The sequence below is a fragment of the Prenolepis imparis genome, unplaced genomic scaffold, assembly GCF_030444845.1.
Source record: "Prenolepis imparis isolate NDT839.2.m4 unplaced genomic scaffold, iyPreImpa1.0 SCAF_5, whole genome shotgun sequence".
In the NCBI taxonomy this organism is placed as follows: Eukaryota; Metazoa; Arthropoda; class Insecta; order Hymenoptera; family Formicidae; genus Prenolepis; species Prenolepis imparis.
Genome location: NW_028141163.1, coordinates 12,198,597 through 12,342,012, shown reverse-complemented (window position 1 = coordinate 12,342,012; position 143,416 = coordinate 12,198,597). Strand labels below are relative to the sequence as shown.

At 29.4% G+C, this 143,416-nt stretch overlaps 20 protein-coding genes across 42 annotated transcripts in view; 11 read left to right on the top strand and 9 right to left on the bottom strand.

Annotated features, from left to right (window-relative positions):
* Jus (EB domain-containing julius seizure protein) overlaps nt 1–17,288 on the top strand; it is a 22,174-nt gene extending 4,886 nt beyond the window's left edge. For 2 of the 3 annotated variants that reach the window (XM_083039555.1, XM_083039556.1), the window contains exons 3-7: nt 8,253–8,405; nt 9,017–9,157; nt 9,833–9,947; nt 10,230–10,417; nt 11,693–17,288. In XM_083039555.1, the coding sequence (XP_082895681.1) occupies nt 8,253–8,405; nt 9,017–9,157; nt 9,833–9,947; nt 10,230–10,417; nt 11,693–11,844 (749 nt within the window). In that variant the 3' untranslated portion in view covers nt 11,845–17,288. Of the gene's footprint in view, nt 1–8,252; nt 8,406–9,016; nt 9,158–9,832; nt 9,948–10,229; nt 10,418–11,595 lie in introns of all 3 variants that reach the window. The other variant, XM_083039557.1, reaches the window with a different exon arrangement.
* A 3,804-nt stretch (nt 17,289–21,092) lies between these two features.
* Nucleotides 21,093–22,985, bottom strand: LOC145935978 (zinc finger protein 830). Its single transcript, XM_083037823.1, has 4 exons — nt 22,816–22,985; nt 21,960–22,425; nt 21,459–21,628; nt 21,093–21,369 (listed from the first exon to the last, which is right to left on the bottom strand). The coding sequence occupies exons 1-4, from the start codon at nt 22,917–22,919 to the stop codon at nt 21,228–21,230; spliced, it is 882 nt and encodes a 293-aa protein (XP_082893949.1). The 5' UTR covers nt 22,920–22,985; the 3' UTR covers nt 21,093–21,227.
* Nucleotides 22,986–23,899: 914 nt separating this feature from the next.
* Golgin84 (golgin A5) lies at nt 23,900–29,078 on the top strand. Of its 2 annotated transcripts, none has more exons than XR_014425442.1 (7): nt 23,900–24,146; nt 24,432–24,853; nt 24,933–25,389; nt 25,472–25,676; nt 25,783–26,022; nt 26,851–27,017; nt 27,117–29,078. XR_014425442.1 is itself a non-coding variant. In XM_083039400.1 (7 exons), exons 1-7 carry the CDS (start codon nt 24,001–24,003, stop codon nt 27,174–27,176), a joined length of 1,764 nt encoding a protein of 587 aa, XP_082895526.1. In that variant the 5' UTR covers nt 23,900–24,000; the 3' UTR covers nt 27,177–29,078. The 2 variants fall into 2 exon arrangements, 1 of the variants encoding a protein (XP_082895526.1); XM_083039400.1 differs by having other exon boundaries at nt 26,784–27,017.
* Nucleotides 28,352–37,350, bottom strand: LOC145936814 (uncharacterized). The gene is given in 4 exon segments (XM_083039403.1): nt 28,352–30,880; nt 30,882–31,045; nt 31,350–31,659; nt 37,197–37,350. Coding segments are annotated over 3 exon segments (657 nt in total). The 5' UTR covers nt 31,648–31,659; nt 37,197–37,350; the 3' UTR covers nt 28,352–30,685.
* Nucleotides 37,351–37,634: 284 nt separating this feature from the next.
* On the top strand, nt 37,635–48,060 carry Taf3 (TBP-associated factor 3). 4 transcript variants are annotated; one of them, XM_083039398.1, is made up of 11 exons: nt 37,635–37,825; nt 38,425–38,597; nt 38,881–39,123; nt 39,405–40,603; nt 40,794–41,408; nt 41,652–41,849; nt 41,992–42,089; nt 42,382–42,494; nt 46,770–46,864; nt 47,584–47,684; nt 47,919–48,060. In XM_083039398.1, exons 2-11 carry the CDS (start codon nt 38,432–38,434, stop codon nt 48,052–48,054), a joined length of 2,964 nt encoding a protein of 987 aa, XP_082895524.1. In that variant the 5' UTR covers nt 37,635–37,825; nt 38,425–38,431; the 3' UTR covers nt 48,055–48,060. The 4 variants fall into 4 exon arrangements, with proteins under 4 accessions (XP_082895524.1, XP_082895525.1, XP_082895523.1 ...); XM_083039399.1 differs by lacking the exon at nt 46,770–46,864 and having other exon boundaries at nt 40,794–41,195; nt 42,382–42,715; XM_083039397.1 differs by lacking the exon at nt 46,770–46,864 and having other exon boundaries at nt 40,794–41,399; nt 42,382–42,715.
* Nucleotides 48,061–49,697: 1,637 nt separating this feature from the next.
* Not11 (CCR4-NOT transcription complex subunit 11) lies at nt 49,698–51,895 on the bottom strand. The gene has a single exon (XM_083039402.1). It carries the CDS (start codon nt 51,627–51,629, stop codon nt 50,262–50,264), a length of 1,368 nt encoding a protein of 455 aa, XP_082895528.1. The 5' UTR covers nt 51,630–51,895; the 3' UTR covers nt 49,698–50,261.
* A 611-nt stretch (nt 51,896–52,506) lies between these two features.
* Tra2 (transformer 2) lies at nt 52,507–57,542 on the top strand. Of its 2 annotated transcripts, none has more exons than XM_083037933.1 (5): nt 52,507–52,666; nt 54,028–54,528; nt 55,005–55,219; nt 55,327–55,424; nt 56,855–57,542. In XM_083037933.1, exons 1-5 carry the CDS (start codon nt 52,652–52,654, stop codon nt 56,878–56,880), a joined length of 855 nt encoding a protein of 284 aa, XP_082894059.1. In that variant the 5' UTR covers nt 52,507–52,651; the 3' UTR covers nt 56,881–57,542. The 2 variants fall into 2 exon arrangements, with proteins under 2 accessions (XP_082894059.1, XP_082894060.1); XM_083037934.1 differs by having other exon boundaries at nt 56,269–57,542.
* A 612-nt stretch (nt 57,543–58,154) lies between these two features.
* Nucleotides 58,155–59,727, top strand: LOC145935778 (uncharacterized). Its single transcript, XM_083037373.1, has 3 exons — nt 58,155–58,525; nt 59,067–59,361; nt 59,451–59,727. The coding sequence occupies exons 1-3, from the start codon at nt 58,244–58,246 to the stop codon at nt 59,528–59,530; spliced, it is 657 nt and encodes a 218-aa protein (XP_082893499.1). The 5' UTR covers nt 58,155–58,243; the 3' UTR covers nt 59,531–59,727.
* Nucleotides 59,587–63,084, bottom strand: LOC145935777 (mitochondrial 2-oxodicarboxylate carrier). 2 transcript variants are annotated; one of them, XM_083037371.1, is made up of 7 exons: nt 62,942–63,084; nt 61,157–61,362; nt 60,692–60,798; nt 60,559–60,621; nt 60,168–60,473; nt 59,950–60,095; nt 59,587–59,871 (listed from the first exon to the last, which is right to left on the bottom strand). In XM_083037371.1, the coding sequence occupies exons 1-7, from the start codon at nt 62,950–62,952 to the stop codon at nt 59,751–59,753; spliced, it is 960 nt and encodes a 319-aa protein (XP_082893497.1). In that variant the 5' UTR covers nt 62,953–63,084; the 3' UTR covers nt 59,587–59,750. The 2 variants fall into 2 exon arrangements, with proteins under 2 accessions (XP_082893497.1, XP_082893498.1); XM_083037372.1 differs by lacking the exon at nt 60,559–60,621.
* A 127-nt stretch (nt 63,085–63,211) lies between these two features.
* On the top strand, nt 63,212–68,756 carry LOC145935775 (ectonucleoside triphosphate diphosphohydrolase 5-like). Of its 2 annotated transcripts, none has more exons than XM_083037367.1 (4): nt 63,212–63,352; nt 65,524–66,666; nt 66,791–66,967; nt 67,638–68,756. In XM_083037367.1, exons 1-4 carry the CDS (start codon nt 63,332–63,334, stop codon nt 67,713–67,715), a joined length of 1,419 nt encoding a protein of 472 aa, XP_082893493.1. In that variant the 5' UTR covers nt 63,212–63,331; the 3' UTR covers nt 67,716–68,756. The 2 variants fall into 2 exon arrangements, with proteins under 2 accessions (XP_082893493.1, XP_082893494.1); XM_083037368.1 differs by lacking the exon at nt 63,212–63,352 and adding an exon at nt 64,523–64,938.
* A 436-nt stretch (nt 68,757–69,192) lies between these two features.
* Nucleotides 69,193–76,083, top strand: Angel (protein angel). Of its 7 annotated transcripts, none has more exons than XM_083037363.1 (7): nt 69,193–69,327; nt 69,428–69,548; nt 72,915–73,284; nt 73,397–73,575; nt 73,656–74,029; nt 74,107–74,353; nt 74,737–76,083. In XM_083037363.1, exons 3-7 carry the CDS (start codon nt 72,924–72,926, stop codon nt 75,151–75,153), a joined length of 1,578 nt encoding a protein of 525 aa, XP_082893489.1. In that variant the 5' UTR covers nt 69,193–69,327; nt 69,428–69,548; nt 72,915–72,923; the 3' UTR covers nt 75,154–76,083. The 7 variants fall into 7 exon arrangements, with proteins under 7 accessions (XP_082893489.1, XP_082893485.1, XP_082893487.1 ...); XM_083037361.1 differs by lacking the exons at nt 69,193–69,327; nt 69,428–69,548 and adding an exon at nt 70,949–71,562 and having other exon boundaries at nt 72,915–73,080; nt 73,180–73,284; XM_083037360.1 differs by lacking the exons at nt 69,193–69,327; nt 69,428–69,548 and adding an exon at nt 70,949–71,562 and having other exon boundaries at nt 72,915–73,080; nt 73,171–73,284.
* A 48-nt stretch (nt 76,084–76,131) lies between these two features.
* Nucleotides 76,132–77,880, bottom strand: LOC145935776 (beta-1,3-galactosyltransferase 5). Its single transcript, XM_083037370.1, has 2 exons — nt 77,813–77,880; nt 76,132–77,663 (listed from the first exon to the last, which is right to left on the bottom strand). Exon 2 carries the CDS (start codon nt 77,527–77,529, stop codon nt 76,438–76,440), a length of 1,092 nt encoding a protein of 363 aa, XP_082893496.1. The 5' UTR covers nt 77,530–77,663; nt 77,813–77,880; the 3' UTR covers nt 76,132–76,437.
* An 838-nt stretch (nt 77,881–78,718) lies between these two features.
* On the top strand, nt 78,719–81,488 carry Pall (F-box protein pallbearer). The gene is made up of 3 exons (XM_083039207.1): nt 78,719–78,999; nt 79,123–79,371; nt 80,336–81,488. Exons 1-3 carry the CDS (start codon nt 78,832–78,834, stop codon nt 81,110–81,112), a joined length of 1,194 nt encoding a protein of 397 aa, XP_082895333.1. The 5' UTR covers nt 78,719–78,831; the 3' UTR covers nt 81,113–81,488.
* Nucleotides 81,489–81,694: 206 nt separating this feature from the next.
* LOC145936732 (cilia- and flagella-associated protein 91) lies at nt 81,695–86,094 on the bottom strand. Of its 3 annotated transcripts, XM_083039204.1 has the most exons (10): nt 85,989–86,094; nt 85,593–85,879; nt 85,221–85,429; nt 84,542–84,836; nt 83,929–84,245; nt 83,100–83,261; nt 82,741–83,033; nt 82,462–82,657; nt 82,228–82,351; nt 81,695–81,822 (listed from the first exon to the last, which is right to left on the bottom strand). In XM_083039204.1, exons 2-9 carry the CDS (start codon nt 85,864–85,866, stop codon nt 82,274–82,276), a joined length of 1,824 nt encoding a protein of 607 aa, XP_082895330.1. In that variant the 5' UTR covers nt 85,867–85,879; nt 85,989–86,094; the 3' UTR covers nt 81,695–81,822; nt 82,228–82,273. The 3 variants fall into 3 exon arrangements, with proteins under 3 accessions (XP_082895330.1, XP_082895329.1, XP_082895331.1); XM_083039203.1 differs by lacking the exon at nt 85,989–86,094 and having other exon boundaries at nt 85,593–85,954; XM_083039205.1 differs by lacking the exon at nt 85,989–86,094 and having other exon boundaries at nt 81,711–81,822; nt 82,258–82,351; nt 85,593–85,954.
* A 127-nt stretch (nt 86,095–86,221) lies between these two features.
* On the bottom strand, nt 86,222–91,114 carry LOC145936731 (uncharacterized). Of its 2 annotated transcripts, none has more exons than XM_083039200.1 (4): nt 90,978–91,114; nt 90,249–90,772; nt 89,342–89,937; nt 86,222–89,061 (listed from the first exon to the last, which is right to left on the bottom strand). In XM_083039200.1, the coding sequence occupies exons 2-4, from the start codon at nt 90,751–90,753 to the stop codon at nt 86,962–86,964; spliced, it is 3,201 nt and encodes a 1,066-aa protein (XP_082895326.1). In that variant the 5' UTR covers nt 90,754–90,772; nt 90,978–91,114; the 3' UTR covers nt 86,222–86,961. The 2 variants fall into 2 exon arrangements, with proteins under 2 accessions (XP_082895326.1, XP_082895327.1); XM_083039201.1 differs by lacking the exon at nt 90,978–91,114 and adding an exon at nt 90,026–90,082 and having other exon boundaries at nt 90,249–90,328.
* A 205-nt stretch (nt 91,115–91,319) lies between these two features.
* LOC145936736 (mitochondrial import inner membrane translocase subunit Tim8 A-like) lies at nt 91,320–92,002 on the top strand. Its single transcript, XM_083039209.1, has 2 exons — nt 91,320–91,520; nt 91,811–92,002. Exons 1-2 carry the CDS (start codon nt 91,428–91,430, stop codon nt 92,000–92,002), a joined length of 285 nt encoding a protein of 94 aa, XP_082895335.1. The 5' UTR covers nt 91,320–91,427.
* Nucleotides 92,003–92,107: 105 nt separating this feature from the next.
* On the top strand, nt 92,108–93,536 carry Pex3 (peroxisomal biogenesis factor 3). Its single transcript, XM_083039208.1, has one exon. The coding sequence runs from the start codon at nt 92,108–92,110 to the stop codon at nt 93,257–93,259; it is 1,152 nt and encodes a 383-aa protein (XP_082895334.1). The 3' UTR covers nt 93,260–93,536.
* Nucleotides 93,537–93,922: 386 nt separating this feature from the next.
* Rpt6 (26S proteasome regulatory subunit Rpt6) lies at nt 93,923–96,435 on the bottom strand. Its single transcript, XM_083039206.1, has 6 exons — nt 96,243–96,435; nt 96,002–96,146; nt 95,457–95,867; nt 95,094–95,320; nt 94,630–94,905; nt 93,923–94,278 (listed from the first exon to the last, which is right to left on the bottom strand). The coding sequence occupies exons 1-6, from the start codon at nt 96,258–96,260 to the stop codon at nt 94,138–94,140; spliced, it is 1,218 nt and encodes a 405-aa protein (XP_082895332.1). The 5' UTR covers nt 96,261–96,435; the 3' UTR covers nt 93,923–94,137.
* A 1,207-nt stretch (nt 96,436–97,642) lies between these two features.
* Nucleotides 97,643–108,945, top strand: Asx (transcriptional regulator additional sex combs). Of its 3 annotated transcripts, XM_083039199.1 has the most exons (8): nt 97,643–98,377; nt 99,314–99,573; nt 99,678–100,787; nt 101,106–101,387; nt 101,509–102,390; nt 102,488–102,727; nt 103,153–103,196; nt 103,805–103,941. In XM_083039199.1, the coding sequence occupies exons 1-7, from the start codon at nt 98,044–98,046 to the stop codon at nt 103,156–103,158; spliced, it is 3,114 nt and encodes a 1,037-aa protein (XP_082895325.1). In that variant the 5' UTR covers nt 97,643–98,043; the 3' UTR covers nt 103,159–103,196; nt 103,805–103,941. The 3 variants fall into 3 exon arrangements, with proteins under 3 accessions (XP_082895325.1, XP_082895324.1, XP_082895323.1); XM_083039198.1 differs by lacking the exon at nt 103,153–103,196 and having other exon boundaries at nt 99,317–99,573; nt 103,805–108,945; XM_083039197.1 differs by lacking the exon at nt 103,153–103,196 and having other exon boundaries at nt 103,805–108,945.
* Nucleotides 108,946–110,946: 2,001 nt separating this feature from the next.
* Nucleotides 110,947–142,389, bottom strand: LOC145935946 (uncharacterized). 3 transcript variants are annotated; one of them, XM_083037764.1, is made up of 18 exons: nt 142,043–142,389; nt 138,609–138,696; nt 130,228–131,575; nt 129,432–130,084; nt 128,860–128,916; nt 126,061–127,479; nt 125,115–125,270; nt 120,645–122,297; nt 118,639–119,676; nt 116,990–117,151; nt 116,694–116,774; nt 115,992–116,180; nt 115,218–115,754; nt 114,928–114,996; nt 114,021–114,795; nt 113,070–113,284; nt 112,174–112,425; nt 110,947–111,920 (listed from the first exon to the last, which is right to left on the bottom strand). In XM_083037764.1, exons 2-18 carry the CDS (start codon nt 138,693–138,695, stop codon nt 111,858–111,860), a joined length of 8,754 nt encoding a protein of 2,917 aa, XP_082893890.1. In that variant the 5' UTR covers nt 138,696; nt 142,043–142,389; the 3' UTR covers nt 110,947–111,857. The 3 variants fall into 3 exon arrangements, with proteins under 3 accessions (XP_082893890.1, XP_082893891.1, XP_082893892.1); XM_083037765.1 differs by having other exon boundaries at nt 118,912–119,676; XM_083037766.1 differs by having other exon boundaries at nt 110,948–111,920; nt 122,139–122,297.
* Between the last annotated feature and the right edge of the window lie 1,027 nt (nt 142,390–143,416).

The window sequence follows — 143,416 nt, the reverse complement described above, 5'->3', positions numbered from 1 at the left end:
ATAATCCCACGAGATAAATGCCTTATAAAGCACGAATTATGTGATAAATTGTCTATCGATTTTGCAAAGTCAAGATCGGTATCTCTTGCATATGCCTAGAACAGCGTTCAAGCTAGTATTAACAGGCTCGCATATATTATGTTGTACGTTTGATTTACATCTTATTTAGCATGATCAGAGATATGCATTATTTGAAATAGACGCATTTCAAATGGAAATACAAAATGTAAAATACCTCTGTTTTGTATTTCGCATTTTAAATATATACATTTTTTCGAAAATTCTTTTACATTTCCATTTAAATAATTTTCATTATCAATTTTCTATTTTTATTATTTACTTTTATATTTTTCTTGCAAACTAAAAATTAATCGAGATATCAATAATATGTACGAGTATGTACAACGTAATGAAGTCACTGTTATTACAACCTCATTCTGGCTTTGTTGATTCTAATTAAGAAACCTTGTAGAAAGAAAATAGGAAATTCTCTCTTTAAAAATCTTGTTTTTTCTAAAAGCACATTCTACTTTGAAATAGCATATTGCAATCAAAATATCATTTTAAAAAATTTTGAATGATACACAGTAATAACATCAGATCGATAAACATAAATAATAGCGTATAAAGGGGGCCAGAGACTAACAATGTTAAAATTTAAATTAATTGTCTATAATTGGCACATATATGTCGTCTAAATTTTCGGTATCACTCTGCAGATTTAGATTATTTTAAGTTTTTAAGATTATTTTATTTTTTGTCTCTTTATAAAAATATACATATATCATTTCAGAAATGTCTTTTTCTCAAAACCGGTTCCTCATTCAAAATCGTCACATTGTTATAATCGAAAAACATTTTTATTTAACAAAAAAAAACATTTAAAAAATGCCTATTGCTAAAAACTTTTTATTTTATTTTTTATTTCCTATTTTAAAGTAAGTATCTAAAAAACATTTTTAAATAGAAAGGTTCCAACTATTTTGCATTTTCTGAGGGCAACAGGATATTAAAAAAATAATAAATTGAATTTGTAATTCGCACGTAAACGATGCAGTAATACGAATGGAAAAATCCATGTATAATCTGGCATAATAAAATTGAAAGATATATGCATATTTTGGGAGATATCTCTGCTTAACACTATTTGGCAAGGTATCAGAGTATCTTCTGCAATATCATATCAAGGAAGGCGGTAGTGTCTTGCGCATGCAGCAATTACATATAGCAAATTACACGCAAAGCAGCGAGATGGATATCTATATGGATATCTATACACGAATCGCTCAGTTGAAAGTACTTCATTTATATTTACCAAGAAAAAAAAACGCATATAAAAGAATGATTGAGCATATATTTTAATTCCATTTTATATTATTTTTGTAAACTTAAAATTATGTTATATTATCAAAACTCTAATCCTAATCCTAGAAATTTAATCTAATTTTAATAACAGCTAATAAACTGTTAAAATAGCAAATATTGAGAATATCATAAAGATTCTTAGCATTAGTAAAAGTCTAAGAATAAAGAAAGTCTTTAAATAATTGAACAATTTTTTTTTTTTTTTTTTTTTTTTTTTTTTTTTTTTTCCCCTCTTCAAGACTAGAATAAAATTATTTTTATCGAAAACGATAAAACGTTCACGATAGTTCGGAATATAATGTAATTGATGTAACATCTGTGTTATGTAGGGCGCTAAGTATAAAACACACCAAATAAATCAATAAACAACATAATGCAGCCTCGTATATAGCTGTTATTTATTTACGTCATGCATGTAGCATGTATTACAGTATTACACCATATCAAGACCTAACTTAAAAAAAGTGTTATTACATTCAGGGAATCCCACTCATACTGTGGAATTCCCTGAATGTAATAACACTTTTATTTTCTTCCCATTTATTTATTATTTCCTAAATTAAAGTAAACAGATTATAATAACAAATAGACATGAAATTAATGGTTTGAACTAAACTTTATTACGAGTATGGAAATTTTGACTCTTTCATGAACGATTGACTAAATATATAAGTAGATGATCCATCCAATCGCCAATGAAGAAGTCGGAAATTGGCTTATCGCATGATCAAACAATTAGAGCCAATGTAAAATATCAAGCCAATAAAAAAATTCGTATAAATTCTGAAATAATCTTGCTTATCGCATGATCAAACAATTAGAGCCAATATAAAATATCAAGCCAATAAAAAAATTCGTATAATTTCTGAAATAATCTTGTCAAATCATACGTCGTTGCATTCATTTTGAATAGCGGTACAATTTTTATTATATATATATATATATATATATATATATATCGGAATATATTTACATTACTGTAAAAAAAATATGCATAGCATCTCTTCTCTATAACACAAATAACTTTTATGATTTATCAATATACTCATAGAATAGTTGACCTGAAATCATTTAATTTCATGTATATTTGTTATGATTTATTTACTTTAGTTTAAATTAGGAAATAAATAAGGGATGATTGTTTATGCTGGGACATTCTGTATATGTATATCGACTTTATTTGCTATCTTATTGTAATCGATTTTATTTGCTATCTTATTGTAATAATTTTTCAAGAAACCAAAAGATATGCTATTAAAAAGGCAATTCAATTTGCACATTTGAAATCAGTTTAACAATTATATTTTTCAGGCAAAATTTATTATACAAAATTTCAAATATATTCATGAAGCATATATTGCGTTCTTTGTTTATTATAGAACAGGAAATCTGCTCTCACATAAAAAAAGCTTCTGCCAATCCACACAAACAAAATTTTAATTTTTAAAGAAGGCATAATATAATGAAAAAATATTATGTTAATTAGAATTCAGATTAAGCAATGAAGAATTAAATATTATTCAAGTGTGCCCTTCCCTCCTTCTCTCTTTTCCTATCCCCACTTTCTCATTAATCCTTATTTTTGTGCTCTTTTTATTCATCTTAATTGTATTTTTTAATCTGATTGCTCTTTAAAAAATCTTGTAATCTTGCAATATTTCTACACGTGTATATATATTTAAAAATTCTTCTTGTAAAAAGATTTATTTATATTTTTATATTTATTTATATTATTTATATTATATTTATTTGTATTATTATATTTAGTTATAAATATAGTTATAAATATAGCCCACAAAGAAATATAAAAATAATTTGATGCTTTGTTGTAGAGATTCTTTTTTGCAAAAATTCAAATAAAGTTAATATTCTTCTCACATTTGCTACTTGATGTAGATTCGAGAGATAAGACGTGATAAGGAGAGATACGAGAACTCGCAAAATTTTGTAAAACATTGTACGTATGCTCTTTTCCAAACATAGAAAAGTTTAATAGACACTTCAGAGACACTCACTTTACAAAAATAATCATGCTAAATTAAATTTTTTTTTTTATACTTTTACGATTTATATCTTTTATAGTAGTGAGCATTTGTCTTTCCATTTATTGCCGCACACGTAATTTTCCAACACTTATGCGTGCGTAGATCACCTTGACGTCTATTGTTAAGCCTCGCTGGAATGATCGATATCAGAGATATTACGTCTCAAAGCACTGCAGTAATTGTATTGAATTTCTTTCCAACATAAATACCACCATGATAAGCTCAGAAACTGACACATTGACATAAAATTCATGTCAGTGCAAAAAAAATTTAACGATCTAGTACAATATGATAGAAGGCTTAAAAAGTAAACTTTTTGTCATATTTTTTGTATATACAGAATTATGCATATTTGATTATACAAATATAAGAAAACTTCGCTCACAAAGAAAGAAGGTAGTAAAACACAATTTATGTTTTTTCCCTTATTTTTAATTTGAAAAAATCAGGTTTTTTATCTTCTCAAAGGAATAAAATGCACTTATGCCTTCCTTACGAAATTTTTCAGTTGCATGAATCGTATATATTACATTTCTTATTGATGTGCTATCTTTGTGATTTTGTTCGTGGACTGGACGTTCTTATGGAAGTACATTTTAAGTCCAGTTTATGTCCACATGTCTGTGAACACAAATGGGATTAAAATCGGATGTTCTTTTTAAACATGAATCAAATATTTTAACCAAGTATTGAATATCCTATGGATATTCGATATATCTATGTTTAAATTGATGATCTTTTTATATTAACATTTAAAAAGCATTTATTGTTCAGTACTAAAATTAATTAACTGTTGTAAATATTAAGAAAAAGAATTCCATGATTTTTTTATTACTGATAAAATAAATGAAATATTTTTATATTATAACAAATGTTTTTAACATTAACTTAATATTAAACATAAAAATGTTTAATATTCATGAGAAAAAAATTTTTTTTAATATTTTTTATATACTATTATTTAATATTAATATTACTTATATTTGTTAGAAAGAAATTTTTATATTATAAAAAATTCTTTTTTAAATGTCCTTTTTAAATATCAATATGTTTTAATATTAACTCATGCAGTATAGAACATTTCAATTACGTTGCAGTAATTTTTGCAAGTTGATTTCATGCGAAATCATCTACATTCCAGAAATCATACAACTACATTCCAGAAACAATATTCAATAATCGCTATAGTTCGTTAACTTATCGCTATTAACATTTTATCATAAGAATTATATAAATAATATTTTCAATAATATTTGCAGTCAAGCAAAACTTAATTTTAAAAAAATACAAGGAATAGCATTAATATTTGCATGGTTATCAAGAAACAACTTATAAGTATATAATATTTATCTGATAAATTTTTATCGACACATTAATGCATTTAATCGGTTAAAAGTTACATAATAATGTTTTTCTTTAGATCTTTGTAATCAAAATTAATTTTTGTAAATATAACATATATTTTTATTTATTTGAATACTCGATGTTGTCTAACATTCTATAAAAATATCATAAATTTTCTTGATCTTATCTTAAATAAAAAAATAGCTAATTAATTCAAAATTTAAATTAAAAAATTTTTAAACAATTTGCAAGAATAAAACACAATATCCACAATACGAATATCCTTAGAAGAAGCGAGTTATGATAAATAAAAGTGCGAAAATCAGTACGCAAATTATTATTCTTTCCTTTCAAATATTATTGATTGAACATTTCTTCTCAGGCCATTGTCAACAATTGTCAAATAATACATAAATCGATAAAACGTGAATTATAGAAGTGAGTTCGTATGTGGGAAAACATATGGAATACTTATCGGACGAGTTCGCATATATATTCAAATATAAAATATAGAAACATACGAAATGTTGAAATAAAATAGATGTTCTATTTTTTTTCATTGTTAAAGTTCACTATATTCACATTGGCCCATATTCTGGATCTTCTTTTATCGTAAAAGCGCTTTTAAGCATACAGTTTCTGTAACAGAAATTATATTTGTTTTTTTGTTATTATTATTCTCTTTGTTATTCTCTTGTTATCCGTCTCAATTAGTGTCTTTAGACGCTCATTTAGTATTCGAAACATAAACGAAAGCGTATATTCATTTATTATGTGTTAATCACTCAACTTTCTGGAAGATTTTTTTGGTGGAGTTTCGGTAAGAGAGCAGGAAGACTCTGTCAATGAGACAGTGCCTTGATAGATAGGATATCGAAGTATAGATATTTTTTCCTGAAAAGATAAGTTTGTGAAACCAGTACAAAATGTATGAAGTTGTTTTTTAGAATTATCGTTACATTAAGAAAGTTTAATCGATTATCGATTCCCTCCTCCATCAGTATAAACTGTAACATCTGGTAGAATGAATTAAATATGTATAACACGAAATGTTGAACTTCGAGGAGAGAACCGTCAACGTAATATATGTTCAATAAAAGATTATTGGAAAAATATCAATCACTCTCGTTTCTAAATCTTGTAAAGTGATGTCAGCGTTTAGTCGTCGAAATGTTCAATAAATAATATTTGAAAGGAAAGAATAATTCGTGCGCACTGATCTCCGCGTCTGGCTCTTAATTGACCTGCTTCCCTTACCTGTGGCTATTCAATGTCAGAATCTTCTACTTCATCAAATGTTTTTTAGACACCTATTTAAAACAGGAAATAGAAAATAGCATTTTTAGCAATAGGCATTTTTAAAATAATTTTTAAAATAAAAATATTTTTGTTTAATATTTACATTTTTACATTTATTTATATTTAAATTCTTATTTTTTTATTTATATTTTATACTATGTATTATTTCTTCTATTTAACTTCTTATTTCTTTTAACTAACCAAATATTGAAACGTTAAATGTTACTATGAAATGATTGTTATTTTTAATAATTGAACAATCATAATCAAAAGCTTGTTTCAGGAGAAAAGTAAGATAATGTTCTTATGCATTGTTATGCATATCTTATATCTAAAAATGTGTTACCAAAATGGTATCAAAATATCAAATGGCTATATTAACAAAAAAATTAATTTTTAAATGCTTAATTATCAAATTTTTTATAATATGAAAAAAAATACCTATGCTACATAACTAAAGTGGAAATTGTATTAAAAATGCGAAAGAAAATATATATTAAAGCAGACAGAAAGAGAGAGATATATTTATAGAATTTATTCAATGTCCAGCAAATTAATTGATGACTATGGAATATTAATTAACATTCATATCCAATATTTGAAAATTATCACATTATTTTTAAGCAAAGAGCAACTGAAACAATACATACAAATTTTACTGTGTAATTTTATTATTATTATATAAAATTTATTACAATAAAATTACATTGAAAATTACATTAAATTACAGTGAAAATTTTTCACAATAAAAGTTTGTATTTTACTTCAATTATTTATTTTTAAAATAATATATTAATATATTCATTTTTAGACATAGATAATGAAGTTTTCTGTCAGAATCGTTAAATAATTTTCTCAACATTTTATCTAATAAAATTATATACATCTTCTAATACAACTTAATTTTATTTTAAGATACTGATACTTCATATATTACTCCTACTATACTTAATATTATTTACTATATAGCTTTAGTTATAAATATATAACCCATAAATGTTTAATGAAGCGCTTTCTCTCAATAAGAGAAGTCTTTTGACATTGAGCAGATTAATTAAGAGACTTGCACAAGTGTACACATATATGCATGCCTTCAAGTGGGCGTATGCATGCAGACTTGAAAGTAATTCAAAAGAAAAAAAGAGGCTAGTAGTGACGACATGTTAGGCGTGGGAGTTTTCGCATGTGAGAACATTGGCGACATGCCGTAGTGGACTGACCCACTTTTAATACATAGATTGACCTGCCTGGCGCCATTTTAACTTCGAACCGTCGAATAGTCGCCACTTTTAATTCTATATTTTCAAGTCGCAAACGGATTGTTTAATCTTACGAATAAAGTCTTTCTCTCCTTCATTTTATTACAACCTCCTTAGTAATATCAGCACAATTTTTTTTCCTTTATATATATATATATATATATATATATATATTTATTTATTAAACATTGAATTTGCTTCTGTATTTATTAAACGTTGAATTTTTATAAAATAAAAGTCTCCACTTTTTTGCAATTGCTTTGGAGGGAAGATTCTTTCTCTTTCTCATTTTATAAAATAATTGCTTTTTTATTTGATAAATTCTTAAAATGAGTATAAAAATTGTATATCAGCATATCGTTAATTGTTTTTAATATTTAAAATAATAGTAAAAAGTTGATGAATATACAAACAACTAATCACGTAAAATTAACATCATCGACGATATTTTGCCAGAAAAGCATATATATTACAACACTTTTTTTTTATAATATTACACATCTTTTATAAGCATCAGCACATATTAGCGTCAATTACAGAACTATATAATGTCACTGTGCTACTTTTCAGAAATAATTTCACATTAAGTATATAAAAATATGCTTTATGTATTATATCTAAAAATTTTTATCTAAAATTTTTAATTACATTAACATAATATTGACATAATTTATAAAATTGAGAAAATAAAAAGGTGACTATAATAAATTGTGTGCGACGAGGGTCTGTATTTTGTGATAATTTTCAGCATATGCAAGATTGTTTTTTTTAGAATGAAACAATATACTGTTATTTAATTTAAATTATATTATATTATATAATAGTTTAATAAATGTTTTTATTTTATATTTGTACAAAAGTGTTTCACATAAAAAATAAAAAGTTTATTATAAAAAAATATTTGTAAACTTATCTTTTTAACCATTTTGTATTCTTTCAGATCTATCCGGCAGGGGTCCCAAAAAATTTGGCGATGTTTGTGAGGTGGACAATGAATGCGGTTTTGCAGGTTCCTACTGCGAACCGAAAAAAAAACTTTGTACTTGCAAAGAAGAATTCGAAGCCACAAATCACCTCGATAAATGCGGACATGGTAAGTTTGGGTTCTTACCGGAAATATAATATATTTATTAGAGAAATTTTGTTATGAAACATAGTATTTGTACAACAGACATAAAATAATAATGATAAATCAACAAAACTGAAAAAAACTTATATAGCACGATCTAATTTTAAATATGTTGTAAAGAGTTTATTTTTTAATAACATGTGGAATTACGATTCTTTTATAATACTTGAAATATTTTAAGGTAAAAAAGAACGTGTATATGTAAAATAGGTCAAACAACATCGAGCTTTACTCAATAATTACTCCTTTATTAAGTGTTGTAGAAAAAAAAATTATTCAGGATTTTTCGATTTATTTTTTTGTAAGGAATAATGCTATGTATATATATACTATGCTATGTATAGATGTATATTAAAAAAATCGAAAAATCCTGAATAATTTTTTTTTTTATAACACTTAATAAAAGAGTAATTATTGAGTAAAGCTCAACGCTGTTTGACCTATTTTACATATACACGTTTTTTGTTGAAATTTATATATATTATATAAAATATTTAACATTTAATATATAAAGTAATTAAATTAAATTAAATTAAATTAAATTAAAATTTCATAACAATTAAAAATCTTTTTAGCGGCAAATGTGAATGAGTCCTGTTTCTTCCACGAACAATGCGAAGCACGAGTGATCCAAACGGAATGCCGCGACAGCCGATGTATCTGCCTTTTCGAGAAAATCCCGGTGACCCAAACTGATGGTGTTATAATATGCGTCGGTAAGAAATGAAATTAAATTCTCAAGAAACGGAATATGATAATTTTAATTAAGATCCCCGTCACGTCTATACACATACCTACATATTTCAACATGGCTCGGCAAAAACTAAAAGCGTGGGATTAATAAAGCTCCTGCTTTCAATGTCTTTCAAAGATACCAAGAATACCTTTTTAAATATAAAAGCATAAAAAGATAAAAGAAGAAAAAATATGAATTAACATTGCGAGTTTGCTCTCTTAAATTAAATGTACCCATAAATGTGACCGTTTAAAAAATATATGTTCAAAAAAAAAATAGACAGTTTTATATATATAATATTTTTAATCATCAATGCTTATCACAAATGTTTATCGCAAATACCTAAAAATTCATAATAAATATCATTACAATAAATATCCTTTATGTATGTGTGTGTATAGAAATAATTAAAAATTGGTAACCACTTTTTTTTTAATTACTCTGATTAAATTAATTTCTGATTTTTTACTTTTTAGTTATAATGCATTCCTTTTCTTAATTTTATGATTGTTTCTCATTTTATCAATAACAATAATACAATAATACTACCGATTTAGCTTTTAATGTTCTCAGGATAGACATGTATGTGTGAATTTTAAGTTTACAAACTTTTATTTCTGTAGTCTTTAATGTTAATCCACTATTTTGTTTTTAGCCGAAGTCCAAGAGCCAACCAATCTCCAATACATCGATCCAGCGATGATCGGCGTTCTCGTTGGCATGGCATTAATGTTCATCATCATTTGCGTCGTTCTCAGACTCTTCAGCAAGTAAGCAAAATAATCCAATTAATATTAAATATAATTATATGTATTCGTGTGTATTATCTCGTGTAAATAACGCGTACAAATATTACATATTTATATCTATAGATTATACATCTGTAGATTTGTTTAAATATTATAATGCAGCACATCTCATGTATTATTCGTAAAATTTATTCTGTTTAAGTGAAAAAAATTTTTTTTTTCTTCTTTTTCTCCTCAACTTCTAAATATATATGTATATGTATATATTATATTCGAAAATATATTCTCGATGTAAAATTGCAGAGCTCGTTGGCGAGAGAATCGCACCATCTTTAATACACCTAACGCACGATTGATGAACGTATCGTTGTTAAGAGAGAATAAACTCTTACACGCTCAGGAGAGACGTGGTTCAAGAGCGAGCGTACGAATCCCATCAAGGCAACCCTCGATGGTTTCCTTGAGACCTCACTCGCCAAACGCTTCACAAGGTGCGTTTAACACTTTCAGCACTCGCAGCATAGAGTGTTAGCTGTATGAATTTTTCATTTATATTTACAAAGCAAGCAACTTATTATACAAAGTCCTAGTCCCAACAGAGCAAATGACTCTTTTGTTTCTTTTGAGACATTTCTAGCGCAGTTGTAAAAATCAATAAATTTAAAAAAAATAGCTTAATAAATAATCTACAAGGTTGAGACACTCACAAGCAAAATTTTTAATCTAATTAATAAGGCAAGAATTGGTGAAAAACGAAGTCTAATAAGGCTCTGATATTAAATATCTAATTAACAGAAAATGTGGTTATTAAAAACCAGGCATGGTTAATAAAGCACATTCTATTCTTGTAATGAGAATCTATTGATTAATTCTGTAAATGTATGTTTCGATCTATGGATTGGACCATTTATATTTGCTGTAATGGATCGAAACGTTCCATTGTAAAAATTTTTTTGCGACAAATTCTTCAGAGGATAAATTTGATTTTACTTTGTAATGATTTTATTTCTACATGATCTCTCTTGCAAATCCAAACAAAATATATATACGAATAGATAGACATAGAATTAATCTTATACAATCTAATGTTTCATTTGCCCTATTGAGGACATGTAATTTTTTAAATAATAACTTACGAATTTTATTCTGGACAAAGTTTCTCTGAATATAGTTTATCGAAGCTTGCTAAATATAGTTGCTTGCTATAGTAAAATTTCATTGCTTGCATTCGCACAACGAATTGTTTACTCATTTTTATCGAAATTAAATACAACAATTATAACAATTTGACATAATTATATTGTTAAAATAATGATTCAGAGTAACTTCTATAAAATTTTAATAAGATTTTAATCATCTTTTGTTGTTTATTAAGAAGTTAAAAATAAGTAAAAAAATTTGTTTATTAAAAATTATTAAAAGCTATAAGCAAAGAAAATTCAATCCAGTAACAGACACAGTCTATACTGTATTCAGGGAGAGATCAGACGGAAACTCCGTCCGTTTCGCTCATGAAGCGCTTGTAAAATCGCGAATTCTCAGAAACTGCACGAATCTCTCCCTGGATACAGTATAGCATGTATCATTATACACGCGGGTACGCGAACTATTCGTCCTACGTTAGAACGATTGACTATTTTGCTCTGACTAATGCGTTTCTTTCGCGCAGGTCTTCATGCTTAAAGTTATTCTGGCTTTTCGTGTCGTGCTGCCGCGCTGTCATGCGAAAGCACGCGATACTTTAGCAAGAAAATCTCTGTCGCCAGGGTCACAACCAGGATCTCGACGTGGGAGTCGCACCAGCAGTGGGAACGCTTCGGCCGCTTCGCTGAAATCTAACAAATCGCCGAATCATACGAACAACGTCACCGATCCTGTTTCGAAGAACGTCACCGTCGAGATCGACGTAAAGGCATAAATAAATCGTCTTTCCGCTGCAGCAAATGGTCCGATCGACATTCCCGTTTATCACTATCTAGTCTTGTATAGCTACCATACATGGCGCTACATAAAAGATCATCTCTATCTATACATCTTCAATGCGTGAGTAATTGGTCTGTTGCTCTCGACTTTGTTAAATAATTGAAAATTTTATATTCATTAATTTAATTATTCATCGAGAAATACTTTGCTTAAATAATAATTACATATAAATCGCAACACTGACAATTTCAACCGTCAAAGTCTCAATAAAGTTGAGGCATAAGTTATAAAGCATCCAAGTTCGAAAATAATTTTATTGCGCTGCTTTAATAATGGCAAAACAATTATTTAGTTATGTTAATTACGAAAAATTCTTTTAACATACCTTTTTTGACAATTGATATTTTCATATCTAATGAATGACGATTAACAGAATAATTTTTGATTAATTTTCTGCATTATCTTGATAGATATTATATAAAGAAATCATTTTTAGAGGAAAAAACAGCGCATTATAAAATGATGTAAATTATCAGTAATACAGATTATTCAAACGCCTATTATGCTATTTTAATAACAGCAAATGCGAATAAAAACTATCGTAATAGATTAAATTGAATGATTAGCAGTGATAAGGGCATCCAAGTTCGAAAATTAATTATTAATATTATTAAAATTATTGATTTATATAAGTGAAATAAGTCGCTTTATAAATATGTGTATATATTTTGATGTGCATTTACTGAAGAAATCATTTACATTTCGCTTGTGTTACGAGTCAATGAGTCTTCAAAATAAAGTTTTTCAAAAACGAAATATATATATATACATATATATTTCTGTTGACATAATCAAAATTAACACACACGCACAAAGATTGTTTGGTAATCATCTTTCGTATGTAAGTCTTTTACCGTTTCGCAATAATTAATTTTTAAAAAATCGGTCATTTCGCACAGCGAGAAGAGACATTACAATTACGCGGTTGCGCAATACATACATAATTAAACGCTTGACTATTAATCCTAACGCTTCATCGTGCGTTTAGCAACCGCGCCTAGCAACCGCGTAACAACAATAGGCTGTTCGCGCGGATTGGCTGATCTTTTTACAATTTCTCATTGATTATTGCGAAAATCACAAAATGGTAAAGAACTTTTCTGTTTAGTTTATTGTGTTCTACCTGCTCACAAGCGTTGATACAATCAGACACCTGTGTGTATGTGTGTGTGTATATTTCGTTTTTCAAAAACTTTATTTTGAAGACTCATTAAATCGTAATACAAGTAAAATGTGATTTCTGCAAATGCACGTCAAAAATGTAGAATTAAAATATTTTCATATAAAGTTTTATTTTGAAAAAATTAATTTTATATATACATATATATATATATATATACCTATATATATATAAAATGTTTGTGTAGTTATGAAAATAGTAGAAATTGATTTTTAAATTCGATACATACATTCAATATATATTTGAATCCTAAAAGGTTCAGGAAGAGAGAGAGAGAGAGAGAAAGAGAGAGAGAGAGAGAGAGAGAGAGAGAGAGAGAGATTATTTGAAAAAACATTTTTTATTAATAAAATAGCTATCACAATGCATTAGTATTACTTAAAGTTGAAAAAAGATGGAAATTGTCATATCAATTTGTATTTGATGATATAATTTTATTGTTTGTTCATCTATTAATGTACATAGTTTTTCATTGAGTTGTTTCGCGCTGTTTCAATTTTCAATCAATATGAGTGTGTAAAGTGTGAATCTGTAAAGTAACATATTTCTCGGACCAAGCGGTTTTAGCACCGCAATTGATTATTCTGTTTAACGAGGATTATATGTAATTACATATAATATATAATTGGTATCCCATCAGTACATTAAAAAGATACAGTACACGCTTACAGAACAATCCATGAAAAGTCCAATAGAGAGGAAACATCTATACTAACATCTATAATCTATACTATACTATAAAAAAAATCATCATATAATGGAAAATAGCAACTGCAATTGTAAATTATTCATCCATACAGCAGTTAATATTAAGAGAAATATAAAAACAAAGTTGATACAATGATAGCTTCCTTGTTTAATACTGATCAGATTCACACATGCAGTCTAAATTATATTAAGATTTGATAGAAACAAAGGCAATTATTTTCAACGTCGAAGCGATGATCGAGACGATCAAACGCGCAAGCCTTTTCTCTGAAAGTTTTCTCGATATAATGTTGCACCATCGATAGATAGACGCGGAAAGACGATAATCGTGGGATATTAACGTTTAATCCTTTACATCGAAAGCGACGATACCAACTTGATTCGCGATAAGCCAATGCGAAAGGGACCAGAGGGGAGTATTTCAAGTGACATCTCTCTCTCGAAAGTACGAAATTAAAAACGAAGAGCGTTGCCAGATTTATTAAGATGGTGCTATGTGATGATAATTAAACTTAAGATTATATATAAGAAAGTTTAGACATTCTCCCTCGATTATCCATAATGCTATATTATATAGAGTACGCAGTCGCATATAATCAGTGACTAAAGAGTGCTAAACTAATAAGTTATATGTTATCACTGTCTCTCGCGCAATTTTCGCAATGCATTATAGATTTTTTTGAGGGAAATATATATAAGCTGATAAAACGTCTTAATCTTCTTATATATAATCTTATTTAAACACATATAATAAATATTAAGCCACAATCGTATTGAATGATAATCGCGTTAATTATGTATATGCAATCACAGAACGCGAATATATAACATTTCTTCAAGCAAAAGTTTTTCATTTAAAGAAGATAAAAGCTTTGACGAATTTTTCGTAGAGATATATTAAAAGCTTTTTTGTTTATTTTTTTTAAATTTATTATAATATTTATATTAAATATTAACAAAGGAAACATTTTTTTTTCTTTTCCTCGGGAACTTGATAGCTGATATATTTTACGATGATAAAAAACACATTATAAAAGGCATTACATGCATTTTTATTGAATTAAATGAGCGATGATGCGGTGTGAAGAAAAATGATAACATGATTATAATATATTTTATTTCATATATATGTCATAATTTTTCTTTGCCACATTTAGAAATATTTACGAAATTATATATCTTCGGTGTAATTCTTATCGAGTTAATATTGATTTCGAAAATAGTTAAATACGCGATTAGAATTTAGAATCGATGCTCATGTGTGTGATACAGATGACATTGAAAATAAATTCAGCTTATTAAACACGTAGACGTGTATGTCGAATTTAACGCTAATACAACATCGGTAATGATTACTATAATAACGCGGAACTATGTAGATCAAAATTCCATAGTTTTTCCATTATTAATAAAAAATAAAAAATAAGATAAAAGTAAGAAAAGAGAAGAATTTTTGAAGGATTAACGAATATTGAGGGATATGATTCTTTAAAAAATAGCGGTATATGTGTGGATTTAATTTGTAGTAATCTCCTAAGAATATGCATATATTTCACACAAAGTTCTAAGATATATTTTAGGATTGTAGAAATATTGCTAACAACTATAAGAGTGTTATTGTCTCTTCTATCACCACTTTTCTCTCTGATAACTCTCTTCTTTATGATACATTTGATTTCTGATTTTATGTTTAAAACATATCACTAAACATGCTTTTTATTAAACATACTTTATTAAAAACAGTAATATATATGTACAATCATACACAATATACGATCAATAAATATTGCATATGCATTTATCATGTCCAAGAGAAAGATACTTGATTTCTGATCAGATATCTGATGTATAGAAAAAAAAAATTCTGTTTTTAGAATGACCAAAGACATTACGATTGTATACACAATTATATATACACAAGTTTGGACACGCAATTTTATACGAATGTTTTATTAATCGCAGAAGATTGGTATCGAAAACTTGCAATGTCCGTAACAAAATCGTAAGAGTACATGAACGACGGTAGTCCAATATAATTATATCTCAGTAATTTAGTGCCTGCGCTGTCGTATTTATAGTAATAGTAATAGATTTATATTTATCAATTGAGTATTATATACATTTATATATATATATGTACTCGTAATAAATAGTAAGTACATATATGTAAGTTATATGGTATATGAATATGTGTATGTATATGCATACACATGTACACATATACTCATATTGCGAAATAATCTATAAAATAGATTAATAGATATATATATATGTATGCATGCACACGATATAAATATATATACGTGTGTGTGAACGATTATATAAGCTTAGCACTATTTACACTATTTGTATAGATTATTTCTCTAACGTCTAGCTATACTGTCTCCATATTCTGTGATCCGTGTGCAATACATAGCTGTGATTATTCTTGCAAATATTTTAATGGTTTTTATTATTGTTAATATATTACTGTCTCTATTATACTGTCGCATTAATATTATTATTATTATTATCATCATCATCATTATAATTGCTATTGCTTTTATAATTACTCGCACGAGGAGTACAGAAACAAACGATTCGCTTAATATTATTGCTTCACACTTGATTGTGTTTAAAGAACTTGGCCCATTTTTATAGATTATTTAGATCATCTACAGAATTATATATATAAATCATACTTCAAATTGTATCAGTAATTAAAAATATAGGCGCATTGTATTACCTTCAAGATGAGGAATTTGTTGTAAAAATGTCGATAATTCCTGGTTAACAGGAAATCAATTGAATAATTTAACTAATCACGAGTGATCACAAAACTCTGATATGTGGAAATTATGAATGGCAACTTAAAAATCTCAGGTATTTTAATCACATTTGGCATATAATCGTCTTTAATCCATTTAATGCCTGATAAAAAAGCTGCAGCAGCATTTGTATACTGCCTTTCATTGCAAGACTAGTCAAATGTATATCATCAGATTGTAATACTAAGAGCAGATTGAATATAAAGGAAACAGTTTTAAGTTGCGTAGTGGAAGATAAGAGTATTAACCAGAGGTTTACTCAATTCTATTCGATGACGATGAGAATTTCGACAGCTTTCCGATATTGATCGAAAATAATCTACACAATAGCTTTTAAAAAATATCAAATAAGTAAACTGGATGAGCGATGTCTAATAAAACTAACAATGAGCCATAATATTGGAACTGATAGCAGATCCAATATCTGATAGTAATCAGCATTATTCAATCTTTCTTGACCAGAATACAATAAACATATTAATAAGACATATTAATCAATAGACATATAATAAATATTAATTTTAATATGCTTTAAAAATTGATGCACGAATGGCGACTATATAATATATATACAGATGGCCCAAAATGGGCCAAGTTCTTTGTCACTTTGGCATAGGATCGCCCAATGAATTCACATTCGGGTCGAAGAAAAAAAACATTATTATTATTAATATTTTTAATGTAGGTGCATATGCAATGAAACGAAAGTGTGCGATTCCTCACTATAGGAGGGATGATGCATGGTGTGTGTGTATGTATGTATATATTTGATGAAACTAAGTTTAATGCACAAAAAAAAGATTTATGTAATTAATAGACATATAACATATTAATGGACGTCGGAACGATTCAAAAACAAAATTCGGGGAAAATTTCTGTTCCAGAATCGTGCGATTGCGAGCGATATTAAGTATTATATAGTATAAATTATTGTCTTTATAAGTCTAAGTTTGGTGTATAAGCGTTATAACAATTTGCCCTCCCCCTCTCGTGATCAATCACGTAATGATCTGCATAAAATCTAGATAGATCATGGTCCCCATTGGCAGGATGATGGCGAGTGAATTGTCTTTTTTTCTTATAAGCTTTAAAAAATATAATTATCTATAGAATATATATATATAGATTAGATGAAAGCTTTTCGACGATACGGAACTATATTCTAACTATACTTATTCGACTTTATTTATAACAAGTATAATTATGAGCAAATTTGTGCACAAATCTTTCTCTCCGCCCTCAAACAAAACAAAAAAAAAAGAAAAAAGAAAAAAAGAAAAAGCAGGAACAAACAGAGTGCCTATTCTCTCTTTATTACTCGAAGATGCTCACTCATACTTTAATGTATAAGTATCTCTATAACTCTACAAATCACTAATTCTACAAGTAAGGAATTAAGTCACATATTTTGCACATTATGATCATTTCTCATCAGTAAAAAAAAAGTGCGACGGTAATAAGAATAACATTTTCTAAAGTGCTGGTGCTTTGTAATATTGGATCTTGCATATAAGTATAATTTTCTTCATTGTTCGCCATTGTTTATTTGATAAGCCGATGATAAGCGTAGATAAATAATACATGTAATTAAAACTTTCTCTTATTAGAATTAATTTTATTTTGTACACGCGCACTGATTCGATCTCAAATGTGTATATTATATAATTAGCTTCAATTTTAATTATACTCTCGCATATATAATTATCCACTAAACAATTTGTAAGTGTGAGATTATACCTTTAACAGTCGTTGTACGCATCTCAAAAGTGTTTGCATTACGCATATGATCGCGTGCCAAACCGATCCACTATATTATCATTAAATCAACAAATCCACGTAATTGTTGAAACAATTACGATCAATTTTTTTCAACGACCAAATCAATTGCAATGATGATAGATTAGGATGCTCAGGATCTTCTTAATATCGTACTGAGGAATAGATAATACAGCGAATGATGAAGAATGAAATTGTGATCCAAATATGGGGAAGTGTTTGGATCACTGCTCGTTCTTAAAGAATGTTCAACAGAAAGGTTTCAGCAAGATTATAAAATGTCATGTCTATATGCAAATATCTACAATTGTTCATTGACCAATATGTGTGTGTATCTATATATATATATCTATATATATATATATATGCACACATTAATAAGAAAAAAGTTATTAATAATAGAGAAAAATTATTGATAATATAGAAAAGATAAATTAGCGATATTCTATGACATGTTTGAAGAATTTCTGAACGAGATTTTTCTATTCGGTTCACTTTGATCGATTAATTTCGATTGAGTATATTTCTGCAAGTGTCCCAATTGTTGTAGATGCGCATAAGAATATTACTATTGTCCTGAAATTAGGCAGTAAAATAACGATTATACCGTCAACAAAATAAACGATTTTGCAAGGAAAGGCAAAGCATATAAATGATGATCACATGCTAAACAGACTCAACGGTAATTTTTTGATAATTTTGAAAAATGATTAATGTGCTCCTATGAATTTACGAACTTTTGCGAATCCTATCAAATTCAGCACTGATATTATAATATTGTACTTCTACTTACACACAGGTGAACACATTAATTATTGTATAATAATATAAGTCAACGAAATAAGTGCTTTTTTCTTACATATATAACGATAAGATTTATAATCTGAGTGCTAAAATTGCTTGCTCTTGAAAAGACTATGCGATATATATATATGTATTAATATTCTATTATTAAGCTTTTGAGAATCATGCTAAAATTCATCATATATTATATGTATTGTATATGTATATTTTTAAACTTTATGCTTGCATTTATATATTATTGTTCACGAGTATTTCTGTCTGCCTTCTTTTACTGTTGAATAGCAGATCGTTAACGCATATATGACTCACGATGCATTATGTGATTATAGAACTTTTTAACAATAGTATTTTTAAAAAATGACAAAAAAGATTATATAATATATAATCTACTAACTCTGTCCATCTAAAACATTTCTGTTATTTTAAGTTAGATCTTGTATATGCACACATAATTTGAGCATCTAGAATATCTTCATTATTTTTGATAATATGAAAAATAAACGAAGGAAAAGATTATTTGTTTAAAGGAATAAATATTATAATGAGCAAAAATTTTCTCAAGATTATATTTTTTGAGATTTTATGCAAGGTCATCGATATTTTGTTTTATGGAATTATGTATTTTTATCATTGCATTGTAATAGCTGAGATCAAAATCAACTTAATGATCTATAATCTATATATGATAGTATGATTTTTATGTGTCTGACAATGAATATAAAAAATGCAAAAATGTATGAGAAATATATGTATAAAATTTAGAGAGATTAGAATATATTCTAACAAATATATACTCAAAAAATGACTAGATAGTATTGCAAAGTACTGGTATATGCAAAAATTTTTTTTCTCAATAAAAAAAGTTTTTAAAAATTATTTTCTCCAAAATGCAATGATAAAAATATAGTAAAATAATTTTAAAATCTCAAAAATATATATATACAATAATCTGAAGAAATTTTGTATATTCATAATAAAATTTCACACAATCTTTCATATAAATCTTTTCCTTTGACATTTTTTATTGTATTTTAAAATATAATGAAGAGACTCAAGATGTGTGCTCGAATTAAGTGGGACACTGTGTATAAAATTGTATTGATCTAAACATAAATGCAGATTTATGTAAAAAATAAATTTGCAAATAAAACAAAAAATATAACGCTATATATACCAATAGAGCCTCTAAAAATATCTAGTGATAGATTTTTGGGCAGCAACGAGAATTTTTCAAGCAACTCACTTATTGATCACATTGTATCGTACTTATCGATCTCATTGAACAACTAATATTGCATAATTTGAAAGCAATCAAATAAAAATGATAGTATTTAAGAGATACAATATGATTAGTGCTGTGTAATATATATATAACTTCTACTTCTATTTTCAATATTTTATAAGGAATATGTGCAAAATGAAAGCAGATATTAAATTATGTATGACTTATATCGTAATTACTTATCTATATTAATTTTATTAGCGACTTAGCATATCTCATGTCTTTATTACATAGTTCTCTTACAACGATTAATAAGTAATCTATATCAAATGTATCTAAAACTTTTATTATATATATATTCTGATTCTTCAAATTTCATTTTAATAAAATCTTAATACACACTGTATAAGAATTATATTAATTTGATCTTCCTTAGCAATTATATATTTTAGTCATCTAGAATAGTCAAACTGACAAAGAAATTTAGCAGAAATATTAGAAAACTAAATAAAAAATCTCAATGTATAAAGTTAAATAATTATGAGAATAAGAAAAAGGTAAACAAATTAGAATGAATAACAAGTTAATTTTTTTCAAATAAAAAATTTATAATGCAAAATTATATACATTAGCATTTCTTGCAATGACTATGTAACGAATAATCTTCAAAACAAAAGTATTATAATATATTTATCATTCTTATAATATTGTTGCAACAAAATATGTATAGACAGTTAAGAAATACTTATAACTATAAATAAATAATTTTCTTGTCAAGAAAGTATGTATTATTTACAAATTCGCTGTGTACATAAAATGTTTTATTTATACGAATTTTTTGCTCTCCAGTCGAGAAACTCGTCAAATTCTGCTTCATCACTACTTAATACATCATCATCAATATTTTCATGCTTTCTATCAGTACCTTGCACTTGTTCCATGTGTTTTGCGAGATCTATTACCCTTTAATAAGGAAATTAATTTATAATATACATATATATATTTTTTAAATTATTTAGTTTCTCAAATATAAATATTGAAAATATATTTACCTAGACCAATGCCTAATTTGTTCCTCAATTTCATCCAATTGCCTTTCCGTTGTTGCTTCCTCCTGATCATCAGCAATAATCTGTGCAGATTGCGCAGTCTCTTCTTTAATTTCTTTCTGGAATTTTTCCCATTCCTCTTCAATAGGATCTTTATATTCAACGTTACGTACCTGAAAACAAAAATATAAACGGAAAAGTAGAACAATAATTGAAGGAAAAGAGAATAGTAAATTGAAAAACAAATAGAATAATAAATTGAATATGCTATTTCAATATTAATGAAATAATATACTTGATATCCAATATTTCTATGAAATCATATCTTTTTTATTTATTTTATTTCTTTATTTATTAATTTATATTTGTTATATTTGTTATATTTAAAAAAATGCTATTATATTTATTTATTATATTAACTTATATTAATAATTTATATTAAATAAATTTTATGTTAATAAATTTTGGTAATATAGTGCTATATTCAATTTATATCAATCTTACTTTAGCATCCATTACTGGATCATCAAAAAATCCTTCTGGAAGAACAGGTGGATTTGTATCTTTTACTTTCTCTTCTTCTGGTTCCATATGTTGTATATCTGCAGTACTAGCTATAGAATCTTCATTCTCTAATTTTTGCATAGATACACCATTTACTTGCTTTAAATTATTATTATGAAAAAAATCTATTGGTAAGCTTGACTTTGTTTGCACTTCTGGACAGTTAGAGTTTTTCAATATTCCTTTTATCTTCTTATTTACAAAATTGTCTTGAGATGGAGAAGAAGGTCTTTTGAACGGGAAAGTATTAGATGTCCTTGTGGTACTTTCCGTTTCCAGTTTGGTTACTTTCGCTAATGCTACATTGTCCTTGTGTATTTTGGAATTTAAATGAACAGGCCAAACTGTTTCATTGCGTATAACCGATTTGCATAAAATGCACATAAGTTGACCTGAATCTGTATATGTGTTTATTAGTTAAGAATATTTCCAAAATCAATTGTCACGAGAATTACATAAAAGAATAATAAAAATAATTAATTATTGATAAAATATATATTATAATAATAACGCCTGTAAAATTCATACATGTGCTTTGTTTTTATCAATTTAATTTTAACGATCATATTAATGTTATTCATATTAACTAAGTTGTTCTATCGATTATTAAAGATCTGAAAATTCTTAATTAAAATTAAACAGTAAGATATATCAAATAATAAAATATAATAGAATAAAAACCATTGATACAATTATTGATTGATTCGAGATTATGATTGAAGATTGTGATAATGTGACTGTTTGAAGATTAAAAATACGTTTTAAATTTTGTACAGAATTAATATGAAAAGGATATTTTGCTAATGGCGAGTCGATCTTTTTAATTGTGCCGAGCTTTTTCTTGTGCTCACTCATCGCTTTACGCAAATCAGTCTGCGTCAATTTTCTTTTTAATGACATTTTCACTTGATTATCACTGTACACAACCAAATATATCAAACTTATATATATAGGTTAGATTAGAGCACGAAATTTTAGAAAGCGCCGAAAGCACCATCTCTAGTTTTTTTCCCCTAACTATAAGATCGAGAAAAAGATGACAACATAAAATTGCGATTTTAAAAATTCCCTAGACAGTCTTCGTCTACCTCTTTTTCCCTGGCCATAAGATCGAGAAAAAGATGACAACATAAATTGCGATTTTAAAAATTCCCTAGAGGAAACGCCGATATCGAGAAAAAGATGACAACATTACCACACGAAATTTGAGGAAGCGCCGATGCCATCGAGAAAAAGATGACAACATTACAACACGAAATTCGAGGAAGCGTCAATGCCATCGAGAAAAAGATGACAACATTACAACACGAAATTCGAGGAAGCGCCGATGCCATCGAGAAAAAGATGACAACATAAAATTGCGATTATAAAATTCCCTAGACAGTCTTCGTCTACCTCTTTTTCCCCAGACATAAGATCGAGAAAAAGATGACAACATTACAACACGAAATTCGAGGAAACGCCAATGCCATCGAGAAAAAGATGACAACATTACAACACGAAATTCGAGGAAGCGCCGATGCCATCGAGAAAAAGATGACAACATTACAACACGAAATTCGAGGAAGCGCCGATGCCATCGAGAAAAAGATGACAACATAAAATTGCGATTTTAAAAATTCCCTAGACAGTCTTCGTCTACCTCTTTTTCCCCAGACATAAGATCGAGAAAAAGATGACAACATTACAACACGAAATTTGAGGAAGCGCCAATGCTATCGAGAAAAAGATGACAACATTACAACACGAAATTTGAGAAGCGCCAATGCCATCGAGAAAAAGATGACAACTTAAGAACACGAAATTTTAGGAAGCGCCAACGCCATCTCTTTTTCCTTAATTATAAAATTGAGAAAAAGATGACAATCACATATTGTGGAGCAGGCTTAAGTCCGTGTGTATGTTATAAACAAGCGCTATACGTGTAATATAATTTTATTCTCTTTTTCGCAAGTAATATTTTTTAATCGGTCTTCAAGATATGGCTTGGTTGTCTGGTCTTGCTGATAAGGCAGAGAATTTACTAAATAAAATCGACAAGAACACCGCGGCTGTCTTAAATAAAGATAAATATGAGGTGCCACATAATCACTTAGCAGATGTTGCATGGCTTTCTCCGGATCTTGGGTAATAATGTTCATATCAATTTCAGATTATTTCTGGTAAATATTTCTGGATTAGTGATCACTTCGCATGAATTATAATAAAATTTTGTATATTTTATATTTTATTTTTGTATGATAGAATATAAACTTATTCTAAATGTATATATATATATATATATAAACAAATGAAATAAAAGGTATTGTTCTTGTGCAATTTTTAACATATAATTTTAACATATTGATAGTAATTGTTAATGCAAGAAAATCTAAGAATAAATAAAAATAATATAAATAATATATATTTTAGAAAAAATGAAAGTGCATCCAAAAGACCCATATTGGAATCGTCAAATTATATCCCTTATATTACTCCTACGTCAAAGTTAATGTCAGTGAATCTATTAAATGCATCTAAAGAGAATGCACTATTTACATATTTGAATACTCCGGATCCAAGTCCGAAGAGGACAGCAGAATCCTTTCAATTGCCGTCAACTACATCATCACTAGTAGAACATCCTACTAACGATACAGATTCAGAAGTATCAACTTATAGCGATCAAATTAGTCCAACTCCAACTTATATTTCATTAGAGATGGTTCCAAATGCTTTAAGTGATAAAGATGCTGAAATAGATGCAGAAAATGGGAATTTATATCTTCCTGATGAAACACAGATTTTAAGTTGTGAATATTTAAGTAAATCTACAACAGATACTATACAAAATGGTATGTTTTTATTTGTATACATTAATCAAATTTGTAATATATATATATATAGGTTTATATATATTTTTACATATTACAGAACATGAAACAGAAGAACATTCGAATATTTTCTATCCTCAATTCAAACATAAAGTAGAATCAAATAATTCAAAAGCAAATAGATTAGATAATTTCACTGATCCAGTAGAACATAAATCTGTGGAAAAATATATAAAGGAAATGGAAAGAAATTTGGAGAAACAAAGTGAGCTACTGGGCAAGCAAGAAACAGATCATCAGAAAGAAATTATAATTTTAAATGAAAAGTTAAAAGCTTTAGAAATAGAAAAATTACAGCAGTCAAAGCAAATAATAGATTTGCAATTTGTCATTGACAGAAATAGACAAGAATTAAATTTAGTTAGATCTGAACTGGAACAGCATAAGGCTAGAGCGTTAAAAACTTTACAAGAAAAGGAAAAACTAATATCTGAATTAAAAAATAATGCACCAATAGCTATGGATGAAGTTACCATCATGGAATTAAATCAATTAAAGTAACATTAACATTTCTCAAGTTTATTATCATCTAATTATTCTGTAATATAGAATATAATCCACTAATATATTGAATTACAGGCAGGAATGTGAAAATGTTAGAGAAGAAAATCAACAATTGAGTCAACAATTAAAAACGTTACACGAGGAATTGAGAAATGCAGATCTAAACTTAGAAAAAATAAAACAAAAATCAATGGAAACAAACTTACAAAATCAAGAAATCCTTACTAGTGAAAGACATCGGAGATTAGAAGCAGAAGAAGATGCAAGAAAACATTGTGAGGTATATAGATAATTTTACTTAGAGTTCTATAAATATATATTACATCTCTCAGCATTTTTTTTATTTAATAATTAAAAAATATTAAAAATTAATTTTGTTGTTTCAGGAAATACGATCCTTAAAAGATGAATTAATTAATCAACGTAATGGATTTAGTTTACAATTACAAAAACAGAATTCAGAGATTACTAGGTTTAAATTACAACTGTCTACATCAGCAATGCCAAATAGTGAAATTGATTCGAGAATAACATCTCTTACACAAACTCTGGTCATAAAGCAGCAAGCATTGGAATGCTTAACTACAGAAAGAAATGCATTACGTCTCCAACTGGAAAAAATTGAAGTAAATATAATTAATATAGTTAAAATTCTTGTAAAAAATTTAGAATAATATGTACAATATAATAGATTTCTATGATATATATGTTGAAAATGTATATATATATGAATATGTATATATATGTATATGTATATATATGAATATCAATGTTTGTTAGCAAAAAAAGATCTTAAACTTTAATATCTTATAAATTGTTTTTTATATGTATTTTCAAATACTTTTTTCTTTAATTTATATGTATATGCGCACATGCGTGCGTACATATACATAACATATATATCATAGAAAAGATTAGTTTAAATATGAGTATTTTATGTATTATAAGAATGAAAAAGTCATATATATATATATATGAATGCAGAAGTTTTTTCCGAGTTACAAATACTTTTCGTTTATAAAAATTTTCTAATAATTTATCCAATCGGTAGATTGGCAGATTAAAATTATTTGGTATAGCTTGTATGTTCTTCCTAGATTAAATTTTCAGAATTTTTATTTATGGGAATATCTCAAGACTCTTGTTTCTATTAGGAAATACTCTTAAATAGTATTGTCAATTTGTATCATAAAATTGCAAATATTTTTGTACTTGAGAAATGATCTTGCCAAACTTTATTATATATTAAAAGTACTTATTATTTAAAAAGAAAATTTCTATGTTCATATAACTTTTTTTTCATTCTGATAATAAGTAAAGTATGCTTCTAAAGTTTTGTCATTTATATTTAAAATATCTTGTTTATTAATAGTATACTTTGTAACAGCATGAATATAGAAATGCTGCAGGCAATTTACGAAGAAATATATCATACAATAATATAAACGATACAGATGATGCAAAAGCCCAAGTTCCCACATTTCTTATGGAAACACCATTTGATACCAGCGTTACCAGAAGAGTAAAGAGAGCTTATTCTTCATTGGATGCTATAAGCATTCGAACAGGAGTTTTTTTAAGAAGATATCCACTAGCTCGAATTTTAGTATTAATTTATATGGTAAAGTATATGCATTATTCATTTAATTATTATTAATAATATAAATGTTATTATAATTCGCCGTGTGTATATATATATATATATTTTTTTTTTCCCCAGGGATTGCTCCAATTGTGGGTTTTGATAGTACTCTTATCTCAATCACCAGAAGCGCATTAATAGCAATTAGAAACTAGAAAAATCACGGATAAAATCAGATTTTTTAAAAGATTTAATTTTATTATTGATATTGGAGGATAAGATTTACACGGATCAAATCTCTTGTACAGTTTGGTATAGTATGTCTTTATCTATAAAATTATTTTATTAATCTTTAAAATTGAAAATTCGAATTAAACAGTGATAAATCAGTGATAGCTATAAAATATTATGAATAAATTATATTAATTTTTTTATTACTTGTTAAGATAATAAGTACTAGGTTGGTACAAAAATAATATCTGTTTTTTAATCTTTAATTTCAAATGCATATATATATAGCAATTTAAAATAAACTTTTTTAATAAAAATAAAAACCATCATAATATATACATGTTTGCCAACGAGAAACAAATTTATTTATTAGCAAAAAATTTTGAAGTTCCGGCATTAACGAATTCTTTTAAAGTGTTTTCGGTATATAAAGGAATACTGTAATAATTATAGTAATATTATACATTATCTCAGAAATCCATAATTGAATAAGATATAAAAGATTTTTAAAGTGGAACAAATTAAAAATATGCTTTAAAAATATAAAAATATAAATTTACTTTAAATATATTAAATATATACAAAACTTTTTTACTCTATAAAATATATACTTAATTCTTTATTGAAAAATAATTGTACATACATGGATAATAATTGTAAATATATGGATTGTTTTAACATATTAAGAAACGCAGTAACGTGCGTTATCTTGCGTTATCTTTTCGCAACAACGAAACTTTCCTAATTAGAGACGCTAACAGCGTATTATTTTCTAGAATAAAAGCACTTTTTTAAAAATAAAATATCTTATAAGTTAGATTATTTTTTCGAAAGATGATTATTAAGGAATATTGACGATGATGACATCCTTGAGAAGATTCTTGCTAATATCCGCTCTCCTCTTGATTGAGAAATAATGTGATCTCCTCCTTTCAAAGTATCTCGTTTAAAAAAAGATGATAACTCTGTTGTTGAAATGCTGCATGCACACACAAAAAATTTACGAAGAAATATACAATATTATAAATGATACAGATGATGCGCAAAAGCCCAATGTAATATTGCATTAAATATTGTTTTTCCAATAGTATAATAAAAAAATTAGGTATATAGTGAGATACAACAAAAACATTATTTGTAAATATTTTTATATTGAATTTATTCGCACACACATGTCGAGTTCATCATGTTGCATATGTTAGAGTTTACAAAACACTAATCATATTGACAATAAAGTATTGCTAGAAAATATTAAGATGGAAATTAGATTTATAATCAATACACACATCGAATCTAAATATTATCTAAAAACGCCGCCTATTATAAATATTTATGTTTATATTGCTCGATCAAAAAGTAGCGCGTACATGCACCTTAGGCACAAATTTTCTCTATTAGCATATAGTTTGATTGAATAGTGCTAAAAGGATATTTATCACATCATTTTTACTATGAAATTTACCAATTATATCCCTGAAATATATTCTGATTATCATACTTTTAAAATGAATAAAGTACAGTGTTAACATTGCTTTCGATTCATTAGTTATATAAATATTTCAAAATACATATAATTATATAAGATATACAGAGTGATTCAGGACCTCTGCAACAAACTTTGAGGAATGATAGATCTCACAAAGGCATCATTTTCTGTGAAGCAACAGTACACTTTGAATCTGTTCATGATATGTTCATTTATCGTTCTTCAGTTTGTCGCAGAGGTACTGAATCACCCTGTATATAAAGAATTATTTATTTGTGAAAGAAATTAAATCTCTTTGTTATAAATATATTATTCTTTTATGACACATTACGATTTGTAATAACTTAAACACGTGAAATAAATACATATAAAATTTTCAATAATTTTATATTTACTTTACCAAAAGATAGTATGTCAAATTAATGCAAGAATAATCCATTTTTTCTTATCTCTATAAGCATATTCTTAATGACCTATGACCAACTCTGATTGCGGTAATTATAAAAAATATTTTGTGTATGAAAAGTAGATAACTGTTGTTTACAAGGTATATTTACAAATAGAAGTATATAATTCGATTATATTACGTCGAAATCTGATGTTAATTTCTATTACAAATATAAATCTTTTTATTCGTTATTTTTCATAAAAAGGATTTATTATATTCTTCAATAATTAATTACTGTAATTACCTGTAACAAAAATGTTATGCAGCTAATATATATTGTGATGTGTTAAATTACATTAGCACAAAAATTGTGTATTCTAATATAATAACTAGAACGTCCGTTCGATGAAATAGCTATGTAAGATACAATATTGCAAAAGAGATATATAATACATTATAAGTGCAAATATAGACCACAGCCATGATAGTAAAAAAGATACATTCGAGTAATATTTAAATTACTAAATTAAATGTTATATAGATGCACTAAATTCAAGAAAATCTTTTTTCATAAATCGACTTTTAACTCTTTAACATTTTATTATATGGGGAGGAGAGAGGGGAGAGAGGACTATAAAATATAGAAATTATACTACAGCACGAATAATTTGTCACAAGATTTACAAATATTACAAGAATTATAGATCGTTACTGCTATCGATTATGAAGTATTGCTGGCTGTTCAGAATTGATTAAGATTTAACAGTTTATAACTATAGGAAAATCTTTTATTTCAAAGACATACATTTAACAAAATTGGCATATATTGAAATTTAATGTAAATTTCGATCATTTTTGATCGAAACAGATTACATGTTTCGCCAATAATTTCATCTTATCCAATAATATCTTGCAAACACATTTAATTATAATCAAAATTTTGTTAAACCCCTTCAGCATAATAATGAGATAAATAAAATGAAACAAATAATGATAAAAAAAATTATTTATCAATAAATAAATTAAATGCATATTGTCTCATTTTCTTCGAGAAATCTATATATATTTAAGCCATCAGAGTCTTCAAGTATTGATATTCATGTGATCCAATACTTAAAATATACCACATAAACATTATTTATTGAAATCTGATTCTAAAAGTGAACTTTAAAATTCTTTTATAAAAAATGATTAATTTTAAATGTTGACACGCATGGAACATCAATACTTGAAGACTTTAGACTGAAAAAAATATTAAACTCAAAAGAAATCAAATAGCAATTATAATTTTTCGAGCAAAAATTTCAAATTCACAAAGAATATAAGTTATAAATTTATTTTCTGTCAATTCTGAACATGCCGTATTAGAAAAAATCTAATGATATATTTAATTATATAGATTTTAGATATTTGACTCCAGAATAATTTTGTTCAAAAATATTTATCAATTTTTTAATATTGTATGTTATCGAGAATAGAAAAATATCTTATCTAAAAACATCAAACTAAAATATAGCTAAAGTTATATATATATTTATACGAGGATATTCTCTTTTAAACAACTTTTTGTTTAGTTATGCATCATCTGAGAAATTATTAGCTTCAAATCTTAAAACTCGAATCAACATTCGTGTCTGCTTGAATCTGAAGATTAATCAAATTTAGCTCATCATCGGTATAATTATGATTATTGCAAGTGAAGATAGCTTCGTGAAATGAGTTCTCGCTCAAATTGGAGCCGAATAGAGGTGATAACTTCGAGATAACTTTCTCCGATGAGACGATTTCATCCTCGGAAATACGCCGGCATTTACAAGCTTCGTACTTGACACTGATTTTCGGGATTATTTAATACAGAACAGAGAAATCTCCGGGTCTCCGCTTGTAATGCATTTATACGTCTCTGAAGGATGCAATTGCGTTGTACGAGAATTACCGTGCGTATGATAATACTCGAGAGATCTGCGAGAATTAATTTAAGATATCAGAAACATGTCTTGACGACGAGAGCATTTTTAAATAAAATAGTGAAATCACTCTTCAACAAAATGAACTAAAATTACGTCGTAAAAAAAATTTGTAATAAACTTTATTTAAATTTCAAATTTATATATATTTAATTTTTAAGTTTTTTTTTTTCTATAACAAATTATTTATCTCAATTTAATTCGAGAACATGTATTCTGGTGTTCATTGTAAAGTTCGCGATTTCTTTGCTTCAATACTCCTTAAAATAAATTTAAAATTTCACAATTAGCAATCGTACCTTTTCTTGATGTGACGAGTTTTCTATAATCCTCGTCCGTTTTTGTTGAGTATTTCGTACTGTCATTTGGAGTAGAACAGTTTGATATCGTGTTCGTATATTCTAAATTCCGTAAACAATTTTCGCGAGATGTTAGGGATGTTTCGATGATGCTTTTAATTGGCAGTATCATCTGCTCCAGCGTAAATGTCTGCCGTTTAATGATGTTTATTTCGTTTGGAGATTTTCGTCGACGAACGTGCATACTAATAGTATTTCCGACCATCGGAAATTCTGTTTCACAAACAGTCGGCGCCATTTAGTAAAAATTCTGAAACATAAATTTCGAAATACTTTTTTATTCATCGAGAAAAAAACTTATTTATAATTATTTAATAAAAAATAAAAATAATATAAAATAAAAGAGATTTAATATAATCAAATATATGTTTAACTTATTAAATATTATTATACATTAAATATTATAATATAAATATTATTATAATTATAATACTACAATCTGTTTTTTAATAGCGCGCGACTTAATAAAATTCTGAATGTATATTATAGCGAAGTTATTCTTCACTTCATTCCCAAATTGCGATTTTGCAATCTCTACTTATGTTATTTTTGTGCGTCTAAATACGTATAGAAAAAATTTTGAGTGCTATTTCTAAGTTCGCTATTACAAAATTCCACTTGTACTTGAATATTTTACAATTTCGATAAAAAATTGTTCATAAAATAGGTATAATTATATGAAATCATATAAAGATATATAAAATTACGTCTAACTTTATACATAATTTTATACTATAATATATACATATATATATATATAAATATATATATATAAATATATATATATAAATATATATATATATATTTATACTATATATAAATTCATATATGATTTTATATGTACAATCTTTTACATTTCATATATATTTATTATATGATATATAAGTAAGGCACTTGTTCACGTAGTTTGTTATAATGATTATAAATAAAAGATCGGCCTTTTACTTTACTAGAACAACACAAGTGCATGCCATTCCTCGATTTTATATAAAAAAGAATAATATTTTTATATAAAGTTTGTTTAAACTTGATTAATATTTTTTGACAGAAATCAGCTGATTAAAGCGTTAATTTACTAATTAATTTTTAAAATAAGAATATGTTATAAAATATAAAATAATAATGTTATAAATAATATGTTATAATACTTTAAACTCGAATAATATTTTTTGACAGAAATCAGCTGATAACTGTCAAAAAATATTAATCGCAGATAAGGCACTATAACATATTATTTACAATATATTACTATTTTACATTTTATAACATATTATATTATTTTAAAAATTAATTAGCAAATTAACTCTTTAATCAGCTGATTTCTGTCAAAAAATATTAATAAGGTGTTAATTTGTTAATTATCATTATAATTACGTAATTATACATTTAATTATGATATAGTTATATATAATTATAGTATCTCATTTTAAAAATTCACATAAAGAAAACAATGAAAACCTTAATCGTCGTTATAACTTAAAGTTTCACAAAATGCGTATCAGTCTATGTCATTAGCAAATTGGCATCTCTTTTAATATCCTACTATATTGACTTTGAAGTAACATTTTGATGATGACCTATGTGTCCTGCACGTGGACATCCTTCCTCCCTCCGCAGAAGGATATCCTACACGTGGCCACACGATCGATGTAGGCGATGACCTGATTACCGTTAACGTCACTGCACGTGCCTGCACCGAAATAATGCCAAAGCCTCGATTCCCATCCACGGCGCGTATATTTGAGATTGTTTTGACCTCGAGTCTGCTTCTACCACGTGCGAGGCGTGACGCGCAACCATATGATATGTGATAAATAAATACTATTGTCCTTGACATGTTATAATGCGTGGAAAACCTGAGCGGATAACGAGCATCCGCATCTCACGACACGTGTGCATTTTACTCTTAATTATTCAGGCTGTGCTGCATTTTTTCACTAATTTTTATAGCTTTCTACAACCTTGTGCAAATTTTGTGCCAATATATATTCTTTTGCGCATTATTTGTCATCTATATATACATGTATATGTAAGAAATAGGTTTAGGAAACTTTATATTATGTTAAAGACTAGATATAACTTTTTTTTAGAAAATATGTTATATGTATTTTATTTATATATATTATATAACATTACAGTTTCATTATATTTATTTACATTAAAATTTACATTTTTTGATAATAATTCCAAAAAAGAACCGATCTTCATTTTTACAGTCCATTGATGTAAAATATTGAAAAATTAATTCGAAAAATATAAATGCCATGATTAAGTTATCTATTTGGATACACATATTGATTATCATAGATTAAAATTTTAATTATTTTTTATGCATTATAAAATCTTCGCTACAAAAACATTTATCTTCAAAGTTTTAGCTTTATTTTAAATCTTTCAATATTTGTATTACATCTTATAAAATTATAAAATTGTAATTTATTAAACTGCATAGCTATACATAACAAAAAAAATATTTTTTTGTATATTTTATTATCTTTATTATAGTATAGAGATATATAATCACACTTCTCTCTAGCTAACACAAGTAATCCCTTTTAACGATTCTTTTAGAGGAAAAAAACCGATTCATCAGCATAAATATAGTTTTTCATGCTCCACTACAGCACGTGTTGATGATTAATGTATGTCAGCTAAACATTAAAGTCATCATTTTGTTTTAGCTTTTCGCTGAGCGTGCTAAAAATCGGAACTGTGACGATGATCATGGAGCGCATGCGATAATTCTGGTGTTCGCAGAAAAAAAAACTCGATTATAAAACGTTAAAGTTATAGCGATACACGCGCGACGAGGGCGAGCACGTGGAAGGTCGTCTTACGTCATTTTATTCTATTAGAGATGCGAACGAATGTTCCGTACACCGCGCCGACCTGTATAGAGATATAGGAAAACACGTGCGCACATTGACATCATTTTAATGCTGGAATATGTTAATTATTGAGGATACGACCCTAAGCTGTGCAGAAATTCTTTCCAATTTTTTACTGCATCGGTAGGAAACTCTATGAATGGTGAACTATTGAATTGCAGAGACTGATGTTCTTCTTGTCAGATCTATTTTCATAAGGTCTATCCCTACTTGTATTTTGTATACCTATAACTATATTCGTATAGAAAATTTATCAAGCCGACTATCTTTCATTTTAAGTTTCATCATTTCTATAATTTCCCCGTTAATTTTGCTTTAAATTAAAGATAAAATCATGCAATGTCCATCATTGCAACGCATACATGCTTTTAGCTACGCCTCTTTTTTTACATTTATTTCTATAGATAAACGATAGTAGAATTACAAAATATTGGGTAAAAATAAAGATAAAAGGGGAGGCAACCTTGATCTTGACATATATTATCAAGATCATGACTCTGAACAACATTATCGAATATTGTTTTAACATTTTTTGATAATGAGTTAAAATCGATTTTTTTCCAGAAAATGTTAAGATATTTCAGTAGTATAATTAAAACTGTAGAAAAAGAAAGATTTTTTGTAAAGCAAATATTGATGAGATAAAATCTAATAAAATTTTTATATTCGAATTTATAAAGTATTGATAAGTCAAATAAGCAATACACATACAATAATATAAAAATACATATAATATATAAAGCTCTAAATTACAATTTAGATTTTTATGTCTTGCGTGATACCTTAATTATTTAGTATTATAATTAATTATTGTTAATTATTCATTTGTTAATAATTGTTTTTTCAAACAAAGAGCTAAACGGGATCAAAATTTTAATAATTATTATTTTCTTTATATTTTTAAAAATATTTTTCTGTTTACAACTTTTTAGTTCCATTCTATAGCTCCTATTTTACAAATTATCTTTACGATAAACCTTACGGTTTATTTAAACTTGTTTACACTATCTATCTTATTATTTTGCGTTGTTATTTTCACGATGTACAAAAGTTACATGACTATGTATAAAGTTACACGTGTTGTTGCTTGATTATTTTCGTCATTATTTACCATTATCGGTATTAATCATTTGTTGTCATTTTACTTTAATTCTCTCTTTTTTGAGATTTATTATAAATTTTATTTTTTTAAATTAAATCTTGTGACGAATCTTCATTAATCCTTTTATTTGACTCTTTATTTTCTTTCATATATTTTGTAATTTAATCCTTGTGATTTAAATGTTCAAAGAAATTGGAAAAGTAAAAAATATTAATCATTATAGAAATGATTACAGATGATTTCACAAAACAAATGTTTAACATGTTATAATAATTATTTTGATAGTTATTTATTTGTACTTTTTTTGACACTAATATATATACTTCTTTATTAACAACATAATATATTTGTGTTTTAATATTATAATATATTATAACATATGTAATATTATAACAAAACACAATATATATATAAATTGAGAATTAAATAGGCTATATATATATATATATATTAAATTTTGCAATCGATGAAAAAATTCGGATTTAATTCAATTCGCGTTTTACAATAATAAGTTTCTAAGAATTAAATCTCTCTATTTATTCTATTAAATTTTTAAGTTGAAGGATAAACAATAGAGAATTAATAACAATGAATACTTTTCTCCCTTTTTCTTTACTTTTCCGGGAATTTACGATATTGAATCTTTAATCTTTTGCGCAAAAAGACATTCATATCGTACACGTGGCGATTACAAAGTTCAATGACTTCAGCTTGTGTGTCTGCACGTACTTTCTTAGTCAGCATATTAAAGAAAGATGAATACACACGATTCTTTTTATTCTTTGATAGAATTCGCTTTTTCTAGAATCCATTCTCTTTTATCAATTTATAACTGACAATGAGATTATATTTTACAGATATACACGAATTTATATAGATATTGACATTGTGATGAATAATTATATAGATATTGTAATTTTTTAAATATAAAAAAGAACATATATACAAATAATAATTATTGACATGAGCAGAAATATATATATAATAAAATGTATATGAATATAACAGCAAATATTTTTTATTTTTTATATAAATGTTTACATCTATTATAAGATTTTATTTTTGTATTATGTGATTTTTATTTTTGAAATCTATCAAAATTCTGTAATTTGAAGTTTTATTTCTCATCTATTTTTTTAAATTGTAAATTTAACCATTGATTTATTTTTATCATTTATTTAGCATTTATTTATTTTTATTACTTATGTTGTAAATTAATAAAACAAATATTTTTGCAGTATATATTTAAAAGAATTGCACAGGAAAGTATTTTATTATACATAACCTTCAACATTCTTTTGATGCATCACATATATATGTTGAATTTGATAACAATCATTTTTATACAATATAGAGAGAAAAAAAATCAAAACTTTCTAATAAAAATATCACTTTCAAATTTTCAAACTTGTTACAAATTTCAAAAAATGTATCCAGTTGTCAGAATCATTGTAGAATCATCTCTTTTATAGAAAATATTAAAATCTTTTTTCTCCATTTTTCTCTCTTATTGCATTTTTTTTTTCATACATAACCTTGTAAAAATACTGCATGACAGTAACAAACATTCGATATATCATTCGATCTACGATCCAGTCACCAATCCTTTCAAACAACATACAAAATCAATTTACGAAAATCACCTAACTTCCGTATATAATGACAAAATTAAAAAGCGCGTGTATATCATCTGTATATGTCGAAGGACATTTAAATTCTCATTTTGACAGAAAACGAGAATTTAAAACGTGCAATTAAAGAGGCAATTGTGAGAAAACTCATGCTTGATATACTTACAAAAAATGTAGCCTAAAACGAACTGTCACTCAATGTCGCCGTCTCTCTCTGTAATTGATCCACACGCGCCGATGGTCGCAAATCGACTAACTAACCACGCCGTCGCGCCATATCATTCTGTTTGTGACGTCAGCGTATCACGTGGTCACGCATGCGCGTTATGCATATCGTTGACACGAGGCGAAACTCCTCGGATGTGTAATATCTCAATGACAAAAGGGACGACACCACGACACGTGCGTCCTTTTCAAAGTCAAAGCTGTCAAAGACCCAAAGACACGGTCGTATAAACATACAGAGTTGTTACACTCATTCTGAATTACTCTGTAAACTTCGGCCATATAATTCTCTCATATTCGCTCAGATGGCGCTTGAAACGCTATTTTCAAGCAAAATGTTGGAGTTAACTATCTATTTTTTATATCATCTATGATATAGAAATGGCGGCATGCGAGCTGTAAAGTTTGCGTTGCATCGTTACGATTTGGTGCGCGTAAAAAAAAAAAAAAAAAACAAGTCTTCGTACGATGTCCAGCACCGAATGAAGTTACATCGATCGCATTAACGATGTGAAATAAAATTTTGGTCAAAGATTGGAAAATATTCTTTCGCCATCGTATCGTATCCAGGTGAGCCAACGCTGTCTACCGCCTTCTAATGCTTTTTTTCGGTCTTGTTGCAAAATAAATGTATTTCGAGCTTGACATTGTCAGCTTTTGGCCGAATATGTATAATTTAGACAGTTAAGATTGTGTAAGAATATATTAGTCTTTCTATTGTGTAAGAGAGATTTTACTATTTTATGAAAAATTTATGTAATAGAGCTTAATTATTCAACATTGTGTGTATGTGTGTGTGTGTGTATGTGTATATATACACACTCACATATAATGATACATATATGAAATATATATATAAAATCCATATATGAAATCCATGTATCTATATTATATATCCGTACAATATAATCAAAAAATTTATTTATATAGTATATAATTTTTGGATCAATATTAAATATATATATTTATTGTATGTATGGATATATGAATGAGTATAAGATTTTATTTAAATTTAGTATATACAATTATGTGTATATACTATTTCTTGTTATTGTTTATTTTATACATTTATTATTATTTATATAATTAATATACTAACAGTTTGCAAAATAATGTATAGCTATAAAAGAGCGTAAAACATTAAAATATATTTTTAATAATTTTTGTAGGAAGAAAATGTCAGGTGAATACAGTCGGAGCGTTTTAAAAATTGTTGTTGCTCAGATCTGTCAGATGGTAGGCTGGCATTCCATTAATTCTACGCCACTAGAATTTATGGTAGATCTTATGCAAGAATATATGTTACGTGTCTCAAAGCTGACGCATCAATATGCAGAAGTTTGTGAGTAGTTATGATCAATAATTGTTTTTATTTGACAATAATTGTTTTTATATTACTAAAAAGTTTTTTTTTTACTTCTATACAGTCTAACAAGTAAAAATACTAAATAAGATTTACATATTTTAGATATTCTTAAGATACACATTCTTAAGATTTCATTAATATCAAAAACTTTTAATAATTTATTTATTCTTTTCTATTTGCTATAGTTTGTAGTTAATGTTTACATACACACATATATGTACATAGATATTTTGGACTTATAATATTTTTTACTTTACAGTGGGAAGGACGGAGCCAAATCTCGATGACTTAGGATTAACATTTCAACATATGAATATCGATATACAGGAATTAGCTGAATATGTTAAGAATGTAGATTCTGTTCCGTGTTCCATACAGATACCGCAATTTCCAGTTCGGCGTGAAAATCATTTGAATTTTTTAAAACCGGGCAGTCGTGAAGTTGTCACTAGATCAGTGCATGTACATGAACATTTACCAGCTATGTATCCAGATACTGAAGGTACAATAATAAATTTATATTTTCCAAGACTAACACTCTGTGTAATAACATATAATTACATTAATTATATATACAGGGTGTTTTCAAAACTTACTTGGACAAACTTCTAGGGCGCAATGCATCATAACATCTTTTCATTATCAATAGATTGGGAATACATTTATAGACTTATAAGTTTGTCTAAGTCTATTTCAGAAACCCTGTATATTAATAATATATAAAATAGATAATAATTATAGTAAATATTTTGATTAATAACATAATAAAAAAAATTATTACAGAGGAATATACACCGGAGAAGAATGAAAGTTTAATGAATGGTGCAGCGGAATTGACATCTAGCAGTGCAACATCATCAAGCAATTCAAATAATACGTCACCACATAGAATGTCGCCGCAGGTAATTTTCAAACGGCCCGGCGATCCGATATCTTACGATGGCTCCACAGCGAAGCGAGCGAAAATTTTGGAGGAGGGTAGACCATTACGCGAGATAAGCAGCGTTATGATGACTACTTCTGGTTTTTTATCACCTGCGCGAGAAGGAAAGCTACCTGAAGCGAGAACGCCTCATCAGGTGCGATCGGATTCGCCGCAATCGAGCTCTTATCCAATGGTACCACCTGAATTAAAGTGCGAGAAGAAACCGAAGAAGGTGGTGAAGAAAAGCCCGGAGAAGCTTGATAAGGAGAACAAAAAGAAGAAAGGCGCGAAAGAATTGTTCAAGTCGGATAAAATGGATGAGAGTAAGATAAAGAAATTGGTCGGCATGAAGGAGCTGGCCAAGCTGAAACCATTGAAGCCGGGTGGTGGCAAAGCGCAATCCACTATGCAACAAGAGCTTAGTACGACCAGTAGACCATCCACGCCGAAGATTGCATCGCCGAAATCAGCTACCGCTGGTAGTTCGAAATCCGCCAAAGCCACTCAGCCGAAGGTCAAGAATGATAAAGTGATAGATCTAATAGACGATTCTCCCGCTGCCGAGAAGAAGGAGGATACCATTGATAAATTGCCGTCGGAGCCGGATAAACAGAAGCTGAACATATTCAAGAAGATAACCAAAACGCGTGAGGAGAAAGACAAGGACAAGGAGACGTCGGAGCCGCATAAATATAAGGATACTCTCGATTCGCGCGAAAACTCGCCGGAGTTAATAATAGATGTCGACAATATGGAGAAGCATACAACACATCGTAACGATGCGGACGCGAAGGGAGGACGCGAGGAGAAAAGGATGTCGCACACGCCGGATGTGCATGTGCAACCGGACGCTGATCTGGCGGACGTGCAGAGTTCGGAATCAGACGTTTATATATTCGACGACGCCATCTCACCGCCAGGTACGCCTAGTACACCGAAAACTCCTGAATTGAGTGTACCCACTGTACCCGAGCAAAAGCGAAAGAAGAAAGAGAAGAGTGGCAAAAGGAAAGAATCTAAATTGAAGAGTCCGAAACAATGTGTCAGTCCAAAGAAGGTAGGATATAATTAATTTTTTATATATTTATTAAGCATATTTCTTAAAATAAGACCCTGTAATGTACAAATGTACATATTTTATAGTTTTTTTAATTAATCAAAACAAAATCTTTGATTTTGTCTCTATCAATATTTGTATATAAGTTTTAATATTAATATATGTCTTGCTGGTGATCACCATTTTGCAGATGAAGCTTCTAAACGATGCAGCAGAATTGGACATACCGGATCGGCCAAAGACACCGCAGGCACCCGAGCCGTTGTTACACAGAGAGCCACCTGCTCTTCCTCCACTTCCGTTTCCCTTTCCGTTTCCTACATTCCCTTCGGCACCTGGTTTAATACCACCAATGTTCACGCGATTTCCATTGCCGTTGGCTCGTGGTGGGCCAGGTCCTCATCCCGCAATGCCCAATTTACCATTACCACCGCGCTTTCTCAATCCACCCATAAAGCCCGAGGACTTTGCGTTGCCTAAAATTAAATCGATAAATGAACGTGAAAAGTTACCGATTCCTCCTCCGGTTGAGTTAACGCCTTCATCATCGGTCATTCAAGGCGAGAACGAAAAAGCGGAAAGCAAAGAAAAGGTGGATAACAAACTTACGAAAATGTTTAAGCCAAACAAAGAATTGCCCTTTATGAAGGTACCCGAGAGGGTACCGCCTGTGGGCATTTCACCGCCTATAGTGTCTGCATCTGTCGCACCAATCACGCTTCCTACACCAGTACCTGTCGCGCAAACACCACCGTCGAAAAATCCTAAAACTGAAAAAACCGAGAAGAATGATATGGTAAATTCGGTACGAAATTATATCCGAGATATCCAAATATTTTGGTTCGCAATTTTATCATAATGATATTTTTGGAAAAATATTTCCAGAGAAATGAGCAATTTGTGTTTGTGTGAATGATAAAAATGCATCTCCCTTCATGTCTATCTATCATATACTTTAATTATAGTTTTAAGCTGTCAACTAACTCTGGTAGTTTTTATGCGTTTAATTATTTTTACTTCTAGTAATTTTTATATATAAAATTTTCAGAAGTCTAAAGAACACAAGAAAGAAAAGAAGGATAAGTTAAAGAAGAAGAAAGATAAGAAGGAGAAACACAAAGATAAAGGCGAGAAGGTGAAAGAGAAGAAGGAAAAGGCTGAGAAACGCGAAAAATTAGAAAAGCTTAAGGAAAAGAGGGAGAAAAAAGAAAAGAAAAAGGAAAAAGATTCAAATAAGAAAAATATGGTATTTAGCTCTTTTGGATTAATAATAATATATAATAATGATGATAATTGATAATAATATAAAATATAATGATAATATTAAATTGCAATAATTTATTAAATTGATTAATAAATAGCAACAGTTTATTATGTGTGTTTTACAGAGGGAGGATAAAAATCCAGAAGCTGTACCAAAAATAACATTAAAATTAGGCACAGCTTCTCCTAGACCCGCAACACCAGATGCCCCTATGAAGAAAATGTAAGGCATTAATTATATTTTTATTAACAATTTATGTCATAATTTCGATATTTATTGTTAATTTTTATATTTTTTCATTATTTTTTTTTATTTATATACACAAGTTTTTGTCTTATAATATAAATATTTATTTAAATTTGTTGGTATATTTTTATTCGCTTATTAAAAATAGAGGTTTTTGTGTCATAAAATTTTTGTATATGTATATGTTATTCAGCAAAATTCAGATTTTTATAATTTAATTTTTCCGATATATATTAGGATTGATTACCTACTTTTGTGTTTTGTACAGAACTATTAAACCACTTGTGAAAAAACCTGATGAAGAAGCGAAGCGGGAACCTAGTCCAGAATTGGCAAAAATATCGGCACTGGTAACACGACCGCCAAAGCAGAAGTCAGCAAGTAAGAAAACAGAGGAGGGAATATTAGATGCAAGTCCTGCTCTTCCTACAGAGTCTTTCTCTGCCAATCTTACTAGCGTGCCACTTGCATCAATTCCTCGAGCAAAGAAATCTAATTTTCAAAGTCTATCTCAAAGTGAGCCAATACTTTCATCTCAGTTTGACAATCCTCCTAAAGTCCTGAAACCTCTAGTATCGCCACAACAACCACCATATTATTTTGTAAGTATCATTTTGTTATGATATTTACAATAATGTGAATTATTTAAATTCGCATTATGATTCTAAAAGATCTTAGAATGTTGACATAAATGTTTTATGACAAAAAAAATGATAAATAAGTTGAATAAGTCATCTAGGCAGGAAATGGTACGTAGAACTTGGAAGTTTGTGTATTATTAATTATTAATTTCGAAGCACTATTAAATATCAAACAAAAATATGCACTCCTGCCCAACTTTAGAATCGCACACAAGACTACATTATTTTCTAAATTTAAATAGTATGATGATATATAAAAGATCAATATTAAATATGTACAGTAAAATCTTACAAATCAATTCAAATTTTTATGATAAAAAATCAATCAATTTAGGGGAAATTTACCTTAGATTATATTGCAAATATTTTGTTGATATTTTATATTTTATATATAATGAGAAACCCAACCCATCGACATTGTTTCAAATACGAACCTATCCAAAAATTCCTATTTATTTTATGCTATCTATGCATTTAGGATTTGTGGTGACGGTATCATGTCTCCTCTTTTTTTTCTTTAAGCCACGCTTTTGGTATATTGTTATGTTGTAAACTATAAATGTAGTACACATTCTCTCTTATAACTATACTTAGATTTATTATATATTTTTTACAAATGCAATTATTATTTTAATCAATTTCTTTAATGTAAATGTTTGTATTTCCATATATATCTTTCTCTTTCTCTATATATACTATACATATATACACCAATCTTGAGTCTTAAATATTTTTTATTCTTACAATTGAGTCTTAAATATTTGTCTTATCACTTCATTTTTTTTCTATCTATAAAATTTATAATATACAAAAAGCTTTTCAGAAAAGACATTTAATAATTAATTTTATATAATATAGATACAAGATATTTACTGCATACATATGTATGTATATTTATGTGATGCTGAATTTGTTAAGTGAAAAAGATATACAGGCCATCCTGTATATTTATTTTATAAGAGAATATTCTTTAGTAAAATTAAAAGAACACATACACATACATACACAAGATGTTCCATTTTAATAGACACAACTGTATATCTCTTGACAGAGTATAAAAAATGTTTCAGATAAAAGTTTTAAGGTTTAAGAAAGAATAAAGGATATCCTGATTTTCATTTATTGCATATAACTTTTGAAAGTTATTTGAAGATCACTTAATTTTTTAAATAGAAATATTTTTTATTATACAAACTTTTTTCATCTCTTAATCTGAACAATTTTTATTTAAAACTGTTTTTATTTAGTTAATATTTTCCGATATATTTGTTCAAATTTACAAAAAGCATTCTTCCTTCAAAAGCATTATCTAAAGCAAATATGGATGTATGATTTCTATTAAAAAAAATTAAGTGATCTTCAAATAATCTTCAAAAGGCAATAAAAAATTAATATTAGCATCCTTTTTTTTTCTTCTGAAAATTTAATCTTTTTTATATGATGTCAAGTTTAGGAGATATATAATTGTTTCCATTAAAATAGAACAACTTGTATATACATTACTAAAAAACAAAACAAAAATAGGGAACGCTTTTCCTATTCCAAAAATTTATGCTATTTTTAAAACACTAAAACTCAAAAAATCATTGTAGGCTAAAAAAGCATTTTGAAGCCTGAAGTTACACATCCTTATATATATATAATACGTTCTAAAAGTATCAAAATAAGTCTTTTTTATCAGTAATATATAATATGATTAATAATCCTTTTGTTTCAATTTATTTAATTATATGTACAGTTTATATTCTTATAACACTTTTTTGCTAAAAATATCTTAAAAAAACATATTAAAATTAAATATCTTAGAAATGCTAATCTAACATAGCAATATATAAATAAAAACTTAAATGATAATCAGTTTTTTTTTATTGAAAGAATCTTAAGTTCCTGGTTGAAATAAAAGTTGTTGTAATTTTATAAGAATATCATAAAATAGAGAATAGTGTTTTTCTATATTACTCTCATAGTTCCATTAAAAAGAAATTTCTTATAAAAGATTTGTTTGTGACATTTGAAATCTATTTTTAGTGAATATTTAAATAATTAATTCAAAAAACCTAAAAAGATTATGATGATGTAATGAGTGAATTTATGAATTAGTTTTGAAATACTTTTTTAATTTTAAGTGAAAAACAAATTATAAAAATAAAATAATATAAATAATTAAATAAGTAGAACAAAATTATTATATTAGAAGACTTATTTTGATTCTCTTAAGATGAATTTTATCACTAAAAGATTAGATTGATATCATTTTTGTTACGCTTTTTAAATAGAAATGGGCTCTTTTCCTCCATCCTCTGCTTTATTCAATTTTTTTTATATATTTTAAGATATTTTAAATATATATATATATATATATATATATCTTAATATCTGATAAATATATATATAAATCTTTTCTGAACAGCACGCCAAATTTTGAGTTTGTAGAATTACTGCACATATGCAAATGTAAACATTTCTTCATTTGCAAATAAGCATTTCTTCTTCGCAAATATAAACAATTTTTCATTGAATATAATATTGAAACAGAAAATTAATTTAATCATATGCATTTTAAAGATAAAACATTAATCCTCATCATTTTATCACATTTATTTATTACATTAATATATTTTAAACTGTATGGCTCATATACAACATACAGTATATTTTATACTTGTCTCTTCTTATTATTACTTTAAACGATTCATATATATACAATCAAATAACAAATAATAACAAATAGTCTAATGAATTTAATGAACAAATATTTACTTCTGCTATAAATGAAAATTGCAAAGCTTATAGAAATATTACTATAAATATATGTATATCATAATTGATATCATATATATTGAATATATCATTTGACTTCTAATATAAAAGATATATGTATAACTAGATTGTTATGATAAATTTTACTTCACTTATTTAGCACATTAATATACAATTTTCCATGTTTTCTTATAGTATTAATAATATATTAATTCACAAATATATATATTAATGATATAGTTTACTAATTAATAACATATATAATTTATTCTTAATATTTTTGCACATGCCACAAAAAGGAAGTAATTTTTTAATAATATATCTGCATTATGTTAATTAATAATATATGTCCAGGCTTCTCATTAGTTTCTCTTCTCTATTTAGCAAGTGTAGTTGCATTAGTGCATATGTATATATTCTTCTACAAATATTTATAAGAATTATTAGGATTTATGCTATCTTTGAATTTGCTATTTGTCTATTGATTAGTAGTATTAGAAAATATGGATATTAATTAGAAACTAATACCATTTTTATGGATGTGTCTTTTATTTTTAAACTTTACTATGAAAACTTGCTTACGATATAATGATAATAATGAAAATAATCTTTCTTTCGTTTTTTCTTTATTTAATCAGAAATATATTTACAATTTACAGGTATAGAGGATGTATGTGAAAAGTTCTGGAACAACGAAATATCTAAAAAAAATAGTTTTATTTAAAAAAAATGTTTCTCAAACAAAAGTTGTAGAGTTTAAAAAGATCTATTTACTGATCTTATCAGTGGCGTCGCCAAGATCACCTTGAATTTTTTAGATAGAACTCCCTATTTCTTATCGCGCATTCTTATATCTTCTTTTGATACTTTTTCAAACATTATAATTTTATCCACTTTAGGTCAATCAAAGTAGGATATAGTAGAGTAATAAAAGCCATTTAAAAAATTCAAGGCGATTTTGTCCTGACCTTGGTGGTGCCATCCAAGACCAAAAGATAAAGTCAATAAATATATTTTTTTAAATCCTATCAACTTCTGCCTGAAATTTTTTTTATAAAACTTACAACTTTTCAAGATATTTCGTTCCTGGAACTTTTTATACATCTTCTATATACATATAGTTCATTAGTGACATTAATAAAAACAGCAGAAAGTATAAAGTTCAGATCGTTGCATGAAATTTGCACGTTTCTTAAAAGAAATTAAGCATGAGAGACCCGTTAGGAATATAACTGAGACAGTTTTAACGGTACAGAGGTGAAAGCAGACCCAGTTACTAAAAAGGACGATGCCAAAGAAGACAAAGAAAATGGCAGGAACGTGTTGCCTACAACACCAGCCACTACTGTGGTGAGTACGCTTTATACCCCTTTCAAAGAATGTTGCAAGGCATTTTCTGTTCGCCGAAGCTATGAATAATTAGTTTTTCATACTTTATGATACGCTTATATTGTAAAATGACGTATACATATCATATGATATACGACATAGTGCAAAATATATGAATATTGAAATAACTTGTTCTTGTTAGCTGTTTTAAATAGGATTGATTTTTGATTATAATATGTATTTAAAGAATATACACATATGCGATATCGAATAGTAAAAAAAAAGAAGAGACAAGTTTTCATCTCCGATCACTCATGTGCCATTACAAATCATTATTTCATCAAAATGCATAAGTTCCCACATATTATTTAAGACTCAAGAAATTTTGAAAAAAAACATTTTAAGATATTAATATATATCTCATTGTTATATATTAAAAATATTTCTTTTTAATGGATGAAATTAATTCATAGATAGCATAACAAAATTGGTATATGTATGTTGATATGAAGTCTATTGACTGAATTTCCCTGCAAAGTCAAAGGCAGTACATTATTAAAAAACTTTGACATACTTTATTAAAACAGACATAACAATATCCGAAATGTTGGTGAATATTTGAATACAATTTTCTACTCTAGAAGAAATTTCTAGAATAAATTCATCAAAAAGATGGGTTGGGTTTAGATAAAATGCTTGCCCAAGTTCTTGTTCTGTTTATCTTGAGATGAGTGTTACAGGATCGAGGTGGTCGTCAAGTATGGATATGTCCTGCATGCGGCAACCAGGATGATGGTTCGCCAATGATTGGCTGTGATGATTGTGACGCATGGTATCATTGGTAAATAAACTTTATATATTTATGTAATTTATATCATAATATTTCAATTATGTTTGAATTTATTACACAATAGAAATAAGACTTGAGAAGTAAAACTGTAATAAATAAGATGCAGATAAATAATTTTAAAAAATGCATTTGACTAATAAAACTCAAATGTACTCTCTAGTGTGCTAGAGAGAGAAAATATGTGTAATAATATATGCTAACTTTACAATATTTTCTATATTGCAGGGTGTGCGTTGGTATGCAGGTTCCACCAGCTGACGATGAAGATTGGTACTGTCGATTTTGTATAGCGAAAAAGCAGGAACTTCTTCATGACAAGAAGAAAAAGAAGCGAAAGAAGAAAGTTAAAGTAACGGCCTAGTATAAGCCAACCGGGTCTAACTTCGTGAGATCCGGTGTCACAATACCATTCGCTACCAAAGTTAAAGCAAAGGACAACAAAATTGGCGTTAAAAGCGTAAAAATGAAAAAGGTGTCCAAGAGTGATGTTAAAATGCAAATGAAAAGAAAATCGATAATGACTAAAGGAAAGACTGCGAAGAACATAGTGAAAGTAAAGACTGTAAAAAAGAAATAAACAATTGTTATATTATGCAGTGCAATTTAAAAATAGCAGGAATGTATTATTTTCTGAACTATAGGACAAATATAAAATGATTCTATTCTATATCAGCTCTGTCCATAACGATATCTTGTACTGCATAATATATATTTTTGTGTCGATATTATATTTTTTAAAAAATGAGATATTGACACACAAATGTCATTAGAGTATAACTTCTAACAGTTTTTGTAAAGAGATCTTCAGTTTTCTACTTTGTATACACATTTATGCATTTTGTCACACATACTATGTAGTTTATTACATAGTGAAAATTTGTAGTATATTTTCCTAGTTCTATTTAAATCACATCAATTCCTCATGTAATGCTTTTGCCAGATTTAACAGAGAGGATGCTTTAAAAAAATGCAAAATTTTTTTTTTTTATTTTTAATGCATGTTATATAAATCAATTATGTGTAAAAATCATGTTAGTCATCATGGTATATATATAATGTAGATTTCTTTTGGATGTAAATATTAATGATTATGGTAAGAAATATACATCAGTTTGCAGATGAACTAAATAATGAAACACTTTGATAGCGATTTATTGTATAATGCTATGTCACTTTACTTTTAATTTATACATTAATATAATTATAGTATGTGTGTGTTTATTACTATGATTATAGCAATTATACTATTTATAAATATAATTGTGTTGCATGTATGTATAAGATATAAAGTATTGTTTAATTCTGACAAGGGATATTCGCGAAGTTTCATTTATTTTACTTTTGAAAGATGTATAAAATGCATGAAAAATTAGAGGTCGAATTTTGGGAAATGTAAATCTATGGAAAAAATGTGATGGTATATATATGATATTTGGGGTGAAAATATTATATTTCGTTAAACTTGTCTCGGCCAGTACTTTTCAAGAATACATCATTAGGAAGTAGATATAACACTTTGTAAGTGTTCCTTGTCAGATGTGTTCATAATATTTATCATAATATTATCAATAGTAAAACTGATGAGAAATGGATTTGGATAAGAAATTAATTATTAATTAAATCAATAACAATAAAGCAAAAGCCTCCATCAGAATCACAATCTATATAAGTTTGCTTGTAAACATTGTTTTTTAGTTGAATCAATTAAGATCACACAAACATAAATATGTATATTAATTATATTGAGACATTAAATTAAAAAATATTTAATTACAATTTGTTACATAAAATTTGTACGTATTTGTCATGTATTTAAGCATGTACATGATAAAAATTATATTCAATATATATTTTTTCTTACAATGCAAACTGTAAACATATATTAAAATAGAAGCTTGTCTATTACAAACCAATCAATATTATGAAATGTATATATATTAATAAAGAGGATATTTATAGAATACATATGCAAAACAAAATTATATATCAATTGTAATATTTATTATCAATTGTAATATCCTGTTTTGTACTTGTAAAATCTAAGACATGATAAAATATGCTACAAATATGTAAAATTTTTAAAAATTAAATAAATTATTATTTACATACGCAAGGCATTTATTTATTACACGATAGTATGTTATGAACACACAGAAACATAGTATTTATAAATTTTAAATTAGAGACATTCAAATATCACAATATGTTAATCCCAATGTTTTATATACATATATGTATAACGAATTTAATCTATAAGTATGACATTTCAATCAAATTTTTTTTTATAAATTTTTGTTTGAAACATTATTTGATACATATCTTATTGAACATGATTTTTTTTACATAAGTTTAGTTTTTTTACACAAGTTTAAAAAGTAATAAAAATATTTGTTACTCGAGTGTCTTGATATAATTAATAATGTTATCATATTATATTCAATCTAATTAGATGCCATATAAAAGAACACAATACATAAATACAATATGATATATAACAAAATAATTAGACAATAATTTGTTGACAATACATGTGCTCCAGATGATATTTAATACCTGATAATTATTTTATTAATACATATCTATTTTGTTTTTTGTAGATGAAGCATTAAGTCCACCTGTATCACCAGATTCAAGTTGTTTTAGAAGTCGGAATAACGCAGCGGCTTCTCTGATTCGACTAAATTCAATACAAAATGCTTGGACTTCAATAAATAGTTCTTGCACATTTATAATCTTATTCCTTATCAGAGATTGTAAAAATACGCAAACCAATCGTACCAGTCTGCTTTGCATATAACGATCCTTAATGGTTTCGCAAGTGGATATACAATTGCTAACATACAAATGTACAAACTCTGTTGGCAGATCCACCGTGGTGGTCAATCTGTTCACGACTTCCATCGAATGAAGGGACATTTCCATATTTACTAACACACTGAAGTATTCGGTGATCTGGCTGGACTGCATCAGCTTCAATAGAACTTCAATGGCGATCAGAGGATTGTTTTCAACCAGATCCGGCAATTTGCAGGGTGTAAGCCCTATATGGTAAACGAGTTTCGGATCGTTCTCCAGTTCGTTGACTAGATGCTGCTGCTGGGGTAGTGTTAATACACCCTTGAAAGCTTTGCCCATTAGTTTACGAGCCTCAGCACCAGCACAATTGGACACACACATGCTGGCATCGTACTCGATTGTAAATTGCGTCGGTTCTGTTACATTAAACCAGGCTATCTCGTTGATGGAATGATAGAGGGGTGGCACCAGCCTCAGAAATTCAGGACGATAGCTCTGTCTGCATAATGGTGGATCACCCGTGGTAAGACTCTCAGTTATGGTTCTTACAGTAGTGTCGTCGAACTCTGTCTCCTTGGAATGATCCATATCAGGCAGAATAATAGGATTCCCACATTTACTGACGGATGGCAACTCAGACTGATGCTCCGCTAACTGCAATTGTAAGTTAGTCAAATCAATAGACGGTACAGAGACGAAGGAAAATTCATCCACAATCTGACGTGGTGTTTTCTTAATAACGTCCTTGTAATTGTATCCCAATAAATTGACCAACAAATTCCTTTCGCAATGAGACAGAAATGGTATGTGACCTGTGTGATGGTTGGGCAGCTTTGAACCACCATTATTATTCGTGTCTTCCTGCTTCAGAACCTGCACAAATACACTGGCGAAGGGTGTGGAAGCTAATGGTTCCCCTTTATAGAGATCGAACAGCAATGTCAATGCTATAATACGCTGAACTTGCTTTGGCAGCAAATCAACATGCTGCAACTGTAACAGCAATGTTGTTCCTATTTTGAAGCGATCCTCTTTAGGGAAGCTTTGGTGAAGCTGATTGCAGAGACTCTCGAGGCTGGTGTCTAGATTCTCCTCGTCGAGAAGATCCAGCAGTTTCATCAGAGCTTTCGGAGCAAGCATCTTTGCTAAGCGGGGAATAAAATATTTGTTTGAATGTTTTCTGACGTACTTTGAACGACTGGTTTACCATTCGACGAGATACTTTTGCAGCTTTTTTATTTCATAATGTCATGTTAACGTGGAAAAAATAGCAATTGTCTTTTATGCGTAAATATCTCAAGAATGTTTACGAACAGAGAATATGCAAGTAAATGTATGATTCAAATTTGTAATGTATATGAAAGTATGTTTAACATGACGTATGACATTTTAAAGGGAAGAGCTAGACGAAGACTCTCTAGGGAATTTTTTAAATGTTGTCATCTTTTCCTCGATCTTCTGGCTAGGGAAAAAGAGCTAGCCGCTGGCTCTCTAGGGAATTTTAAAACCGCGATTTTAGGTTGTCATCTTTTTCTCGGTTTTATGGTTATAATAAAAGAACTAGATGGTGATTTCTAGGGAATTTTAAAAATAGCGATTTAGGTTGTCATCTTTTTCTCATCTTTACGGCTAGGGAAAAAGGACTAGACTGTGGCTTTCTAGGGAATTTTTAATCGCGATTTTATGTTTTCATCTTTTTCTCGATCTTGTAGTTGCAGAAAAAGAGCTAGAGATGGTGCTTTCGGCGCTTCCTAAAATTTCGTGCTCTAATCTAACCTATAAGGTTTGTTTGTTTCATGGACGTAGGAAATATTTGGAGCTTTTGCCATAGAATTTATACAACCAAGATGGCTGTCACAAGTTTTTCCTTCACATTTGCAGAGCAATTTATCAGCTGATTGGTCAATCCGCAACTGTCATCAACTGGACAATCTATTGTGCAATGACCCTAAGGACGTGAATCGCCATTTCCATTGGTTTCCATATCCATGGCAACGCTGCCGGATGTTGGTATGTTCATTTGTGTACATCTGGGGGCCCGGCGTTTCCTGTCGAGAGCTACGCCATATTATCGTGAATTAACGACACGGAGTATTGCTGCTCGTTTTAAGAGATTTCCACTTCTTCTTTCTTCGATTTAAGAGACACAAAGAAGATTAACGATGAGCGACATCGAGGTGAGTACAATATTCTGCGAATTTTGTATAACAACGAGAAATTTTTGTTACGTGAATTATAACAAATGACGATACGGACAGCCTCGATGCAGCCATTATATCGATCCAGCAATGTGGTTTTATAGCCATTATCAATTCCACGCGAATACGTAATCAATATAACTCTTTTTGTCTGTTTTAATTAATTTTAAGACGTATTTTTGCAGTAAATATGATTCTAATGTATCGAATTTCCAATGTGCCATATGACAATAATATTGTAATAATCTTTTATTAAGAAATTTTTTTTTTTCGTGTTAAAGTCACCGGTTGGTGAAATTACGCCTTCAACCTCGTATTGAGGTTATATGACGTCATTTTATTAAGAGAAAATATTATAAGGTTATAAATATTACAATTGAATTATTTTCAGCAGTCGATTTGTTTATATCGCTCTGATATATATATATGTTTAGGAAATTGTATACAATACAATGTCATTATTATTGTTGATAACATGCAGTATGAAGAAAATTCTGACACAATAACTTCTTTAAAAGTTGATTTAAACTGATATAACTATATACAAATATATATATATATATATATATATATATAAAATAAAAGTGTACGCATATATCATTTTTCCAAAATCAAAAAATCAATCTAAGAAAGTTTTCATGTTATCTCGCAATATATAACATCATCAATCTGCTGCTTACATTCAATCTAATGTTCTAAAGATTATCTTATATATCATATATGTATGATTATTAATATTATTTTTGAAAAATTTAACATCTTGTGTGTATTTTTTATTATATACAAAAAGTAATATACAACTGTCTTATATTTTAATCATTATAATATAAAATGTATGTACAATATTATAATAATATGGAACCTACACACCTATAATAAAATAATAAATAATTACACTTATTAATGCCTTAAAAAATTTTGAGAATTACATGTTTCTGTGAATTTTTTTGTTCCGAATAGATAATGTAATATTTTTTTTTTAATGGAAACGAGAAATCTTTTTTATATACTTTATTATATGTATATTATTTTTAAAAAATTTTAAATCCTCACTTCTTTCATCATCTCATCATCCTCATCATCCTCATCAATAATTATATTTAATTAATAGAGGAGAAAAGAGTTAACGCAATAACTAAACGCATTTATATGGACATTACTTACTGCACTGGCTATGATTATCTTTTTTTTTCTATTTAATTACCATTATCAGAGCCTTTATATATTACTTTAGTATTTTGATTTAATAATAATTTAGTTTCGGATTTTTTACATCTCTACATAATAAATACATAATAAAAAAAATGACAATATATAACATAGTTTTCAATAATTTACAGAGAAGCGGCAGTCGCAGCGCGAGTCCACGAAGACCACGAACTGCGGACGGCGGTTTAAGGGATTCGCGATCGCACTCTAGATCGCGCAAATCACGGGAGCGGAAGGAGTCGCATAGAGCAGAGGTCAAGTACTCGAGATCGCGGAGTCGTTCCGTGTCTCGCGGTCGCAAGTCCTATCGCGGTACCAAGTACACAAATGTCGGTCACCGCGGTAGTAGCCGTAGCCGGAGTCGTTCGCCGTATCGTAGCAGCCGTTACTCCCGCAGCAGATCACGTTCGTACTCGAGATCGCGGTACTCTCGCGACCGACATGTATATCGGTCCCATTCGCGCAGCCCAATGTCATCCAGGCGACGTCATGTCGGTAATCGCGACAATCCCTGTCCCTCCCGATGCTTAGGCGTCTTCGGATTGTCGATTTTTACCACCGAACAACAAATTCATCACATATTTTCGAAATACGGTCCCGTTGAACGAGTACAGGTCGTTATTGATGCTAAGGTAAAGTTATAAAATTATTTATTTATATCCACAATATACACATACATAAACTTTTTTGTTTAAAATGTTTTGTGTAGAATCATGTCCTATAATGCTGAATTTCTTCTGAAATACCTTGTGTATTTAAAAAAAATTTAAGATTATCAATTCTTTTTCTCCCTTGACACCTTTTGTATGAAATAGTTTCTTGTTACAACCATAGTTAACAATATTCGACTATATTAATTAAAATTAAATATCCTACATATATACACAAAATTTACAATGACTGTTACTTCAAAAGTATCTATATTGGGGAATGTAAAACAATATTAGAAATTTATAATTTTTATATACATATAATATATTTGAGAGATATGTGATACACATTAAAAGCTTCTGGTCACACTATACATATAAATCGATACAACTTAGTGACATATTACAAAGTTATTGATAACGATAATACAATTGCATTGAAATCATATCTGTTACAGACTGGAAGATCTCGAGGATTTTGTTTTGTATATTTTGAATCATCGGAGGATGCCAAAGTTGCGAAAGACCAATGTACAGGCATGGAAATTGATGGAAGAAGAATAAGGGTAGATTTCTCTATCACACAACGTGCTCACACACCGACACCGGGAATATACATGGGAAAACCTACGCATCTGCACGATAGAGGATGGGATGGACCCAGACGTAGAGAGTAAGCATGACCCTTAATTCAACTTAAACTCAGTAATTCAAGCTTTTGCGATTTAAAAAGATAATTGTAACATATTGTTCTTTTTTTCCTCTCGCGTTGGAAATTAGGATCAGCTATAGAGGAAGTTATCGTCGCTCTCCCAGCCCGTATTACAGCCGCCGACGTTCTCGCTACGATCGTTCCAGATCACGTTCTTATTCGCCACGTAAGTACAATTTCCTTTAGCTTGTATTGTAATATAAGCAGTCTGCATCGATACGTTTCATTACATATATTGAAATATATATTAAAACATACGCGACTCCATATTTTAAAATATAGAGCTGCTTTTCTATAAAATAAAAAACTTGATATTTTACACTAACACTATCATGTAGTATACATTTGTTCTTTTAATTAATATTTTTTAATGCTTTATTTTATATACACATAGGTTTATATATTTTGATACGCTGATGAAAATTTTACAGAAAATAATTTCATAATTATATTTGATGACATTTATATTTCTAGCAGTATAACGTATTATATTCATATTTATTATGACTAGACTGTTTGATATATACATGCGCACATTAATGTATTTGACTTTTCTTGAAAATAATTTTGAAATTATAAAAAAGATTAGTTTATACACATATGCAAACTTAAATATTCTTTACACAAAACATACAGGAAATGATTGAAACTGATAGTCAAATATGTGTATATTTTTATTATAAATCTTAAGAGAAAAGATATTAATAAATAATCCTTTTTCTCTATATTTGATAAGTGTTTTGATTAAATTAAAATTATTGAATAAAAAATACTCATGCCACAATGTTTCTTTTGGATTCATATTTTTGTGGACTGCTTATATTTCTAGTTTGACCCGATAACATTAATTAGATTGCAAAAAAATTTTAAATATTTACGTTAGCGAGAAAAAATGGCAGACGGGTGCGTGTCAGAGAAATGCATACGATAAATCGTATGGTAGTAATTAAGCAGCAATCCGCAACTTGCGTAACAAAATCATGGTTTTTTTGTTGCTTAATGAATTTCAGGTCGGTATTAAGTGACTCGAGTGTGATGCGAGAGGCCAGGTGTTTTGGGAGAGCCCTTGACTTTGATCCAAATATTTCTCTTCTAACAACGGGTCAAAAAAGAATTTATATTAAAAAAAAAAAATGTTAAATATCACTATTCTTACCTTACCAAATTTTTGCATCCTAGATAATTCAATTATACAACATTTAAATTGCAATATTAAATAACATCAGTTGACAACGTTTCAATGATAAAGTGCAAAATATAGCATATTATTTGCATAAAACTACAGTAAGGTTGGAATAGATACAAAACCTTATTTTCATAAGTTTATATTTCTTCCGAATAGTATTATATGAAGATAAGGTTTAAATTATGTAAAAATACATTTCTATAATGAAAACGCTGGAATATGATTGAGTGCTCGATGTTTTCTCGATTGCTAGCTTACAGTTGTATTCCAGCCGTTGAGCTGAATCTGATATAAGTATGGCGAATTCTTTCCACCAAAAAAAAAAGCAAGAAAACGAAACAAAAAAAAAACAAAAAAATAATAAACCTCAAGTAAAAATAAGTTCTCTAACCTGTTTGTTTGTTTATAAGGTTTTGAATCAAGAGGTATTGGATGATAGAGGGAAGTTTGAAGTTTCTCTCACTCTGAAAAAATGAGTTTTGAAAAATTGAAGACAAGATATCCGAAGACACGTTTATCTTGCTCACATTGTCAAGAATCCGAAGGTTTTCTCGGTTGCTTGTGACAAAGAATATGATCTGCAATTCATTTCCGGCTGAGAAGTCTCAAGCTTAGAAGAGAACTTCAAGCGCTCAGTAATGCAAGTCCGAAGACAAGTCGAGTTGATCGTCAGACCCCGACCGGGACAGACTAATCGTTTGGTTGGGGGTGAAACAGGGCCGAGAACGTGTTTCCGAAAATATTCAAGAAGCATCGAAATATATTTCATTATAGGGACGAGCGTAAGGTGCTCCCAAACCTTTATACCGATCATATTCTTTATCAGTTGGTTTGGTTGCCATACGCCATTTTATTCGTTTTAGAGAAATATATATATGTATATATATATATTTTTATATATATTATGTATATATGTATATATATATATATATTTATCTATATGAAAATGAAAATAAAAGTTGTGTATCTCCATCATCTCCTCCCTCCACCATCCCAAGACCTCTCTCCAAGAAAACATCGTTCTGTTATGAATTTTATCTGTCCATAGTAATTGGATTTTATCATAACATTTCATCAATAAATGTTTTTCTACCATGACCGATTAATCCCTTTTCTTTTTACATTATGGCGTTCTGTATGATATAAATATTTTTACATTTGCGGTAAAAGGAAGTTTCTAGTTCTAGATTTAATCTATTTCAATAATTATTGTCTTTACAAATTTATAGATTTTAATCTTGTAGGAGTATGATATATATAAAAATATCGAGAAATCCGTATATATATCTTAACCTGATCTAAAATATAATGCCAATAAAACCAGCTTCCAATAAAAAAAAATCCTCGAATTCATAGATCCCAATTTATCATAAATCATTCCATAAAATTTTAATTTAATTCAAAGCGAGAAACATGTTTAAATGAGATTGGACCGCAATAATCTAAATTTCTTATTTGCTGACTGATCAATATAATTGAGTTTGCATTCTTTTTATTTAAGTATACAGTCAAATTTTCGTTAGATAATTTTACTATTAGCATAACTAGGCAGCTTTTTTAATAATAATCAATAATGAGTACGTTTACACGTCACTCTTATAATTAATCTGTAGAGTGAAGCCGGAAGTTGCGAGTGAGATAGGTGATTTGACACTTGCTCTCACTCGCAACTTCCGGCTTCATTCTGCAGGTGGAATGGTAATCTATGTATATATATACGTCAATGATCAAGGCGTCCTGTATGCAGAAGTCTACAACTCATATTTATGATCGTAAAATATTGAGACATATCTTTGAAAATGCAAAAGACGAAAGAGAAAAAGAGATTACGACAACCTTCATCATCCTTCGCCGATTACGTGGAAGTTTCAACCGATGAAGACGTAGGCAAGGACTTCGGCGTTCTCATAAACGCGCCACTTTCAAAAAATGGACACTTTGTTTTTAAATCGGAAAAAGCTTGGTCCATCGACTCGTCACAGTACTCGGAATTTTTCACCTTAAATCTAAAAACACTTTCTGCCGCAATCGATTGTATTCCATTCAACGAATATATTAACGTAGATGATAGGTACTTCATAGTAAGTATACTAGCTTTATACTTGATAATATATAATTCCAAGATATAATGTATAAGATATCTAAAATTAAGATTTGCAAACTATTATATATAGAGAAAATTAAAATAATTTATATATTTAAAATATGTATACGTCTTAATGCGACACCAAATTTTTATATTTTGCTTTGATGTATGTTTGTTTTATGCGACTTGCTTGGAGTTTAAATTTTCTTTCAAATCTTTCAAATTATACAACCTGTAAGATATTTATACTTTGCAAATCAAAGAAATCCTAATCGCACACTTAACATTATGATTTGATATTATAGTATAATAACACCTTTAATAAACCATGTATAATTTGTGATGTACTGTTCAAAATTGAACTTATTTTAAAAATCAGGTTTCTGTTAATAAAAATAAAATGTGTTTCAATTTTATAGAGAATCTATACTAGAATAAGTATACTAACTTTATATGTAACTCGCAAATAATTTTCTCGATTTTGAATGAATGATTAGAGATGATTTGATGATTTACATTACATAATCATATTTCAGAGCGATCAATTGACGAATATCAATAATGATGCTGAGAAAGGAATGGCGATGTACAATGATACAATTTTTCATTCAAACGTGTTGAGTTTATCAGATGTTGCATATTCGAAAAATGAAACAAAAGAAAGTACAAAGATTGATCAATCAAAAAATTCGGAGTCGACAGTAAATACGAAATATACAGAAGATAATGTCGATAATTTAGAAGAAGATATCGATTTTTTATTATCCTTAAAGGAACCAGTCCAGAGTAATCCAACAATTGCACCGCTTATTTCAACATCTCATAATAATGGTAAGTTTTTAGATTACATAAGTGACAATTTTATAATTGAATTTTTTAAATTCTTATTTTTTGGAAATTAAAATATTGATTTATTGTAGATTCCAAAGAAAAACCAAAAAGTACTTCAATTAAACCAATTGATTTAGAAAAATGGCTAGATACTGTCTTAGATGATTAATTTTTTTTATGTTGAATATATAATAACTATTATAATTATATTAAAAACGAATTAAAATTATTAAAAAAAGTTTATTACAATTTTGACACATAAAATATGTAATCATATTTTTATATAATTATAAAATTATTTCATTTCTTATTTTATATATATGTATCAAATGCATTTTCTTAAAACGACTTATAGTTACCTCATAACATCTTAAAATATAATATAAAAATTAATCCTTAAACTTTTTCGTAAGAAATACATGCATGTAGTCATACACCACAAGCATAATAGCACCACCCGGACCTAATCTTAACACTTTTGGTACTAAGCCTTTGTATAAAGCTCTGAATCTAGAATGGTGTGTTATATATGAGTAACTGAAATTTTGAACAATTTTTACCAAATAAGTAAATCACATTCATAAATACCCTTCTTCTTTGTAAATAATGTACATGGTGTTTAATGTTCCCTTATATTGTGTGCCATCTTGTGATCCCTGAATGCGAGTTTTGGCAACATCAAATGGTATGTTTAAACAGGAACCTATAGTGCCTGATAAAAATCCTATAACAATCTAAAAAAATTGTTTTATGTAACAAACTGTAAAGAACAGATGCATATAATTATCGTGTCTGAATTCAATTACTTGAGTTAAAAATTCCAACCAAGGTTTTTTCTTAACACTTTCTGGCATGTATCTTTTAACGGAGTGATAAAAACCGAAATAGACTGAATTGAACACCGCATTCCTCATTACAGTGGCTGTGAGTCCCTTATTCAGACCGTTTGAACCAAAACCATATTTTGAAATAATTTCTTTTGTCACTGCATAAGTTGATGGGCTCTCTTTGATGTGCTTTCGATTAGATTGTAGTTTTACTTTGATCACCTCAAAAGGATTAACTAATATAGCCTCTGTAACACCAGCAAAGAAACCAGCACATGAAAATGTCTGTAAATGAATGTAAACTTGTTTATCTTACATATAATTAGAAAGTTGTATATAATATGTTAATAATTTATATTCAAATAATTACCAATGGAGAAGGTGTATTGGCGCCAAATAAGAAAAATCGTTTGTATTGCTCAAATGTAAAAAACTAAAAAAAAACTTAATCTTTACACAAATAAAAAAATCATACTTCTAAATATCAAGCAATGGACACTCACTTTAACTGCGCGTTTGGGAGTTTCTACAATTATTGGGGGTAAAATCCCCTTCCAAAATGCTGGTAATCCTTCAGTTTTATACATTTTAGTCATACAGTCATAAATTCCTAAAATATTAATATATCTAATATGTGCATGATTAATACAAATGTCGTTATACTTATATTTTTTTTACATAAGGTTTAATATTTAAATATTATAATACATAAATGTAATTATATATATGTATAGTATTATATATATATGGGTGAGTTTTTCAATTCATCGATTAATCAATTGCATGATGCGCAAATGCAGCACTTTGCTGTGTTTGCGCATCATGCAATTCATCAATCGATGAATTAAAAAACTCACACATATATATATAATACTCTTACATATATATAATTATATTTATGTATTATACTATTTAAATATTATACTTTATGTCTTATATAAAATATAAATATACACATATATAACTACCTGTATAATACAATGGATCTGCTTTTGCTGTCTTTACTTGAAGCTGAAAACGTGTTTTAACAAGATCCATTGGATGCATTATGCAAACCTCAATAAAACCTGCTGATCCTCCAGCACCAATCTGGATAATAGCTTCTTTTAGAATACTATCTTTGGTACAATATGCCATTTTCATAATTTCATTAAAAGAATTTTGGTCGATTGATCTAAAATATATAAAGAAAATAATCAAAATTATTTGCATCAATATCATACAAAATATATATACTTTATATTATTAATTGCTTTATATATATATAAAATTTAATTATATTATTTATTTTTAGATACAACATACACACATATACATATATATGTATGTGTGTGTGTATCTAAAAATAGATCTAAAAATAAATAGTATAATTAAATTTTTTCTATTCTTAAATTATTGAACTCTAATTAATATAATATATTTTATGCCATATAAAAAATATATTTACAATTTTTTAAATTCTTATATTCCAATTTCTTTTTTTATTACTTATAATTTGTTTTAATAGATTCAATAAAATGCATTTTATTTCTGCCAGTAAAGCATATCAGAAAGTTTAATTTAGTACTAATGATATATATACCAATTTCTCTAAAACGTTTCTACTTTCATAATTAAAATATTATTTTTTAAGATCGTATTGCAATCGCGATTGTATAAATATTCACACATATACAATATTGTATAATAACATACATATTATAACTTATATAACGATTCTATCATATTCACAAATTTACTTACATTCAGCAAATAAATATATATGTATATAGATATTTTGTAACTAAATGTAAATGTACAATTAATAAATAACAAATACAACAAATGAAATTAATATCCACGATTTTACTGAAAATAGCAACTCATCCTTACAAATGCATTGGAATGCGTTATCTAACTGTATTGCATAATTGAATGATTAGACGAAAATGATGACGCTGTCATTTCTGTGCGATAACGTTCACGATGAATATACGAATAAAATATCAGTGCATAAAATATATTATAGGATTTTGAACATGTAAAGACAACGCAAATAAAAAAGACATTATCAAGTCAAATTTTTATGACACTAAATTTCGTTTTTTAGCTTAATTAATTAATCTGCGATTGATCGCCTATTTGATGAATTCTTCTTCTTCTTATCTATATGGCTGGTTAGGCTTCCTAGGGAATTTGCCCATACGCCAATAAACATTATTTGATGAATTATGTAAAAATCTCGTAATACATATATATATAGAGCGCCTTTCAACCTTATCTCGATCACGTGATGTGCGTTTGCACGCATTCATTATTTTCTCGAATATACAAGGTGTAACAAAAATGTGAACTACCACTACTTTAGGATATTCTAATTATTATTTAGAATTAAATTATGCAAATATTTATCAATATATTTGATGAAAAGTTTAAATTCCTATATGTATTGTTCTAAATATATAGATATACATATATGCAGCATTCTAAATTTCATTCAGATTTTGTCATATATGAAAATAACATATAATTTTATTAATATTTTCCTATCCGAAAGAGAAAGCGTATTATTATTTTATTTCCTACAATATAAAACAGTATAGTAAAAGTTTTAGATCTGACATTAACATTTTAAGTATTTTTTCAATAAATAAATAAACTAAATTTTGTGAAGATACATATATAGATTCAATGAAATACGCTGGGTATTTTTGTTACACCCTGTATACAGCGACTATAATTCAGAATATCGTTCGTTCTTTCTCTCTCTTCACCTTTGCCCCATTAGCTACAATGAGGGACGTCACCGGTTGCGAAGTATTTTGAAGCAGTTTGATGGATTATCGCGAGGTACTGCCATGCATAATGAATCACAAGTACATACACATCAATTCACCAATACCAATAGACATCGACCGTCACCGGACTTCGTATCGTCTTCACGGAACATAAACTTATAAGTAGTGACGAGCTAAATCCATTCCATTACGGCAGTTCGCCATCGTGCGATGTGAATGTCTCTTCCGACTCTCCGCGTGCTTCTTTTCCATTATTTATCTCGATCATTCGCAAAATATTGACGCCATTCATCCGGTGCCAATAAAAGGTTGGAAGAAAAGGAAGACCTCGATCCACTTCGTCGTCGTGTTCGTCCGAATCGAAACATGAATGTGAGACACCGAAAGGTACATATTTACATATCAATAGCCTGACCAAAATTTATCAAGGTTCATTCGTCGCATGTTACGTGCAGGTACAAAGCATAGCTTCACCGAGATGTCATCTTGTTAATTATCATAACCATACGTATGTATAATGTAATACGGAAACGTGCAAAGCACAAACATTTCGCATGAATCGTTATCAAGATCGTTTCGAACATGCTTTTTCGCATAAAGGCCGTATTACACTATGATCGATTTTATATTTAGGGCCGGAGCACAGGCTATTAAGCCTAGTCTACAATGGCAGTAAGCAGTATAGAGTAAGCAGTAAGCAGTATGAAATGGGAATTGCCCATTTCGTTACTCCCAGTCTTTACATCCATTAAAAACGGTATACTCTCTATTCCTACAGCCTTGTTATTGCCATTGTATACTGTTTTTAGTGGATGTAAAGACCGGGAGTAACGAAATGGGCAATTCCCATTTCATACTGCTTACTGCTTACTCTATACTGCTTACTGCCATTGTAGACTAGGCTTAACGCATAAAAAAATCAACCAATCAGAGTCCTTCATTTCTATCCTGGGGATAAGAATGAAGGACTGATTGGTTGATCTCTTTATGCATTATGCACTATGCGTTATGCAAGCTGTGTTCCGGCCTTTACGGTTGAAGGCCCGAGCAGAAACTTTTGCATAAAGGTGCCTTTTCATGCTGACGCTCGACGCTCATTTTTAGCGGCAAAAGACGTCACGTGACCAAAATTGACGAATTGGTATCTTTATTTTTGGTAACGTGACGTCTTTTGAAAGGTGCCTTTTCATGCTGACGCTCGACGCTCATTTTTAGCGTCAAAAGACGTCACGTGACCAAAAATAAAGATATCAATTCGTCAATTTTGGTCACGTGACGTCTTTTGCCGCTAAAAATGAGCGTCGAGCGTCAGCATGAAAAGGCACCTTAACGCATATGCATCAAATTCGATTGGTTGAATTTCTTATGCATACGTTTATGGACCAATCAAATTTCTTATGCATATGCGTTATGCGTTAAGGCTGGTTTATAGAGACCGTAAACTTTTTCCGTAACCGTAAATTTAAGGATTCAACCAATCGCGTTGCTTGATTCGGCAACGTGATTGGTTGAATCCTTAAATTTACGGTTACAGAAAAAGTTTACGGCCTCTATAATCCAGCCTTTATGCAAAAGTCTGTGCTCTGGCCTTGACAGTTGACGGATTGGAGCAAACTAACCTGCAATGCTAATTTGACAACTAACTTTCATCACAACCTGTAGTGTAATACGGCCTTATCATGTGATCGCTCATTCAACATATGAGAAACCTCGTGGTCGGTGCGGTGCTCAGTGCTCGTGGTATTGCATTTGCATTCTAGAGACTGGAAATCTACAAAGAAAAAGAAGATATATATGAGAATGCTTAATTGCACCATCAAATCACGCGCGACGCGCGATGTGACGCGGTGCGCTGATGCTTTTGTCGTTGCGCTTGTCAAATAAAGAGAAAATTTGCGATTTTTTTTTTCATGATCAATCTGTCACAGGCAGATAGTTGCGCTTGGGTCGTGTCTTAAATGCAATATACGTTAGTGAGTATAGATATAAATAATCGAGAAGAAACTCCGCATCGAGAGAGAGAGAGAGAGAGAGAGAGAGAGAGAGAGAGAGAGAGAGAGAGAGAGAGAGAGAGAGAGAGAGAGAGAGAGAGAGAGAGAGAGAGAGAGAGAGAGAGAGAGAGAGAGAGAGAGAGAGAGAGAGAGAGAGAGAGAGAGAGAGAGAGAGAGAGAGAGAGAGTGTGTTGTCGCTTCTTTAGCGAGGTTAAAGTTGATTAAAAATATTTTATCTTTGCCAATATAATATATACTATGTCGCTTTAATTTGATAGAAAAGAAAAAATTTTCTTCATTCTTTTTTCTCCAGAAAAAATTGGAATTGCTTGATAGACAAATATTTTATTACATTTATAGCCTTTTATTCATAACTATTTTGTACAATTGTTTCTATAATTTTTGTAGTATCCTGAAAATAATTGCAGAATTTTTTTACTATTTCTATTTGCATAGTATTATGTGTGATGTATGTACAAATGTGTACAAATTTGTATTTGTGATGCATTGAATATTGTTATTCATTAATTCAGACTTTCTTGTAACACTGTTGTTTTATATTTTCAGCTGAGAAATGAAAATAAAGAGCACAATAATGAATTGGCATCCCACCAGAAGAAAACAGCTAATCAGCTAGGAAGAAAATATTTTACCATGCTTGTACTGCTTGGTACATTGTTCTTAGGTTACGTAGCCATAGCGAATGATTTGAAACCTATAAAAATAGGTAGCAAAGCTATCGATACATTAGCATTCTCATTTAATTTACAAAAACCATTCTTTGTTGTTGTTATCGACGCTGGATCTACCGGTAGTCGTGTATTGGCTTTCAGTTTTCACGAATCGTTTCTCAATGGTAATTTAATCCTGGACAATGAACTGTTTAGCGAAATAAAGCCTGGTCTGAGCTCGTTCGCGGACAATCCCAAAGATGCTGCAAAATCTTTGACCACGCTTTTGAACAAAGCAAAGACTGTTATTCCACAATCTGAATGGTCTCGTACATTATTGACTATGAAGGCCACAGCAGGATTGAGATTATTATCCGAGCATAAAGCCAATGACATACTGGAGGAGTGCAGAAAGCTGTTTCACACGTCCGGATTTCAGACAGCAAAGAGTTCTATTTCCATAATGGAAGGCACAGATGAGGGAATCTTCTCTTGGTTCACCGTCAATTTTTTACTTGATCGTTTCAACTCTGTCAGTTCTCAAACTGTGGCTGCGTTAGATCTTGGCGGAGGCTCGACGCAGGTCACATTTCAGCCAAATAACGCTCAAGTGAAGCAATTGGAGAAACACGTTTATTCCATCAATGTATTAAATCATAACATGAGCTTATACACGCACAGTTACTTAGGCATGGGTTTAATGGCTGCCAGAAAAGCGATATTAACTTATGACATGAATCTGGAGACTGCAGACCCTAAGACCCCTATAGAGATACGTTCCGAGTGCATCAATCCGATCATATCCACTGAATGGTCGTACGGTGGACGTGATTATATCGTAAAAGGTCCGATAAATGGCACGTACAAATTAGTGAAAACTCAAAACTTCGCCGGTGGAGACGAAAATAAACCAATCGTACACTTTTCGAAATGTTTGAAGATCATCGAGAAATATGTGAATACTCTGACAAACAAACCAATAGGTTTAAAAGATCATGAAATATATGCATTTTCGTATTACTTCGAACGCGCAACAGAGGTAAAGTTTCAAACCAGAAATTAAGTATAAATATTCTCTTAGTTATAAGAATAATATATTAAATAAGATATCTCAACTTTTTTTCATAAGTCATGATATAAACATACATACATTGATTTTTCAGGTAGCACTAATAGATCCATTTCTGGGTGGAATTGTTGAATTAAGTGTATTTTTGAAGCAAGCCGTGGAAATATGTGACTATCCTAACACGGATCAGCCATTCATGTGTTTAGATCTGACATTTATTTATGTTTTGCTGAAAGATGGATTTGGCTTGGAACCATCGACTAAATTATATGTAAGTATAATAAAATTCATATATTCTGTTAGACAGGTATCTACTCCAAAAAAATCCGGGCATTCTCATGAAATCTTATTGAGATTCAGGGAATTTTTTCAAAAATTGTGTCTAATAATTTTATTCTTATTTAGCACTTAATAAACATATGTCTAACCTATTTTTGCAATATTTAAGTTTTTTTAAAAATCTCATGATTTTTTTACTGATTTCTGTTTAGTATCAAAGTCTTACATAAGTTTTTTAGACAATTGTTCAATTTTTTAATAATATTTAATAAAGTACTTCTTAAGACGTTCATAATAAATTTTTGTTTTATATTTTTATTTTATATTTTTGCATATATTTTTAGCATTTAGATATAATGATATATTGTACTTTGTTATTGTCCAAATTAATTTTACGATTAATAAATCAATGTTAATTGCTAGAAAAACTGCATTCTTGGTAACTTTTTTTGCAATTATATGAATAGAAAATATTAGAAAGCGCATACAATAAAGAAACTTATTTTGAAAAGCTGAGAATCTACAAATTTTCTTATTTGGAATTTTAAAAATACTTGGAAGATCTTTTTTTTTTTACAAGATTTGAATAGACATCCTGTATATATTATTTTAATCATTTGATAATATTTTAAAAGCTAACAAAATATTTTTAACTTCCGCAGCTTTACAAGAAGATCAATGGCCACGAATTAAGTTGGGCGTTAGGAGCCGCGTTTAATGTTCTCCAAAATGGGCTCTGATTTATTAGTGTGTTGTTGGATGAATTTTATTCTACATTTATACAAAAGACAAAATGGAAGAATATGCACTTAAGGTAAAAAGAACATGTTGGTAAGAAGAAACAATTGGTAAGATGTCAAATTTTTTGTGTAGAAATTTTAGATTTTTGGAGAAATATTTGATAATTATCGACATTCACTGCACAATTGCCTAATATTATAGTCGTACAATCTATCTTGATATCACTCCTATGACATGAAAAAAGCAGTATTTAATATATATTTTTAGGTTTTAAATGTATATAATATATTTTTTAAATTTCTAAAATGTATCTTATTACCTAACAAATAGAAGACATATCGTATTTGTGTTATCAAAGTATTTTTAACAACTTTATTTTTGGATATATATTTACACAATATACATTTCAATAATTTTATATTAATATATTGTATTCAGTTCTTAATACTTTCTCTAGAAGGTTAACATATTCATAATATAAATCACACGAGATAAAATTAATTTGCGAGATAAAATCATTCATAAAATTAATTAAAAAATGTGATGAATTGCAGAAAATTGCGAAATTACGAGTTGTTCTTGCGACGATATTTGCTACAAAACTTTTGACTAATAAAATAAAAAAAAGTACTTTTTGACATATATCAATACATACAAATTACAAGTATCATCAACACAAACTTAGTACAAATAGAATTAAGATGTTAATATCTACTTATTAAAATATGTCAATGATGTATATAAAATGTTTGATTTGTAGATGTATCATTATTTTGCAATGTTATAAGATTCTTCATTGTTCTAAAATATCGCGTTTATAATTTTGGTATTGATTGTAATATATACAGCGCGATGCAACGAATCATATATGTATAATAAATTGTTAAATAGTCTATATGATCCCTAACATTTTATATATTAGTCTGCATATTATAAAAATGGAGATACAAATCTATGCATATATGTGTGTGTATATATGTACATAGTGCCTTTAAAATGCTGTTTTTAAATAAAGCGAACATATCGCTACATAAACAATATTTATCTCCTTTCATATTTCAACTTTTAATTTAGGTTTTTTGTCTCTTATTGATCACATACTATAAATTATGATATCAGAAACCATATGAGTTTTTTCCTTTTGTAAAATATACATCGAAATAAATAAGTTTATTTAAATGTGACTATTCATATTCGATAATAGGGATTAATAAAATATGTATAGATTAGTAAAATACGTCAAAAACTCTTTTTATGTTATCTATGCATAAAGATACATATCTCGTTTTACATTTCCATAAAAATAGATCTTATGACTAATCATGATTAATCAAAATTTATCCAGGAAAAAAGTTCACATATATTAACAAATATAAAGAATATATCTAAAATATGTTCACATATTTCTTTATATTCCATATGTTTTTTTTTGTTGATAGATAAATTATTTCTCATCATCAATTATTTGGAAGTAAACGAAAATGCGTCTACAGAAAGAAAAGAAAGAAAAAAGGAGATTTCTCAGCGGTATATCTTATCAACGAGCATCGAGAATACGCATTCATTATTCTTTATTGTAAATACCAACAATTTGTTGAAGATGTTACGCGTGTGCGTGAACTATGCTCTCACCTATCGCGATAAATAGAAATAATGCCTTATTCATAGAGCCGATATATATAAGAGAGACGCATCCTCTTTTTCTTCACAGTAAAAAGGATGGATGAAAAGACACCGCGGCACACGCACACGTATCGTTCATAGTCGAATGCTGGATCCACGAAGCCACGAGCGAGAAATCCATCGTATCTCAGATATATCATATATCTCAGGTATATCTCAGGACTTATTAATTTTTTGGAATACATATGTACCATAATATTTTTTCTAAGAATTTTTCTAAGAGAATTATTCTATAGAATTTTACCATAAAAAATCATTTAAAAAATCTTCACATCTTTTTCATGCTTCCATCTATAAGTAAAAAAAATTATTGTCATCATATGATATGCATCTCAAAACCATAAAACTCTCATTACTCTTTCGACTTAATTTTAATAAAATATAGCATGTAATATTATGTCATTATGCTACATGTGTGTTTCATCAATGATCTTTTATTTTCTTCTAGCCAATAATAGAACGCAGTAAATAATTGTAAAAACTATTGCAGCATATTAGCAATTTAAGCTGTGCTCTTTTAACTTAAAAAAAAAAAAAATAAAGACTTAGGCCCGATTGCACCAACATTATTTTGGCTTTAAGCGAGACTTAAATATGTATTTATCTTTATCTTTCTCTTTCTCAATAAATAAAGACAAACACATATTTAAGTCTCGCTTAAAACCAAAATAACGTTGATGCAATCGGGCCTTATTGTTTTAAGAGATATTTCACTTCCTAGAGATAAAATTGTTAAAACCAAAGGTCAGTTTTTACTAATTGTAAATCTTAAAATATTTAGTCAACTTCTAAAAAATTTAGAAACTTAAAAATTATAAAATTCAGTTTTTACATAATCTATAATTTGTTAAGTTTTATAACAAAATACAGTAAAAATTGAATACATAAATAATTTACTAATTAAATTGCTTTTCTCTCTTTTCTAATATCTAGGTTTTTACTCACTTCTATACAGGATGTCTTAAAATTATTGAATTTTTTAATAACAGATTCTCTGGTCAGTTAGAAGATGATTTTTTTAAATAAAAATATTAATAATTTCTATATTATGTGTGAGCAATTGAGAAAAAAAAGCTAAAAATAAACTTATAAACTAAATTTTCTGGAGTTAAATGGTTAATAAAACTATAATATATATTCTTTAATTACCCAGTGAGAAATGGTGGTCGAATCGATGTCGATTTGGTCGAATTGATGTTGAATTGACGTCGATTCGACCAATCATTTCTCGCTGGGTAGATTCAAATGGAGTTTAATGGAATTTTAAATTGAGGCTTATATTATAGTCATAAAAATAATATATAATGAACAAAATTAGAAACTTGCAGAACATAATTTTTCTCAACAAAAGAATTTTCCGTTTTTATTAAGAAAAAATCGATTCCAAAAATTATAACAGAGAGTCTCTTATTATTAAAAAGACGTCCAATGGTTTAAAAATATTTTATAATATATAATCTACATATTCTTTTCATTGTCAATAATTTTCATGATATATACAACGCACAATTTTCATCAAATTAATTTTTATCTCAAATAATGCGTGTAAACGATTTTCTTTATATTTTGATGCGAGGAATACGAAGTTTGTCCAAGTAAACACCCTGTATATGTCCCCCTCTGAGATTCTCGTTCTGTTTTACAACTGTGCATACAAACAGAGAGATAAAACTCGATTGATCAGGGTCAACGCTGATCTCAAACGAGGCAGTCGCGACCCTCGCGGTCCAGCATTTGCAAATCTTTTATCGTCGGTCTCACAATAGATCATCGATCTACGGCGCGAAACGAGAGAGTCAAACCGAGTCAAACGAGCAACATTTTATTATTTATTACTTGTTCTTCGGGGTCGCTCGGCACATACATGTATCCAGCATGCATTCAGTCGGGATTATTCCTCGTTGGTTTTTTTCTACGCGAGAACATGACTCGATACGCGATCAAGTGATGCTCGCGATACGATCGCGCAGATCCTAAATTAGGATCGAGATCTTATAAATTGCGGTAGTGCGTGTTACGAAGTAAAACTGTCGATTGCGCGAAGGTTGATAGATGTGATAAATGTGCGTGTCCTCGGGGAAGACACGGCTGCTGAAGCTCACAGCATCTTTATTGAACGTAACATGTAACCTGCGGACAGCTAAGTCCCTTCAATCACGAAAGGTATAGCAATGTATCTTGACGTATTTCGCTCCGCCAAAGTGTCCGCTTTTATGCATCGTCGATTGTTTCGAATCTTCCGCGAATGACGATTTATTTACGTCATATTTGCTAATACGTGTATAATTCTTCGTTGGGTTAGCGGATGATCGGTGTGATCTTGTTTCGAGAAGAAATTGAAAAATGCTAGTTTGACCAGGTCAGCTTTGATAAATCTTGACGAAAGATACGCGCATTCGATATATTTTTGTGTTAAGAAGACAAGTTTGGAATCGACACTATTATAAAAAATAATTAAGCGCTAAATATGACACTTTATAGGTTAGGAATGTCATACGAAATTTTACGGTTTTGTTTCGAGAAAAATTGATGAACGTTTAGTTTGATACTTTTGGATCTTGATAAAACATACATTCGATGTATTTTTTTTTTTGTATTAAAAAAGACAAGTTTGGAAAGTAAAAATTAATTAAGTAACTCGTACATCATATGCAGACCGATTACGAGTACATGAAATCTAGATATGTTAAGAATGTAAATAAAAAATTATAGAGAATACAAATATTATAATAATAGTGGAGAATGATAAGCATGAAGAAAATTATTTATATTATTCATAATAATAAATAATTTGTTTTTTTTTAAATACCATTAAATTTACAAAAAAAAAGAAACAAAATAATTTTCAAGAGAGAATTTAAAAAATATACTTAATTTTTTGAACATCTAAAAAGTATTTTCTACCTTTTTAGACTTTAGACTATTGTAAAACAAAATTTCTTAAAGTTTAAATAAATATTTTACAAATTAATAAACGCTGCTCTAGAGTTAAAGATTTTCTTAAACTGTTTTTTTAATAATTAGAGAAATGGGAAAAGATTATTATATATTCAATATTTATTCTTATTTAATATTTTCTCTATTGTGTGCAGGCTAGAAAATCTATAATTCATATAACATATATTATAGATTTGCAGTACTTGGGAGTGAATTTTAGAACACAGCTTATATGTAATATAAAATATTTATTTATGTAATAATTAAAATTAGGTTTAAGTTGGAGATAAGAATTCTTTTCTACGCATTCTACGCATGTAAAAATATTTTAAATGAGTATATTTTTATCAAGATTTAAGGTTAATGGGTCAAACTAAACATTTACTAAAAACTAAAATATCAATTTAAATTTAATTAATTAATTAATTAAAAGAAATTTTTTTTAAAGAACGATTTAGTTTTATTAAATAACATTTGATTATTTTGCATATATCTTTTTTCATGCATCACATTTTCTTTAATATTTCATTGTATACATTGTATCATTTCTAATTATTTATTGTATAATTTTTCCTCAGATATTTTATATGGTTGAACCTATTTGGCAACGATTCTCCCTGGAAAATCGACATCTGAATCCATTTCCGGAAGCTTTAGTTTCCGATTATCTTGATCTTGCTATTTCTATGGATAATCCTGCATCTCATCAAAAGTGTACAAAAGCCAAGATGGAATCTTATCTTGGTACGTGTTATGCTCAAAATAATATCACCACGATGTGTGATGTACCTTTTCACACAGCTTCAAATAATTTAATTTATTGTCAACCTGGAGCATTCACAGATGTAACACACAGTGCTAATGTATGTGCAGCAGATACAAAACATGGAAATTATATTGATAAAGAAAGGTATAAGTCTATGAGAAAGTGGATACGAGTTGGAAAAGGTAAAGATACTTTTCTTTTTCAAATTGTAAAATTTGAAAGAGATATGTAAAGGGATATACATATTATTGTTTGTTAATTGTTGGAAGAATAAAATTTTTTAAACATTTTCAGATAGATTGACCAGCAATATGGATGATTTTTTTATTTTGAGACTTTTATCCTTTAATATCCTCGCGCAAAACTTGTTGGAAGATCATTCGTATTTGTACCAGGACCATAATAAAAAAGCTTTAAATTGGAAGACTCGAAAGCCTCTGGTGATACAGGAGATACGCGAAGCAGATGCAAATGTATGAACATATTTTTCTGTATTTAATTCTGTTAAATTTATAATAAGAATATTGTATGTGATCTCTGTCAAATATTCCAGGTAATATGCCTTCAGGAGGTGCAGGAGGATCATCTGCTAGATTTTGTAACTCCGTTCAAACAACTTGGATATGAATATCTGTATAAAAAGAGAACCAACGATAAGAAGGATGGTTTACTCTTGTTATATCGCTCCAATCAATTCGTTTTACTAGATTACGCGAAGGTGGAGTTATATCAATCAGGCATCGAGCTTTTAAATAGAGACAATGTTGGAATAATCGCTAAATTGTCCCTCAGAGACAGCCCAGAAACGCAAGTCGTGATCGCGACCACTCATTTGTTATATAATCCGAGACGTAACGACGTGCGATTAGCGCAAACACAACTTTTGTTAGCAGAAATAGAACGAATTGCATTTATTGAGAATACGATGTAAGTGTGCGCTTTGATATGTTTATTCAAGTGGCGAATGTCGAGTAGTCTTTATATGTACATTTATAACTTTACAGAACGGGCCCGAAATACTTACCGATTATATTGACGGGCGACTTCAACTTGGAACCATTTACAGGCGTTTACAAGTTTCTAACGGAAGGTTCGTTTGAGTATTATGGCAAAGGACGGAACTTGGAACCTTCTCAATACAATTCTCTATCCAACTCTCTGATACCATCACGATTATGCATTACTGATAATTGTCAGCATTTTAATATCTTGACTCAGAGATTGCGAAGGGAAGGTACTGGTAGAGTCATGGTACGTATTTAATTTCCTATGCAAGAATAAACTTTTAAATTTAATTTTTTCCAAATCAAATGTCTATTTTAATGTGTTTTAATTTTTTTATTCGTACACAAAATTAAATTTTTATTTTTATCTCTAAAAATATTATTTTATTTATTTTATATACAAGATATACATTATACTTGGACAAATTTCTGAACTTATAATTATTTAATAATAATGTTAACATAAACTTTGTTTTACTATAATTTTGCAACCATTATTTTTTACTATAAATATTTATAAACTTTTTTCTTCATTTTGATCTGAGGAATAAGTCCCAGAAGTTTGTCCAAGTATTTCGTAAATATCCTGTATTGTGAGTTATCTTTTTAATTATTTATGTTTCTGCCTAGCTGGAAAACAGCGAATTACCTGTTCAAAAACAAGACGAGAATACGTCGACGCCTTGTAACGTAAATGTGCTACAACAAAACAATGTCAACGTTACTACTGGCCGTATGCAGATCGTCGAAATAGTGCGAGGCTATTCTGTGAGATTTTCATCTGGCACTCTAACGCATCCTTTCAACATGCGCAGCGTTTATAGGCATACTGGCGCACATGGTGAGAAGGAAGCATCAACGCATCAAGATGAATGGATCACGGTCGACTATATATTTTACAGCAACATCCAACCTATGGAGAAGTATGCCCTACCTACAGTAAGCCAATGCGCCGCGTTACCAAATATACCAAATTTCGTAGTAGGTAGCGATCATTTATGCATAGGCGCTACTTTTCAGTTACCAAGAAAGAAATCTGTGCTTTAAAAAATACCTTTTTTGTATATCATTTTTTAAAATTCTCATACAAAAAGTTTCAATTTTTAAAATGATTATTTATGAATATCAATAATTTATAAATACAAATTCTCAAGATAGCTAATGAACTAGTCTTGAATTTGTATTTATATTATTTATATAGTCTTTTTCTTTTACTATACTATAGTTGCAAGAACTAAGTTGATATTATACTAAAGAAAGATGAGAAATGCCATATGCATTGTCAGTCTTTCAAAGCAAAATCGCAAGTTTATACACACTTTAATTTACGAAAACTATAAATTTAATTTACGAAAACTATAAAGAAATAATTCTCAATAATTATTTCTAATATAGCCAAGGTGTGCCAACTTCGACTCCTTGGTCGATTTTTTTCAACTCTTGTCACATGATTCATTTTAGTTTGCATTTTTCTGGCAATGGTTTTTCTTGCATAGTTCTGATTTTCGAGCCAAATGCTGAAATTCTCACTTTTTCAAGAGTCAACACCCTAGATATAAATCGATAAACTATAAAAGTATAATTTTTTTCTTTAATCTTTTTTTTTGACGATGATTTAGTAATTCAACAAGCATATCAAATTTTAATTTTTTTTTTATAATTGAAGGACAAGAACTTATGACAACCAAATTTTATTTTAAAGATTTATGAATGTTATTAAAAGTTCTTTTCTCTCCGCGCTAAAAATACTGACATTATGATTTGTGTCAATTGCATATCTAACATATTGTAAACTAGAGAGAATATATATCATAATGTCATATGTTATATCATATGTTATAGAACATGTATCTTATTCTATAACATATATAGAACTGTGATAGCAACTGTTATATTAGAATTATTGATACATAAAAAAATAGGTAAAAAATAAGAGACACAACTGTATAACTTTATAATGATAAAAAATGTATAATATTGTACAAATTTTGTATACAATATAATAGACAGAAAATATTCTCTTTAATAAATACTTCTTATTTTATAAAGATAATATATATATGTATAATAAATAGAAAATATATTCTCTTTAATTAATCTTAAACAATAGTTCCTTGTTGCTTTTATAATTTGTCACACTTTCTGTTGTGAAATAATTTTGGCCCTTTTTATCCTAATCAATCAATTAAACAATTCAAAACACATTTGTAACGTTAAATAAAGTTCAAGAAACTGGGGAGAATGAGTCTGTTTTAAAGCAACAATTTTTCACAAACAAGGAAATACTATATATATTTTTAATCTCATTAGTTTATATATATCCTTATTCCTTCATAAAATTTTAATGGGATTTATTTGAACAGCACCTTTGTGCAGTTGTGGTTCTTTATATGCAACTATACAAGTTTTGCTAACAAGATTATTTTTGTCACGAATGGAACAGTTTGCATGACAAAATTTCGCAAAGTCCTTGAATCTCACTTGCAACTCGGCATCACCGCCATTGGGGCCAATTAGAAATTCGCATTTTAACAGATTCATTCTTCCCTTCATACAACATTCTAAGTATCTATAATCTGTCGTATATATCTTATTGATATCTTGCATCTTTATGTTTAGAACTTTTCTCAAAATACCTGTTACAAATACATCGTCTATCCAAAAGTATTTATGGGAAAATTCGGCATAATTGAGCAACCGAGTTGCCACTTGTGGACTTGTAATATACAGCCAACCAGAGACGAAATCAGGATAAATATTACCTGCATATTCCATTTTGCTCACGTACCATTTATTGGCTGGCTCTCGAACAGGAACCATATTCTTCAGGCTGTAACCAGCTAAGGAATCTTTCTCTATTACACCCAAGTGTAACTTTTCTAATATGCCATATATATTTACAACTATATCGTCGTCCATCTTCATGATGTATTTAACGCCTTTACAATTATTCATTGCCCATTGAAGACCCATCAAATGTTTGCGAGTCAAATTTCTATAAGTATCTAAGAAATCTCCTTGAAGTATGTCGTCGAATCGTCGCGACTCGTCCAGTAATGCTTCCTGCGACACATGTGTCCTTTTCTTAGCATCATCATTTAACGTACCAAGTAGAAATACTCTTTCAATCCCTAAAGTTTGTAATTCCTCAGCCGTATAAGCTCGTCGTAGGGCACTTCTGGCTGAAGGGTCACCAGCATAAGACGTGACAATCCATATCAGGTAAGTAGCATTGCAAGATGGCTCGATTATAATTCTTGTGTCTCCTGATGGTTTGTCCATCACATCGTATACTGTTTGAGGGTGTACTAGATTCGTTTTCTTCGAAATCTGCACTTGTAAATGTCTCTCCGTGAATGCAAAGAACAACAAAACACATCCTATACAACCAAGCAGCAATAAGAACCCGAGCTTGAAGCTCATGCTTGTCTGTCTTCATGTTTACAATTCATAAAATTATGTCTTCATGTCTTCATTACGATCAATTAAGAATTGGCAAAATAGATATTCTCTAGGGATCCTCTATTCTTGTACAATATCTTGCACAGCAGCTCCAGCTATTTTAATAATAATTTTTAATAATAAATTAAATAAATAATTAATAATAAATAAAATAAACAATTAAACTACAAATAAATATATTATTAAAATTATATAGATTAAACTATATATATATATATGTATAGTTAAGTAGAAACGAACAGACCTTATATAGGTTAGATTAGAGCACGAAATTTTAGGAAGACCATTTCTAGCTCTTTTTCCCCAACTATAAGATCGAGAAAAAGATGACAACATAAAATCGCGATTTAAAAATCCCTAGATAGTCTTCGTCTAGCTCTTTTTCCCCAGCCATAAGATCGAGAAAAAGATGACAACATAAATCGCGATTTAAAAAATCCCTAGATAGTCTTCGTCTAGCTCTTTTTCCCCAGCCATAAGATCGAGAAAAAGATGACAACATAAATCGCGATTTTAAAAATTCCCTAGAGAGTCGTCGTCTAGCTTCGAGTTGCGCTACTGTATATACTGTATATACTGTGCCATAAGCCATAAGATTGAGAAAAAGATGACAACATAATCGCAATTTTAAAAATTCCCTAGAGTCTTCGTCTAATTTCGAGTTGCCCTACTATATATACTGTATATACTGTGCCATAAGATCGAGAAAAAGATGACAACATAAATCGCGATTTTAAAAATTCCCTAGAAAGTCGTCTAGCTTCGAGTTGCGCTACTGTATATACTGTATATACTGTGCCATAAGCCATAAGATTGAGAAAAAGATGACAACATAATCGCAATTTTAAAAATTCCCTAGAGTCTTCGTCTAATTTCGAGTTGCCCTACTATATATACTGTATATACTGTGCCATAAGATCGAGAAAAAGATGACAACATAAATCGCGATTTTAAAAATTCCCTAGACAGTCTTCGTCTAACTTCGAGTTGCCCTACTATATATACTGTATATACTGTGCCATAAGATCGAGAAAAAGATGACAACATAAAATCGCGATTTTAAAAATTTCCTAGAGAGTCTTCGTCTAGCTCTTTTTCCCTAGCCATATATCGAAAAAAGATGACAACTTTACAAATGTTATATGACGTCCACGGTCAAAAGCAACAAATCTGGAGTCAAGTCGCATAGTAGAGTAAAGAAAAATAGTGAAAGAGTTTAAAAGAAGAAGAAGATTTTACGTTGCATATAGAATTGAAGAAGAAATGCAAATAGATATGGTTGACAATTATGAACAATTGAGACATTTGTCTAATCCTGTCATGCAACAATTAGTCGATAATATGCAGCTGACATTGATAAATCTTCCTGACGTTTGTTTGGAGGCGATTCTGTCTAACCTCACTTACGATGAGATTTCTAAATATAGGATTGTAAGATTGCCTTTTATAATACAGAAAGGATTCTCTTTTTGCTCATATTATAATCGCAAAGCATATTTTTATATAACATATATTGATATTTTGGTGTTCATGATACCTTTTTTTTTGGAATAGGTTTGTAGACAATTCAATCGGATTTGCAAGAAGTTACTTAATCGTGGTTTTAATTTGATGGAAAAATACCATGCACAGTGCCTTCGCGCAGTCAAGAGTAAATTACCAAGGAGAGAATCTGAGAGAAGAAGTCATCCTCTCGCACGTCATTGTGACATATTGACAGCGATTGAAACAAGAATCTCTATGCTATCAATGACTTTCATTAAATATGTGGATCTGAACGTTTGTTGCTTTATTCCAGGAAAGGTAACTGATTTTTACTTTATGAAACCCATCGCAATAATTATTTATTATTAATCTGATAATTGGTTAATATATACATATATGTAGTTTATTGGAATAAGCCTTTAAGATTTTGATAAAAATACACTAAATCTATTTCTTTTCACATAAAAACGAAGATTTGAAAGATACATTGTTACTTAATGCTATAAAAAAAAGTTCTTAAATATTGAAGATTTAGTTTTTAAATTTTTCATATTTATATTTTTATGTTATATAAGCAGAAGAATGTTTTTATCTGTCTGATTAATTTAAGAATTCTTAAAATATTGATTATTTGAAAATATAACACTTTCTAACTACTTTTCTACTTCACACATACATATTGTATTTATTTCATGAATAAATTAATGTATCCTCTGATAAATCAACAGCAGCTAAAAAGTTATTAATATTTTAAATATTGCTCCTTAAATTAATTATAAAAAATATATTTAATAATTGATTATATTTCAATATATTATTTAAAAAAATTTTATCAATGTCTATGGATTTAGATGTAAGTTTCTAGCATAACAGATTGAACATCCTTGCACTTAAGTCATTATATATTATTCATAAATGCTTTTATATTATCAGTATTTATGAAGCATACATAAAGACTGAGACTTTACTTCTTAGTTGGTGACCTTAAAACTGAAAGTTTTCAATATCAGTTTGGAATCTGCCTAATCACTCTTGCCAATTTTTAAAACATAAAAACAAATATATTATTCAATACATCAAAATCTAAAAGGCTTATTCTAAATTAAATATTAACATAAAAAAAAAAGAAATTATATATATATACATATATATATTTATATGCACTTATTTGGAATGTTTCTCATGCATAATTAAAAAAAAACATTTTTAATTTTGTAAATTTTGTATACATCTTATTCACATTTATGATTGTTAAATAAATATATTGTAATTATGCATTTAGGTGATTGATGAAATTTTTCGTGTCCTTCGATTAATTCGAGAAACAAAGACACCACCTAGAGCACATGAGATACTTCAAGAGCTCCGTGATATAAGCAGTATGGCTATGGAGCATTTTGATGAAAAGATTTTGCCAGATTTAAAACACAATATTTGCACATCCATGATCGGAACTGTAAATTCGTACGATTTACCTAGCGGGATCATGATCTCCTCCAGTAGAAATAACTCTGCACTGCCACATTGCAACAATTATAGCTCAAGCTGCCCGGAGAAGCTAAACCAAACTTTTAAGAAAGTTAACGATAGTTTGAAAAAGAATAACATATTTTTCCTGTCTATGAGAAATCAAATGAATAGAATAAAGCTCAGAATGCAGAGGCAAGATTATCAGATGCGGATGCAAAATTTAAAATTGCAAAAACAAGTAAGGAAGATACACGATCAAAACATGCAGTTAGCCGAGATGCGGAAGCATCTTGAGGAATGGGAGCAGAAAATGGTCGATTTAACTACCGAATTGAGCCGAGCGCGAGAAGAAACTCAGAATCCTGATTCGTTGGAAAATCGCAAACGAAAAGCGCACATTGACATTATCAGTGCTGACGCCGAGACTCTTCAACAGACGAATGAGTTACACGCCAAGAAGCGCAAACTTATAGTAGAAAGAAAATCATCGATTGACGCGCAGGACATGAAGTTCAAAAAATTTATGTCGGAATTACTTGCGAAAAGTGCGTTAGATAAATATCTCGTCGGTCCGTCGTGCTCGCGTTAATTTGGCTTTTCTACTTTAATATTTTTAGCGCACGACAATTTTGTGCAGAATTAATATATTCTTTATATAAAACATTTTTCAACTGTTATAACACACAAAATAGATATAGCAAATATATATATAATTTCCATCTGATTATTTGCTATTATTAAACAACTAAACTTGTAAGAAAGTTTAGGCAAAAAATAACTGTCGATCAATTAAGCTATTTTTTGTTTTAATATAAGATTAACATAATGTACAAAAATGTATTCAGCCAAATTTAGTGTTTTAATGTAAGATTTCTATATGCAATATCCTAATATAATATGTTGTAAGAGAAGATAATGCTATTAATTAATATTAAGAAAAAATTATTATTTTATTTGCATTTATCAAGGAACTAGAAAGCAAGGACAATAAATTATATATTGCAATGATACTAAAGTACATTTCTTTAAAATAATATTAGTCTACTATTTTAAAGAGATATTTTTATCATTGCAAGATATTAATTTTATTTTTAGTGTTATATGCGCCCTTTAATATATGTATATATATTGATTTCATTATAGTATTAGTTTTGTTTGTATGTAATATGTATATAATCATACACATATATAAAAAAAGACTGTAATTCACATTAAACATTAATCATACACGATTTACTTAGTATTTAATTACCAGTTTATATAATTCATCATTGATGATACACGACTTTATAGATACATCTGAAATGAAAAGGAAAAATATTTTTCTAATATGTACATGAAATAATTCATAGTAATTTATCTGCATAAATAGATATTGTATAACTGGTTTTATCGTTGGAAACATTTAAAAATTATTTATATATAATCAAAATATTTTACATTAATCAATTTAAAATGTTGGCCTATTTATATTTAATAACAAATATAAAATTTTCTCAAATTATATAAATTTGTATACATAAATAAGTTTGATTGTGTGTTTACTATATAAATAATATAAAGATAAAGTTCAATAAACTATGCATATAACTTCTTTACTTTCTACATTACATTATTAATCAAATTAATGACTAATTTTAATTATCAAAGCTATAAGATTTAAAATAGTGTTTTTAGATTAAAATAATTTTTAATGTTTCATACCAAGTATTGAACTTCCATCAAAAACTTAACTTGTCAATTTCCAAATTTATTTTGTTTCCTTATCTGTTTCGGTATCTGTTTTGTGGGATGGAAATTCTATTTCTTCTGCCTCAATATCTAGTACCTGCATATAAAAACAAATAAATGCTTTTATATGAAAATTAGTGCAATATAAATCGTCAATCTCAACTATATATTAGCGTCGATTATAATATTAATTGTTTTTATACAAACTTTTTGATTTGTAACTTGCAATGGTTCAATGCATGGCAAATTTAAAATTTTCTCGTAAACTGATATATATGCATTTCGCATATAACTTTGTTGTCGATCAGAAATTTTTCTTTTTACGTTGTGTTTTTCCACTTCAGGTAAAACAAAATTATAGATCATATCCGTTACCAATTCCTCTTCTGTCAACTTATCCACGCTATGAAAATGTTTTTTGTTATCTTTTATATGTTACTGTTTAACGATATATACCTGTTTATATCTATCAATTATCAATCTTACTTTTCTGAGCTACGTTTTGATGTGTCATCCACTTTATAATGCTGTAAAACATGTTCTTTGGCTGTTTTATCGGACATCCATTCAACACCTTCTCTTATAATGTCTTCCAAATATGCTTCTATCGTGTCCTGATTTACTTTAACGATTTGTTTGAACATTTCGTCGAATTCTCGTCGTCGATTACGTTCCAATTGTCGCCTACCAGCTTCAGCAGCTTCCCTCATACATCTTTCTCTTTCGGCAAGTAAAGCAAAAGCATGAGCTCTACGTTCATCCTCTAATCTCACCAGTTCCTGAAGATAAAGGAGATAATTATTTCAGTAGCAAATTTATTTCAATATAAAACTGCAAAAACATACTTTGCTAAGAAAATCTAATGTCCCACAGATTGTTCTTCCTTCCAAAGAATTGAGAATCTCACATAAACGATCTTCCTGTATTGATTGCTCATTTTGTAGTTGCTGCAACTCGATCATATGTATTTTTTCGCGACGCTTCTGTTCATCTTGCTGTTCTAATGTCTGAATTGAATAAATTCTTCGATCAGTTCTCTATGTACAATATCTATTATGTTCTTTGTAAATTGCTAGGGTAATTTATTTTAATCTTAACAGGCAAATATTTGGAAATCATGGAGTTTAAAAAAAATGTAATTGCAGTATGTATAATTTACAATTAGTATAGTTATTATATATTTTTTCTTAAAAACAATTATGTTTTCTTTGACACACACCAAAATTGATTCCTCATTATTTTGTGCATAAAAGTATTTAGATAAGATCATCGAAAAATGAATATTATTAGATATTTCACAGTTCACGTAAAATTATGTCAAATTATAACAGAAAGTATCTTGTAAGCTATTCACTTTTTGGCCATAACAAAAATTAAATGGTTTCATTTAAAAAAAAAAAAAACTAGGTTGATCTTTAAATGATCTTGAAAAATGTTACCCAAGGACAATTCTAGGTCACGATTTTATATCCCCCTCGAAACTCTATAACTTTTGCTTGATACATTTATTTCTAAAATTCCATGATTTCTCCAATATTTGCTTGTTAAGATTAAAATAAATTACTCTGCATAAAATGCAAAATTTTATTTTTCTTATTTTATCGAATGCATATAGAATTTTTCAATATATCTGTTTGAATGAATATGGTGATTTTCATATGATATATATTTTACCGGATATTGTATCGCTCTGTCTTCAACGAACTTCTCATCAATAAACGTAACAAATTCTTCCTCTTCTTTCTGTTCATTATTCCGTGATGTAATGGACAAAGCCGGCTGTTCGTAATCACGCTTTATTAATCTTGGAATTACATCTACGGATTTAACGTTCATTCGAATGGCCTTCAAGTCGGAATAAAATTGCTTCAGTTTTTCCTCCGTCCATCTAGTTTCTCGTATACAAATGTCTATCGGTTTAAGCTTGCGTTTTATCGCTTTCGGTTCTTTGATGCTTGGTAACCAGTTAAGAGTTGTACCTTTCTTTTCTCCTTTTAAACAATAAAATGTACAGAATTGAATAATAGTCGATTCATATATATATAAGTTTATATATAGTAAGCCCATAGTAAAAAATGAGTGGTTGCAAAGTAAAACAAAGTTTATGATTATTTAATAATAACGTTAACATATACTTTGTTTTATTATAACTTCGCAACTACTCATTTTTTACTTATATCTATAATTAATACCTATAATTGATATATAGATATTGTAAGTGATATATAGAATTGATATAGATATTAATATTAGATAGAGATATTAATCTATAATTGATTTTACTCACGCTCGGCATAGCTTCCACTTAAAAATCGCTTCTGCAACATTTCGTGTCGTTTTTGAGAGAATTTGATTATATCGGGTTTGCAAGATTGTTGACTATCATGATACTTTTTATATAATTTTCGCAGATTTCGTTTAAGATTATCCCTGATAGTTTCGACTTGGTCGTCTCGATGTTTCCCCAGTTTGTTGTAGAGTCTATTGAAACGATTTTTCATCTTCTTTTTATATTGCGACGCACGACTTTGCAAAAGATTTTTCATCAAATTTAATCGCAAATCCATTATGAATTGGATTTCCTAAAATTATTATATATGTATTATTATTATATGTATATTATGTGTATAATTATATTATGTGTATAATTAAACAGTAACGAAAAATATAGGTATATATTATAGACAATCTAATTGAAATTTGATTTCACTTTAAAACTAGAGTTGGGAAAATTTGATTAACTTTATATAAAAGTTACTCATCATCCTTATCAAGTTTAAATAAATAAAAAAAAGAAAAGAAAACATATATAGACATATATTTTAGCTATAATTATATATTAAATAAATCTAGTATAAAATAAAAATTTAAAAGTTAGTAGTTCTATGTACTAAAAATTAGGAGAGAGAAATATCTATAACGCTAACAGAGAGCTACTTTTTAACTCTGTTTATATAAATACCTACCGCCTCACGAAATGCCCATTTATCTATTTCTAAAATAGTTATTATTGAATTTCGCATCTTTATATTGGCCGGTGTATCCATTGGTGGAAGAATGCTTTCCCAAGCTTTTTTCATCTGCATCCTATTGATAATATGTATCTCATGGACACCCGCAGGCAATCCATGCTTCCAAGTTAAATGACCCAACATCAATATTTCAGGATTGTGACCTAATTACAGAAATTAATTATAATTTTTTTATAAAAGTTTCAAAACATATATTTCTTTGATTTTGTTTCTTTTCTTGCATTTTATTTTTGTGCTACGATTTTGAATTTTTAATTGAATTATTTCACAAATTATATATATATATTAATAAATATGGTTGTTTACCTGAAATAATTTTATATGGTGGCTCCCAGGGTTCGGTTTGAGCTTCACTTTCTCTATAATCCGTTTGCGTTCCTGCATTTTTGCACGTTTCCGATTTAAATGACGTAGTACAATGTCGTCTTTGCGAATTTGTTTGCAAAATTCCGCTTAAAACTCTGTATTTCAAATAATGCGGAACATCTGCAGTCTGTATCTCTGGCACTATCGGTCTTCGATAATAATGTTTATCCGTATCTTCGTTTGTAATTCCAATTGTCTTACTTCGTATAGCCATTTTTTCTATAAATCTAGAAGTCGACAATAAATATCGAAATCTCTATGTACAAAAAATAATATTTTGAATATACAGAACTTAATAAAGAATTATTTGTAAAATGAAAAAAAGTAAAGATTTACCAAATATATTTTGAAAGAATAGTTAACTTATTTCTTTAAAAAATTAACATTATAATCTTGAGATTTTGTAAAGATTCAGAAGACAATCACATATATCTTCTAAAATAAAAATTAAGAATATAAATATATTTAATAATTCGGGAAAAAAATGATATGTGCATATTATAAGTTTGTTGAAATTTTAAATAAAAAATATATTCAAAAAAATATTCACCAGCACTCTTATGAGCATTTGATAATCTGAAACGATTGCTGTGATATATATAATGTAAGCATAATTCGTTAATGCATCATAAAAAATAAACTGTCAATTTTTTATTAACCATTAAAATTTATGTGATATATATTATATACTCTTACGACGTTTCACCTTTCTGCTTTAATTTATTTTGTATTTATTTGTATCTTAATATTGTAATTATATAATCGTAAATGTATAATATTATGATTACTTTATTCTTATAAAACCTCTAAGAATTAAAGTAACTGTCACAACACTAGTAACTGGTAACTGGTTTAACATCCTAATAATATTGATCAAACAATGTCATAGCAGCAAATTAAAACAACTTTGTGATAAAAAAAATATATAGGGAGAATAAACGATTACATTAGTTAATTAATATGTCTCACGATTATCAACTAAAAAAAATTAATTTTCTCTTTCGTAAATTATATAAGAAATGCGCATATGAATTCATAAAAATTGTGGGTGGTTAAACCAGAAAACATAAAGTCAAGATAATTGAGATTGAAGTTTTTTGCGCACATTTTTATCCAATTATAATTATATATTTCTACAAACAGTAAATACACAACTTCGATACTTTTTTAATTCTCTGTATTAATCATCAACGATTCCATTAGAATGTTATAATGAAAGAATTTTCTCGATAATTCATATATATATATATATATATATATATATATATATATATAGCTTAATAAAAGAGAGCTCTCTCTCGAAATTTCTTCAAATATTTAATCTACGTAATGGCTTAAAATAGCCATTTCCAGAAGAGCCTAGATGTTCGGGCCAACTTTGATGTAATGAAATATTCTTACAAGTTTGATTAGGCAACATATCCTCTGGACATACGCACTCCAGCTTTATTCTGTATATTGTCATTTGACCAAGTGCAATTTTGGTATTTTCTCTATCCATTGATTCTTGATATAGTCTATAATTGATACCTCGCTCGGATAAACATTCACTGATAATATCATCGTCTTTCTTGTATTGGAGTTTATTCCTGTCTGATAACGCTTTCTTTCTATGAATGCATTCCAGATCCGCTTGCGATAAGATTAGAGACACCTCGGACGATGGCAGCCAGAATGTAGAAAATACTAGATCCACCGAAGTTTTTCTTTCGGATTCGGCGATGGATGGTAACAGAATACCAGTTGGTGGTTGTCTATGAACGCCATTAATACCGTTCGATCGAGTAGTTTCAGATTTTCGTTTCACTCTTCGCCTCTGTTGTGTTTGATAATTTTTGTCCTCTACAGACGACGTTATTAGAGATTGCTTCTTGTTAATTTTGCTTTTACTTTGATTTTTCAGCGACTCCCGTTTGAATACTTTTTCTATACTAGTATCATCGTCCGTGTCCTGAATAATATTTAGAAAACTGTGCTTGTAAATCTGTTTTTGCCGTGTTGTATCTACCTTGGAAGTTTTTGTATCATTTACTCCGATTGATTCATTTGTAATTACTGTTAAATTTATATCTTCCGTTGTAACAGATTTTATATTTGACTTATCACTCAACATAGTTGATGTCTTTTCATCAGGTTTCAGAGTTGATGTATTCGTCAGTGACATATTCATCGAATCATTCTCTTTATCATAATTAATTTCTTCCATTCCTCTTTTCTTATTTGTATTAATATCCTTGTTATTTAACCGCGAATTACGTTGCATTAATTTAAAAGGTAAAAAATCATTAATTTTTTTCGAGATATGCTCTTTGTAAGAAATATTTATGAAATTTGGATCTTTAATTTCAGCACTTCTCTGTTCTCGCACTTCAGTTTGCAGATAATCCAAATCCTGTTCCCCATCTTCGTTGTTACCATTATCATTTTTGTATAAACTATTATACTCTTTATTCGATTGTACGTTATCTTCTGTCCATTTATTATTTTGTTTCCATACTCGATCAATATTCAAATTCTTCATGATATCGTCCTCGACAAAATCTTCTTTCTTGTGATTCTTGAATTCGTCCAAATTTTCGTCGTACACCGAACCGTATTTGTCGATCTCCGCGAGTAAATTATCTTTATGCTTGAAGATACTTTCTTCCTTCTGCCGACTTTTATGAGTCACTTTTGACGATCTTTCGGAAACGAGCGGAATGTCCGCATAAGTATCCATGATTTTGATTCTATGATCCATCCGTGATCCGTCCAGAAATTTATCCGCCTCTTTTCGCGGATCGAACGAATTATTGAACTCCAGTGACTTCCATTCCTCCGAAAAATACAAAGACACTCCGGGTGGGCCAACATGTTGACTCAGAGCCAGTAGTCTCATGGTGAGGGTCGAATTAAATCTCAATTGGCAGAGATCTGCTCGCGTTTGCGACACCAGACTTTGACCTTTCAAGAACTGATATTTTTCCTTGATTCCCTCGTAATTCAAACAGTCGGCGGACCAATGCAAAAACCAATCATTACCGAATCCGTCAACAGTGATCGATAATCCGGACATTTGTCTGCTCAAGCTGTCCTCCATCGGTTTTTCCAACAAGGGTTGTCCATTACGACCATCGATGACTGTAGCCATGGTGTAATAATACGTAGGGAAACCAGCACCTACCTGATGCTTTATCATAAAGTCCGGTACATCGTCGTCGTTGTAATAACCAGGAATAGGAATGCTGATTACTTCGGAATTAGGGACTGTGTAATTCCAGATAGGTTCGAACGTCGATCCGTTGTAAGCCATTATCGTGGAATTGAACATAGCTGCGATAATATCTTCGATCCCGTCCGATGTAATATCTATCAAAATCGGTGGTAAGAGTGCACCTTTCCCCGTATTATGATTAAGCTTTCGTAATTGCTGTAACAAAAGTAATTAATTAATTTATTATAATTATAATTAAATATAATCAGAATATATATATATATATATATATATATATATATATATATGAATATGTGTATATATGAATATGTGTATATATGAATATGTGTATATATGAATATGTGTATATATGAATATGTGTATATATGAATATGTGTATATATGAATATGTATATATATGAATATGATATAATGCAAAATTATTATAGTTCAATAATTTTTTCGGATACAGATTTTATTCTATTTGATTACGTACCAAATCACCATAAAACATGTTAGCTTGGGATACTATGTACAAGCCTCCGGCTTCCTGTTGACTACTCGTAGCCAGAACAAATATATTTTCTCCGTCGGATTGCACCACAATTTGCGGTGCTATAAACAGCTGTTCTGTATCTGGTAAATTGACATTACGTATGATGTTTCCACTTCTTCCTGATATTACAAGTACGTTACTTGCTCGAACGTCGTCCGATTGCATGGCGTGCGACGCTATTACATCGCCAACACCATCGCCGTCCATATCCGTTATAAATCTTGCGTCATAGATATCTAAAACTCTCTGTTGCTTTGTCGTCGCTGCATCTTCAATTGGTATTTCCCATATGCTGGAACCATCGCGACCGTTAATGGCTTGCAGTATCCCACCGCGCCCAGAAATCACACAATCTTTGATCTTGTCGTTTGTCAAGTCCATGCCGCAATCGATGGAAAATATGGCATGTGCGGTCCAATGTGTCCATATGGTATCGCCCGTTTTGCCATTCAACGCCAATACACCGCCTAGACACGGTATTTGATTTTCAAAGTACACAGTACAGATATATTCTGGAGCATCCATCGTATCGAGACCTAAATTTAATAAATTAATTTAATAAAAATCACATTACAAGTTTCAATTAAATTATTGATGATATAAACAATAATGTTAATTATTCACCTCAGGTGTCGCAATAAACATCATGAAACTGTGAAATCAAAATTTGTAAAAAAAGATCTGTAAACAAAATAAAAGCAACAAATTGCAAATCACAATGCAATATAATTGGCGAAAAATTAATTCCAAATTAATTAGAAAAAAAATATATTAAAATAATACAATCAATATAGGATATTCATTTAAATATAAAATAAAAATAAACATTTTGCTTGAGAATATATACCTGTGCTAAATCCCACAATAATATCCTCAATTCCATCAACGTTAACATCATTACTTCTAAGAGGTGCTTCAGAAGTTAACTTTGGCAACGATCTAGTCCATAAAACTTTCGACGAGAGTGATGTACATGGAATTACTTCTGATTTGTTTATAGGGGTGTCTTTTAGTTCATGTGACAACCAATTTTTCAGTATACTTAATGGCATTGGGAATATATTCACAGTGAATATGCAAAGTATGATTAAACCTAATACTACGATTAACGCCGTAATTCCATAACACAGCGGCACAAGAAGTGCTTTGTATGGAAATTTATGGGTCTGAAAACTGTAAGATTTTTTGCATTTTCTACGGGGTGCCATGAGAGGCCGCTTAACACCGCCATCATCATCTAACTTCAATCCACTGTTTCTTCCATCTCTGATAAATACTTCGTCATCAATATCGGTAAGATCATCATCATCGATGCTATCTCTCACTGCCAATTTTGGATATATCACTGACATATTGAGTTATTTTGTATACCTAAAAAAAATTTTTTTAATTTAAAAGATTTTTAAAAAATGGTTATTTGAATGATTATATAATGAGTTATAATAGTAGGGTCGAAAAATCAAATATTTTTTGAATTTACAAACATATATATATAATTGGGCGTTGTAATTTTAACGTAATAAAAATAAAAATATATAATGTATTATACATATACATAATTTGAATTTACACGTACCTTTATATTCTGATAGCATTTAAAAAAATGTCATTTTACAACACTTATAATTAAGAAATATAATAATCAAGAAATAAAATTACAAAATTATCAGCAATATTTACGCAAGTATCAATCATTACAATCTTCTAGCATTGACAAGGTACTATAAAGGCGAACAATCTTCCATGTTATTTATGAAGGCCATTGAAATAAGTGTCACCTATTGTGGAATGACCCTAAAAGTAAGAACCAATCACGTTCGAGTGTTACTAAGCGGTTTGTTCTGCTGAACGCGACCAATCACTGCCTATATTGAAGTCTATAGTTTATTCTAGTTTCACGTGCACTATAGATTTTCAGCACTGAAATCAGTTTCGAGTATCATCGTACAAAGGTGAAAGGAAGTAATTTCCATTTAGGAATTTGCATTAATGTGGCCAAAAAGGAGAATACGGGGATTGTAAAAGTATGAATTTTACGGAAGATTCGGATAAACAGATTATCATAGATGATAGACTACAACATTTTATTGAAACTGAAACGAAGAAGCAACAATTTCAAGTTAGTTCTGATTTTATTTCATGCAAGTAAATTCGTAGATATTTTATATTTATTTCTTTTATGCTTTGTGACCGAAAGAAAATAAATTATCTTATCACTAATACACTTTTATTATATTATTTTATAATATTAAATATTTAATCTCAATGTGATACATACTTGATTTACTTACAAATTTATTAAAGTTTATTGTTTATTTTTATATTTATTATCTGTAAATAATGATATTAATTGTATCTTTTATTTATGAGAATATACAATACATCAATCATAATTTAATAATATTTCAGGGATTAGTACACGAACTAACAGGTATCTGTTGGGAGACTTGTATGGACAAGCCGTCACCACGCCTAGAACCCAAAGTTCACAAGTGTCTTGTGAATTGCGTGGAAAGATTCATCGACACTACTAATTTTATCACGAATAGAATAGAACGTATTGCTACAAATTTGCAACCTGAATCAAATAGTATAGAATGATTTCATCATTCTGAGGATGTACCAAACTTTTTCTTCTGTCGGTTATAGAAAGTTTGTAATATATTTATATATTGTGTGTATATTGGATTTGTATAACTGTTGATCATGCTTTCGAGCATTTGGGGATTTTTTAAACGCCATAAGCGCAAGTTTGTAGCTGGAAGTATCGTTGTCGGCAGTGTCATTTTTTTGACACGTTATACTCAGCGTAAACTTCGAGAATGGCAAGATAATGAGATAAGGATGTTAATGGAAAAGACAAAGAAACGACAACACTATGAAAGTATAGAGAAGACGTGCAATCAAACGATATTATCTCTTGCAGCAACCTTAAGAAGCTCTGTGATGAAAGAGAATGGTACAGAGACTATTATAAATCAGCTTAGAGATGGCTCTGCCAATAAGATATCGTCTTGGAATCAATTAAAAATATTAGCAATCGCACGACCGGCTGTAATAATTTATTCTTACACAATGCTAGCTACATTTCTTAGAATTCAGCTTTCTCTGATTAGTGGACATATGTATAAAGATGCACAGAATGTGGACAATGGGATTATCGGAAATGAAATACAAGCAAAATACATGACACTTTCTAGCTATTTTATATACGATAGCATTAAGGCTTTAAGTAGTTTCATACAAAATAAAGTGGTCATGGTCACACAGTTATTGTCTCTGACAGAGCAATTAACATTGAGAGATTTGGAACAACTTTATTGGACGCTTACATCTTGTATATCTGCGGATAGTTCAATGGATCCTGTCAAAAATTTGACATATTATATGTTGCAACAAGAAAACACTGAAAACAATGACACGTCTATCTATACAAAATTGATTAATCAGATGTTGGATATATCGGAGAGTGATGAGGTACAAGATTTAATACAAAAGAATGTCAGAAGTGGATTTGTTTTGTTAATGGATCATATATCTGTATTTTTCGATAATTCTAAAAACGATAATGAACATAATGTACGAGATACAACATCACATTCAGAAGAGTCAAATGTCAAAAATTCAACTTCCACATACTTACAAGAAGCTATAAATAATGGGTCAAATGAATTTGTAAATATTAATAAAACCACTATGGCTTTGGCCAAAATTATTCCTATTGTAAATGGACAAGTTCCAGATAATCCAACATCAAATGACATGGCAACAGATTGGCTTCAACATCTGATATTAAATAATGAACTTAAAATTCTTGGAGCGAATATTTATGAAGCATTTAGCTGTTCACAGGGTTAAATTAAAGTCAACATTATTTAAGAATTAGATGCAAAAGTTATTTCACGATTATATCCAATGCAAAAGAATATATATGACAATATATAAATTCTACTTTTGGGTCTTACATAATATTATATTTAGGTATACAAATATTTTGTAATTATAAGCAAAATTTTGCTGTATATATCTACAAATTAGAACATAAAATGTATTGACTTCACTATTCTCTTATTAATGCTGGCATGCATTTTTACAATATATAACACAGAATAAACTTAATTAATCAGATACAAAATAGAGTTGATTTTATTCCAAAATTATTAAAATCGAGAATATTTTCTCTATTTTAAATATCTTCAGTTTTCTATTTTTACAGCACACATAAGTAAAAATATTGCGCGCTCTGTCTTTTCACCAAAATATATTTGCAAGAAAGTTAATTTAAGAGAAAAATTTTGAATTCTAATAAAGAAAAATCGAGAATAAAGGAAATAGATATTATACAGATTTTTTTTTATATATTTCATGAGGAGGTACTTAAATATAGAGTTTAAAATAGAAATCTTATAATTGGTTTAATGACATTGTTTTATTACCACATAAAATCATTAAAACTTATTGTTTTAATTTAAATCATATGATATCAATAATAGTATGGCATTTGTAAATACAATAATTACTAATTTAATTATGTAATAAAACCAGTGTTTTTTTTAAATATAAAGTTTTATTGGCGTTTATATAATTTATGAAATATTTATCTATGATCTAATACAAAGATCCTACACATTTACACATCCTACCGATTCTGATAAAGATAATTTGTTCATGAAATAATCCAAACAGATTGAAGATCATTAATGAGAATATGATATTGAAAAAATTGCAAAGTTGATTTATTTCCATAACTTTTTGATAGACATGTTTTTTTCAGAGTCCTTCTGCATTACTTTGGCTACTGCCATTTCAAAATCTTCTTGCGTTACGTGAACACGACGTTCTCTAAGAGCATACATACCAGCTTCCGTACAAACACCCTATGACATAAATAATATATTGAGAGAAGAGCATATATGTATATATTTAAGTTACTAGATACTAGATTTGCCAAACATTCTTTTTTTTATAATAAGCGACTTTAAATATCTATTAATTATTCTATTAATTATTGACATTTGTATTCTATTCACTATTAACTTTTATATATTATTTAATCTTATCTATTAAGAATTTTTTAAGCACTTTTGAAATAAAATATCTCGACTAAGGATAAAAAATTAGATTTACATTTAATATTTACTTTGTCTTATTTTAATAATATTATGAAATTATAATACAATAAATAATATTATACATGAAATTATAATAGATATTAAATTTTTCATTACCTTAACTTCTGCTCCTGATGCACCTGGCATAAGTTCAGCTATTTTTCTCAGATTTATTCCACGCGTCAAATTCATTTTTCTAGAATGAATCTTTAAAATGTCCAATCTAGCTTCCTCATTTGGAGGTGGAAATTCAATCTTACGGTCAATACGCCCAGGACGTAATAATGCAGGATCCAAGATATCAATTCTGTTTGTAGCCATAATGACCTTTATATTTTTTGTTGCTTCGAAACCGTCCAATTGATTAAGCAATTCTAACATGGTTCGTTGAACCTAAAAATATAATTTTTAACATAATTAGGAAAGAAAAAACTATATTTGTACATACATATATAAGATGCTCTATTTTCGAAAAAATGTTTAAATATATAAAAAACATCGCGCCTTAGAAAACATGTCGCGATGTTTTTTTTATATATTAAGCACATTTTTTTTTTAATGAAGCACTGTATTATGCATACTTCACTATCGCCACCAGATCCAGATTCAATGCGGGAACTGCCAATAGAATCAATTTCATCCATAAATATTATAGATGGTGCATGTTCTCTTGCCATCACGAAAAGTTCGCGAACCATACGCGAACCTTCTCCGATAAATTTCTGTACTAATTCAGATCCAGATACACGAATAAAGGTGCATTCTGTATGATGCGCTACTGCTCTTGCAAGCAAAGTTTTACCAGTACCTAAGGATTTTCTGTGCATTATTATGATATAATTAAATAGATTATGAGTCATGGTTTATTACAGTTAAATATAAAATAATATTAATTTTCCAAACACATATATTAATTTTTATATGATTTATAATGAACTGCCTACCTGGTGGTCCATACAATAGTACGCCTTTAGGTTGTGCAATTCCAAGAGCATCAAATAATTCTGGATGCTTGACTGGTAACTCTATGACCTCTTTTATTTCCTTTATTTGCTTATCTAAACCTCCAACCATTTCATACGTTGAATCTGGTACTTTCTCCACCATCATAAGAGAAACAAGCGGATCAACTTTATTCGGTAAGATTTTATGCAGAGTATAACTTTCATTGCGCAAAGCCACTCGCGAATTCGGTGTCACATCATTAATATCAATATTTTTATCTATATCCACCACAAACTTGCCCTCAGGATGTACTTTGACTAAGACTTTCTTTTTATCCATAGGTTTAACTACTTCTCCAACATATGAACCTTGCTCTTGTAAGAGTTGTAACTCTTCTCGTAGCATACGTACTAGAGAAAAAAAGAAAACATAATGATAATAATCATATGTAACAAATATTTTATATAACTGAAAATATATAAATGTCAAACTTTTCTGAATTTTATATACATAAAAAAAATATTCATCATTAAGACAGGTATACCTTTTGCATTGAGTTCATTACGCTGTGCCTGTAATCTTCTTAAATTTTGACTTTTTTCAGCAACAATTAATTGTAATTCTTCAATCTTCGTAATATAATATGGTTTAAAACCTTCTCCTTTAATATTCTTCTCATCAATATCCATCTAAAAAAAAATTTGGATGATTATAAATTAATATAATTACTCTATCCCTCGTATTTTATATGTAGTAATAATAATAATAATAAAAATTATTCTTACCTTATTTGTAAGTGTCATGATGGACTTAAGTAATAAATGTTCCAGATAAATATTTAATATAAGTATCTCGATTTAGTAAAAAAAGAGAAAAGCTATGTGATTTAATCTTATTTTTCTCAAAATTCTCAAAATTTGACAAGATCACTTTTTGCTTATCATCATGAGAAACGAGACCTTATATAGGTTAGATTAGAGCACGAAATTTTAGGAAGCGCGCCGAAAGCGTCATCTCTAGTTCTTTTTCCCTAACTAGAAGATCGAGAAAAAGATGACAACATAACTCGCGATTTTAAAAATTCCCTAGGGAGTCTTTGTCTAGCTCTTTTTCCCTGGAAGATCAAGAAAAAGATGACAACATACATCGTGATTTAAAAAATTCCCTAGAGAGTCTTTGTCTAGCTTCGAGTTGCGCTACTGTATGTACTGTATATACTGTGCCATAAGATCGAGAAAAAGATGACAACATAATCGCGATTTTAAAAATTCCCTAGACAGTCTTCGCCTACCTCTTTTTCCCCAGACATAAGATCGAGAAAAAGATGACAACATTACAACACGAAATTCGAGGAAGCGCCAATGCCATCAAGAAAAAGATGACAACATTACAACACGAAATTTGAAGAAGCGCCGATGCCATCGAGAAAAAGATGACAACATTACAAACGAAATTTGAGGAAGCGCCGATGCCATCGAGAAAAAGATGACAACATAAAATTGCGATTTGAAAAATTCCCTAGACAGTCTTCGTCTACCTCTTTTTCCCCAGACATAAGATCGAGAAAAAGATGACAACATTACAACACGAAATTGGAGGAAGCGCCAATGCCATGGAGAAAAAGATGACAACATTACAACACGAAATTTGAAGAAGCGCCGATGCCATCGAGAAAAAGATGACAACATTACAAACGAAATTTGAGGAAGCGCCGATGCCATCGAGAAAAAGATGACAACATTACAACACGAAATTTGAGGAAGCGCTAATGCCATCGAGAAAAAGATGACAACATTACAACACGAAATTTGAAGAAGTGCCGATGCCATCGAGAAAAAGATGACAACATTACAAACGAAATTTGAGGAAGCGCCGATGCCATCGAGAAAAAGATGACAACATTACAAACGAAATTTGAGGAAGCGCCAATGCCATCGAGAAAAAGATGACAACATTACAAACGAAATTTGAGGAAGCGCCGATGCCATCGAGAAAAAGATGACAACATAAAATTGCGATTAAAAATTCCCTAGAGTGTCACCGTCTAGCTCTTTTATCTTAGCTATACTTTAGGCACTTTATTACTCGCCACAAAACTAATAATGCTCCGCATCTATATATATTTAATATGATTTATGGTCTACGTCGTTGATATAAACAACAGGTATACATCTACATCGACAATATTTCCGTGGCATAAATATGTAAATATAGTATGGTCGAAAGAAGCGGAAGCTTTCTTCAGTTTCTGAATATTACGGTTAAATGCGATTGAAATAGTTGTAACATTTTTTATCGCTCGTAGCAACGTGGATTGACGAATTCTCGAGCGAAATGACGTAAACGGTCTCCCCCAGGATCTTTCACAGCATTTCGACCGGTTTGACAAGAATGTCAATGTTCATTCGCTAATGGTGAGAGAAGGAGCGTGAAAGAGCGAGAGAGAGACAGAGGACTAGATGTTATGTTTATATTACATTATTGGAGAGAGTAGGAGGATACGCATTTGTACGAACTGAAAATATCGAGGGAGGAGGATGGAATGCGCCGAACGGAAGTATTTATGTAAAATTTAATAATACGGCTATGCCACGGCAGTCTTACACCGCGTGCCCTGACATTTCGTTCGTCGAGGATGTCAAAATTGTAGGTAATCCTGTCATGGATACGGATGTCGAGCTCGGCAAGGCCGAAGGCTGCGAGACGATCCCAGGTTGCTCCGGTTACTCTAGCATGGTGCACAGCAAGAAAGTTATCAAGCATGCGTTGCGACAGCAGGCCAAACGACGTAGGAAGAACACGACGATAGCAGCGGGGAATTCCCGGGCTTTACCCAGAATCGTTGTTAAACCATTACCTCCACCTCCACCGTCGAATGATCCACCATCTCCAGTTAATAATGTACAGCACATCAATACTGGTAATTAAGTTGCGATATTACAATATACTCAGGGTGTCCGTAGCTTGACTACAGATTCCTGGGATTGTTCTGAGTAGAGAAGATCAAAACAATGTAGCTTCCAATTGCAAGATTATTTTTTTAAATTTTATAATGTTATACGTCACCTTATTACGTCAAATTACAATTTATTTATGTTGATTTTGAACTTTTTTACTCAAGATAATCTCAGAAACACATAGTCAAGCTATGGATATTTTATTGTAATTCTGTATGCTCTATCTCTATTTTGTTTCTAATGAATTCTAATGAAGCAAGTCAATGGTATTTTTGAAAATTTATTTGTTATACTCTGGAATATAGAATTTTTTTTTAGCATTACGTTCTGTATATATTATAAGGATTATTTTGGGACACAAGCATGTATTAATTGTAACATGTAAATTAGTATTTTTTTCTGTAATTAATTATGATCGTTGCATGATCTATTTATCAAAATCTTATTGATATATATATATATATATGTATATATATATATATATATATATATGTTGACTTATTAACATGTTTTGATAAAATAAACTCTACACAACTGTCTGATTATAATCAATATTATATCTAAAAAGATGCATTTTTAACTACTTAACTTAAATAATATGTGTGATCCATTATAATGTTTTCTGAAATATTAATGAAAAAAACTCAAATAATATTTGATATAAATATATTTACATTTTTACTTTATTATATATGTACATTGGAATATAATAATAACAGTACTGATATTAGAATTAATTAACAATTATTGTAAAAAAAAGTTTATTTTATTTTCTTTAGATCTTATATATAAAATATGCAATAATTGTAGTAGAAAATTTTATTTTTGATGGTTGATGTGATATTCTTGATAACTGATAATTGAATAATTCTAATAATTTATATTTTATATGACTATAGCAGCGGAAGAACCTGCTGCCACAATGAGAGAAGTTTTGGCTAGTTTACCTGGATTTAGCTTGAAGTCAGGTCGTAGACGATCTACAAAGAGATTGTCAGCGACTGCACAATTGGAAGCAGGTCTGGTGGATCTAGAATCTCCAGCGAGTATATTAGCTAGTACGAGCTTACGTGCTCTGTTAAATAGGCATACATTTCAAGGCTTACCTCCACTGTATCAACGGAAGCTTGCGCAACTCTTGCCTGCTGTAGATAGACAGGTATTTCCTCAAATTTCTATTATTATCTTACAATTTGTTTAGAAATTTTTCAAATACTTTTGTTGAAGAATTAATAAAAATTATCCTGTCATTTTATTCTGTAGGACGCTGCGATCTCTGGGTTGAATAATGAATTTTTTGCAAGAGCTTGCTTAGAATGGCGGAAACGTTTAGCGGAGGGAGAATTCACTCCGGAGAATCAACAACGCCTAAAAATGGAAGCGGAACGGGATAAGAATAAGTTGGATCCTTGGAAAGTGAAGCATTTCGAGCCGATATGGGGAGAGAAACGAGAGCCTAAGCTTAAATCGAGTCTCCATTACATCACCGAATCGCGTTCCAGTGGTGCAGTAACGCGTTCAAGTTTGAGACTTCGTTTGGAATCCAATGTGGATATTCCCGCGTCGGAACACGTCTATCCAGTTGTAATGACGGAGGATAAAGTCAATACCGGTTGCAAGACCGAGATTAGCATAAAAAGTTCTGACAATTTAACTAAATCCGAGGAAGTGCAAAAAAATCTAATGACTCTGGATTACAATACATTGGACAATTTGACGGATGAGAAACATTTGGACGATTCCATGCAGGTGAATCCTGCGGAGATAGCGGAGGATATTCAAATACGTGAGAATAAGACGGAAGAGACCGATAAGATCGCGGATATCTGCGAGAAACAGGATTTAATTGAGACTGATATCACCAGGCAACTCTGTCAAGACGACAACATCACAAACGTCTACGAGGAAAAGGCAGACTTTTCTTCCGGTGAGAAGAATTTGCAACCTGCGGAGAAGGATGTGATCGAAACGTTGGAGGAAGACGCTGTACTGTTGCCGGATGGTAATTCATCATCACCCAGGTCCAGCGAACAGGTGGAACACGCGTCCGGGGACTCGATCTCGCATTCATTATCCAATGAATATATCTCGCAAACCTCCATAGATCAGATAGATCAGATCTCGAAGGAACAGATTTCGCAAATGTCCAACGAGCAAATCTATCAAATATCGGATTGCGAGACCGCTGCGAGTATACTCGAAAGTTCGTCGCCCAAAGATCAAGTTAGACCTGCGGATATCGTTATGGAGGATACTAGTCTGATGAGCGATCAAGCTGAAACGTCGCACGAGACTCCAACGGACAGCGAATCGCAGATTCCAGAAGGAATGGAAATTGATAGCGAAACCTTGCAGCGTATTCATGAACTCGAGGTAGATAAGAGTTTTAATACTCACATTTTTTACGTGTACACATATTTGTGCATTTTATTTGATTCGAATCAAAGTCCATGGGACGCATATTTGTGATATAATTGTGTATCACAGTGATACATGATATTTTTAAAATTATAATTTAGAAAAAAAATATTAGAACAAACTGTTAGTTTATTAAAATTATAATTTAGATAACCTTCAGCCAATAGATTTTAAATATATATATATGTATGTATGTATGTTGATATGTCATTGCTTGCAAAAAAAAATATAAATATATTATTATTAAAGATTAATATTATGTGTGTTCTTCAGGTACGAGGAGAAATGCGTGAAATGTATGAAGAAATTTCGGGATGTCCTGAAGAGATAATATATCCTATCCTTGAGGGAATGGAAATGGCTTCGACCAATGCGGAAGTAACTGAACCGCAAGTATCTGGACAAACTGAAGATACTAGGGGAACAGAAGATGTAAATGTCGGTAACGAGGACGAAGCTCTCCGAGAAGCGAATAATTATGTCTGTTCTGAGATGCTGGAATGTAGTTGGACGGTGGATCCGACCGTTAATAATATCAATAATAATAATAACAGAGTGAGTAAATGTTATGAAAACAATGTAGATTAGTTGCGTGATAATTTATAATATAAGTTGTAAACACTGTGTTTTATCAAAATTTTATATTAATTTATTCTTTTTTTTCTTTTTTTCAAAGACGCAAGAGGAGTTGCAGGTACCTTGGCCTTTGGTGGCGGCTGCTCTTGATGGATCCGTAGCAGCTAATATCACAGTAACAACGCAGGACGAATGCAGCGAGACGTCCACAACAACCGACTCCACAACTTCCTCGCAACAGTTTATCAACGCGGACACTAACGTAGAATCCGTCAACTGCATTCAATTACCGGTTGTTCAAGGTACGGCGTTTCAATCGGACAGTCTGGCCATCAGCGCACCGGAGAGCAGCTGCGTGATGAAGAGTTTGCAGTCTCAAAGTCCGCCGATCATCACGTTTCCGCAGTTGCAGTCTATCAGATTTGTACAGACCAGTTTTAATCCGGAACAAGACGCAACGTCCTTGCTCGCAAGTAACTCTCCCGCGATCTCGGCGCAGCTGCAGCCTCAGCAGAGCACCACCGCGCAAATAAATATGATACGAACGCAGGATACCATCACTCAGATAAATACTCAGAACAATAGTGCGTGCAATAATGTAAATCAGAACCATGCCATTGCGACGCAAGGTCAAGTACAAAATACTCTGTCGACCACGATGGGAATACAGGCTCAGAATCGTACAGCGCAGAATGCGATTGTCATTCAGCATCAGACCGCTGCTTCGGTTCAACCTCGACCAATTGCAGCTGCTGTGCATCAGCAGCAGCAACAGCAACAACCGCAGCAACAACAGCAGCAGCAGCAGCAATATGCTGGATCATCGGTAACAATCTCATCGCGACCGTCGCGCGTGTCTAATCAAGGTAGCCAGAGAGGCTCCAGAAACAATAAGGAACAAGGAGGAAGTAGATCGAGAAGCTCTACAAAAGAGCCTCCGGGTGCTGTCAATTTGGAGCGCAGTTATCAGATATGTCAAGCGGTAAATATTAATTCAATATCCACATCAAAATTGGCTAAGTGAAAACTGTAATTTTTGATAAGCGAAGAATATATTGATATTTATATATATATTTTAGGTCATACAAAGTTCGCCGAATAGAGATCAATTGAAGGCTCACTTGAAACCACCGCCTAGTTTGCTCGCGAGAGGAGACGGTGCGTTCACTACCAGTAAATCCGGTGGACGCACATTGACGACTGTGAAGCCTCAGAAAACGCAACAGGCGATGCAGCATAACAAACAAGCTCAAAATAAAACGCAAGCAGTTATGCTGAGACATGTATTTGCTACAGCGCGTCAAGCTGCATCAACGGAGGTATGTATAGCTTATATATATATTAACTATGTTAGATTATATTTTTAAATATTTATATACCTGTGCCTTCCCCTTTCGCGCGACACTTGTGTAATTAAGGGTAAAATATTATAATTTATGATGAGATCTTAATCTTCTCGTAAACGTAATATTTTTTCGTATGAGTTATGCAAGTAAAACACCGTTTGATTGTGAGTTTTAAACGTACAACTCGTAATATGATTTTTTAAAAATCTTAAGAAAAATTATTCATAAAATTATATAATAAATCAAGAAAAAAGATATGTAATAAAATCATGATAAAATAATTTTCGCTATAAATGTAATTTTAATTCGCGATTCGATTGTCTTTGAATTTTTTTCTTGTATTGTACTGAATATTTGAACATACTTGCATACTATTTTATCCTTTTCTGTGTGTACAGTGCTAATCTTGCGGGTCGCTTGTGATGATCTCTGTATCATACAGGTACCTAAAATAAACAAATCTTTACATTAGTTGTGGGTTTTTAAATGAGTAGAGAGATAGTGTGACTTTAATCGCCGGAGGAAATGACGTAGCGAGACGCGCAGAAAAAAAAAGAAAAGTTTTCTATCTGTAAAAATATAATGACAAGAAACAAATACATTTATATTCAGGGTGTCTACTCCATGGAAAAACCAGGGATTGTCAGGAATTTTTTTTCAAAAACTCTATCTTTAATAATTTTATTTAATATTTAAGAAATATATGTCTAACATATCTTTGCAATATTTAAGTTTATAAAATTTTTAGTATCAAAGTCTTATGTTTTCATATGGAAAATTGTTCAATTTTTAAAATAATATTTAAATAAATTAGAGTACTCCTTAAAGACGTTTATAATAAATTATATTTGCTTTACATTTTTATTTTACAGTTTTGCATATATTTTTAGCGTTTAAATAAAATGATATAATGGATCTTTTAAAAAGGGACACCCTGTATAATATATTTCTATTGACGGACCGAATAGTAAAACTTGAACACGAGACAGTTAAAAAAATTGTATATTGAACGTTTATAGAATGATTAATTAAATACCTTTCTCTCTATAGGTTGCAGAAAGCACCCCTATAACGCAACTTGGTTCCACCAGCAGCAACAATTTCGGGCAATACATACTTGTACAAAGGACAGGGGTCGGGGACGGTGCGCCGAGGGCGTCGTCCGCCCCCCCGTTGCCGCCGCAGATCGCAGGGATGGGCGTGGGGGTTCACCTGGTGCGAGGGAGACCAGCCAGCGCCGGGGAAGGCTCTCATCAGGCCGTCACCCTGAAGGCGAGAGGGGCGGACAGCAGGATAACGGGGGGCGCGGAACCCGGCGCCCCCGGCATGATAATGGGGGGTGATCCACCACCCCCGTGCGAGTGTAATATGCGTGGAGCCATGGTAATTTGTCGGCAGTGTGGTGCCTTCTGCCACGATGATTGCATCGGGCCTCAACGTATCTGTGCTACCTGCCTCATACGTTAATTCGATTCTTTATTCATACACAACCGCCCCCCCCCCCCCCCTCGTTCGTGTATTATAAATTTAATAATAAAACCCCGTTATGAGATAAGAGTGCTGATCGTCTCTATTATGATATATTGGTGAATTGAAGAGAAACACCAACATACTAACATGAACACACACACACACACACACACACACATACATACATACATCGTACATGACAAATTTATTATTAGACGACGTAATATATATCCGAGGGATCTCTCGACGATGTATTTTAGAAGATGTAAACAAAAAGTTATGCTCCACATAACTGTGTGATGGAAAAAAATTTCGGAGTAATAATAATAACTTCTGTAGCAATTTACTATAGATATAGTATATTGCAATGCGGTATTCTAGATTTTTTTCGATTAGAGAGACAAAAGTTAACATATCGATGTGTAGTTTCGGAAGAGTATCTTTTTTTTTTTTTTAAAGATATATATTGAATTGTAACATTTTAATATTATTTTTTTTTCTCAATGAACACAACATTGCTTCCGAACTTTTAATCATTCGTTGTACAATATATGTTAACATCTACTAAATCTACTAAAATTAATTGCCAAAGTAATTCTTCAAGTACAATTAAGACTAAGAAGTAAACAAAAAAATGAAAGATAATATTTTATTCCATAATATAACTCTTGTCTACAATGATGTTCTCGTATTCTTTCTGATTTCTGAATTACATTTTTTATTATACTATAATAATTTAGAACGAGTTTTGCTTGATGAAAACGCATGAATATTTATATTATGTTTTAAAAGAGGAAAAGTATATATCTTTTTTCTTAAATTTTACCGCGTTGGAGAGAGTTACTATGGTCTGTCAGAAGAGATGTGTAGTAATGAGATTGAATAAAGTAAAGTAACGCGACTATAAAGTATAATCCTTCCTTTAAAAGCAGTACAAGTTTCGATTCGTTCATGTGTTATTATAACATTTTTCGTAAGTGTGTATTAGTAGATCTCGTCATCGTTTTCGTTATGGTGCGACAAAATATTGTTTGTCGCTCCATAACGATCAAAAATACGGTGACAAGATGTACTAATAAAGAAAAATGTTACGATGACACCGAACGAATCGAAACTTGTATTGCTTTTAAAAAGGAAGGATTATATTGAATTCCATGTAATTATGATTTTTAGTGTTGTGCTACATTATGCTACATATTTAATCTCATTACTTTTCTGACAAACCATGTATATCTAAAATCAATATGTAGATCTAAATAAAGATTCTACTTTTTTTATTGCATTTTTTATTGTAAAATTATTAGATTAGATTGTGCATAGAAGTACTCGTGTTTCAAATTTGAAAAAAGAAAACGGTGAAAAATTTTGGTGTGTTTCAAGATACAGTAAAAATAGTAAAACTACTTCTGGCAATTTATTTTAATAAAAATTATCTATGCGACTGGAATACTCGCGGAAATTATTTTTAGTCTCTTAAAGCTATAAATTATTAATCCAGCACTCTTACATTAACGGAAGTCTTATAGATTGAGGGTAATAAAGGATACAGTTGTGAGTATTGATAGATTCATTATTGCTACGTTATACAGCAGACGAAAAAAAATATATATAAAAGTTTATTATTTTTCTCATATTTTATTGTTACCTTGCCTATTATAATTTTATTGTAAATTGACGAGTGCAATGCATTGCTCTAATACATAATAAAATAATAAATTTCTAAGTAGATTTACATAGTATACATAGATACATTGTACACAAGCTATGTTAACAAAGTTAGTCTGCGTATAATGTAGCGATATATTATATACCTAATTATATTTGTAAAATTGATATATTATATTTGCTAAAAAAATTATTCATTCGATAATCAAAACTTTCTTGATATTATTTTTATGTTTTTTAATGTCAGTAAACTGGTTAATATTATTAGTATCTTTATTCTTTCCAATATCGCGAATAATATAAACAAAAAAGGCAAAAATATTTAATCATATATTCGACAAATAAATATACAAAAAAGACTCTTATATAAACGTTTTCTACAATGTTTATTTTTCCTTTCAAATTGTCAAATTCTAGTCTGCATTATATCACTTTTATATTTATTTATTATTTTATATTTATTAATGATAACATTATTTATACTTTTATAATTTTTATATTTTTGTAACACATTGCCATTTCATATTCGTAATTATCACCAAAATAAAATCATATTTACTTCATTCATATAATTCTGTCATTTAATTAATAATATATATTTACACTATGATTTATATTAATGTAAATAATGTGTAATTTTGGCTAGTAATTCCAATATTTCAACTGTATTCTTAAAACCCTATCTTAAAAGTTTGATATACAAATTTCTTATATACACTGACTCTTAATACAGTCTTCCACTAAACATCACGCTCTGTATACTCTGTAATATGTATGTTTGTTATTTATTTATTAACACGAATTTATTTTCATTGTAGCTGTTTAGAGGATATTCCTGTACATGTTGATCTCGAAGCTACATGAATCCTTTGTACATGCTCTCTTTTAATCATTCCTTTGGAATATATAGGACGATCCATTGGACTCTGAGTAGTCTTAATATAGTTTAGATTACTTTTTGCACATGTATTAGTACATGTTGTATGTCAAACTAGTATCATCGGACATTGTGTACAGGAACAGTATAATATATCACGAGAATGAGAGTAATTGATTAAGATTAACGATTTATTACAAATAATAAGAGGAATAATTGAATATTCATAGCTATATATATATATATATATATATATATATATATGTATATATATATATATATATATATATATATATATATATATAGATATGTATAATACATATGTAATCTGTATTGTTTGACCTCCCATGATTTGTTACGAATTAACTCTTTAGTATTGTTATTTATATCGAGGAATGATTTATTGAGAAATTGCGAACAATTTTATTCTTGATATATAATTTGACTTATATGCTTTAATCCAAGTTGATTACAGTCGATATATATACATATATATATATACGTCTGGAGAAAATATTCTACAGTTCAAATGCAATTGTGACACAATAATAATCCTTCTAGAATGGACTGATAGAAGCATTGTTTCTAGGGTGACTATTATATCTATTTCTAATTTGGATTACAACATATATATATATACACATTATATTAAATGCTATAATTGTACACAAATATTACTATCTTAAACTTATAAATGCTTTGAAGCGTCGATTGATTAATCTGAACAGATCAATTTTAATCATTTTTTTGTCCTAATTGGTCATTCAAACAATTCAAAGCATTTATCACGCCAAGATAAGTGCACCCAACTGATTTCATCTATTCTCATTTCTTCCGGTTTATATTTCTTTTATTTTTTATTTTTATAAGACACATTTTTCTGACACAGAGATTGGCAATTGGATATTAATCGTAAGCGTTAATATATATATATTTTTTTAAATAAAGAATATAATTTGTACATACTAGATTCATTTCGGTTAATTTTAATATGTAAAATGTATCAGATGTATTCTCTGAATCTCTAATATTTGAATCTCTCTGACATATTAAGTGCTAATTTCATTAAAGTGGCAACTATAAATATACATGTCGATATAAACGTTTTGTAAATACAAATGAATAAAAAAATCTTGTTTCTCTATTATCTTTTTCTTAATTTGAGAAACTTAATTATCAAGATTTAATGTTGCAAACTATTTTTGATGTGATTTATTTTTATCAAATTCTTTCATAACTCTTTCAAAAATTCGAAGCAGAATATTTAATATGATTAATTAAAATTAATAAAAATGACGCCTTTTATCCAGAATATTTTCGAAAAAAGATTTTGTTTTGTGACAAAAAACATATTGTTTGATATAATTTGTAATAATTATTAATTTTTTAAATATTTTAAATAAAAGTATTTTAGAAATTAAATTTTGGAAATTCTTTAGAAAGTAAAGTAAATATTTCAGAAAACTCATATATTTTGGGAATTTAATTTTATCTTGACAAGGATCTAATACAGGGGTCATCGTCACCTCTTGTGTATAGATAAAGCGGATGAAATCGAATAGGGAAGTTTTCTATCGTTTTATAATCTTCGCTAATTAATGAGAACTTAAAACAAAAAAAAATCAGTCAAACATTGGACTGTATAATCTGCTCTTTCTACACACGATCTCTCTGTGATCCGATTATTATTCGGATTATTATATGTTTCAGAATCAACTATCCAAGTTGCCAAGCTCTGTACTAGAGTAAACATGCTTATATAGATAAAATATTATTGCTTGCATTTTGCGTTACTAGAAAAAAATCATACACACCTACATATACAAAAATAAGAAAAAAAGAAAAAGAAATGACAGGACAGCGGAAATTTTGCGGTGACTGAGATCAAACGGATTACGATGATGCAGTTGAGGTGTGTTAGAATATGTTTTATGTACATTATATTTCATCATCATTCTATTTCATCTTCCTGTATGTGTATACAGTCATAATTAGACCCCCCTTCTCCTGTCATATTATTGTTACAATCGTAACGATTGAAGGTTCTGAGGCAATAATATGCTGAATAAAACACAATATGCGACATTAAGAAACATACGACGTTAAACTTTAAGCTTATATTTACTTGCTCCTTTGTATCGTGAATGAAATCGTCTTTCCTCTTTTTTTTTTTTTTTTTTGAAAGAAACAATGTATATGAAGAAATAGTCCGCGAAAATTTATTTCTCTCTGTTGTATGTCTGTTAAAATTTATTCTGTGTGATTTAACGTGTTGTCGTCTCGGTCCATCAACTTATACTTGCTTAACACAAGTTAAGAAATACGCATTACGTTGTGTCATACTTTTTCTAAATATAATTTACCTTACTTATCGATATCGATTATTTATCATATGCCATTATGATTATAATGTTAATTTTTTTTATCAATAATAATAGTAATTAGCATTACTGCAATCTTCGAAATTACTCTGTATCCGTCGCTCAAATGTAAATAAAGTAATATACGTTTAATATGGGAAATTATTTAATGCAACAAAGAACCCCGCACTATTCTCATCTTAAAATTAAATTACTAAACTCGCAGAAACTCAAAAAATAGTGACACCTTTTGTAGGGAAAAATTTTAAGTTTTGAAATTCTTTTTTTACATTTAAATTTTATTCATTTTTAACGAAGTTATAGCTGCCTGAATCTACTCGCGTGCCATTCTTCGATTTAATGTTAAAAAGAAGAATATTTTAAATAAATAATATAAAGTTTGTTTTAACTCGATTAATATTTTTTGACAGAAATCAATTGATAATTGTCAAAAATATTAATCGAGTTTATATAGTATTATATTAAAACATTATTTAAAACATATTTTAATTTTTATAAAATATTTCATAACATTTTTATTTCTGTCAAAAAAATATTAGTTGAGTTAAAGTATTATAATATATTATTTATGACATATTATTATTTTAATTCTTAAAACATTATTTTAAAAATTAATTATCAAATGAATCCTTTAATCAGCTAATTTTTGTTAAAAAATATTAATAAAGCGTTAATTTGCTAATTAAGTTTCATAGTAATGTGTTATAAAAATTAAAACAGTAATATGTTGTAAATAATATGTTATAATACCTTATCCACCACGCTGCACATCTCACGTGAGACTGACCGCAAGACTCTGAGCACGGTATCGTCAAGCGCAACCCATACGTCCACCACGCTGCGCGTCTCGCACGAGACTGATTCTCGATTCTCGAGACATTACGATTTGCGATTGCGATTGCGAGACTGGCGCTGACGTAGCGATCAGTCTCGCGCGAAACGCGCAGCGTGGCGGACGTATGGGGTGCGCTTGGCGACACCGCTGCTCAGAGTCTTGCGGTCAGTCTCGCGTGAGACGTGCAGCGTGATGGATGTGTACAGACGCACGAATCTAATGGAAACGAAGGTATTTTGATTGAATCCTGTAGAAAATTTTTTTGTTTTGTTTTCTGTTAAAGATTTAAATAATGAATTTTTATACATTGCATAATTAATTCACATATGTTTATGCATGCATTCTAATTAATGCATAAAAAATATATATATTTATTAATTATGCAGTGCATAAAAATTTACTATTTAAATCTTTAACAGAAAGTGCGAACAAAAAAATAGAATTTTCTACAAGAATCTTTTGATAATCGAGATAATTACAACATCGAGACTAATTACGATTTTATTGACGAAAAGATTTATTAATATTTTTTAATAGAAATTAGCTATTTTAAACTCGGTTAATATTTTTGACAATTATCAGCTGATCTCTGTCAAGAAATATTTTTAACAGTTATCAGCTGATTCTGTTAAAAAATATTCTTTTTAATATAAAACCGAAGAATAGTGTGTTTGTATTGTTCTAGTTTAATCAATATTTTATGTTGATTTTACATTTTTTATTGAGCACATGCAAAGAATTTTCGATGTATTTTATTATAATTTATATTATTGAATATGAGAGAGTGGTAACGTTCAATTTATTTTGATAGGTATATATTTTACAAGAAAAAAATATATATTATTTCTCGCTTCTATATATAATGTCATTAAATTCAATATGACGTCAATAAGGGAACAGAAGCCTTAAATTTTGTTTCGAAAAAGATTTCTTAACATAAATTAACACGCTGCCTAATCTAATTTAATCTGATTTTAATCTTTCCTTTTTACTCTAGGCATATAATTCACATGCATTAAAAATTATGTTTGCTTTGATATAGTATGTATATAATATTTAGAGATACACTAAAATTAATTATACATTATATGTATATAATATATATATACATATAATGTATAATTTATGTATAACTTATTGATATGTATATAAGCAGATATCTGATAGATGAGATAATTGATCGAGTAAAAATTTCCAAAATTAAAAAAATCAAAAAATAATGTTTCTAAAGCTATCTAAAACTGTATCTACAAATAAAAGATATATGTGTGTGTATGCAATCGTATGTCTTTTACAATTTAATTTCTTATAATTAAACTTTAACAGTTATTTTTAATTTACATATTGTTACAGCTATAACGTGACTTTGCTAAAACTCCATCTTATAGATTAGAGTTATCCGCACACAAAGTGTTCAAATATTAAGAAATAGCTGAGCATATCTAACTAATGTTTTATTTAATTACAAGAAAGAATATAAATAAAGAAAAAATGTAGACACATCGACAGTTGAATCAACAATATAAAAAACATTGCGCTAATATATTACCTTAATACTATAATCTCTATAAGTACACATCCAAAAAAAAGATCTATTATGGAAACCAAAGCATTTTAGAATAATATACATTCAAAAAACTGTCGTAAATTATTGCTAAAAATAAAAGTTTGAAAGAAATATTTCTGTAAAACTCTCGTCATTTATTGCAAAATTGTTCTAGTGCGATTTTTATTATATATGTGTTGTCATTTATTTTATATGTGCTTTCAATGATAACGATTTTTAATTAATAAAAATAAAAATCTGCTATAATATCAATTCTGATGTTTGTTCTTAAATTGAACGGAAATGAACATATATTGTATTTTTTAATATTACCCAGCTATGCTTCTGGTATTATTTCTTCTTAGAAAAGATTGTAACTGTTGGGCTGCACCCTATCGAAATAAAAATGTTAATAATAGTTTTAAAAAATTATTTCAATTGTGGTAGGTAGAATATAAAATAAAAAAATGTCTTATCTTAATTCTTAATTATCTTAATTATCTTATTTGAATATAAAATATAGAAAATTTACTGTAACTCAGAGGACGCAATAGGATACAAAATTTTAGATTTTTATATAATTAAGTTTTTTTATCATAGGCAAGTAAGAAAAGCGATTCTTTCATAACAAAAAAATATATTTACCGTAATGGCAGCGCCAAGAAATTGACCGATGGCTCGAGTAGCAGTAATTAGTCCACTACCCGAATTTTCTCCGAAGAGAGGAGGTGGATACGTTGAACTGGGAGACAATGTTGAAGTCCGTAGCGATGATCTGGATGATTGTCTCGGTGTATTTGTTTTTCTCTTTGTGGTAATCACAGATTGAGTGCTCGAACTAGAGATCGGTCTACTAGTGGTCGTTGTCATTGGCCGAGTAGTAGTTAAGTCCAGGCTCTGATATATATATCAATATTTTTTCAAAGTAAGAAAAAACTCCAAATAAATTTATTATAAATATCTTTTCTAGAGAGAAATAATACAATAGAACTTATACTATCTATTCGTTTCTTATTAGATCTTTTTGATATTAATAATAATATAAGACTTTCCGAAATTATCACATTTTTTATTAATTTTATATTTTGTAAGCACAAACCCCTGAATTTCATTACATTTCAACAGAAATTGATAAATTAAATAATTTTTAATCTTTTAATTTTATTGAGAGTAAAGCTTGTAAATCAAATTCTTATTAGAGCCTAATTTGAAATTATTAGCCAAAAAAAGTTCGTAATTAATTTATATTTTTGATATTTTAGTGTAGAGTTCTTTTTATAGTCGCTTATAATCTCTAAATTTTAAATTATTTATAATTAAAAATATTTTTAAAAATATGCAATATTATAAATATTATTTTTTATTTCTTGAGCATTTTATTCTAATATTTGTAATTAAAAAACGCGCGCGCGACGAAATAATTTTTTTATTACTGTGCACATCAATTAAGACTTCTTTGTATGAATGTTGAGACATATTTTTAATAAATCGTATAATCGCAGAATATCTTGAGGAAGATAACAGAAAAAAACATTACTCACAGCTAATTGCAATTGTTCCCTAACTTTTATTGCTGGTGTTGACGGTTCTATGCCTTGCTGCTTTAAAAGTAATGCCAGCAAAGCAGCAGGATTTACTTCAGTAGACGATGGTGGCATAGTCGAAATGATAGCTTGATTATTTAAAATCGCTCTCAAGAAGGCTTCGTCATCCTCGGTTACTTTATGTGTCGTTGCAGAGGTGCTCGTTTTCGTTTCTAATGCAAATAAAAATTTGTTTACGAATTAATAAAAGCAAAACCGATGATTTTGAAAGCATAAAAATTAATTAAAAAAAAAAATTTTATTTGTTTATCTGTTCATGTGTAGCCCTAAATTTTGGAAATTATAAAAATTTTACAAGTAAATTCAACAATTTCAAAAAATATAAAGGAACATTATTTGAACTAATCTAAACGGCTTGATTAATGTAATATCATTTTCTGTCCTTGAAATTCTAAATCAAATCAAAAGTGAATCTATTTCACATTGAGAGTTTTACTTAAAATTCTTAACTATTATGATTTTTCTTTTGTAAAAGAGTTTAAAAACAATGCAGATCTCTCTTTTTTCGCTGTATTAGAATTGTCATCAGAAATATATATGTATAATGATAATCTTTTAGAAAAAAAATTTCCATTTCTAATTAAAAACAGTTTAAAAAAATCTTTAATTCCAGAGCAGCGTTTATAAACGACGCTATTTATTTAAATTAAAACAAATTTTTTATTACAATAGAGTCTCTACGAAAAAATAGAATATACTTTTTAGACGTTCAAATTAAATAATTCAAATTAAATAATTTTTTAAAATTTTTTCTTGAGAATGATTCTGTTTTTTCTGTGTGTTTTTTTTATATTATTATAATTATAATTAAATTCGCATCTTATTGAGTATCTTAGACAGTACCTAGAATAAAGAAATAAAAGAAAAAAAAAACTTTAATTTTTATACCTGTTTGTATAGTTCGCAAGAGTGCGACCAGGAACTTTGCATCGTCCTCGGATGAGTACGTAGATGTAGAGACATCGGTCAATCTTGGATTCGGATTATTCAAGAGTGCTTGTCGGGTTGAAATCGAACTTGGCGTCGAGACAGAGACAGAATCGACATTGTTCGCGTAAGCTTTGGTCGAGGTCACTTGGATGTCCGAAATATCTACGCTTCTCGGCGTTGCATGCGATCTGATCGCGGACATTATATGACTCGTTTGCGTAGTTGATTGTCTAATCGGTCTCTGAGTAATCTCAACAGATCTTTGAGTGGTTTGGACCGATCTAGAAGTCGCGGGCTTCGGATTTTGTCTAGCACTCGCTAACGTGGTCGCTTCAGAAGGATTGTTGCTGCCGAACAAAGCTCGCCATAGATTTACACCCAATCCTGTAGGTGCTTGAGTAGTGGTAGTAGTAGTTTTGGGTCGCGTTGTCGTCTTAGACTTGGCAGTGATAACGACTGGTGCCCTGGTCGTGGTACTTGGTGCTTTGCTAGGTTGTGCCAATGTGGTTGTTCTCGTCTCTTCAATGTATTTCTTTGTAGTTGATGTGCTACTACTACTAACGCTTGGGGGTGATGTTGAGGAATATGCCAATAAATCGATCGTTATCGGTTTGGAAGATGGCTCGGATGATGGAAGATCTTTGATCGCGTTAAGATTGCTATTCGAATTTGCGGTGTTAATTGCCTTCGGCGATCGTGTCAACTCAGGTCTAGCCAGTGCAAGCGCTAAAATCTAACAGAAGATAAAAATATATTTAATTGATATATACAGGGGGTTTACGAAATATTTGGACTTTTATATTAGAGATATTATTATATTCGAATGTATATTTATTATAAATATGTTACTGTGTGTTATACTCACCCTGTTTGCTAACATTTGCTCTATTTCATTTAGCGTTTTTGATGTAGGTTTAACATTCTGGTTCTGTAACTGTAAAAATCTATATTACTACATTAGTTATGATATTTATTATACAACAAAATACAATAATGTTCTTAAAACTTAATGAGAAATAACGATAATTATTTATGATGGCGTTGGCAAGATCAGGGTAATCGAGGTCATCGAGGTGTCTTTTATTATAAATAATCACTGAAATAACATTGAAAAAAATCTTTGATACAAATTAAAAATAAATAAAATCGATTTACCAATGAATTTAGGAAAGTCAAATCCTCGAATGTTGTACCAAAGGGATTTTCCTTCGTATTTGTCTGTAATCCGTTTAGTATGTTGTCCGCAGATATTGTCGCAGGTGATGATGGAACTATATTTGAACTCGATAAAGTGTTAGCATTTATGGAAGAAACGGTTGTTACATGTCGAGGAATAATAGATGCACTACTTGTTGTTTGCCTTATCGTAGTCGTTGTAGGAGTTGTCGAAGTAGTAGTAGTAGTAGTAGTAGTAGTAGTAATAGGGGTAGTAGTGGTAGTAGTAGGTGTTGTTGTAGGTGCAGCTGTTGTTGTAGTCGTAGTTGTCGTGGTAGTAGCAGCAGTAATCATTGCTGCTTTGTTTGTACTGGTTGATATAGTACTGGTTGTAATAGGAGTAGTAGTTAATACAGTTGTTGATTTGCTTTCAAGATTCGTTGGGGTTACACCACTTACAACCGGCGTGAAGACCTCTACCAAGGGGTTTATAGGACGTGGCATTATTTTCGGTACATTATTTTCTGCTGGTTCGTTCTATAAATAACAAATAATAAAATAGAAAGAAAATAAAAAAGATACATATACATATATAATAGATACTTTAAATTATTATTTATCTTATTATTTTAACTTCGTTTTATAGATGTAACAATTTAAAAAATTCGACTGTTTAATAATTGCTTCTCTAATATTATTATAATATTATTTCTTAACAGCATTAATTTTATTTTACATGAGGAAATAATCCCATATTACATTATTAATACGCACCAATCGGTTCGATGCCACTGATGCTGTTTGTATAGGTGAATTGGTAGTGATCCCGAATATCTGATCGAGGGGATCTTTCCAAGGAAAATCGGAAGATGCTGTCCTTACACCATCACCCGACTGATTGTTCAGCAAATTTTCAAAAGATGGGATCGATGTTATAGATCCTGTACCTTCGTTCACAGAGGTCTAATAAAATTAAATGATTGATCATTATAATAATAATAATTAATGACAATTATAAATTTTAATGATTATATATATAGTTAATAATTTTTAACTATATATATATTCTTTCTAACAAAAATTTTAATTTACATCTATAACTATACTATTAGTTTATGTTTCAGGAATACAAATTTTTATTAATCTTTATTAATCTTTATTAATTTGATATATTTTATTTTATATTTTATTATTGTATTGTTTAGTATTATATATTTTATTACTAAGGATATTTATAATACTTGGGGGAAAACACATTTTAATATATTTTAGTAATAAATTACATCTACAAAATGCACGAAATAAATCATTTTCTTATTAGCATAAAAAATAAAAAAAATTCAAGTAATGTTATAACAAACAAGAAGCAGGAAAATTTATTAATAACAAGAGAATTTCCCTTAAAATTTAATAACAAAATTCTATCATTGAGAAATTATCATATTAAATTCTACGATAATTGTGTGATTAACTTACAGCCACTGAATTTATCTTCACATCAATTACTTTTGGATTGACATCAGGTGCATTGTCGATCTGATAATTAATAAATTTATCCTGAAATATTCATTGTTACATTCAAAATATTTTCATTATTATATTTAATCACAATATATACAGAGTGAGCGAGTGTTTTTTATCTAAACATTAAACATATTTTTGTAACTTAAAACATATTTTTGTAAGATGTTTCCTTTCTAAAATATTAAACTGTTCTGGGACTTTTCGCGCATCCTGTATATAGTTCTGTAATATATTTCGTTTTTTACTACCTGTCCAATATATACAGAACTGTGTTGGTCAGATGTTATTTTTGTTCGAGAAGCTTCACTACTTTCGCAATCCGGGATGATAGAAGAGCCGATTGGACTTTGCAGTTTACCGAACCTCGAGGCTACATTCGGTAGGTTTTGGATGTTTAGTAAAATATCGCTCTGAAAAATTTTACGCATTTAATAATTTTGCCAAAAAGTGACCGTAATAAATATCCAAGAAAATAAAATTTATAAACTTGCATTTTCTTTAAGATATTAAGCAAAAAAGTTCAAATGTAACCGTGTTATCATCTGTTATTAAATAAGAATATTAAATCTATGCCTTTTAATACTTTTTCATAGAATTATTATATCTTAAATCGATTTATCCTTTTTATCATTATAAAATTTTGTATCTTTTTTAAATATATATTTACATAAATTTGCGGAATATTGTAAATTCTTATTACATAAATTTGCATAAATGATAAGAATTTACAATATGTTTTGAAATCTTTTAAAACTATCTTTTTTCTAATGAATTTATTTATAAATAATCAGATTTAATTTAGTATAATTACTGTCATATTAAAAATGTTTGCAATTACCAGCACAATTTATTATAATGTAAAATATAAATGTTTGAATATAGTTTTTATAGTAACATTTTGAAAATGTATTAAGTCTGTTAAGAAAATAATTAAAAAAGTTCCTTTTTATACAATTTGTTAATATAATATGTATCCATTTTGTTACACAAATCCTGTCATGGAAAATTTTTATAAAGTATTTTTGGTACATTAAAATCGAATCAAATATTTAATATGAGTATAAAACATATAAATTAGATATTGCATATATATATATATATATATATATATATATATATATATATATTATATATAAGATAAGAGATGTAACATGTAAAAATAAAAGAAAAAGTGCAAGTAAAAATGAATAAAAGTGCTGAAAATACATGACAATTATTTACAAATTCACAATGACAATTTGTGTACAGCATTGTAGAATCTTTCGATATTTTTGACCTGGAAAAAAAGTATTAAATTGCATTTCATTAAATTTATACCAGACATACACATTTGTAAAGCATATATATATATGTACAAATCTGCTAGAAAAAATTATAAAAATAAGTTAAAAAGTGTTATTAAAAAGAACTGAGTATTGTTAATCTGGCAATTATATTATATAAAAATTTGCAGTGTTATGAAACTTTACTGTCTTGTGCTTAATATATAGACAAACAAAATAAATTAGAATTAAATATTAGTCATTACATGTCGTATTTATATACAATTTTTAATTGAGAAAAAAAAAGAGAAAAACAGAAGATAGAGGAGAAAGAGAGAGATGATACATTTAATATGATTTTAATTCAATTCATTGCAATTCAAAATTGTATGATATTTATTAACGCTAAAATGTAATATAGAATGACGATAATTATCCAATCATCTAACGATAAGATTGCAACTGGGCGGCTTTCTTTGTTCTCTTGAGTAATAATATTTTTGAAGCCCTTTAAAAATCTCGCCACGAGAGTAATCATTTCTCAATCGAAAGAGAGAGAGAGAGAGAGAGAGAGATTCTTAATCAAATTTTTTCGAATAATGTACCATTTTGATGAAGAGATCAGATAAAAGTACCATTTTATTTGCGCACGGAGCGCTAGCAGGGGGACCAAATGACGTCGCGAATTTTGGGCCGACTCCAGAGGGAACGCCGATTGTATTACCGGTAAGTCCAAAATCAATAGGGCTGGGACTCTGGACACCTTCCGTCAGCTTGTCCACGGGCCTACTATAGTATCCCGGAGATTGAGTGATTTGGTTATAAATGCCCGCTTGATTAACCTGGTTATAAAACGACCCGGATGCTGGTCGGTTAGTAGTAGTGGTAGTGCTAAGCGTAAACACAACCTCGACCGGGTTCCTGGGTGAATCCGGTATTATCGTTCCGTTGGGAAACTTGCGAACCAGTCTGCCATCCGGAAAGATGCCGAATATCACATACGGACTATTTACGTTCCTGGCATCGATCAGATTGTCCTCCGGTCGCTTCCGCACGATGGTCTTGTTGGGATAGATACCATAAATCTGATAGTCGCGGACGGGCGCTTTGCTGGAAGAACTAAATCTCGAGGGCGAAGTCGTCGCCTGATTGCTACTGAAGAATCCCGGATAAGGCCTCCCAGGTAAGGTGTTTAGATTGCCGAAAGAGGTGACCATCGGACTTGGCGTCATTCGATCCGGCATAGTGATCTGTGTGGTCGGTGATATAGTTGTTGCGTTCATGACGGGTGGTGACGATGTCGTCGTGTTCTCCGATTCGATCGAAGCAATCATTGTGCCTCGAGCATCGATGGTTGTCGTCTCGGTAGAAATAAGATTTTCGTTAATGTCGATAGTTGAAGAAGTCGTCTCGAGCATTGACCCGACAGTGGTAGCTAGGTCGGCTCGCGAAGACGATTCCGTTGATGTCGTTTGGAAAGTCTCCGTCGTCGTCGTCGAGGTCGACGTCGTTGTCGAAGTGTCTGTCGTCGGTTCGATTGATAAGATGGTCGTGGTGTCGACCGCGGGGAATTCGGAAGATATGGTGATGGTGGTTGTGGTTTCGGTTGGTTGCTCGGGTTGGAGTCTTGAGTCAACCGCCGTCCCTTGGGCGATTGTTGTTGCTGTTGTATCCTGGAAACGTGCAATAAGATTTGATATTTCATTTACGAGATCAGTTAGCGTTTGGAGAACGTGTTTGTTGTTATGTCGTTGGACTGATTAGTAGTAAAGCTGATACTGATAAAACTTATTGGATTAAAAATTGATTCCGCGATGAAAAAGACACTGAACTAGATTGAGAATTATTGATACTAAGTCGCGTTGTCATCAAATATCATTAATAACGTTATTATAATGATATCCGATACAGTCATTACGAGGGATTTTTCGTAATTTGTAATTCACATGCAAAGTCTATCGTGATAGATTTTGGTGTCTAATTCTGCAACAGCAGCATTTATACTGTCTTCGTTTACGCAATGTTTATCTCCGCAATGGCTAAATCAGTGGTTAATTTTATTATACACAGAGAGAATTTTTTCTTAGAATTTACCCTGAAAATCATGGTAATCGTGGAACAATATGACATGGAAAAAATTTTATGAGAATTTCTCTGATTAATATTTATCACAATAAAAAATAATAATTTATCACAATAAAATATAAAATATGTTTGATTAATTTTACTAAACTATATAGTAAAATTAATCAAACATATTTTATATTTTATTGTGATAGATTTTATTATTTTTTATTGTAATATTAATCAAGAAATATTAATTAGAAAAATTCTCTCTGTGTAAGAGCAGGAATTATTAGTAGTCACATACATTTTGTGTGTGTGTGTGTGTGTGTGATGAGTGATCTAACAATTCAACATTATTATTTGGAAGAGTTGTAGAACTGATTTCGGTGCGCAGAACTAATGGCCAAAGTCGTAGATTTGGTATCATTATCAAATGGTTGAATAGAATTAAATAATTATGAATCGGGCTTGTTAGTAGTTATTAGTTCAGAGCTCATGCTAATTGACAGTTTGATGGTTTTCGATCTTTGTCTGAAAAAAGAAAGATTTGAAGTGTTGTAATAATATCACCTACATCAATTGAATTTTGAATATCAGTGGATTGTGCAGGGTTAAATTCCATTAACGAAATGTCCGATCCTAGAGTAGGAATTCCACGATTAGGACTTTCTTCTGTTTCGTTTTCGAAATCTATACGCTCGGAAGTGCTTTCTAAAGTGGTCGACAGTTCGGCAGTAGACACATCGGTGGTTTCTGACGTCTCGTTCGAAAACACGAGTCGATTTTTATCGTTTTCCATCATGCCGTCAGTTTGAATAAAATTATTTATTATATCAGGGTTGATGGTCGTGTCGGCATTGGAAATCTGATCTGACACGAGTGATGATTGTTGCGTTTCATTCATTTCTTCCGAGAAGAGAGTCTTGGCAATAGTCATTAGCTCAGTGAGCAACGTATCATTGGACAACCTTGAGTCGTTTTTCATAATAAAATCGGCAAGTCGTGAGACAGTCGTTATTTCTGTATTTATCGATGAATCTCTCGTATTTTGAATGATACTCGAGTTAGCCATATCTCGTGTGTTTATTTTTTGATCCGGTGTTTGAGTAGATGTGGAGAAATTGCCTTGCAATTGGGATAAAATATTTTGTGCCATGTCGATGAGTCGTGTGCGAAACGTAGTCGTGACAACAGGTGCTTCCGTCACTTGATTTTCAATTATGTTGTTGGATATTTCTTCCGTCGTAATAAACTCGGTAGTACTCGTAGTTTCCATCATTTGAGACGGAACTGTCGCATCGAATTGTCGTATTGTATTTATTTCTATATTTTCAACTATATTCTTCGTCTCCGTTGTTTCATCGTACTGTTGCACGGTGTTCATCTCGATATTCTCATTGTCAGATATATTGTTCATCATGGACATAGTCGTCGTTTCCAGTGATACTGCGCTTTCGGTGGTTGAAAAAGGTGTTGTTGTGTCTGATGTATCAGTTGATATTTGTAGGTTCATCAGGAAAGCGGGCGTGGATGTATCTGTGATCGTCGTTTCAATAGTTGGGGATGACGTTATCTCCATAGATTTAAAGGTATCCACCGATTCATTAGATCGAACATTATCAGAAGTAAATTCCGTGGTAGGCAACGTATCCGGAGTTACATCGACGTTTGTCGACGTTTCGATCGTGGTCATTTCGATCGTGCTAACGTTAGGTAACATTAAGGTGCTCGAAATATTTGGGCTGGCCGGTGTACTTGTCATTGTATTATCGGAGATGTTAGTTCCAGATGTTGATTCCATAATGGGTGCTGTAGTATTCTGCTCGCTCGTATCTGAATTTGCAGGGATTTGGGTCGTCGTCGAGGTGATTTTCGGGGTAGTGTCGGGGACAATCTCCGTAGCTAATCTCGAAGCAAGCGAAAGGTCTGCCGATTGAGCAGCGGTAGTAGTGTCTACGGTAATAATATCTGGGAAGGATGTAGTCGCGATAGATGCGGATATTGGACTATCATTGTTGTTAGCAGTATCATTACTGACGCCGTTAGGTACAGTAGCGTTAGAGTCTACCTTCGTCACCCCGCCAGTTAGTTTTCGCCGCTGGGACACATCATCATTCACGCCCAGATTTTCGTTTCTTATGCTAGCTGACTCTAATGCTTGATAAAAAGTGATGAATCTGGGCTCGCCGGGGTTGTTGATGTGAACGGGCGGCGCCAAGCCAGAATTCTGCAATCAGAAATTCGGTGCGTGCAAGTGCTGTACACACTTTGGTGCAATTTATGGTGTAGTAGATCGGTTTCAAGAAAAATATTTAATACAATCTACATGTCGGAAACAGTGTTTTGACTCTTAATCGCATCGCGATTATATTTTTTTTCGTAGAGTCAAATTTAGTTTAAATTAAAAAAATAGATTAAAGCATAGACAGCGACAAAGTAGTTTGCGCATTTAAGAGTCAATACGTTTTGGTTTTGGTTATTCTATTTGCAAAAAGAAAAAAAACAAAGCTGGTGCTTCTAAATACAATAATGATAGCCAAGTAATATATATTCCTTGCTCTCCTCCTCCTTCTTTTCTATTAAGTATATTAAGCTATTATTTAATAAAAAATTGTGATAATTCAACACGAATATATGTTTAAATATGATATGTATGATTACATAAATATCCATTATAAACATGGTCATACACTACATATCTCTTGTTGAATATATAAACTAGTATAAGAGGAAGAAGTCTCTAAATGCAAAAATTCATGTAACAACTCTAAAAATTTATTTTTAATATTAAAGATATAAAAATGATAGATACTTTAGTTCTTCTTTTTCACCTATTCTTCGAGATATTGCCAGCTTTTATCTTGGGTCTACAAAGCTCTACTGATGCATTTTCGCTATTATATTATGGAAATTATTATATTATTATTATTTTATTATTGCATTATATATATAATATATATATAATATTTCTCTCATAATTAGAAAGAAGTCTCTCCATGAGAATGATATAGGTATATATATTACATTCGTCTTTCTTTTTATTTATATCTTAAGTCATTTACTTTAGCATGTTATAAAAAACTCATTATATTTATCAATTACGAATGTGTTTACTTCATTTACAATTAATGGTATCCATGAGTAATATTTTCATTGTCAGAGTAAGATGAAACACGCAAAATATTTGTATAGAATCGAGATAGAGCTATCTATATTGTATCTATATTTGACGTTATGTAAGATATTTTATATAAGAAATATATGTATATATTTTTATAAATTTATTTTAATTTTAACTTGGCTAAATAAGGATAAATTTAATTGCTAATTAATCGCGTGCAATGCTAAAATTAAAACATTTATTGCAAAAGAAATATAAGTATATAAAGTTGTATATAATACAATATTTGCATATAAGTAAATTTATGGCATAATGCAAGTTTATAGCAATACTGTGATCATTCGCGATGGCTGTGCATAATATTTTTTGACTAAAGTTAATAAATCATCTTTTTTTTCTGAAGCAGATTGTTCTAAGTATCAAAACGTCATCTGATGACATTATAAATCAATTCTATTCTCAATGAATTGTGCAATAAAATTATATTCGTGTGTGCTCTTTTGAAGCAATAGTGCGATGATATTTACAAGTGAATACAGACTGTATCAATTAAAATTATTGTAACATAAGATAAAGATGTAGATGTATGGACTCTCTCTCAATAAACTTTCAAAAAATTTTAGGCATCGATATTTATTTAAAAAATATTAACAATTAAAAGTTAATTTGGAGAAAATTTCAAACATAGATTAACAACGAAAAATTTAATATTAGATATAGGTAATTTATATAAGTGTTAATATTAACAATACACGAGATTTACCATGCTTTATCGTTTATGCCTTATTATCGTGTTTATCTTATTAATGATAACATTACGTATATAATATATATTTGTTCATCTTTTCATATATATTATATTTAATATAGAAGATTTGCTTTATATAAAAAAAGTGTGACCCACGTGAAATCATCAATATTTTATCAAATAATCCGTGATTATTAGCATTAATTATTGTACATTTTAATTGTTTGATTTTAACGGCTAAAATTTTTTAGAAGTGATTTGGGGTCATAACTTTAACAACATATTTCAAGATCATTGAGAGTCAAGGTCATTAAAGATCAAGATCATGAAGAGGGGTATCCGTACATCTTTACCTAAGAAAAGCACATGAGCGATAATTAAAACTATTTCTCATTATGATAAAGAGTGATCAGATTAATGTAAACTTTGCATATAGATATAATTAAGAATTAGATTGCTTGATGAAGTTGTGGCAACTGAATTGGTCCACGATGGTGGTGCAATTGCTTCGGAATCCTCTGGTACCTTCGTAGGGAAAACCTTTTAAGCACAGAAAATTACCTCACATAACTTCTTCTGAAGGGAACCATTAACATCGGGTGTATCGCCTTACCTGCGTCTTTCCGTCACTTTTTTTTACCATGATTTTTATTAAGACTTATTGTTATTTTAAACTACAAAAGTATATTTCACATAGAATGGCATAACACAGTAAATACACATACGTATAAAACGCATATAAAGTATATGTAAACATTTTACTTTTACGTCTTAAAATAATGCTAAGTCAATTATAATATTTAGTCAGTAATTAAAGTAAATATCATTGTTATTATTTGCAAAAAAGTATTTGAAAAAGTAAAAAGAAATTTATAAATATGTTAATATATTTAACGCGCGTTGTAATTACGATAATTTAAAACTTTATTGTAGAATTATCAACTATTATGTTTTAAAATGAGAATATTGTATTGATATTTGTTAATAGAACATTAAAGCATAATATTGGAAAGTTTATAAACCATCTTTCATAAACCAATTTTTTATATTCGATTGTGCACATAATATTGTAATCAAAAAGTAATTACAATATTTAAAAGAAAAACAATAAAAAAACTTCAATTGCCCTCAATATTCTATTATAAGATTCTACCCAAAATCCTTAAAAGTCTTACCTCTATTGGTGTCGAGGCTGTAGTCGATGATGTTGTGATCGATGGTATTACACCTTGATTAATGGACGGTTTTCTCACAAATAATTCCGCTCCTTTGTATCTCGCGCTGAATCTCGGTGGAGAACCATTAGGCGTTATCCTAATAGGAGCGGAATTCTGTTTAACAAAAAAAATATAATAATTCTTTACCAAAACCTGCACGAAATTGATGCGGTTCTTATTATTTAATTTTAATCTTATAATACTTCTATGAAAATCATTTTAATTTAATTTTAATCTAATCATTTTAATCTAATTGTTCTTGAGATATCAGTTTGTAACATTTTGTATGTTGTCTTATCCTATGTATGTACATACATATATCGTATATATAAGGATCATTCAATAACTTTAGAAGAACACCATTCAGTGATAAAATTTTAAGTTTTTGAGGATGTAAAACCATCTGAAATTTACTCAGATGCTCAAGCAAAAAAATTGTATAAATTATATTATACGAATTTTTACAAATGGATTGATTAGTTCAAAAATGTCAAAAAAATTAACAATAAGCTGAGGAAGATTTAATCTCATACTCCAGACCTTGTCCCATCAGAATTTTTTTGGTTTAGCTCGTTTAAGAAATCAAGTTTCAGTAACGAAGAAGTAAAAACAAATGTTTAAAACTGACTTATTGTTAAACAAAACAAAGAATTCTTTGCTGCTGATATAAAAAAATTAATAAAGTGACAAGTGTATAATTATTATAGCAGGAAACTATGTCAAAAAATAGGTAAATTATTAAATTCATAAAATAAAACATATTAAAACAACAATCAATAGGTCTCTTTACTTATTGGATGACTCTCATATTTATATGTAGTGTATTATATGTATACATAGTATCTCGAAACATATTCATATATTGAACATGATCGAATGATTTTCTGAAACTTATGAAACTCACCCCGATATTCACGTTGGAATAAGATCCGGAGAAAATGGGGCTTTTGTTACTTAGGGTGTTCAAGAGCGGTGCCACGGTGCTCCGTAGTTGCTCCAACAGTGTGCTGGTATTACTGGTGAGAAGCGCGCTTCTAGTGGGATTAAAAATATTGGATTCGCTGCTGTTGCTAATGCTACTCTCAGTAAATATCAGCGGCGTATTGTCAGAAGAGACAGTCGTTTCTTGATTCGCCCCGGTTGATGATTGGATTGTCAGTTGGCTAGTTGGTACTTCGGAATGCCTTCTGTAAGTTGCCGTTCGCGGACGAAACTCTTTGCGCTTCGTCTGCGTAGATGTTGCCTCTGTGCTGGACAGCTTGGAAACGGTATCGTACGGCGTGAAATCGCCCGATTTCTTCTTGATATATCTGCTGGTGGGCCCGACGGTCATCGATGCCACCATAGAGACTGTCACTTTGTCCGATTCCCGATTTTGCTTCGTGTAACGAGGCTGGAACACATTCTTGCTCGCGTTATTCGCAAACTTCGAACTAATCTTGCCTTCCGACGAGTCATATTTCTTCGCATCAGGAATATAAACGGGATATAGCTTCTTCGACGACTCCGTCGTCAACGAATGCACGATGCTACTCGACGTGACTGTCGGCGACAATGTCACCTCGTGAACGAATTCCGTGGTGTGAGGTTCCATAATCGACGTGGTGCTCAATGTCGTGGCAATTTTCTTTCCTCTGTCATCAATATCGCGTTCTAATTTATCTGACTTAATTTTTTCAATAGTAGATGTTTTATCTAGCTTTAATGGTTCAATAGTTGTAACGATATTGTTTTCGTCCCTAGTTTCTATCACGTTTGTCGACATTAATGTTATTTTTTCTCGCGCCATCGTGGTACTCTGCGACCTTGAAGATTGAACTTTTGTCGTATCGAAGGTCGTGGCAGTCGTTTTCTCCACGGATATGCTACTGCGATGCGGAATTGTAATTCTGCGTGGTGGAGGATTGAATTTAGAGATGCTGCTCATCGATGTTTCTTCCATAGGCGAAGATATTGCTTTAGCTGAGGGTATCCGATTCTTCTTGATCGTGGATGATCTAAGCAAAGCTTCGTTATTTCGATCTTTCAAGGATTTTCCAGCCTGCAATATTTTCCATCTGCCTCTTATAATGGATTTCTCTTTCTGCGCATTTGCAATTAATGAACTTTCAGGCGATACATTGAGTTCGCTGGTCGCTTTTGTTGTCTTTTCTACATTTTCTTCCTCGTTGACTGTGTTTTCTTTCACTTGCGATTTACCGGAATAAGGGACAGAGTTGTTCTCATCAACGTTCAGTTCAGGTTTGATTAATCTCCTAGCTAAGTCCAGTTTCTGCTTAGATCTTTCGGAGAACAGACTCGTCGGGCTTGATTTTTTCGTTGCCTGAAAAGGTCGTTCAAAGAGTTGCATTTTACGTGTACGACGAAAAATCGCCAAGCAATATTTGTAAGCAATTTGCCGAAAGCTCGGAGAATGGATTCTGTTAGTAATCACGGTGCGATGACCTCGACAAGGCGTTTATCTTTCTACGTTTTCAAGATCGTTTGTGAAAAAGTGTAGTGGCATATTGAGAATTTTATTTCAGAGGGAGAGAGAGAGAAAAAAAGAGAGGAGGCTGGAACTCTAGAGCAATTACACATTAAACCAAATTTATATATTCATATACACATATATCTTGAAAGGACTTCTCGTCGAGGCTTCGCCGCTCCCTACATCACAATATCGTTTAATTCAATTTCATTTAATCTCTGTTGCACCAGATTCTAAAGCTTCTTGCATCTTATAAGCTTCTGGCGAAAACTTTAAAAAGTAGATTCTGCAATATTGCTTTACCATCACCAGTCACCAAGTAAAGATGTTAATGATGCATCATCGGCCAATTTTTATTGGTTTTTAATGATGCATTTCGATATGAGTTCGCGTTTATTATAGCAATCAGTACACCATTCCTTATTTCGTATTGTGTTGATTTAATATTTCCGATTAGAAACTCAAGAAATGTTTCATGTTCGATGATCGATGATTGTGAGAAATAATCTGTTTCCATAAAATATTTCCTGATGAAAAATATAATCAGAGTTATAAATCTCTCTTTCCTTTAAAATATCTTTCCATTCACAGCTGGAAGAAAATGTGAAATTATTTAAAATATATACCAAAGATGCTATTCTTTTCATAAACGCGCGAACATCTGTTTAAACAATGTAGGGAAAGTTTCTCAAAAGGACTTTCTGGAGCATGAATAAAATTAAACAGAAACGACGAATGTATTGTCTTAACTGATCCAGAGATCAGTGTACAAAAATTTCAAAAATTCTCTTTAAAAATCTGCTTTAACTATATCGTTATATCGTCCTCTCTTTATGAATTGCATGTCTGTTTTAAATATTAGAATTAAGAAAAACGACATGTGAGATTATATGTCTATTGCAAACACATTTCCTACAGTTTCAATTTTTCCCGAATACATGCATTAGTTTCATGCTTTTTCGGGAAAATGTCATTACCATATTATTTAATTTTATTTTATCCGTACCATCGTTACCTTTATGCACTGATATAAGTACATGCTAATCGTTCCAAGATAAAAGTTTAGAAATTAATTGCTGATTTCACAATACTAAAATATGCAATATTTGATAAAATTCAACCGCATTTGCAAATGCAATTTAAGTTGCGAAAACAAATGTTATGAATCGTTAATGCATTAAACGCAATTAATTATTAGTTGACTTAATGAATATTTCGACCGCCATGCCTTACCTGCAAGCTGGTCCTAGCTGTACTCTTTTCATCAGTAAGTTTCGAGTTAGAGTTTTTCTGAAAATATTCTTCGATTGTGAATGTGCGCTTATTATTGATTTTTTTCACAATATTATTACAAATATTATGGAAATAGTTCGCAAACATTCAGACAAAAATTCAGATTTATGAAAAGTGACTGTCAAAACAATTTTGAAATGTGTTTAAGATATTTTTTTATTATATAATACTAATTTTTTGCGATAAATAAATATAATAAAAAAATCTTGTGTCACAAATATATAAATGGATATAATTTAATGAATGAATAATTATGTTACGAAATAATTACATTTCGATTTCTATATTGTCGTTTGTGCGTTTCTGATATGTATATTAAATTATGGATGTTCAAAATTCTCATTAATATTATTATTTATTTTTTTTCTCGTTTTAAACAAAACTGAAAGTTAAAAAGCTACATTTTATGTTCCTATAATATCATGTGTGACAGAGAAAAATTATAATAAATGTAACAAGAACCCAATTTTCAAGATAAAAACAACAATTAGCGCAAATAAATTCAGACTCACCAATTGAGATAATCTAGCTCGGAATGCGAGAGGATAATTGTCACTTTCCTCTGATTCTATCGCCTTAGGTAAGTCGAAATCTTCAGATTTATTAAAGGTTTTGCTACCTCTTGTTACATTCTTTGACGCAACACCCGATACACTATTGTTCTCATCTTTCGCTTTTGGCCTTTTAGTGCCTCTTCTTACAGCTTTTGCGTTACTTAATGGCTTTTCGGTGCTCGATAGATCATTGGGCAAGATAATTTCGTTAGTCTGATTTTGATTAATTGCGGCAGTAGTCGACGAAATATCGTGATTGACGTAATTAGGCCGGCGTTTGAGAGTCCACCCGGGATTACCGGGTAATTGTGTTTCGCTTTTAAGCGTAGTAGTCTTTAAATCTGTCGAAGAAGTTGCCTCGGTCGAGATCCTTCGACCTCGGAAGCCTAGACCGTGATTAAAGAAATCTTCCTTCGGGGGTTCTCTCGATCGAGAATCTTCTTTTCTGTCTCTTTTCTTGTTTCGAGAAACTTGCTCGGTTGAAGACGATATTCGGGTGACTGTTGATGACCTGATCGTCGCAGAAGCAGAACTAAATGTCGCAATTTCTGTATCCAGAGAAGAAACAGTCATAGCTTCAACAATTGTCGCTTTCGGAGTAGTGATGACATCTAAAAAAAATGTGTGCTTGTTATTAAAACTTTTATGTGAAATGTGTGAAAGCAATATTAAAGGAATCTTTATAAATAAATAACAATAATGTCTTTAAAAAAATACATTTATTCAATAATGATAAAAAAAAAATCTTATTTACCGAAGCTGTTAACTGTGCTCGACCAATTTTCAGATTCCGTTTCACCATTTTGTTTATCTATTTTGGCTTCTGTAACTTTCAATTTACGATCATTCTTAAATCTCCGTTTTTCCTCAGACGTGCGTCTATTGTTGGACAAATTGCGTCGTGTGTTTGTCCGTCCACTTGCATTCGTCTCGGAATTGGTATCCGCATTTTTGTTCCTGTCATTATCTCTCGCTTCTATCGTGTTTGTGTCTCTCGACTTATGCGTGGATCGATTTCTGGAATTAACGTTCGCATTAGATCTACGTTTAGCATTAGAAGATCGTCCATTTGTCCCTGTGTCGTCTAATCTGGATGAATTTCTCCGGAAGAGGATGCTTTCGGATTTCGCTGTCTCGGAATTGTTTGCATTGGAGATGTTTCGAGGTCTCGATCGATGAGACTGTTTGCTCTTCGCGTTCGATCCCGCGATATCGTTGCTCTCTACCTTCTCCTTAATCAGCCTCGAAGTTTGCTTCGAAGACACGGACGAAATTGTTGTGGATGTTCGGATATTGGCATTTTCGCTAGTCCCAGTTGTTAAAGGAACATCCACTCTCAAGATGCTCTCGGAGCCTAATAGTAAAACGTCTCGTTCTTTTGTACCTTCTTCTTTACGATTGTTAGAATCGTTTATCTTTTTCGTATCCATCATTCTTGATAGATTAGCTACCGAAGTAATATTCTCGACTCTCCTCGGATATTCCGATCGCGCTTCTTTCTTGTCCAGATTACTGATCGGATTTTTGTTTCTTTCCGTGTCTTCATTTGCTGATTTTCTGGACGGAATCATTTGACTTCTCAATTCTTTCCCGTTGTCATTTCTATAAATCTTTCTTCCCGTTCTTGATCTCAAGTGGTCGGATGATTTTGTGAACACTTCCTGATCCAATTTCGCATTATCTACCCAGATAGAAGACGCGTCCGAGGATGTTCTTCGAGAAATCGTCGGTTGTTTCGGCTGCGTTTGTGATTCAGGCACATTCTCTTTATTATCGTGTCTACTCTTGATTATTTTTTCTTTAGACGCTTGTGTAGTATGCAACCTTGGACGATTTCGAGAATTATCGACACTAGAATTTAAATATCTCGCATTTGTCTGTGATGTAACAGCGGAACCATCAATTGTCCTTGATAATTTTGATCGCGATCTGAAGGAACTTTCCCTCTCGAAATGTTTTGTTTCATTTTTCTCTAAATTGGAGACTGTTTCTGAACGAAAGCTTTTGTCGCGAGGTGACCTGGTTGTAAAGTCACTCAATTCTGACGTTAATTTGGAATTTTGATATCGTGCAGTACCGCGATTTTGCACTTTCTGTCCATCCTAAAAAGTATATTTTGACAATGTAAAAATTGAGATTATTTCATTTTACGAAATATGTTAAGATATGTTGAGATTGTTCAAGAAAATTATATACACACACATTTACAATCATTTCTGAAAAAAATTTTTTAAAAATGTTATAAAATTTCGAAAAACAAAATTTTTTAAATCGTTGTTTTAAGAAATTATCTTAATCAATGTTCTTTAAACAATAAGCAATCAAGACATTTATCTATGTTAGTTATTTACATTCAATTAATCGACGACATTTCGATAAACGCAAAATAAATAAGAAACATAAAAACCTTCAGAATTATTACTAAATTTTTGGATTATTAAAATATTAAAGTAAAATTATTCAACAATTATATCAACAAAAATGTAAATATAAAATTATTGTCTAGAAACATCCTAGTTAGAAATTTCATTTATATTGATTGATGAATAATTGGTGATCGTTCGATTAAAGTGTGAGAAATTGTGATCGATTTAATAGGAAGGATGAAATATTATATTGCATAATCAAGACTTTGCCATCAAAAGAAAGAAAAATTGATAGCGATATTCGTAGATCAATTGCCATATTTGGTAAAGTGCCAATTATGTAATTAGATGAATCCTCTGGAATTGGCGATTAACGCAAATGGTAATAACTGGTTTCGATAGATCGATCAGTCGCGGTTGTCGTTGATAGTAATGCCTGATGAATTAATCGTAGTATAAATAGACTTTACTCTCGTCACAGATTATACCTTCACCGTCAGCTTGAATAAGCAGCATTGAAATATTCGTGACTGCACTGATCTATTAATGCTTAGGGAAAAATTATTTTAGAATTGAATTAATTTAATGCATTTCTAAATTAACGGAATTTTTGAAATTGTCTGTGAATGCTTGACGTTCTATTGCGAAATCGACATCTACATAACACTGTACAGATAAAAAAAGTTCTTTGGACAAAAAACTTCACTCCTCGAAGGTTGACTACTTTTAAACTGAATCAAAAGAGTAGTCTGACATCAAGACACATTATCCTTGTCTCGAAGCTCGATAAAATTTAGATAAGTAATCAATTAATTGTTCTTAAAATAAATTAGTTCCGAATTTATTTATTGTTTAATGAGTCAAACAACATGGTGATACTAGCTTGCTTACGAGCTTAAGAGTAAAATATATTAACGCAATTAATTATTGGAATGATTTTGGTTTTAAAATATTTTTCGAATTAATTGTTCTCAAGATATAAAATATCGAACTTATTGCTCTTTATTTGTTAATCGAACTGAACATGTGATGGTGTTAATTTGCTTATATAAGAGTAAAGTACATTAACGCTATTGATCACTGTTATAATTTAAGTTATAATTTAATCTGTTATAATTTAAGTTAAAATATGATTTTTTGCAGATTATTATCTTATTAAGAGTATCCTTGTATATATGAAAGCGTATGCATAAATGCGACCTTTAAAAAACTGGTTTGTATGGACCACTTTTGAGGGTGTGGTCTCTTTCCTGGGTCAAACTAAAACACTTTTCATGTTAATGCATGTATATGTGTGATTACTTAAAAGAATCGTCACTTTCTCTTGTGCGCCTTTTTATTATGTTCTTTGTCCACTATATGTACAATAATAACAAGGCCAAAAATGTTATTAATGTTATTTTATTTACTACCTCTATTTAGAAAATAACAATTAATAAATAAATAAATTTTTCAAAATCTGAAAAAAGAATTACATTATATCATCTTATTCTTTGTATAAATTCGAATGGACTTTCTTTTGTTAGAATTCTGATTTGCAGTATAATTATTAAAATATTTAATAATAAATATTAATCATTTGCATCATAAATTACAATATCTCGATATAAAATTTCTTCCAAAAGATAATTAACTTAAATATATTATCCTTCAAATTAAATTTTCTAAGATATTTTAGGATCATCTTATATCACACACATACATGTATATGTAAAAGAGAGAAACATAAATTCTAAATCTATGTATCAAAATATTAAAAGTTATTATATGTTTGTCTTATTAAATTTTATCAAGCAAAAATTGTTTTATACAAAAAATATAAGTATACAGTAGTTATAAATTATATTAAATTGGCATCTCAGATTCTAATAGATCTAATATTAAATTAACATTAACATAGAGAACATATACAGCCTTTAATTTCTGGCCTTTCAAAGTAATTATCATATATTATAAATTTATGATCGTGAAATTATTTTATGTGTCTCGATCTTTTTGATTCCGAAAATTAATCTTGCACGACTTTATACCGCGATTTTATACAATTACATAAGAAATATAGAAATCTGTCGAAAAGGTCACAAAAAAGAAAGCACACCTTCTATATCAATAAATAATATCAATAATTTTTTTCGAAATAAAAAAAAGAAACATGTACATAACAACGTATAAAACATATCAAAATATTTTCTAAGAAATTTTCATATTTTTTTTTTAAAGTAAAAATTTATGAAATAAGAGAAAAAAATTGCCTGTGTATATAATCATATATAAATTTAGATAGAATTATATATAAGTATTTTTTTCTCATTATATATTAATTTTAAATTTAAAAAAAAATAAATTTTTCTTGTCTGTAGAAATGTAAAAAATATACGTTTCTTAAATTATGGTTTCAAAAATTTTCCTGTCGAAACGTTTTTTATTAGTGATTGATATTGAGTTGAACAATAGATATATATGTTTAGAAAGCGTTTATGAAATCAATACGTACTAATAGCTACTTATTATCTAAGTGATTTCTCTAAGATCCTATATATAAAGCATATTTTATACAATCTATATTTTGATTCTTAAATGTGTGTCCTATATCAAGAGGAAGTATTCTTCAGTTCTTTATGTATCAAAGTTTTCTTTTTTGTGTAAAATTGTTTCTCAGATGGTTGATTGAACTAAGAACAATATACGCTTGTTCTCATAATTGTAATGAAGATTGCTAGGATCGCGTATCATCTCTCAGACAAGTGTTGAAACTGAGAAAACGATTTTATTGTTACAATTGACTATATAAATTCCCAAACGCTTTATTAAAGTTATTGTTACTAACAATCTCAGTTTAACTTGCAAGAATCACTGGTGATAATAAGAAACTGCTAAATATATTATATATATATCATTTATATTATTATTTATATTATCATTTAAATTTTTAACTAAAAAACGAATGATTGAGTTGAACCAAAAGGTTCATTCGCATTTTGCTAATAAATGGCACTGGAAATAATCAGTGCAACTATTAACTTCATTTCTAGTATGTAGATTGTATATGACCTTGACAGGTGATATACTTTCTATCGTGATTTAAAAAAACAAGATCTTGCAAATTGGTTAAGTAATACTCGTGCCCTAGGTAGCAAGTCATTTTGCAGTCAAATGATGTCATTCTGATGTCAAAAGACATCATTTGGATGTTAAATGATATGTCATTTGCTACCTGGGCCAGTGTGCATTTGAAAATGGAAGGCACTAAAGAGCATTTCCGCCATTTTATCAGAAGAGTTGAAAATATGTATATTTTGACTTTTTTCATAAAATTTATATATGCGTATATATTTTATCTTATATTCAAGATGTATTTTATTAATTTTAAAAAATTTAATTGCTCATAATCTTTTGTCATCTATGTCTCTATATATTATTAATATAATAATAATACGCATTTTATGTTACAACGTATTTTATGACGTATTCTTATTATTAATCTTCGCAAAACAATATATATTTAGAAAAAATGATATCTCGGAATAATCAGAAAAGATCAAAGAGCTTGTAAGAGATGTAATGAATAAGTTAGGAAATTCGCTGAATAAGTGACTGATGCAGCAGAAAGAAGCGCTTTCTCCGATAGAAAATCTGATTAAAATCGCACTCTTGTGCGCTTGCGCAATGAGCTACATCCGCGAGCATATATTTTTTTATCAACGCGGCATATCCGCATATACGCAATAAATATTGTGACGCGAGCATATTTAATACGCAATCTAATCTATATGTATAAACGTTTTAATATATTGAATGAGGTCTTGATAAATTACAAAATTTTTTTAAAGATGGTGTCCCTGATTCTGATGTAACGGAACTTTTTTTTAGGTATTATAGTCGCACTGCAAAATTGAATAATAGTTTTCTTATTAATAATTCAGGTTCCTTGTCAATTATTAATATACAAAATTTGATTCATACAATTAATTCAGCGTATTGTATCCTCGCATTTGTCAATTGTAATAAATCATAAAATTTCGAATAAATATAAGGAGAACAACTTAATTATAATATTTAATAATAATATATACATTTGTCAATTATTATTAAACATTATTGCAATTATTACATATATATCTTTATGTGTAATTCAATAGTATGATTTGTTGAACTATATTTTCTGTGAATTAATGCAAAAAGATATTGCAAAAAAATTAGTTGTTGCAAGGAACGTCTATACTTTAAACTTTTCCACCACATTTCCCTTGAAATAGTTTACAAAAAAAGAAATCAAGAGATTAATGTACTATTGCATACAAATTACATATTCATGCATTATTATGACGAAATTAAAGATACCGGTAAATATCGGCATATTTCATGAAGAACCATTCACTTATACAATAAGAGCAACTTACTTATAAAAACTGTCCTAGAATAAGAAATGTAGTTTGCTTTACGTAACGCATCATTAAATCGATACGAACAAGAAAATCATCTTGCTCTTGCTTTCAAAAGAGATTCTCATCGATGTGCACAACAGAATAATTATAAACTTCGTACTTATATTCATTGAGAAATATATATAGATTTTGTTTCGTTAACAATCGCGAGTATTAATAAAAATAACATCCAGCATTAAATAATAACGATAATATTAATCGTTTTCGAAATTTTTATTGATTTTTCAAAAACAAAAAAATCTAAAAAAAATTATAACATTCAACTATTAGAAAGTAAATAGAATAAGAATGGGAAAAGTAGATTTATTATTATTATTTGCTATTATTCACTAAAAGCGAACAGTGTACGACTAGGCGTGGTCCATGCAAACTTTCTTAAAATTCTTTTTTTTTTTTTTTATATATTTTCTCACTCTTATGTATGCATGTTCTGTTTTATGTTGAATCTGTTACTCCGATTCAATACCTATATATTAATGCGTAAATTACTATCCTTTCTTTAAAATTTCTTTTTAATTTTATCAGACAATTCATAGATTTACGTTTATGACGATTTGATAGATTTTATTAATAAGAAATGCATAGATGTGATTGCTTTTTTATGTATCATATAATTTACATATTTAACCTTCACACAGTGAAAGAGTCAGTGAAAGCGTCCGAGATCTTTCTGACAAATTATTATAGCCAAATGCAAAACGAATAACTTGAATCTAAACATTCGAGCACGAGAGAAAGATGACTAAACAAAAGTGTGACAAATGGTATAATATGTATATTTCTAGTTTCTCTTTTATACGAATTATTCATACTTTCATTTTTGCCATATTCGGAATGTATAAATTATAGTTAATCACTTGTTAATGTTAACAAATATATCACAATTTTACAAGATAAATTGCAACTTATTTTATATGCAAAGTGTATTAGAATTTTTCATCTTAATATTAACAATATATACTTATTTTTTTTTTTATAATAATATATATAATAATAACAATTTATATAACAATTTTTTGGAAAAATTTAATGTCGATTTAAAAGAAGTTAATCAACGATAATCTTAATTTATGTAAAAAATAGGATGATTCTGTTTAAGAAAACCTTTAAATAATTTTGAAAAACGCCATCCAGAGGCAATTCTATATATAATCACGATATTATGTCCCCCTCGAAATTCTACTAACTTTTATATGGAAAATTTTTTATTCTTAAGATAATAGACTGTGTATCACTTAAAATGGGATATCCTCTGTATGATACCCTGAAGATTTTCTCTTTCCCTTCGTTACACAAGTAATTATCATAAAGAACTATTTCCTCTGTCTATCTTTAATTATCGAGCGCATCATGCACTGCATGCAACTTCATCTGTACGATTAAATCGAATAATGCGAATCGACTCGTTCCGCTAGGTCGATGGCCTTCGTGGAAAAAAAAGGAAAGAAAGAAAATCAGCGCTTTGCAATGTCGTAAATGCTGTATGCAATCAAGTACGCATCCTTGACATAAAGCATGTCAGAATGAATCTTTTATATACCTCACATATTATTTTACAGATAATTGTTCTCTAACTCTGTGTTTCATTTAATTTGCCTTTACGTTTGTATTATACAACATATATTTGTAAATGTAAAACATCGAGGAAAACATTGAAGCTTACACTGAAACTTGTGATGATGCTTATATTCTTATATGTAAAATATATGTTATCGTCCATTCCGTATTTAATTTTTTTTAATACATATGCACAAATAATTGTTTTCCCTCTGAGCATCTTCTGAATAACTTTGACTCAAAGAAATATTTTAATTAATAGCGTTGTTATGTTATTAAATATGATTCTCTCTGATGTATTTATTTCAAATATTCAGAAATATAAAAAAAACAATAACTGTAATTTTATTTCTTATATCTCTATCTAGTGTTTATTATTAGTTATTATTAATTTTATTAATTATTTATTATTTATTCATTAATTATTATGTAATTATTGCTCGTGTAAGGCTTTGCGCACAATAGAGAAAATATTAGGAATAGAAATAAATATTAAGCATTAAGCCTACTGCACAAACAAAAGAATAGACAATATAAGAACAGAGAATAAAAACATCCATGCATCAACAGAAGCAGATAGATATTAGAGGATAACAATAGGATATTCCTTGCTTCTATTGATGAATATTTTCTATTTTCTGTTCCTACTGCTTGTACTTTTGTATTGTGCAGTAAGCTTAATGCTTAATATTTATTTCTATTCCTAATATTTTCTCTATTGTGCGCAGGGTCTTAGTTACAACCGTGTATCATAACAATTAAGTTACCTGATTAGTCTGTCCAGGAGTGGCTTCGATAACAGCGAAAACTATCAGCAATGTCACTACCAAGCATAATGAAAACGGCCTTGCCATTCTGAAAAATATTAAAGATCTTTTTTAGTAAAACTAAAATCAATTAAAATAAACATATATGAAAATTGCAATATATTAATGTATTTTTAATAAAAAGACTTATAGATTTAAGAATTACAATTATGTTGTAAATATTATCGTTATATTATTAAATTTACAACTTATACACACACACATAATATATATATATTTTTTTTTCTTAGAATATATAAAATTTTCCTAGAATATCAAACTAAAATATCACTAACAAAGAAAACTCAATATTTTAAAGCTCCTATGTTCTCACTGCAGCGAAATTAAATTATGATATTAAAAAAATCATATAAATTTTTGTTTACAAAATATATTAAAATTAAGTTTTTTTGGATACGATCAACCTCCATGTTTGATAATATGTATTAGTAAAATATGCCGAAAAGTCCCTTTTTTATCCTGCATTAATAAATGACTGGATAAATATTGATAAAAAGGGACTTAGCCCTGATGATCTTGACTTTACATATATTATAAGATTATAAGATCATAATCTTGAATAATCTCTAAAAGGTTGTAGCGTTTTAGTTGTTGCTCGTAGTTTATTAAAAAGTTATTAACAAATAAAGTTTCATGAAAATAAGTAAAATTCGAACGTAAATTTGCTATTGCTATCGATAGAAAGTGTATAATAATTTTGATAATAATTTTGAATCTTATTTATTTATTTTGAATATATATATATATATTTCGAACAATCGTCGATTATACAATAGAGAGAAACGAGATATTAAAGAAAGCAGTAATTTTTATGTAACATTGCATTTTAACATTCTCTAGGTATTTTGAATGGAAATCATGCTGCATTTAAAAAAATAACATTTACTTTGTTACATCACACAAGGAAACCTTAATCATTAATCTTAATTTATTAAAATATAAAATATTTATTAATCTTAATATATATGTATGTATATATATAATATATCAATTTCTATGTTGAGTTAAAAGGATACAATTAAAGCACAAAATATAAATTCAAATTAACTAACATATTTAATTTTTTTTTTAGTCTAAAAATATTATTATAAATATTTACAATCTCGCGATTAGAGAAGGAAAAAAAATTTGTTAAAATTTTACGAAGAAGAAAAGTGAAGATCAATATTGAGAATGGATCACACACTCAACAATTGTTATATTACTATATTATTATTCTAAATCGTAACATTTAGAGATTCATTTATTTCATTCAATTCGAATAATTCAATGATGCATAGCGTATAATCGTATAACGTGAGATATTAATGATTTATTATCCTATCTATCTGCTTGAGATTTGCTGTTATAGATATTGACACATTGAAACTAGATGAATAATATAGATTTCTCGCAAATATCTGTTTTGCATTATGAGTTGTATAATTTTGCAAAGAAAAATATTTGTAGATAATAAAATTTATAAGATATATAAAATGTAAATTTAAAAAATAAAAATTATAAAAGATGAAATAAAAATTTATAAATAATAAATGTAGTTTAAAAAAGGCAGAAAGGCGAAATATAGCTTACGTATGCTTTAAGACCGAGTGTGATTGTATTTCTTAATTTAATTTATAATTTCTCATGCACTTTGCAAGTACAAATATAGACGTTGTGAGAAACTCGTTTTAGTTTGCCTCTTTTTTAACAATTACGCGTCGATAGAAAGTACATTTTTTTTATACAATACTTGATCGGCGATACTGGATATTGGATTGGTTTTTGGAATAATTTATTCTGTAATGCAAAAGCTGCAGGGAACGTAATTAACTATATCTTTCAGTGCTTATATATTTGTACGCAAATGGCTAATAAAATATCACAAATGTGCGAAAAATGTCTAAAGAATGCTAGGAATATTATAAAATTTTTTTAAGCTATTGGAATTTGAAATTATAGAATTATACTTTAAATTATATATTGTGACAAAAACTTTCAGATTTAAACGTTTAATTAATAGGATGTAACTATATGTAACAATTTGATTAAAAAATTATTATCATAACATTATGTGTGGCTTGTATATACAGAGCTTATATTGTATTATAATTTATATTATATAATTGTAATTTATATTATCACATATACATTTATATAATAGGTATATAGAAATCAAGCGTATAATAAGATATAAAAGAAATGAAAGATATACGAGTCATTTACGCTCATTTTCTTTATTGACATATGTACAGATTTTGCATATGCACATCAGTAATAATTGAGGAAATAAAATGTCATCAAACGAAAAATTACGACGAAATATAGCACGAGCTGGACGGAAATAGAAAATTTTCGATGTTTGAGCGATCGTTATTATGATTACACGGGTGCCCGAGTTTTACGTAAGAAACGGAGGTCGTACATCTGGCGATTCGCGTGCACGTGAAAGTGGTTTGCCGAGTTGAGTATTGGCCAGTTGAGGAATGGCCAGTTAATTCTGAACCTAGTAGTCTGTTAACGCCGCGAGCCACCTTTCGCGATCAACAAATATCACCAATCACGAATGGTGCAAATTATTAATAAAGAGATGTGCATCATTTGAAATAGATGCATTTAAAATGAAAATACAAAATGCCTATTTTATATTTTGCATTTAAAATATATTTGAAAAAACTATTTTACATTTCCAATAAATGATATTCATTATTATTCATTTTTCTATTTCAGAAATACATTTTTTTTGCAAACTAAAAATTAATCGAGTATATATATGTATGTGTATAACACAATGATGCCACTGGTACCCTTTATTCTGGTATCATTGGTTCTAACTTCATGAAACCTTGTAGAAGGAAAATATAGAGAATTCTTCTAAAGAGCATTGCAATAAAAAATGTCATTTTAAAAAAAGAATTTTAAAAGAATAATTGAATATCTGTGAACAATATAGGCAAACATTTTTTGTAATCCCATATGTACATATGTTTATGTAATTCAATTTTTGTAATTCAAGTTTATATTAAAAGAAATAAAAGAATGTAAGTATAAGAAAAATAATAGTAAAAAATATAAATAATAAAAAATAGAAAGAACTTAAATATATAAATAAATATATAAAAATGTAAATATATTTTTAAAAAATTATTTTTCATTTTAAAAAATCATTTTAAAAATGTCTATTTTTCATTTTTTATTTTAAATGGGGTGTCTAAAAAGCATTTTGCATTTTCAAATGGAAAGATTCCAACATTATTTTGCATTTTCTATTTCAAATAGATTTTGCATATCTCTGTTAACAATAACAAAAATTGTCCTAATAAATAGTTTATTTTGCAGAAATTTTTATGGGGCATACTTTGAAAAACAAACAATATCGAATCAATAACGCTCACCTTGCAGCTGTGTCTAATATCCTAACGTTTCAACATTTCAAGTCACCAAGGCACAATTTGTTGCGGCAATCCGTAATACTTTCACCAATAACGAATTGAAGCAAATACTTAAGAAACTTTAAAGTTAAATCGCGCGAGGAGAGAAGAACAAATAAATCACAATATGTTTTCGAAAGGAAGAGAAATAAGACACTTTTGTCAATAGAGGTCTCAGCGAAAGAAAGAGTTTGCGGAGGAAAAATCGATAATGATAAATCAATCAGATAATAAGGCAACGCACGTGGCGCATTTTCGCGATGCTGTTCTTTCGCGCGTTCGAGAGTCGAACAACGATAATAATCGATGGAACTCTCCGAGACAAATGCAAGTCCGCTCGAACGCTCGGCCGTCTCAAAAATCTTGACTGCCAACGTTCGGGAGAAAAAAAAAACGACTCATTCGATCAGATTTTCCCTTTCGCTCGAATGTGGAACCACCACCACGCGATCACCACCATCACCACCACCACCACCACCATCACCACCATCACCGTCTATCAACCTTATTGTTGTTATATATATATTATCGTCAATACGAAAAACATTAAACAAAGATCAAACGACCAGAAGATCAGAATAAATTAATGACCGAAGCGATTTTACTAGTATAAATAATTGGTACATAAGTAATTAGGATGGAGGATTGAAATTCTGAATCAATATTTACTCACAAAATCGATATTGATTTTCTGTACACAAGTAAATTTGCTTCTGTTTCATTCTCTCTCTCAGAAGGTATGTTAAGTCATTTTTAAAATAAAATATTAATTTCTGAGTACATGTATTTATTATGGAATAATCTCGAGTTAGTATATAAACGAGCGCATAAGTAAAAGAAAAAAAAATCTGCAACTACAAATTAAAGAGAAAGGATTTCTGTATGGAGTAAGACCAGATATAATATATACCATGAAGAGAACACTCTTTCGGGAAATATTTTCTGTGTACAAATCGATTCAAGTCATTCGTCATTTTCTAAAACTCAATTAATATATTAATTTAAAATTTGACTATTTTTACACAGAAATTTAAACTTATTTTATAAGATAAACTCGTTTAATTGATGCGTTAGTACATTTTAATATTATGCAAATTATATTTTTGATATAATAATAAATCATGATTATATTTTAACAATAATTGATTATATTGAAAATTTGATTGTTTGATTTAGATTTTTGCTTTTTCGACAAAATACTCAATTATTTTCTACTCAAAATATTTGTTTTTTAGTACTATTATAGATTCTATAATAACCATCGAGAAAAAGTTTTTTTTTTATTCTTATTATTAACGTGAATAAAATAAATAATAAGTGAATAAATAATTTATAATT

Bases quoted from the DNA above. Each gene is read 5' to 3' on its own strand.
- LOC145935978 (XM_083037823.1), bottom strand. From the start codon at position 22,919: ATGTCATTAAAAAGAAAATTGACGCAGACTGATTTGCGTAAAGCGATG. The intron at 21,629-21,959 runs GTAAGATTGATA...TTTTGTTTTCAG, and splicing joins ATCCAGTAATGGATGCTAAA to GTACGTAACGTTGAATATAA. The intron at 21,370-21,458 runs GTAAATATATTT...TCCTTATTAAAG, and splicing joins CAAATTAGGCATTGGTCTAG to GGTAATAGATCTCGCAAAAC.
- Golgin84 (XM_083039400.1), top strand. From the start codon at position 24,001: ATGGCTTGGTTGTCTGGTCTTGCTGATAAGGCAGAGAATTTACTAAAT. The intron at 24,854-24,932 runs GTATGTTTTTAT...TACATATTACAG, and splicing joins AACAGATACTATACAAAATG to AACATGAAACAGAAGAACAT. The intron at 25,390-25,471 runs GTAACATTAACA...ATTGAATTACAG, and splicing joins ATGGAATTAAATCAATTAAA to GCAGGAATGTGAAAATGTTA.
- Taf3 (XM_083039396.1), top strand. From the start codon at position 38,432: ATGTCAGGTGAATACAGTCGGAGCGTTTTAAAAATTGTTGTTGCTCAG. The intron at 42,090-42,381 runs GTAAGGCATTAA...TGTTTTGTACAG, and splicing joins GATGCCCCTATGAAGAAAAT to AACTATTAAACCACTTGTGA. The intron at 42,716-47,583 runs GTAAGTATCATT...TGAGTGTTACAG, and splicing joins AACAACCACCATATTATTTT to GATCGAGGTGGTCGTCAAGT.
- Not11 (XM_083039402.1), bottom strand. From the start codon at position 51,629: ATGCTTGCTCCGAAAGCTCTGATGAAACTGCTGGATCTTCTCGACGAG.
- Tra2 (XM_083037933.1), top strand. The intron at 55,220-55,326 runs GTAAGCATGACC...GTTGGAAATTAG, and splicing joins GATGGACCCAGACGTAGAGA to GATCAGCTATAGAGGAAGTT. The intron at 55,425-56,854 runs GTAAGTACAATT...TTTGTTTATAAG, and splicing joins ATCACGTTCTTATTCGCCAC to GTTTTGAATCAAGAGGTATT.
- LOC145935778 (XM_083037373.1), top strand. From the start codon at position 58,244: ATGCAAAAGACGAAAGAGAAAAAGAGATTACGACAACCTTCATCATCC. The intron at 58,526-59,066 runs GTAAGTATACTA...ATCATATTTCAG, and splicing joins TAGATGATAGGTACTTCATA to AGCGATCAATTGACGAATAT. The intron at 59,362-59,450 runs GTAAGTTTTTAG...GATTTATTGTAG, and splicing joins TTCAACATCTCATAATAATG to ATTCCAAAGAAAAACCAAAA.
- LOC145935777 (XM_083037371.1), bottom strand. The intron at 60,622-60,691 runs GTGAGTGTCCAT...GTTTTTTTTTAG, and splicing joins CTCCCAAACGCGCAGTTAAA to TTTTTTACATTTGAGCAATA. The intron at 59,872-59,949 runs GTATTTATGAAT...ACACCATTCTAG, and splicing joins ATTATTTACAAAGAAGAAGG to ATTCAGAGCTTTATACAAAG.
- LOC145935775 (XM_083037367.1), top strand. From the start codon at position 63,332: ATGAATGTGAGACACCGAAAG. The intron at 63,353-65,523 runs GTACATATTTAC...TTATATTTTCAG, and splicing joins TGAATGTGAGACACCGAAAG to CTGAGAAATGAAAATAAAGA. The intron at 66,968-67,637 runs GTAAGTATAATA...TAACTTCCGCAG, and splicing joins AACCATCGACTAAATTATAT to CTTTACAAGAAGATCAATGG.
- Angel (XM_083037359.1), top strand. From the start codon at position 71,461: ATGTGCGTGTCCTCGGGGAAGACACGGCTGCTGAAGCTCACAGCATCT. The intron at 73,576-73,655 runs GTATGAACATAT...CAAATATTCCAG, and splicing joins TACGCGAAGCAGATGCAAAT to GTAATATGCCTTCAGGAGGT. The intron at 74,030-74,106 runs GTAAGTGTGCGC...ATAACTTTACAG, and splicing joins GCATTTATTGAGAATACGAT to AACGGGCCCGAAATACTTAC.
- LOC145935776 (XM_083037370.1), bottom strand. From the start codon at position 77,529: ATGAGCTTCAAGCTCGGGTTCTTATTGCTGCTTGGTTGTATAGGATGT.
- Pall (XM_083039207.1), top strand. From the start codon at position 78,832: ATGCAAATAGATATGGTTGACAATTATGAACAATTGAGACATTTGTCT. The intron at 79,000-79,122 runs GTAAGATTGCCT...TTTTTGGAATAG, and splicing joins AGATTTCTAAATATAGGATT to GTTTGTAGACAATTCAATCG. The intron at 79,372-80,335 runs GTAACTGATTTT...TTATGCATTTAG, and splicing joins GTTGCTTTATTCCAGGAAAG to GTGATTGATGAAATTTTTCG.
- LOC145936732 (XM_083039204.1), bottom strand. From the start codon at position 85,866: ATGGCTATACGAAGTAAGACAATTGGAATTACAAACGAAGATACGGAT. The intron at 84,837-85,220 runs GTAGGTATTTAT...TAATAATTTTAG, and splicing joins AATGGGCATTTCGTGAGGCG to GAAATCCAATTCATAATGGA. The intron at 82,352-82,461 runs GTTTGTATAAAA...TTTTATATGCAG, and splicing joins TGCAAGTTACAAATCAAAAA to GTACTAGATATTGAGGCAGA.
- LOC145936731 (XM_083039200.1), bottom strand. From the start codon at position 90,753: ATGTCAGTGATATATCCAAAATTGGCAGTGAGAGATAGCATCGATGAT. The intron at 89,938-90,248 runs GTATATATTCTC...TATTAAATTTAG, and splicing joins TATTGTGGGATTTAGCACAG to GTCTCGATACGATGGATGCT. The intron at 89,062-89,341 runs GTACGTAATCAA...CTTTTGTTACAG, and splicing joins ACATGTTTTATGGTGATTTG to CAATTACGAAAGCTTAATCA.
- LOC145936736 (XM_083039209.1), top strand. From the start codon at position 91,428: ATGAATTTTACGGAAGATTCGGATAAACAGATTATCATAGATGATAGA. The intron at 91,521-91,810 runs GTTAGTTCTGAT...ATAATATTTCAG, and splicing joins CGAAGAAGCAACAATTTCAA to GGATTAGTACACGAACTAAC.
- Pex3 (XM_083039208.1), top strand. From the start codon at position 92,108: ATGCTTTCGAGCATTTGGGGATTTTTTAAACGCCATAAGCGCAAGTTT.
- Rpt6 (XM_083039206.1), bottom strand. The intron at 95,868-96,001 runs GTATACCTGTCT...TTTTTTCTCTAG, and splicing joins TAATGAACTCAATGCAAAAG to TACGTATGCTACGAGAAGAG. The intron at 95,321-95,456 runs GTAGGCAGTTCA...GAAAATCCTTAG, and splicing joins ACTATTGTATGGACCACCAG to GTACTGGTAAAACTTTGCTT.
- Asx (XM_083039197.1), top strand. From the start codon at position 98,044: ATGCCACGGCAGTCTTACACCGCGTGCCCTGACATTTCGTTCGTCGAG. The intron at 102,391-102,487 runs GTAAATATTAAT...TATATATTTTAG, and splicing joins GTTATCAGATATGTCAAGCG to GTCATACAAAGTTCGCCGAA. The intron at 102,728-103,804 runs GTATGTATAGCT...TTCTCTCTATAG, and splicing joins GTCAAGCTGCATCAACGGAG to GTTGCAGAAAGCACCCCTAT.
- LOC145935946 (XM_083037764.1), bottom strand. From the start codon at position 138,695: ATGGCAAGGCCGTTTTCATTATGCTTGGTAGTGACATTGCTGATAGTT. The intron at 131,576-138,608 runs GTAACTTAATTG...TATACTTTTTAG, and splicing joins CTCCTGGACAGACTAATCAG to GATGGACAGAAAGTGCAAAA. The intron at 113,285-114,020 runs GTATAAAAATTA...TATTTGCATTAG, and splicing joins CTTGCGAACTATACAAACAG to AAACGAAAACGAGCACCTCT.